The 138,429-nt window shown below is 38.8% G+C and overlaps 14 protein-coding genes, 2 long non-coding RNA genes and 1 other non-coding gene across 36 annotated transcripts; 10 read left to right on the forward strand and 7 right to left on the reverse strand.

The window, feature by feature from the left end:
- Positions 1-20,569: 20,569 nt before the first annotated feature.
- Positions 20,570-42,636, forward strand: LOC126608157 (chromatin structure-remodeling complex protein SYD-like). 2 transcript variants are annotated; one of them, XM_050275960.1, is made up of 35 exons: positions 20,570-20,730; positions 21,519-21,633; positions 21,750-21,811; positions 22,532-22,620; positions 22,736-23,557; positions 23,947-24,122; positions 25,622-25,788; positions 25,893-25,957; positions 26,066-26,629; positions 26,799-26,968; positions 28,839-28,936; positions 29,404-29,589; positions 29,740-29,920; positions 30,002-30,196; positions 30,264-30,307; positions 30,596-30,652; positions 30,849-30,945; positions 31,032-31,204; positions 31,288-31,501; positions 31,645-31,770; positions 31,872-31,961; positions 33,373-33,489; positions 33,567-33,647; positions 33,811-33,918; positions 34,070-34,239; positions 34,869-34,947; positions 35,046-35,120; positions 35,279-35,376; positions 35,455-35,562; positions 36,083-36,140; positions 36,272-36,502; positions 36,615-37,830; positions 37,926-41,296; positions 41,622-42,062; positions 42,135-42,636. In XM_050275960.1, the coding sequence occupies exons 2-35, from the start codon at positions 21,529-21,531 to the stop codon at positions 42,432-42,434; spliced, it is 10,134 nt and encodes a 3,377-aa protein (XP_050131917.1). In that variant the 5' UTR covers positions 20,570-20,730; positions 21,519-21,528; the 3' UTR covers positions 42,435-42,636. The 2 variants fall into 2 exon arrangements, with proteins under 2 accessions (XP_050131917.1, XP_050131918.1); XM_050275961.1 differs by having other exon boundaries at positions 37,926-39,770; positions 39,849-41,296; positions 41,622-42,636.
- A 3,626-nt stretch (positions 42,637-46,262) lies between these two features.
- LOC126608159 (uncharacterized) lies at positions 46,263-51,280 on the forward strand. 2 transcript variants are annotated; one of them, XM_050275969.1, is made up of 3 exons: positions 46,263-46,430; positions 46,997-47,109; positions 47,930-51,280. In XM_050275969.1, exon 3 carries the CDS (start codon positions 48,088-48,090, stop codon positions 50,950-50,952), a length of 2,865 nt encoding a protein of 954 aa, XP_050131926.1. In that variant the 5' UTR covers positions 46,263-46,430; positions 46,997-47,109; positions 47,930-48,087; the 3' UTR covers positions 50,953-51,280. The 2 variants fall into 2 exon arrangements, with proteins under 2 accessions (XP_050131926.1, XP_050131925.1); XM_050275968.1 differs by lacking the exon at positions 46,997-47,109 and having other exon boundaries at positions 46,264-46,430.
- Positions 51,281-52,767: 1,487 nt separating this feature from the next.
- Positions 52,768-52,839, reverse strand: TRNAP-UGG (transfer RNA proline (anticodon UGG)). The gene has a single exon. It is a non-coding gene; the product is annotated as a tRNA-Pro (tRNA).
- Positions 52,840-52,998: 159 nt separating this feature from the next.
- LOC126608158 (uncharacterized) lies at positions 52,999-59,263 on the forward strand. Of its 5 annotated transcripts, none has more exons than XM_050275966.1 (10): positions 52,999-53,439; positions 53,780-54,352; positions 54,906-54,962; positions 55,370-55,462; positions 55,541-57,783; positions 57,863-58,132; positions 58,210-58,290; positions 58,427-58,538; positions 58,778-58,844; positions 58,997-59,263. In XM_050275966.1, exons 1-10 carry the CDS (start codon positions 53,325-53,327, stop codon positions 59,091-59,093), a joined length of 3,708 nt encoding a protein of 1,235 aa, XP_050131923.1. In that variant the 5' UTR covers positions 52,999-53,324; the 3' UTR covers positions 59,094-59,263. The 5 variants fall into 5 exon arrangements, with proteins under 5 accessions (XP_050131923.1, XP_050131921.1, XP_050131920.1 ...); XM_050275964.1 differs by having other exon boundaries at positions 53,780-53,932; positions 53,987-54,352; positions 55,370-57,783; XM_050275967.1 differs by having other exon boundaries at positions 53,000-53,439; positions 55,370-55,453.
- A 509-nt stretch (positions 59,264-59,772) lies between these two features.
- LOC126608160 (uncharacterized) lies at positions 59,773-64,278 on the reverse strand. 5 transcript variants are annotated; one of them, XM_050275973.1, is made up of 9 exons: positions 64,095-64,277; positions 63,852-63,935; positions 62,461-62,811; positions 61,896-62,010; positions 61,406-61,718; positions 60,940-61,012; positions 60,518-60,608; positions 60,354-60,433; positions 59,773-60,159 (listed from the first exon to the last, which is right to left on the reverse strand). In XM_050275973.1, the coding sequence occupies exons 2-9, from the start codon at positions 63,906-63,908 to the stop codon at positions 60,019-60,021; spliced, it is 1,221 nt and encodes a 406-aa protein (XP_050131930.1). In that variant the 5' UTR covers positions 63,909-63,935; positions 64,095-64,277; the 3' UTR covers positions 59,773-60,018. The 5 variants fall into 5 exon arrangements, with proteins under 5 accessions (XP_050131930.1, XP_050131928.1, XP_050131929.1 ...); XM_050275971.1 differs by having other exon boundaries at positions 62,461-62,832; positions 64,095-64,276; XM_050275972.1 differs by having other exon boundaries at positions 63,852-63,939; positions 64,095-64,276.
- Positions 64,279-66,579: 2,301 nt separating this feature from the next.
- On the forward strand, positions 66,580-68,896 carry LOC126608163 (uncharacterized). The gene is made up of 4 exons (XM_050275978.1): positions 66,580-66,737; positions 66,858-66,954; positions 67,909-68,057; positions 68,638-68,896. Exons 2-3 carry the CDS (start codon positions 66,864-66,866, stop codon positions 68,031-68,033), a joined length of 216 nt encoding a protein of 71 aa, XP_050131935.1. The 5' UTR covers positions 66,580-66,737; positions 66,858-66,863; the 3' UTR covers positions 68,034-68,057; positions 68,638-68,896.
- A 1,056-nt stretch (positions 68,897-69,952) lies between these two features.
- Positions 69,953-70,881, forward strand: LOC126608165 (uncharacterized). Its single transcript, XR_007617758.1, has 2 exons — positions 69,953-70,060; positions 70,145-70,881. It is a non-coding gene; the product is annotated as an uncharacterized LOC126608165 (long non-coding RNA).
- Positions 70,882-70,966: 85 nt separating this feature from the next.
- On the reverse strand, positions 70,967-72,022 carry LOC126608164 (uncharacterized). The gene is made up of 2 exons (XR_007617757.1): positions 71,679-72,022; positions 70,967-71,383 (listed from the first exon to the last, which is right to left on the reverse strand). It is a non-coding gene; the product is annotated as an uncharacterized LOC126608164 (long non-coding RNA).
- A 2,313-nt stretch (positions 72,023-74,335) lies between these two features.
- Positions 74,336-76,252, forward strand: LOC126608161 (peroxidase 24-like). The gene is made up of 4 exons (XM_050275976.1): positions 74,336-74,829; positions 75,122-75,313; positions 75,435-75,600; positions 75,773-76,252. The coding sequence occupies exons 1-4, from the start codon at positions 74,608-74,610 to the stop codon at positions 76,174-76,176; spliced, it is 984 nt and encodes a 327-aa protein (XP_050131933.1). The 5' UTR covers positions 74,336-74,607; the 3' UTR covers positions 76,177-76,252.
- Positions 76,253-77,047: 795 nt separating this feature from the next.
- LOC126608162 (heavy metal-associated isoprenylated plant protein 19) lies at positions 77,048-77,896 on the forward strand. Its single transcript, XM_050275977.1, has 3 exons — positions 77,048-77,378; positions 77,472-77,553; positions 77,628-77,896. The coding sequence occupies exons 1-3, from the start codon at positions 77,238-77,240 to the stop codon at positions 77,894-77,896; spliced, it is 492 nt and encodes a 163-aa protein (XP_050131934.1). The 5' UTR covers positions 77,048-77,237.
- A 1,568-nt stretch (positions 77,897-79,464) lies between these two features.
- LOC126606903 (probable 1-deoxy-D-xylulose-5-phosphate synthase, chloroplastic) lies at positions 79,465-83,713 on the reverse strand. The gene is made up of 10 exons (XM_050274291.1): positions 83,230-83,713; positions 82,947-83,078; positions 82,693-82,857; positions 82,426-82,576; positions 81,710-81,981; positions 81,328-81,601; positions 80,782-81,089; positions 80,355-80,636; positions 79,974-80,258; positions 79,465-79,863 (listed from the first exon to the last, which is right to left on the reverse strand). Exons 1-10 carry the CDS (start codon positions 83,353-83,355, stop codon positions 79,714-79,716), a joined length of 2,145 nt encoding a protein of 714 aa, XP_050130248.1. The 5' UTR covers positions 83,356-83,713; the 3' UTR covers positions 79,465-79,713.
- Positions 83,714-88,542: 4,829 nt separating this feature from the next.
- LOC126606906 (uncharacterized) lies at positions 88,543-89,783 on the reverse strand. Its single transcript, XM_050274301.1, has 2 exons — positions 89,635-89,783; positions 88,543-88,911 (listed from the first exon to the last, which is right to left on the reverse strand). The coding sequence occupies exon 2, from the start codon at positions 88,907-88,909 to the stop codon at positions 88,736-88,738; it is 174 nt and encodes a 57-aa protein (XP_050130258.1). The 5' UTR covers positions 88,910-88,911; positions 89,635-89,783; the 3' UTR covers positions 88,543-88,735.
- Positions 89,784-89,914: 131 nt separating this feature from the next.
- LOC126606905 (NADH dehydrogenase [ubiquinone] 1 alpha subcomplex subunit 8-B-like) lies at positions 89,915-91,950 on the forward strand. Of its 2 annotated transcripts, none has more exons than XM_050274299.1 (2): positions 89,915-90,109; positions 91,676-91,950. In XM_050274299.1, exons 1-2 carry the CDS (start codon positions 89,922-89,924, stop codon positions 91,806-91,808), a joined length of 321 nt encoding a protein of 106 aa, XP_050130256.1. In that variant the 5' UTR covers positions 89,915-89,921; the 3' UTR covers positions 91,809-91,950. The 2 variants fall into 2 exon arrangements, with proteins under 2 accessions (XP_050130256.1, XP_050130257.1); XM_050274300.1 differs by having other exon boundaries at positions 89,915-90,094.
- A 122-nt stretch (positions 91,951-92,072) lies between these two features.
- Positions 92,073-96,239, reverse strand: LOC126606904 (serine/arginine-rich SC35-like splicing factor SCL28). Of its 7 annotated transcripts, none has more exons than XM_050274294.1 (7): positions 95,934-96,235; positions 95,449-95,526; positions 95,089-95,253; positions 94,936-94,997; positions 94,760-94,805; positions 93,070-93,342; positions 92,073-92,314 (listed from the first exon to the last, which is right to left on the reverse strand). In XM_050274294.1, exons 1-7 carry the CDS (start codon positions 96,116-96,118, stop codon positions 92,305-92,307), a joined length of 819 nt encoding a protein of 272 aa, XP_050130251.1. In that variant the 5' UTR covers positions 96,119-96,235; the 3' UTR covers positions 92,073-92,304. The 7 variants fall into 7 exon arrangements, 6 of the variants coding, with proteins under 6 accessions (XP_050130251.1, XP_050130249.1, XP_050130255.1 ...); XM_050274292.1 differs by having other exon boundaries at positions 94,936-95,000; XR_007617410.1 differs by lacking the exons at positions 92,073-92,314; positions 93,070-93,342 and adding exons at positions 93,620-93,866; positions 93,976-94,196 and having other exon boundaries at positions 94,936-95,000; positions 95,934-96,238.
- Positions 96,240-115,953: 19,714 nt separating this feature from the next.
- LOC126608085 (squamosa promoter-binding-like protein 7) lies at positions 115,954-121,678 on the forward strand. The gene is made up of 10 exons (XM_050275851.1): positions 115,954-116,667; positions 117,407-117,579; positions 117,684-117,907; positions 117,994-118,068; positions 118,173-118,280; positions 118,423-118,540; positions 118,667-118,802; positions 119,281-119,443; positions 119,950-120,534; positions 121,016-121,678. The coding sequence occupies exons 1-10, from the start codon at positions 116,105-116,107 to the stop codon at positions 121,337-121,339; spliced, it is 2,469 nt and encodes an 822-aa protein (XP_050131808.1). The 5' UTR covers positions 115,954-116,104; the 3' UTR covers positions 121,340-121,678.
- A 1,043-nt stretch (positions 121,679-122,721) lies between these two features.
- LOC126608093 (LEC14B homolog) lies at positions 122,722-136,174 on the forward strand. Of its 3 annotated transcripts, none has more exons than XM_050275860.1 (10): positions 122,722-122,968; positions 123,226-123,701; positions 123,844-123,963; positions 124,224-124,301; positions 124,929-125,102; positions 125,280-125,357; positions 125,697-125,872; positions 134,645-134,803; positions 135,281-135,341; positions 135,754-136,174. In XM_050275860.1, the coding sequence occupies exons 2-10, from the start codon at positions 123,312-123,314 to the stop codon at positions 135,943-135,945; spliced, it is 1,428 nt and encodes a 475-aa protein (XP_050131817.1). In that variant the 5' UTR covers positions 122,722-122,968; positions 123,226-123,311; the 3' UTR covers positions 135,946-136,174. The 3 variants fall into 3 exon arrangements, with proteins under 3 accessions (XP_050131817.1, XP_050131819.1, XP_050131818.1); XM_050275862.1 differs by having other exon boundaries at positions 134,648-134,803; XM_050275861.1 differs by having other exon boundaries at positions 123,273-123,701.
- Positions 136,175-136,255: 81 nt separating this feature from the next.
- Positions 136,256-136,720, reverse strand: LOC126609136 (putative pentatricopeptide repeat-containing protein At5g59900). The gene has a single exon (XM_050277138.1). The coding sequence runs from the start codon at positions 136,718-136,720 to the stop codon at positions 136,256-136,258; it is 465 nt and encodes a 154-aa protein (XP_050133095.1).
- Positions 136,721-138,429: the final 1,709 nt, after the last annotated feature.

Here is a 138,429-nt window from a genome sequence, read left to right on the forward strand (position 1 = left end):
GCTTGTAGGAATTTTCCCCTTACTTCAGATATTTACTGCACCTCATTTCTCCTTCATCATTTCTGATAATGTCTGGCCCATCCGACCGTCGTTTTGACTTGAACTTTGGTGAAGAGGCAGCCATGCCTTCTCAAGACAACATATGGCGCCCATCCTTCTTATCCCCTACTAGTCCTCTTACCGTTGGGGACTCTGTGATGAAGACTGATATAACCGCTGCGATGGTGGCCAGGAACCTTCTCACTCCCAAAGATAACAGACTACTTTCCAAACAGTCTAATGAGTTGGCTGTTAAGGATTTTCTGGCTCTCAGTGTTCAGTGTGCAGGTTCTGTGTCTAATATGGCCCAACGCCTATTTGCTCGAACCCGCCAAGTTGAATCATTGGCGGCTGAAGTGATAAATCTCAAACAAGAGATCAGATGGCTCAAACATGAGAATAAACAGTTGCACAGGCTCGCACATGACTATGCTACAAACATGAAGAGGAAGCTTGACCAGATGCAGGAATCTGATGGTCAGGCTTTACTTGATCATCAAAGGTTTGTGGGTTTGTTCCAAAGGCATTTATTGCCTTCGTCTTCTGGGGCTGTACCGCATAATGAAGCTCCAAATGATCAACCTTCAATGCCTCATTCTTCTGGGGTTCTGTCCAGTACTGAGACTCCAGATAACCACCCTCCAGTGCTTTCTCCTTCTGGGGCTCTACCGACTGCTGAGACTTCCCCTAAGCAACCTTTGTGAAGGCTCCCTCCTATTTGTTTATTTTGACTCATGTATATGTACATATTTGTAGCTTATCGGAAATATTAATAAATAAGCTTTGCTTCATTTCAACGTATTGCGTTAAATACACCAAAGCCTTTTTCAGAAAGTTCTCTGAATTTTTTCTTTTGTTGACACTTGTATTGTTGAAGCTTTATGAGTGAAGCATGTAGTTTGAGGTAGTGTTCCCTTAATTTTCCGAGTGAGGAAAACTTCTTGGTTGGAGACTTGAAAAATCCAAGTCACTGAGTGGTTGTGAGACTTCCGAGTATCAAGGTGCAGTAGCATATGGTGGGAGTCCCCCAAGTCTTCAGGCGAGGAGAGTTGCCGAATCAGGTGTCTTGCTTGCTACTAATTTGTCAAAGTAATGAAGCCTTGTTTTGATGTCACACCTTCATATATGCCTTATCCAAAAATATTTCAAGCTGGTTTTAGCTTTGTGAGGGCCCAAAATTTTTGTGTAGCCCAAAACTGCTCATTTATTCCTTTTGTCCGTCATTTTTGTGGCCTTTATCTTTACTTTTCCTTTGCCTTTTCCTTTCTTTGCTGGAAAGGTTTTCATTTCCATTAAAAATCTAAATTATTCCAAAGCCATGTTGAAGGAAATGTGGGTGTTGGAGCCAAGGAAGTGAAGGAGAGAGTTAACGTAGAGGGAGCGGTAGCTCTTCAATATAACACCATTCTCTGTAGCTCAAATCGCAAGGTTGTCTTCATGAAAATTTTTCCTTAGCTTGTGAACTACAACCAAATTTGAGATCCATCGGAGTAGTACAACTCCAGATATTCAGGTATGATGAGTGACTGTTCATCATTTTTCTGTTAACCCGTCAAACTTATTGTGAGCTTCGAAACTTCATGTTCTCTTGTTCAGATCAACATACTTTCTTCATTGAAGTTGTTCCTCACCGTGTGAACTACAACATATCCAAATTTGAGATCCGTCGGAGAAGTACAAATTCAGAAAGTCAGGTATGATGAGTAGCTGTTCATCATTTTTCTGTTAACCCGTCAGACTTATTGTGAGCTTCAAAACTTCATTTTTTCTTGTTCAGATCAACATACTTTCTTCATCGAAGTTGTTCCTCATCATCTCTTCCATAACATATCAAAAATTCAGAACAAACTAACGATTGAATATTTCCAGATCTTCGAAACACCGCAGCAGCTTTGAAGCTTGCAGAAATCTGACCGTCATGTTTGGAGCTTTAACACTCTAACTTCCGTCGCTCAAATAGAAGCATTTCCTTCGTGAAAGTTGTTCATCTGCTCAAGAACTATAAGATGTCCAAAATTCAGCTCCACTGAGGAAGAGCAGGAGTTGCAGAAATTTGATAAATGGAAAGAGGCGGAAGAGGGAGAGGGAGAAAAAGGCTGCTTGGGTTGGATTTTATATAATTGTATGTCTGTTTATGATAGGGATATTGCGGATGTAAAACAAAAAATATTTGTGTTTACTCATGTGTTGTTGTACAAGTTCAAGAGAATTTTGGTTTTGTGAACAAAATTTGTTTATTTGCCACAAGGTTTTGTGTTTGGAAAATAGTTTAATAGATAAGGTTTATTGACTATAGATTTTTGCTTGGGTATATAGCGTGACTAGTTGAAGCTATTTTTAGGACACAAAACTTGAATTAGCTTCGCACTATCTTGATGAAGAGTGTGTGAAGCTTTTATATGTTTTGGTGTTGAAATTTTGTATTGTAGGTGAAGCTTTGGGGTTGAAGCTTGATAGGTGAAGCTTTGGTGTTGAAGCTTTATAGGTGAAGCTTTGGTGTTGAAACTTTATAGGTGAAGCTTTGGTGTTGAAGGGTTGAAGCTTTATAGGTGAAGCTTTTGGTGTTAAAGCTTTATAGGTGAAGCTTTGGGGTTGAACCTTTATAGGTGAAGTTTTTGTTGGCACCATAAATTGATTTTGCTTCACACTATCTTGATGAAAATAGTGCGAAGCTTTTGAGATTGATATTTGTCTTCCATTGATGAAGCTTTTGTTGGCATCATAAATTGATTGTGCTTCGCACTATCTTGATGAAGATAGTGTGAAGTTTTTGAGATTGGTAGTTGAATCCCATTGATGAAGCTGCTGTGTTCCCCCTTCCTTTTTTTTTTTTTTTTTTTTTTTGAAAAGGGAAATTGAAACATTTGAAATTTGAAACTCCCTAGTGTTAGAAGTTTGAAGATTTTCCATGTGGGGTTTTCTCATGGTTTGAATTTGAATTTTGAATGTCAATAGCCATGTTGAACTATATATAAGAAGGATAAGTTTCCATTCTTTACCTTACCTTCATTTGCTCATCTTGTAGTGATTTTTGAAGACAGAGTGCTCTTTACTTGAGAGGGATTCTGGCATTGCTTTGCTGCACCATCTTCAGGTTGGTAGTCTTCTCTACTAGATCGGATGTTTTCATTCTTGTTGAATTGTTTGAGTGTTCATGTATTTTGTTAAGAACATAATGAACTGGTAGAGCTTTTCTTCATGCCTTATAAGCTTCCTTATGTTTTGATCTTTCATGTAGTGATAGAGTTGGTTTCTGTTTGTTGTAGATGTCGGAGTCTAGAAGTCTTAGTGATGAGGGTTCCCCTAGCTCTAGCTCTAGGTTTGAGCCTGCAATGTCAGGGTCTTCATGGCCTTTGTTAGAGTCTTGTACGAAAGAAACGTTGGATGATCCTCACAATTGTCAAACCTTAGCCAATATTGGTTCTTACTCCATGCTAGTGGGTGAGGGGGTTGTTTGTGACGCCATACCCATATTTCGCTCTGAGTTCATAGCGGACCATTTAGAAAATAACTTGTTAGATAGCGAAAAGCAGCTTGAGGCCCTAAGGCGATCATGTAGTATCCCCCGTAATGTAGGAATACGTTTGGTGCGTTGTGAAGAATTGCCTTCTGAGCCGCCCAAGGGTCATGTAATGTTCTATACCCAGACATTAGTGACCTTGGGGGTAAATTTACCTTTGCATCTGTGGTTGCAACGGATGCTGTCTTTTATTGGTTATGCACTTGGGCAACTCAACCTTGGTTTCTGGGATACCTTGATCGGGTTTTATATTATTTGGATGGAGTGTGGATTAGGTGAGCCTTCCTTCCATCAGTGGCGCTACTGTTATAAGATGCGTCCGGTGAAAGCATGTACTGGTTATGCCGAATGTGCATGTCGGAGCGAGAGAGAGCGTGTTGTCTTTTATAAGAGAAAGGCGTACTGCACATGGAAGAAACGTTGGTGCTTTCTTTATAATGATTGGGAGTATGATAAGGGTGTCACGCTTGAGCGACGTGTTCCTACTCACTTCCAGACTGTAGGTTGTAATGTATCAATTTTCTCATTATTTGCTATTGTTGTGATTTTCTCTTGCTTCTAAGATTTTTCTTCATGCAGTGACACGAGGCACCATCAAACTCGCCGGACAGGAGCTAGCTGATGTAGAGAAAGTGCTGAGGGTGCCCAAAGAAGATAAACACTTGGGTAAGCTACGACCCTTGTTTCGAAAGTACGGTTTCCAGCCCTTAGTTTCCAAGTGCCAGAGACGAGCGAGTAAGTTGTATCATTCACTTGATCCTTATTCTTCCCTCTTCTTTTTTTTTATTTTTTTATTTTTTATATATAGATATATAATGTGGTATTCCTTACTTTGATTTTCCTTGTTTAGTGGAGAAGGTGGGCAAGAAAGTGGAGACTAGCACTAAGAAAATGAGAGTGCCCATGTTAGTTCCTTCAGAAGACATCTTGTTTCACAAGGAAGCTCGCAATCACCAAGTGAGACCAATCATTAAAACTAAGTCTCGAGAAAAAGTCCTCAAGGTTGCTGCCTTGAAGAAAGCTGAAGCTGAGGCCATTGGATGTGCTGCTGCCATAGTTGCCAGGGAAGATAGGCGATTGCTGCATCATCTTCCTACTATCAATCCTATATTTCCTCCAGTTAGGGAGCACATTGGGCAGAAAGGTGATCCTAGTTCTAGTAGTGAGGGTAAAGATAAGGAAGAGGTTGGCAGTGTCTTGAAGGTTGCCATGCGGCCAAAAGACTTTGGGTATATCAACAATTGCCTGGCAGGGCGTCGATTCACTTTCAATGAGCTCGGAGAGCCCTTAGCTAAAGATGAATCGGATTGCGACCGGATGTTGAAGCTGTCTTCATATGGTGAGTGTTACTTTGTCATTTCCTTGTTTTCTCCTCTTTATTAGCATTATTTTGGTAGCGATGATCGTCTTGTCATGCAGGTTATGGCTGATTATCACGACAGACTGCGAGAGGCTGAGCGGTGTAAGGTGAAATTGAAAAAGAATAAGCAGCTTGTGAATGATGCCAGGAAGATGAGCAAAGCTTTGGCTGAGGCCATCCAAGTCAAGGATCAACATTTTGAGAGTTTGAAGAGGCGGAATGGTGAGAACTTGAGACTCAAGGTACAGTTTGAGGCGACTAAGAAACAGTTGGAGACAACTATGCTCGAGGTTTCCAAGGTTAAAGGGGAGTTGGATAGTGCCTTGGTTGAGGTTTATAAGCTGAAGAGTAGTATCCCGACTGAGAATGAAGCTGCTGTGAAGGAGTTCTTGGGTTCCCAGGCTTTTCTCCATGTCCTTAGACCTTGCTGTACCCGGGAAGTTCACTTTGAAAAAAGGAAGTGGATGGCTGTCCTTGATCGTTATGATGATGGAAGCGTTCTTCGAAAATACCGTGAAGAAATAGAAGAGCATCATCGAAAAGGTGAAACCTTTGACCTTGTAGTTTATTCTAGCAGTGCAGATGAGTCTGGCGATGAGGCTAGTGCTGATGAGCAGAGTCATCAAGGTGATGATGAGTTTGGAGATGCAGAAAATAGCGGTAGGACTCAGAGTGATATGATCAGGGGTTCAACCTCAGATGAGGATGACTAGAAGTGCTTTCACTTTCTGCATGTACTCTGCTTGCACTAGTTTGTTGTTTGTATGGCATGTGCCATGTTATAAGCCCGAGAGTTTTTTTTTTGTTTTGCATGTGTATGAGTGTTTGCATTATCAAGCTTCAAGTGTTTGCCCTATCATTGATGAATGTTTGGCTATGTTTGCATAGATAATTTGTATAGTCTTGTTGACACATACTTAGATTTTATTTTGTATTGGAAACATTTGCGTTGAAACTTCAACACTTGAGTGTTTCATTGCTCAGAATGTAAAAGAGTTTAGGGCCGAGTTAGCTAAATCACCTCTTTATTGAATTCATACCAAATGGTCTTTGTTACATAGGATGCTGAACGGCTGTAGCTTAACACTTGTACAATGTGAGTCTATTTGTAATAGTACTGCATGTGGTCAACATTCCATGAATGGCCAAGGGTCTTGCCATCGGAGCTTCTGAGCTTGTAGGAGCCAGGGCGGCTGATGCCGACGACCTCGAACGGTCTGTCCCAGTTAAGACTGAGTGTTCCTTCACTCGGGACTCTATCACAGAGTAATCTTTTTTTCAGTACCCAGTCTCCCACTTTGAAAGAGCGAGGTTTGACCCTTGAGTCGTAGTAGTTGGAGATGCGCTGCTTGTAGGCGACATTCCTCAAGTGAGCCTGATTTCTGTGTTCCTCGACTAGATCCAGGTTGAGGGTGAGTTGTTTGTCATTCTCACTCTGCATGTAGTTCTGGATTCGGTATGTTGCTTGCTCAAGCTCAACCGGGACAACTTTTTCTGTACCAAAAGCAAGTGAGAATGAAGTTTCTCCTGTGGAAGTCCGATATGAAGTACGGTATGACCAAAGAACTTGGGGTACGAATTCTGGCCAACAACCTTTAGCTTTGTCCAAGCTAGTTTTCAGAGTGCGCTTGATTATTTTGTTAACTGCCTCGACTTGTCCATTAGATTGGGGATGGGCTAGAGAGGCAAAACATAAGTTGATGTTGAACTTAGAGCAGAACATCCTGAACTTCTTATTGTCGAACTGCCGCCCATTGTCCGTGACTATCGCATTGGGAATGCCGAATCTGCAGAGGATGTTCTTCCATACGAAGTCTTCTAGTTTTGTCTCAGTAATGGTTGCCAAGGGTTCTACTTCAACCCACTTTGTGAAGTAGTCAACTGCAACGATTGTATAGCGGACCTTGCCCTTCCCTGCAGGCATTGGGCCGATCAAATCAAGTCCCCATTGGGCGAAGGGCCAAGGGCTGATCATAGGAGTGAGCGGCTTGGGAGGGGAGTGAGGGATATTTGCGTAGCGTTGACACTTATCATATGAGCGAGATATTCTGATGGCATCTTGGTGGAGTGTTGGCCAATAGTATCCTTGGCGAAAAGTCTTGTGTGCTAGGGATCGAAACCCAGCATGATCGCCGCAGACTCCTTCATGTATTTCCCGAAAGACAATTTCCGCCTCCGCAGATGTAAGGCATCTTAGGTATGGCAGGGTAAAACCGCGCTTGTAGAGTTGGTCATTAATGATCAGGTAACGGGCAGACTTGTATTGAATCTGCTTAGCTTGGACTTTGTCATTTGGAAGGGTGCCATGAGCAAGGAATTTATAAATTAGGGTGATCCAACTATCTCCTTGTTGTAAATTGCACACTTCCGCGACCATGGTGCTTGGTGCTACCAACAATTCGACATGAATTTTTCTCCCAATCTTGTCTTCCACTGCCGAGGCGAGGCGAGCCAAAGCGTCTGCATGACTGTCTGCCGCTCGAGGAACTTGGGTGATCTGGTAGTGGAAGTGCTTGAGCAAAAGTTGTGTTTGCGCAAGATATGCTGCCATGGAGCTATCCTTAGCATCAAAGTTATTCGTGACTTGGTTGACCACTAATTAGGAGTCACTGAAGATATCAATTTGTTTAACCCCAAGGTGCTTGGCTAAACGTAAGCCTGCTAGAAGGGCTTTGTATTCGGCCTCGTTGTTCGATGCCTTAAATTTGAAACGAATAGTGTATTCTATCGCCACTTTATCGGGGGTAGTGAGGACTAATCCTGCTCCACAGCCCTGTTGGTTGGATGAGCCATCAACATACAAACTTCATGCTGCGGTTGTTGATTCTATCTTCTGAGCTTCCGATAGTAATGAAGCTACTGCTTCAGGTGTAGAAGCAATGTCAAAAGGATATGTGAAGTCGGCGATGAAATCTGCTACTGCTTGACCCTTTTCGGCTGGTTTTGGTTGGTAGGAGATGTCAAACTCACCCAATGCTATCGCCCATTTGATCATTCGCCCAGACTCTGGAGTATCTATCGAAGAGGGTGATTGGTAAGCACGATGATGGCTTGTGCTTGGAAATAAGGGCAAAGTTTTCGAGCAGACATGACCAATGCTAGAGCTAATTTCTTAATGTTGGAGTATCGTGTCTCCGCATCTTGTAGGGCCTTACTAACGTAGTAGACGGGTTGTTCGACACCACTGTCCTTTCGAATAAGAACAGAACTGCTGCTGAAGCCGAAACCGATAGATAGATAATGAGAGTGTCACCAACTTCTGGTTTTGAGAGCAGAGGGGCTTTACTCATGTACTCTTTGAGGTTCCTGAATGCCTTGGCACATTCCTCCGTCCATGTAATGTACTTCTTATTTCCCTTGAGTGCTTTGAAGAAAGGAGCACATCTGTTTGTGGCCTTAGAGATGAATCTAGTTAAGGCTGCCACCTTGCCAGTAAGGCTTTGGATGTCTTTTAAAGTTACTGGCTCTTTCATGTCGAGGATTGCTTTGATCTTTTCGGGGTTAGCTTCAATACCTCGTTGGCTAATCATGAAGCCTAAGAATTTGCCAGAACCCACGCCAAAGGCACATTTGTTGGGGTTCAACCTCATTCGATACCTCTTCAGAATGGTGAAGGTTTCATATAGGTTGGTGATATATTGGTCGGCATGTTTGCTCTTGACTAACATATCGTCAACATAAACTTTCATGTTTTTCCCGATTTGTTCGGTAAACATTGAATTAACTAGCCTCTGATAAGTTGCCCCTGCATTCTTTAGACCGAAGGGCATGACTTTGTAGCAATATAGTCCTCTGTCAGTAGTGAAAGCTGTGTGTTATTAGTCTGAGAGGTTTATGAAGATTTGGTTGTATCCTGAATAAGCATCCATGAAGCTCAAGAGCTCACACCCTGCCGTAGAGTCTATAAGTCTATCAATGAGAGGAATGGGGAAACTATCCTTCGGGCATCCTTTGTTTAGGTCGGTGTAGTCGACACACATTCTCCACAAGACATTTTGAAGCATGAGACTTTCCTTAGTCGGATTTTTCTTAACAAGGACAACATTTGCTACCCATGTTGGGTAATTGACTTCACAAACGAAGCCTATGTCCTTGAGTTTTTCAACTTCTGCTTTCATCGCCTCGTATCGTTCAACATCATAAGATCTTCGCTTCTGTTTTACTGGTTTGGTCTTGGGATCAATACTCAAGTGGTGACAGATGATATCGGGAGAGATGCCCGGCATATCTTTATATGGCCAAGCGAAGACCTCGACGTTCTCTTGCAAAAATGAGATCAGCGACAATCGAATGGGTGGTGACAAAGTGGTGCCAATCTTCACCATGTGATCTGGATGGTCTTTGGAGATAGAAACATTCTCTAACTCTTCAGCAGGTTGTGCTTGTTGGGTGAAGGAGTCATCTCGAAGGTCGTCGGGTTGACTGTTGCCATCATGAAGATCCGAGTTGGCTTCATCTGGACTGGTCTTTACTACCTGGTTATGTATAGAGAGGGTCTCCTTGGGGACAGGCAGGTGTTGTTGCTTAACTGAAGTGTTGTAACATGATCGAGCACTAAGTTGATCTCCCCTGATGTATCCATTGCCGAAAGGGGTTGGAAACTTCATCAACAACATATGTGTGGATACCATGGCCTTGAGATCATTGATGCTTGTGCGCCCAAAGATGACATTGTATGTCGTCGGGCAATTGACCACTAGGAAGTTAGTGGCAATAGTAGCTGTGTAGGGGTCTGTACCAATGGTGAAGGGTAAGTGTATACTCTCTAAAGGTTGTACAATATCGCCAGAGAAGCTTATTAGAGGAGAAATCGAGCAATCGAGCAAATGTTCAGCTACATTAAGTGCCTTGAAAGCTTCAGCAAACATAATATTGATTGAAGCACCTGTGTCTATCAGGATTCGTTTCACATCAAAATTTGCTATGTGAGCCTCCACGATCAGCGGGTCGTTGTGAAGGTAGATGATACATCTTTCTTCCTCAGGGTAGAAACATATTGGATCCCAGTTAGGCTTTTGATACTTGCCTCCCTTGATGTCTTCCACGTGAAACACTTGATGGCCAGGTCTCAAAGTTCGTTCACTGTTTTTCATGGCCCTATTGGAAGATTCAGACATGGGTGTGTCGCCGCTTATGGAATATATCACATTCACTTGGCGTTGGTTACGGTTATCCCTTGGAGGGTGAATGAGGAATTGATCAATTTTTCCTTCACGTGCCAAAACTTCAATATGATCACGGAGGATGATGCACTTCTCGCCATCATGGCCATTATACTCGTGGTAGCAACAAAACATGCCCGTGTTCTTCGTGGACTTGTAATATGGCTGTCTTGGCTTTGGCTTTGGTATCAGGTGAGCTATATTGGGGTAGATGGCCGCGCATGTAGCGTTCAAAGGTGTGTATGTCTCATACCTCGGTGTAGGGCCTGTATTGACACGTGATTGGCCCACTGCGTTAACTGTCTGGGGACGGGCGTTATTGTGACGATATCCTAAGTTATCGCGATAGTGCCCCTTATTCTTTTTATTAAAATGAGATTGGTGAGGATGGAAATCTTTCCTTTTGCCCTGGGATTGATATGTCTGCTGACTTGGCGAAGCATTAAATGAGGCAGGGGGTGTGCTGCTACCGTTTGGAAGGTTGAGGTCTTCTGATTCGGTTGGATCTGGCCTCCACTCCCTACTTGCTGATAAGGGGTGACTGTAGGGGGTTTCCCTTGATATGTCATTGCCTTGGCGGAGGCATGGTTGTAAGCTTGTGCCATCACCTCAGAGTAAGTCTTCCAAGTGTTGGCATTGATCATGTACTTGAAGAAACAGTCATGTAAGCCTGCCGTGAAGGCCTTGAGGGCAATATTGTCATTTGTCTCAGCGCAGCGAGAATACTCATGGCTGAAGTGACCAGCATACTTTCGTAATGACTCGTCCGGCTTCTGGCGAATAGTGTACAAGTCATCTGCGGAATGCAAGCGATCGGTCTGGAAGATGTGTTGAGAGACAAACAGCTTCCTCAACTCTTTAAATGAGTCTAATGTCTCAGGTGGAAGACGACAATACCAGTTTAAAGCTCCGCCAGAGAGGGTGGAGGGGAAGAGAAGGCACCGTTCTTCGTCGGTGTGTTTTCGGTATACCATGGTGGACTCAAAAAGGTTAAGGTGTTCAATCGGGTCTTCCCTTCCAGTATAGAGTTGTAAGTTAAGCGTCTGTTTTGTCTTCGCTTAGAGGGGGTGTTGAGGATCCTTCTTGTGAGGGGGCCAAGCCTGGGTTGGTTCCAGTCAGGTATCTCGGCTTGACTTTCAGCCTTCAACTTGTTTACTTCCTCTAGGAGTTGTAGGACAAGGGGGTCCTGAGTGGAGTTGTGCACCACTGAAGTTTTCTTTCGTAAGTTCCCATCGCCTCTTGGAAGTAGGAAAGTTTGATCAAGATAGCGTGATTTTTCCTTGGATTCGCCATACTGACTCCTAGAGTGAGTATGTCGGAATATTTTCGAGTCCCTTGTACCTTCATGTTCTTCTGGGACCTGTTGCCCATTCCCTAACTTAGCTGCTGGCCTGGGTCGTGGAAGAGGACCGAGTCTTTCAGAAACTCTTGGGTCATTGATCTTCGAGCTTATGTGGATGAGATTCTCTCGACGTTACTTTAGGAAGTCTCGACAATCGCGATAGACGGCTTTTGATCCTTCCACTCCCTCTGTGAGGAGGTGTTTTCCTTTACTTCTTCTACTTCGGGTTGAAGCAGTTGGGTTAAGAGAAGTCTCCTGTTGATTATCACATTGATGTGTAGCTCGATCCTTATCAGGGATGTCCATGTTGGATATCGGTAACCCTCCGTGTTGGGGGGCATTCAGATGATTGTTGACCTCAACAGGGGCGACGAGCTTGTGTATTTGAGCATGCCTAGCCTCGTGAAGCATCTCGAAAAGTTTTTCATATTGTTCCTGAAGGACCTCATTCTTCATCTGTATCTTGTTGTTCTGAACCTCTAGCTCATTGACTTTAGCTTGAAGAGTAACTTTATTTCCTTCCTGCTTTCGTTGCTTCATATTAGGTCCAATGGGGGTGTCATTCTGTGTGTTATGGCTTCTTTCGCTCCTCATGTCGGAGAGAGATGCTTGGCCAAAAGAGAGTGTACGAGCGGTGGAAACCAGCTTGACAAAGCTGAAAAGAGTGGGAATAAGTATCGTTCCCACAGACGGCGCCAAATGTTGATGCACAAAATCAGTGAAGACTTTGGTACAACAGAAAGTGTCAGGTTTTGTGACCTTCGCTTGGTTGCTTCGGTCACTAGTGAAGATAAGTATGTAAATGAATAGAGACAGAGAAGCAAACACAAGATATACGTGGTTCACCCAGATTGGCTACGTCCACGGAGTAGGGGAGTTATCATTAATTGTGAAGGGTTTACACAAATACATAGGTTCAAGCTCTCATTCTGTGAGTTTTAGTGAATAGTTTAGTACAAAATGACATTAGAGATTATTGTGGGAGAATGATCCCTATTTATAGAAGAAAGTTTCTAGTTTTGTTCTGACATTGACACGTGTCGTGTTTTGATTGGCTTCTTATGTTGACACGTGTCGCGCTGTGATTGGCTTCTGATGTCGACACGTGTCGCATTGTGATTGGCCTTCTGGTTGAAGGGAAGCTCTTCTGGGTCCTTGACGGTATAACGTTGACCGGTACTCAGTAGTTTCGGGATTGGTCAAGTATGATACAAACATATAGTATGTAATATTTGAGGATATTAGAAACTGACGGATTGGGAATCCGACATGCGGATCTTCTCGAATTGGGTTTGTAAGTTCGTAAAATAACACGTTGACATCCACTAGAATTGGTGATTGGTGGAGATCCGACCGTCGGATCGCGATGAAATTTTAGTATGTTGTTTTAGAAGCATAATGTAAACTTTAGGAAGTTACAGATCTGAAATCTGATGGGCAGATCTTTCGGATCGAATTACATAAAGTTGTGGACCCTACCATTGACCAGGAGTTGACTTTTGGTCAACATGTCTCGAAACGTTCTAGATACTAGAATTGGTACTATGAGAGACTAAGTGAAGTCTAGTTGACCCACATTGGTTAGAGAGTGACTTGAATATATGGGATAGGGTTATTACCTTAAATTCTTATATTAGTATCTGTTGTGAATATGAATTGGTTTTATAAATGTGATTTCTATTGAAATGTGATTTTTATATATTTAGTCATAGACCTATGTTCATTAAACATGATTTGGCTTGTGTACTGATGATGGTTGTGATATATGTTGACATGCCCCGACCCTGATATTCCCTAAATATCAGGATATACATGTGTTGGCCGACACCGGAGGGTGACGAAAGCCATTAATTGATACAAAAGCTAAGAATAAGAAATAAGGGTTATGAATTTAAAATACAATGAATTAATAATTTAGGAAGGTGTTCAGAGCATACAACTAACTAGAGCTCTAAAAAATTAATATAAAATTAAATAAATAAAAGGATGTGGGTCCTATACCGAGAGGACTCAAATATGCCAATGCGAAAGCGTTGATGTCGGGATCGTATTCCTCGATTTTAAATCCTGAAAGGGGGAGTAAAACAAGGGTGAGTGGACCAAGTTTATATACCTACATAATACGAAAAACAATTATAAACATATTAACCCCCAGGTTTATATATAATGAAAACTACTAGCATAATAAATGATAGGTTTTCTGAACTCTAGCATGCCATAAAACATCTCAACAGGTAAAACGCAGAAAAACATCATATAAATCATTACGTGTATTGTCTCGTATATTGTCTCGTAAGCGCGGTGTACTGCTTAAGATCACTGAATTAAATATATTCTCCCGGCCCTATGCCAGCACCGTGGTCTCTGCACCTGTAGCCAGAGATTACCAACTCCCGGCCCAATGCCTACTCCATGTCCCTCAGCCTGTAGCTAGGGATTATTTCTCCCAGCCTATCTGCTAACACCAGATCCTCGCCCTAGGCGGCATAGTGTCCACTAGGTATGCACAAATGGTTACGCCTCTAATAAATAACCACTTCATAGTATAAAGTCATTCATCGTCTATACTATAAATAGGGGTTTCTATAACATGTTCTAGTATCATATTGTCATCCATTAAATAGTCTACCAGTTCATGGTTTTTATAGAAAATACGATATATTAAAATATAGCTCAATATAGGCCAACAATTAATTTCTCACCAAAAACACGAGACGAAAATCAACAATTTCAATAAACATGCTTAACATAAAATCAAATCATAAACTCGCAAGGCATGCTATTCATTTATGCAATTGAACTACAAAATCATGTAATTTTAGAAGGGGTCCACTCACAGTACTCCGTAGCAGTAGAGTTATGCGGATAAGGATTACGAATTCCTTCACTAGCAACTTCACCTAAGCACAAAAATGTAATAAATAAATAAAATGATTTTCTAAAGGATTTGGGCTTGAACTAAATAAAATAAAGGATTTGGGTTGAATGGGTTAGGGTGAAGAAGGGTGGTTTGGGCTTAAGCCCAAACCCATACACACTACATAAACATACACACGTGCACATCATGTATACGCATGAACGGCATGCGCACACACACACACGGTACACACATACACACGTAGCCCACATACACATACACACACACACTCACGCACTGCACAACCCAAAGGCCTCACACACAGGGTTGGGCTTCAAACCCTCAGCAAGTAATAAAGGCCCAAGACTTTGTGGCATTTAAAACAAATAATAGGAATTAAAATTAAGAAATGGGTTGGGTTTTGTCTACGGGCCCAAAGCCCGTAGGTGTCCTAAGCGGCCTGAAGGGTCTGCGTGCTGATCGGAGGAGAAAGCCGGAGCTGCTATAGCTCCGGCTGGAGATTTTCTAGTAAACTAGGGTTCAACCTATACACCAAAATGAAGAGGGAAGAGAGTAAAGTATTTCCATACCTTTTCTTCGCTGTAGAACGACCGTGAGTGCTCTGAAAAACCCTTGAAGGTCACGGGTTCGCCGGAAAATTTGGGTTTGGCACACCCGAGCTGATTTCCTTCAAAAACCTTGTAAAAAGGACAATTTAAAGCTTAATATATCTCAACCACGCAACAACCAAGACGAATTTGAGGTAATTCGAAGCTTGCCTAACAGGAAAACCAAGGGAACTTGCCGGAGAGTTCTTGGGTTCCACAGTCCCAGCTGTGTCGAGAGAGAATTGAAGAGGAAGACAAGGTTTGATGATTATTATTGTCTTCCTCGTGCAGGTAAGCAATTGGGTGTGTGCATGTGAGTGTATGTGCGTCTCGGTGAAAGATGGAAAGAAGAGAAAGAAGGGAGAGAAACAGAAACAAAAAGAAGAAGAAGAATGAGTCACGAGGGATGGGAAACAGAGAGAGAGATAATGTTTGTTGGGGTGCTGCCACGTGGCAGCTCAATTGGTTAAAAGAGAAATAGACTAAATTGATAATTTCATAAACCTTTTGGGGAATAACAAAATTATACATATAATTGGGGGTTGGGGTGTTACATATGTGGGTTTGATTATCTTTTTAGCAATGTGAATGATGTGTATGACTATTGTCATGACAATGTGAGCCTAGAATCTTATTAGAAGTATAATGTAGAACTTATAGGCTTGTGTGACATATTTGTTGGTGGCCATAAGAAGTTAATGGTGTAGGTAGCTACATTGTAACTCATACGGGTTGAGATATGGGTAGATGGTGTGCTAAACTGCACTAGGTAGTAGTGGTATTTAGATGGTCCTACTTGATATATCCGCGATGGGGGACCATACGTACTTCAGGGGTGATCATGCTTGGTATATCCGCGATTAGACTATGCTTATGGTCCTGCTTGGTATATCCGCGATGGGGGACCGTACGCATTCTAGGAGTGATCATGCTTGGTATATTCGCGATGGGTGATCACTACCTAGAGCTACAAAATACAGTCCTGCTTGGTATATCCGCGATGGGGCACTGTTAAGGGTGATCATGCTTGGTATATCCGCGATGGGTGATCACTGCCTATGTTATTAGATTATGTTTATGGTTCTGCTTGGTATATCCATAATGGGGGACCATATGTATTCAAGGGTGATCATGCTTGGTATATTCACGATGGGTGATCATTGCCTGCACGATGAGATTATGCTTATGGTTCTGCTTGGTGTATCCGCGATGGGGGACCATACGCATTTTAGAAATGATGATGATTAGTTGTACTTGGTACATTTCAATAGGTGATCATAATTTAGTTTAGATTCCATTGAGTGGTCCGGAATCGTATCTTGGGTTGAATTCCGTTGAGTGGTCCAGAATCCATACTCTAGCTCATTTCCCTAAGTTAGACTAGAACCCTATATTCGAATGAATGAGAATTACCCATAATAGACCTTGTGAATATAAATTAGAATTATCAGGTTATTACTTGGAATCCAGGCAAGGAATTATGTAGAATTCCTCTATTAAATTTCGTGCACTGATATATGATCTGGTTGACTGATTAACATAATTAAATGTTAATATCGTGTCTCCTTGATTTATGGAATGGGTTACTTGAGGTGATTGTGGAATGATGTTGAATATGATTGTTATTAATATAATTAGATCAATGATCAATGTGACTAGAGGATACTATTGTGCTTTGTTGATTCTTTGATATATTACATTCTATGAATTGCAATTTTATGTTGAAACATAATGGCTTATATGATGGATGAAATAGAACCTTAATTGTTATATGGGTTTGATATGCAGCTTGAATTGAATAATTCATGCTCGTCAAGTCCATATGTTTGATTAAGGAATGTTATACCTTTCGACTTGAACAGACTGTAATATATGTCGAGTTGTACGAACTACGAATGACTTGATCCCTGTTGAGAGTACGTAGGCAGTCTAATGGGGAGGTTAGATGCAGCCATAAAGTATAAGGAACTATGCAATTTGGACCTTGAGTGGTGCTTTATTCATATCCCGGAGGCGGGTATGTTAGATATACGAGTATTTGGTGGCGTCGCGTGTTGATCCGGGACGTATGTCGGGATCAGGGCGTGACAATTAGGGAAGGAGATGGTGGGGTGGGTGAGGGGCGGGATAGAGATTAGCCTTTTTTTTATTTTTTAATATTCACATGGGCCAATATTGACACGTGGCGCATAATTATTGTCCATGTAGGTGCCGCGTCACCATTTAATGATAGATTTAACAACCTTAACGAACGTATGAGAGCGTCTCAAAATTATGACTTTTTGTACCACTCTAGGATGAAAAAAACTTCATGTACCAAATGTTGAAAACCAAGAAACTTCAGGATAGTAAGCTGAGATTAACCTTTTTTTTTTTTTTTTTTAAATTTTAATTTGAACTATTTTTGGGTCATGTAATTTCTTAAAGAATGAGAATCCTCTCTTTGTGAGGATCCCGAGAATCTTCTAATGATATCCGTTCATCGTACATCATGCGGTCAGAAATCATTGTAATTTTTTTATTTAAAATTGAATATAAATAGTACCTGACGAAAACTGACCGCACGATATATGATGAACGAACGTGATTGGAGGATTCCCAAAATCCTCATAAAGAGGATCCGGGGTGAATCCTCATTCTTTTTTAGATTGTTGGATCGTGTAATTTAATTATTATTTTTTCTCTTCACACCCCACTATCTTTCACAATGTAGGGATATATTCTAGTTTAATTTTATTTTTCGTTAACAATATTGTAGTTTAATTTTAACCGTTGAACCTCATATTAGTTTCTTTAGTAACACATCACTCTTTTTTAAAAACATGTGACTTATTAGTTGTTTAAGTCCAGCCACAGTTCGATCTTCTATCAACTTTGAAATTGCATTGTATTTACAAGTTGCTAAAGTCCAACCTTTTTCATTTTGTGTTTTTATAGTTCAAATTTCATTTTGATTTAAGTTTTAGATATTAATTCATAAATTTTCATTTGTATTTAAGCTTCTTCTATTTTTTTTTTAAAGTTTTAAATTGAAGTTCCTAATATACCCTAGATTTAACAAAAAAAGAAGAAGATAACGTTTGTGAAAAGGACCAATAATGTAACACATTGTTAAGTTCAATGACTAAATAAACTAATATGAGAGTTTAGGGACTAAAGTTAAACTAGGAGTAAAATTCAAGGACCATTACTAAAATTAAGCATATAACGTATTTAGGAAAAATTACACTTAGAGTATACTTTCAATACTTAATTATATATTGAGACAACACTTTTTATACATTTCAAGAAACGACATTTTTTAATTCCGCGTAAGATGATGTCATGTCCGGTTTTTCCGTTAGAAACGAAGTTTCCATATTTTGTTAAATAGCAATCGACGGTGATTCGAATCATTCAAATTATATTTTCATTTTCTCTGCTGTTTTTCTTTCTCTGAAGTTTATATGTTCCGATTTATATTTCATCATCTCCCTCAATTATCTCTCGCCATATTTTCTATTCGAATCATTCAAACTTTCTTCGAAGGTAAGTGTTTATCTCATGTTTATCTCTCTGAATTTTATGTGTTTCAATTTAGATTTTTGAAGTGTTTGTGTGTTTTTGAATTTATTTTAGTTTAGATTTTGAAAGAGTCTTTGATTTTTCAAATTTTAATTGATTGCATTTAGTTTTTTTGGATTGTTCTTGTTTTTTCAGTCACGATTTTTTAGTTTTGAAGATTTTGATTTGGTTTTGAGCTTATTTGATTGAGTGTTTGGCGAAGGCGATTTTTCGTTGTGCTGCTTTTGGTTTTCATTGAAGTTCCTTTTGTTTTTTGCAGTATAGTTATCATATATATATATATATATATATTAATTTATGCAGCATCAGTTAATAGAAACGTGCATGATCAGTTGGCATAGGTTTTCTTTTTGGGGGTGGGGGGGGGGACCCCTCCATAAACATGTAATATTTTTCAACGAATACATGTGCAGCATAAATGTGTAGCATCAGTTTATATAAACATTAATTCTTAACGTAATATATGTGCAGCATCACCATGCATCATCAATTTTATATAATCATTAATTTTTAATGTAATACTTGTGCAATATCAACTCATAGAATCTTAATCAGTTGGCATAAGTTTTTTTTTTTTTTGGGAGGGGGTTGGGGGAACCCCCCCATAAGCATTTAATAATTTTCAACTTAATACTTGTGCAACATTAGTTTTATTTAATCAACATAATACTTGTGCAACATCAATTTATATAAATATTTATTCAAATGACTATGAATTAGAAAATTGTGTAGCATCAATTTATATAAATATTTATTTAAAGGACTATGAATTAGAAAATTGTGCAGCATCATGTATTCCACTCCTACATCAGTTGACAAATCCTAGAAGAGAAGATGCCACACATGCATGAGGAAAAAGCAAGGAAAATACCACTTATGCAAGGGGAACAAGTAAGGCAAGTGAAAATGATATATTGAAGCATGTAGAGACAAGTGCAACAAACACGTGTTGATTCATCCCCGACAAAACCAAAGATCATTTGCCACGTGAAGCTCATCATGGTCTAATTTCATTCAAGATCAAGCTTCGAAATCCTTGAAGAAATCACAAGTCCGATTCAAGATCAAGTGTTCACCACCTTGAATCAAATTCTACTCCAGATAAAAGAAGTAAATTCAGACATTTGATGCAAGTCTAGCAGAAAGCCCTCAAGCCCAGTTCAAGAATAAGCTTGTGGAAAGTTAGCAACAAATAAAGCACATTTTTCGGCAACTCTTCTCGCTAAGGGACTGAAGCATAATGATCATTGATTAGCCTACAGAATTTGAAATCAGGGGAGCATCCAAAAACAGATCAAGATTTTAACAAGTTAATGAAAGACTTATGTAGGTATCCAATGGGGAGTGTTGTAAATAGTGGGTATGTATGCCCACATGCATATAGTAAACCTTTCACAAGTTTAATAGTGTTTTGTTTGCTTTTTAAAATGTTTGCTCTATAAATAAAGCATTACAAGTGTTCAAAAGGTGGTGATAAAAGGAAGAAGAGAAGAAGAAGTGAGAAGCCACAAAGCTCACGGTAGAGAGAGAGGAAATAGAGTGGGAAGTTATCTTTGTAATTTTATTACTTCTGATTATATATAAAAACACTACTGCTGCCTTGAGGATGTACTCCAGTCACACTGACTGTAGAGGAACCTCGTAAATTTTATGTCTTATTTATTTATTTTATTGCACACATCGTCGATTTTACAACACTAAATAATCGATAAGCACAAAGGGCTCCCTGTTTTTCCAAAAAAAAAAGGAAACTTTAACGAAAAGCTTTCGATACTGTTCACTTTAACGAAAAACCACATTTTTACTCTAAAAAGTCAATCATAGTACTATTCCTTTACCTTTTATTTTATCTTTATCGTTAAACTCAAAATTTTCAAGTCATTTTCATTAGTTTTCTAAAAAAAAAAAGGAAAGTTAATTTAGACTGAGTTAAAGTATCTCACATAGATGGAGTTCCTGGTACTATTCACTTTACCTTTATTTTATCCTTATTGTTAAAACTCAAAGTTTTCAAGTCATTTTTATTAGTTTTCTTTAAAAAAAAAAAAAAAAAAAGGAAAAAGAAAGGGCTCTCTGTTAATTTAGACGGAGTTGAAGTCTCTCACATAGACGGAGTTAAAGTCTTTCACACAACGAAGAGCAGTTTCCGCAAATTACCATGTCTCAGGGCGAGGGCTTTCACAATTGCTTATTCTCGCTCTCGCTCCGACTCTTATTTATGAAGCTGTCCAGCTTGCAGCAGCGTCTCCGTCGAATTCCGGGTCGGATCTCCGATTAGGTAAACCTTTTTGCCTTTCAAGCTGCCGCTTTTCTTAGTATTTTATATTGCCGTCCACAAATTTTTACTGTTTCCGAACTCAGTCACCGAAAGCTGATGAAACGAATTCGAATACGGGCTGTCAGTGTCAGTTTTTATTTTCGAGACCGAAATTTTGCTTCTTAAATATCATTTTCTTGGGTTTTGGGACAGGAGTTGCCTGTGTTTTACTATTTTTCAGCTCAACTTTCCTGCAAAAGGGCCAAGGTAGGGTTTTTGTAAAAAAATTGGGTTTTTTTTTGGTTCTAGTATGTGAAAATTGACTTGGGTTTTTGTTTAAAGTGAATTTTGAAAAGTGGGTTTAAATTGACAGTATTATTGCCTTAGCCACTTTTGGAAATTAGTTAGAAAGGTATGTGGGAAGTAGAAGTAGCAATCTAATTGATCCATTTCTCAAATAGAAAGTTTATATCGGCACCATTTGATGTTTTAATCAATTGTTTACTTTACCTAAATAAAATGCACTTATTTCGTCTACAATCAATGCTTCTCTCTTTCCCTCTCAGTAGTTGAGGGGGATAGTAGTTGTGTTTTTGTCTTGTAACACTTCTAGTCATGGGTGCTTATGAGATGTCAACAAGCGGCTGTAATTGCTAGGTGGTCTTTGTGGTATTTTCCCCCATTTGGTGCTGAAAGCTATTGGTTACTACTATACATCAAAACTGTAATTCTCAACCATATATATGCATTGAGCATCTGATTCCAAAAATTGAACCGGAAAATTGATTGATTGACTATGCTCATGGCAGTTTGAATGAGATGGCATCTTCACATAATGTCGAGTTGGAAGCAGCCAAGTTTCTCCACAAACTCATTCAAGATTCTAAAGATGAGCCTGCCAAACTTGCTACGAAGCTTTACGTGGTTTGTGCTGTTTTCTCTTGACAATTGGTCTTTTTATCTCACCCCGCCCTTTGTTCGCTCCTATTTATTGACGTGCATGTACAAGTGTTTATTTGCTTTGTGTTTGGGAAATGCAGATACTACAACACATGAAGTCAAGTGGGAAGGAACATTCCATGCCATATCAAGTGATATCAAGGTAAAGGTTAATCATTGTTCACCTTATTTGATGGTATTTTGTTAATTCCGGACTTATATTAGGACAATCAGTCTTCTCAAAAAAATATTAGGACAATCAGAAATTTTAAGATTGCATTAGTTATCTAGACATGTGAAAAAGTTTCAAAACTGTGCTAGCATTGTTATCATTTTACATGGTGAATCCTAAAGATAATTTACTTAATTATCTGGTACCATCGAGCTTGCAGTGTCCAAGAAAATAAGTTTTCTATACCTATTAATCTGGAGGATGAATCTGCCTTTTCTTTTATTCGGGTATTTACCCCACATAGTGGGGATAGTTGTACCATATCCAATAATATTGGTTAGGTAGTTAAATAGTTTACTTAGTTTTGGCAAAAAACAAGCTTAGTTCAAGACTAAATTGCTTTAGTATGGAGATCATTTTACATTAAGCTATGTTTCTGTTTTTTTGTGCTTAGCTTATCTTAGCATTACCTATTGTTTTAATTTTTTTTTCAACACTCCTATTTTTCATGGGTTTTCTTTTTGTTTTGGTATTTCAATTTTTTTCTGCGTGTATGTCAACTCATAACCCGAAAATTTTGATTTCTCATAGCTGATTTGTGAATTGGGTCTTTCTCCATCATCTTCATTTATTTGGGGACTGGGAGAGAGAAAGGGGGAGGGGGGGGGGATCTTATACGTTTCTCTAACTTATCTTCCTTGACCCACTTAGGGCCATGGAGACTGTTATTAATCAGCATGGTCTTGATATTGAAGCTTTGAAGTCCTCACGCCTTCCTATGTCTGGTGGAACTCAAACAGGTAATTTTTCAGTCACATTTTGAGGTCAATCAGTCAATGTCATTTTATTTCAATCAAATTGGCTCAGTATACTATCTTGGCCAGTGTGAGATAATTGGCAGCCATTTTTCTGCAGGTTCTTCTCATGCTGTTGGTGTTGCAAAAGATTCCAAAGCAGGCTTGACCGAAAATGAGATGTCTAATATGGACACATTTTCTTCAAGCAGACCACCTGTTGGTCCTAGCAGTACAGGGAATGATTATTATCAAGGATCTGCAACTCATCGGAGTAGTCAGTCTTTTGATCATGAAAGTCCATCTAGTTTAGACTCTAGGTCTACCAATTCACAGTCACAAGAAAGGCGCGACGCAAACAAACAGGTGAATCGAAAGGATGGTAAAAAGCCCACCACTAAGAGGAAGAGGGAAGATACATCCATGCCTATGGAACTGCATCCTGAAAACCCTAAACATCTTGATACTGGAAACGCTGCAGTTACTACAAGGAAGGGAAAGATAAACAAGGCCGAACCACTGGCTGGTTTCTCAAGTAAAGGTGGTGAAAATGCTAATTTTAATATTGGTCCGAGTGGTGGTCAAATGGAACATTTTACATCGTTCTCTGGAAGCATGAGACCACTGCTCAAAGCCAAGCAAGAAGGTCAACCTTCAGAAAAGCAGTTGGATGTGACAAATACTAGCAACTCGATGTCTCGGGCTCTGAGTTCAAATCACCCTGAAGAAATGGAAGTTTCCTCTACTCATAATGCGTTAGCACAGCAGCAAGCCACTTCTCTTACTCCTACACATGACACTAGGGGCATATGGAATCAAAGTAAAGCTGGGTTTCCATTTGAAAAATCTCAAGTTCCCAGATTTTCTTCTAATGTTGCCATCCCAGGTAATATTTCAGCAGAGATTCCGATGCAGCAGTCAACATCTCCATCACCTGGATCAAGTAAGAACTTGGAAAGACGTTGATATTATTGTGGAATTAACGCGTTGGAAATCAATGCATCTGAAATTTCAGCTCGCAAAATTGAAGATTTTCCAAATATAACTGGTATAAAATGGAATTAAAAAAACATGGACCCCTTGGACTATGTCCTTAAACAATATCCTCTCCGTGGGATTATTTGATTTGGTATCAACTTCGGTTGAATTATATTGAAATATGACTTATCTATATTTTGGAATGATATCTTCTCCGCTTTCTTTTGTATTGAATTAATATACGAACAAATAAATGATTCTTAAATGAGGTTAATCTTATTAAGGCTGAAACTCTTCTACTATATCCTGGGTTTTTGAGTAATTAAGGCTCACATAGTATTCTTGGAAATTCAGGCTCTTTTGGCAAGATTCAAGGAGGTGTGCCAGTTGCATCTGGTTCATTTCAAGTAGCAGAACCTGGATTCTCAAGTCCAATCCATTACAGCAGCACATTGGCCTCAACTGGAAAGGTCTCTGAGCATGATGGAGGAAATACTGATATACTAGCTGATGCAAATAAGACATCTCAGGTACTTAATCTATATCCATTATGTTCTCCACTTTTAGGCAAAACAAGGGTGTTGTACTTAGTCTTGTCCATCATGCTGAATTAAGTTGTTTCTAGCATTCTTACTTGATATATGTGGGAAAGACATACTAAAAGAAAACATAGCTCATACAATATACATTCTATTTGTGTTTGTCTTTCAGATCTTATGAAAACATTTAGTTTTAAGAAGGGTTTTCTCGCAAATGGTCCCTGACATTGATCCAACTCCTCATTTTGGTCCTTGAGTTTCAAAATCGATAAATTTGGTCCCTGACTTTCACAACCGCACATCAATTTAGTCCTTCTGTTAAAATTTTGTCAAATTTTCTATTAGTGTGCTGATGTGGCACATGATGGGTCCCACTAATCCAATCATATGGCGCCACGTGGGTTAACTGTAAGCAACTATTTTGTTTAAGATTTACAACCTAAAGTAAAATAAGAAACTAAAAACCAAAACTAAAAAAAGACATCATCACTGGGTATGCTAAAAAAGAAAAAGGAAGGCACCATGACACCACTAGAGCACTTGGCCTCCCTGAACTGACTCCACATTGTCTCTAGTTGTTTATAATCCTATTAAATTTGAATTGAATTTGGATTTGATTTGATCTAATTTAGATTGAATTTTTTTCCCAATTGGGGTTGTGGGATGCTAGAGAAATGCCAGCGCAGAATACTCATCATTTGGTTCCAACCAAATCGGACGTTTAGTCTTCAGCTGAGATGTAATCAGTTGGATTCAATGGAGAGCCACAACCATGTAGTGGGTGGTGGTTGATTGGACCTTGATTCCTTCCAAACCCATGTCTTCAATTGCTTCGTCCACGGCCCACCTTTCTTCTTCCTCCAGGAACCTCCTCTCCCTCCAATGGCTCTGAGAACTCGTTGATTCCTTCCTCTGCATTCACCGAGAGTTTGAAACACTCCTCTTCTTCCTCCCCCAAAACCCACATCTCCAAACCCATCGTCTTCATCTGGGCTATACCTTCCTTTTTTATTAGTGTTTATTTTGTTTTATCAATTTTTAGTTTTAAATCTTATACAAAAATGGTTTTTATTGAATAATCCATGTGGCACAATATGATTGGATTAGTGGGACTTATTGTGTGCCACACCAGCACACTAACAAAAAATTTGCGGAATTCTAACGGAAGGACCAAATTGATGTGCGTTGGTGAAAGTTAGGGATGAAATTTATCGATTTTGAAATTGAGGGACCAAAATGAGGAGTTGGATCAATGCCAGGGACCATTTGGGATAAAAACCCTCTTACGAATGTGTATATTGCATGTGGTTTGTCTGAGTTAGATCTTTCTTTTTTTTCATTTTAGCAGTCTGCTTAAATGGCGTTCCTCATGTTTAGTTAATACTGGTATATTATCTGGAAATCTGTTCCGCACATGAAATTATTTGCTCCTTTGCTGTTTGAAAGTTGGTGCATGTGCTGTAATTTGCGTTTGACACGTTTGTTCATAGGCTGGCAGGCAAAATAGTGCAGTAGAAATGAGTGTGCTGAGAAGTGCAGCTATGAGAGATACTGGTAAGTCTCCAGTTCACTTGGCTTCTGGATCTCCTGGCACACCTTTCCAGGAACAGCAGTTGAAACAGCTCAGAGCGCAGTGCCTTGTCTTTTTAGCCTTCAGGTAGACAGTTATATTTTGGATCTGATGTTATCCTATTTGGTCAAGATGCTATCCAGTTCAAATCTTTGTCTTAGTTGGGTTAAATTCTGGTGTGTTGCGTGCAGAAATGGTTTGATGCCAAAGAAACTACATCTTGAAATTGCACTTGGTAACATTTTCCCTAAAGAAGGTAACTATTTTCATTTTTATCTAAATCCTCAATTTTTACTGACTTGCTGCCCCAGAGTTGAATAACTTTGTATTATTGGCCTTGATGTATTAATTTAAAAAATTTCAGGTGGCAATACAGATGGGCCTCATAAAGAGTTCATTGACCGTAAAGTAAAAACACAGTTTTCAAATGAGCCAAATATCATTTCTGATGCTACTACACCATATGGAAGACTTAACAATGAGAGGGACACTGATAAAATGCTGCCCAGTGCCTTGTCCACTGGAAAATTCCCTGAGACTAACTCTTTGTCCAAAGAAACCGAGAACCCAAAAATGGAAGAAAAGAATGGCCCACCTCCAGATCACTTTGTACTTGCAGAAGAAAGAAACCATCTTCTTGGTTTACAGAAACCAGAATCTGAGATGCAGACCCAGGAGACCACAATCTCGCCGGCATGTTTAACTATTGCATCACAGCATCCCGAATCTTCAGGTGCAAGGAGTGGTTCAACTGTCATTAATCCTTTGAACAATGTGGAAAATGGACATTTGCAAGTTGCAAGGGCTAGCCAAACCTCTTCTTTTTCACTCAGAGATCCTTGGAAACCAATTTCTGGAATTGGAAATGACCATCACACAGCAGTTGCATCAAAGGATGCTCAGATCATGCCGAAACATTTGTCTCAGGGTGAGAACAATATATTTAAATCAATATGTCCTTTTTCTTTCGTGTGATCTTGCTACTTCTGGTAATTGTGGTGTAGATGGTTCATAGGTATTTGTATTTCAAAAGAAATGCTTTTTGAGTGTAAGAAATCATTTGTGAATCTCTGAAAAAAGACCTTTTTGAACTGCAGGACAAGTAAAGAACGACAACCATACTGACTTGCCACCTTCACCAAAGTACACTATGTCAGAGAAGTGGATTATGGATAAGCAGAAAAAGAAGCTTTTGGATGAACAAACATGGATTCTAAAACAGCAAAAAGCGAAGCAAAAAATTGCGACATGTTTCCAGAAGTTAAAGGTCTGTTATAAAAGCATTATGTGTCTTCAAATATTGGTTGTTCTTTTATTACCCCAAAACATAATTTTCTTAATTCTTGCCTGGTAATTGTTATGGTCTTAATTTGTAGTTACTGAGGTTTTTTTTTTTTTTTTTCGTGGGGAAAAGAAAGAGGGGTGCCCGCGCATGGTGGGGGGGGGGTGGATTGTTGGGGTTTGAGGGGTTGCTGTAAAGCTGAAATTCAGCGATACCCTTAGTTCCCTAACTGGACTTTTGTGAAATACAAAAGGGATCATCTTCACAGATTTCAAGTAGAATTATGCTGATGCAGATGTGGGTTAGGCCATTTGGCTCCCAAGTTTGAGCCCCTCTCTACCAAATTAGAGTAGTTTAGACTATTTTAAAAAAGTATTATGCTGATGTATACTTTAAAACTGATCTATCTGTGTTAGAAGTTTCATGGGGAATGATTGATTTTTGACTTAAAAGAATAATATATCTAACTTAAGTGGTTAATATGGAAAAATGTCCAGAATGCCGTGTGCCATGTATGTCTTCTATGAAAACAATGGAGCCATCCAGAAAAGTTAACCATGTATGGATTTTGTGCTTTTTTTTCTTTGTTAGAGTAGCATTAAGAATGTTTTAGGGGGTCGGGCTTAAAGGCAATAGCTCTAAAATTACTTGATCATGTTGTGAATCTCGCGTTTAAGAATGGCAAAAACAAAACAAACTCGGGAAATCGAAAACAAACTAACCAAGATAAGTAACACAAAGAATTAACGTGGTTCGACTGTATGTGCCTACGTCCACGGGACAGCAACAAAAATCTTTCACTATATCAATAATGAGTACAACCAATAATCTTACCAAGCCTCTAGAATTAAGAACTTGATGATAAGCCCGAAAGAACAAGAACAAGAAATACACTCTTTATCTCTTTTCTTTTCTCTCGCACACACTGAAAGAACAAGAACAAGAAATACACTCTTTATCTCTTTTCATTTCTCTCGCACACACTTTGCCCTTACAATATTCTCTCACTCTAATCCCTTGAGTGGTATACAACTTATTGTTTTGCTCCCATTCAAAACTAGTACAGTAGCCCCTTTATATAGACATAATAAAGGTCTTCTTCAATAAGGATTACTATTCTTAATTTGAATCTAGTTATGAATCTTTCTCTAATTGAGAAACTAACTCCAATTGGATAAACAACTCCAATTGGGAAAACCACTCCAATTGGGAAAACCACTATATCTTCTAAGACTATAATTCCTAATAGACTTAGGACAACGCATCATGGGCTGGAAAAACCCAACAGATCATAGGTGCATCTCTCTGCTGGAAGAATAGAAGAATCAAATTATTTGGGCCAGTTTACTTATTCAGTAAGTTGGCACGTCATAGCTTGTATGAAGCACAGATCACGTAGTAAGAGACGCATAAAAGAGAACTTAACCAACCATGCACTGCCGTGTTTGTTTTGTTATGAATTGCATCACAACTGTGTTTACATGGTGCTGTACAGAGTTCCACAAGAAACGGTTTGGGCACATCGTAATGTTTACATCGCTGAAGGGATAATTATTTTATTGTTATTTTTCATGTGCTTTCATTATTCCTATAACTCACCCTTCAAACAATACATCCGTTATGGAAAGGAATTTACTCAACTACTTATCTTGTTTGCTCTGTATTCTTGAAGTTGTTAAATGATCTCCATGTCATGTTTTGACCAAATACTTATCTTATATTTACTCAATTCTCATCTATATGTGAATATATCTTTGCAAAAAGATAAATTCAACTAGATGGCTGGTGTGATAGGTTCATTTATCCTATTTTTAATACTGTTTTTGCCTCATGTAGTGCGTTTTACTACTTGTAGGAAAATGTGAGCTCTTCTGAGGATATATCTGCAAAAACCAAAAGCGTCATAGAACTGAAAAAGCTACAACTCTTGGGGCTGCAACGCCGTCTCCGGAGGTTATTGATTATCCTATACAGGCTTCCAAGTGAAGATCAATTACTCCTCTGTCCCTTTAAAGAATTATCTGTGCTGCAGAAACATAAATTTTAAGTACTGCTTTAATGCTTTCTTACCAAATTATTTGGAAATGTTTTAATGCTTTTCTATAAAAATTTAAGTAACCATTTAATGCTTTCCTACTTCTCAGGTGTTTGCATTCAATTGTTTCTCTTATTTTTAAATCTAAAATTATGAAGTATTTCGTATCAAATTCATTTAAAGAGATGACTAAGGCTTGTGGAAAAAGTGGAAAGAAATTATTCAAGTTTTTCACCGTGGGTAAAATTCTTTTGGATTCCTAAAAAGTTTGGGACAGAGGGAGTATATATTTATCTTTTCAGTCTAATTAGTGCAATTTTCTATTTCTGTATAATTTATTTTATTTCTCAGACACTTAAAACCATGTTTTGACTCGTTTCGGCAGTGAATTTTTGGGTGATTTCTTCAAACCAATCGGTACTGAAATGGATCACTTGAGAAGTTGTAAGAAATATAGACATGGTAGGAGGATTAAACAACTTGAAAAGTTTGAGCAAAAGATGAAGGAAGAGCGACAAAAGAGAATTCGGGAGAGGCAAAAGGAGTTCTTTGGTGATATCGAGGTTCACAAGTACGTGTTTTATCTTTGTCCAGCGCATGTCAACATTTTTAGCATTCTATGTTTTTGAGGAGCTGTAGTAGTCAGTTATTCTATATATCATAGTCAATTCAGTTTCCAAAGTGCGCGGTTTTCTTACTTGCTTTCTAATCTGGACTTCAGGGAAAGACTGGATGATGTGTTTAAACTTAAGAGAGAGCGCTGGAAGGTTTTCAATAAATATGTGAAGGAGTTCCATAAAAGGAAGGAACGTATCCATCGTGAGAAGATTGATAGGATCCAACGTGAAAAGATAAATTTATTGAAGATCAATGACGTGGAGGGATATCTGCGAATGGTGCAGGTATGTTCTAAAGTTTTATTGACTTCGGCATTGCATCTTAAGTTTACTCTTTTTACATAACATTTTTGGAACTCATGCTAGGATGCCAAATCTGACCGTGTTAAGCAACTTCTCAAAGAGACTGAGAAATATCTTCAAAAGCTCGGTTCCAAACTACGAGATGCAAAGGCTTTGGCAAGCCGGTTTGAGCATGATATGGATGATAGTGGAACTGCAAGTGTTGTGGAGAAGAGTGAGCCTACTTTTGAAAATGAAGATGAAAGTGACCAGGCTAAGGCAAGTTTATTCTCTGTGCACTTCACTTCCTAGTTAAGTCCCTGCTCATTTTGTTATTGTTTTGCAGCATTACATGGAGAGCAATGAGAAGTACTATTTGATGGCTCATAGGTACTGATATGGCTTCTTTATCTTGGGTTTATTGTTTATTAAACTTTATTTGCTGCTTTGGAATAGCTATCCCTCACCACCTAACATTTATTTAGTGGTGGTTGAACTGAGCTAAGCTCCGGTTCCTTTTACTAATCCCTCTTTAAAAAAATTCCTTTCTGACCATAACTCTTGGAACATTAATTCTTTATAGAAATAAAGTCTTGCTTTCTTGAGGCTGTCAATTGTACTACTTTCTCCTTTACACGGTATGCCAAAGTATCTTACAATCAACATTGACTTTTGCAGTATAAAAGAGACTGTCGCTGAGCAGCCATCTATTCTTAACGGTGGAAAATTGAGAGAGTGAGTAGAATGTGCTTTGTCATATTTATATATTTGTAAATATAATATATTTTTGGTGGTTGGGGATGGATAAACGCTTGAATTTTTTTTCCTCAACTTTAAAATGGTCTAATTTAATAACAATTTTAGAATTGTCGTATCCATTGGAAAAGATTGAGGAAGTGTTTTTATCAATAACAGTATTTTTTATCTTCAGGTATCAAATGAATGGCTTAAGGTGGTTGGTGTCACTATACAACAATCATTTGAATGGTATTCTGGCTGATGAAATGGGACTAGGTAAAACTGTTCAGGTAGGGATTGATACTCGATCTCCCTAGACTTATGGCATTTTGTTACCTGTTTACACATGTAAACTCTGTAACATGTTTGTTTGTAGGTAATTTCTTTAATTTGTTACCTGATGGAAACAAAAAATGACCGAGGACCTTTTCTAGTGGTTGTGCCATCTTCAGTTTTACCTGGATGGGAGTCAGAAATTAACTTTTGGGCCCCTAGTATTCTTAGCATTGTCTATGCTGGTGCCCCTGAGGAGAGACGTAGGCTATTCAAGTAATCACATAAAACCAAACAGCTACTTCATTTTGTGTTATACTTTTGGTATACAGTGGCTCAGGAGGTACTTTACATTGCAGGGAAAGAATAGTTCAACAGAAATTTAATGTTCTCCTTACGACATACGAGTATCTGATGAATAAGCATGACAGACCTAAACTAAGCAAAATACATTGGCATTATATAATAATTGATGAAGGTCACCGGATAAAGAATGCTTCCTGCAAGTTAAACGCTGAGTTGAAGCATTATCAGAGCTCTCACAGATTGCTGTTAACTGGAACTCCATTACAGGTTTCAGGCTTTTATTATCTTGTGCTCTTCTTTTGTTGTTGTTAGCACTCATTGTCCGTGATGGTGTAGTAAATATGTATTGTCTTACCTTGGTTGGCGTACAAATGTGGTATCCTGATTACCTTTTATTTCTGTTTGATTAGAATAATCTTGAGGAGTTGTGGGCGCTATTAAACTTCTTGTTGCCAAATATTTTTAATTCATCAGATGATTTTTCTCAGTGGTTCAACAAACCATTTGAAAGTAGTGGTGATAACTCAGCTGAGCAAGTAAGCTTTGGAAGATTGTATGAGTCATTGACATTCTCTTATGACTCCTGTTACATTAAAATCTAATAGTTACATACTTGTTGTTGGCTTATGTTGACAAGGCCTTGCTGTCTGAGGAAGAGAATTTATTGATCATAAACCGTCTTCACCAAGTACTTCGACCATTTGTCCTCCGGAGGCTGAAGCATAAGGTACCGAAAGTGTATTTTTAGCTTATCAATAGCATTTGCCATTTGGAAAGTGTGTTTTTGGTACATATTGCCATATTGGATTCTTATGCCTTGTGTGGATTTAGTATCCCTATTATGATGTGTAGACATACAGGCATGCATCCGTGTTTGGGGTTCTACCATGCTTGTGGTTCTCTGGAGTTCTTTGTGTATCCATTTATGTTGGTGCTCCGGGCAGGGAAACTTTTTGTCATCATAACTTTTGTAAATGACTTGGAATGCTAACATTGTGCCTTTTCCATGAGAATGTCATACATCCCAGTCATTTTAGAAACTAAGGGGCTCCTTAGTGGGCAGGACTAGACTGGACTGAACTATTATTTTGGGCTGGTCTGACCTTAATTGGACCCAATCTAGTATTGTCTTATGTTTGTCAGTGTTGGACTTCCAATTTCTATGTATTATTATCTTGTATTTAGCATATGAACTATACTGCTGTAGTTCTTAAGACTTAAATGACCATATATATCAACTATGATAATTTTACAAATATATTGAAACATCTGAGGTAAGAAAAATTAATTAATATGAATGAAATGTCTTAAGTAAACTGAACATAAGATAAATAGTGTAGATTTTGTTTCTTCAATGAACTCAGGTTTTTTTTTTTTTTTTTTTTTTAGGGAACAATGAACTCAGTTAAATAAGTTCATTTATTTTATTCCAAGCCAACTTTTATCACCTACATCCAGTTTATCCAGAAATTAATAATTCATAGCCCCAAGCCATACATTTCAACTGCAGCCAGCTTTGTTCTTTGGCTTCCTTCATTTGATAATAAAACTTAGATAACGTAGTCTTGAGTTTGATAAAAGCTGATAAAATGTATCCTGGCTTGACCCTACGAAAATAAGCAGGCGGAACTCCCGCGTCTTCTCTTAAGTGGACCTGCCCATTGTAGTGTATGTAACTACCAAACATGTGACTAATTCTTAAATAAGCCAGTCCAGCCTCTTATCCGGGCTACATGTGCTCGTAAAGGATTTAGCTAGTTCTATACTAGGAATGCCGAGATGGCTGCTGAACAACAAAATCCTTGTTAATTTCATTACTTTTGTGTAGAAGGCACGTGTAGACTTGGCCGCTTAATTAGGATATGCAAATTTAAGTCGATCATATGATTGATGAGGCCCAATTTGACTTGACTCCTGAATATTTTATTTGGGTTCTTAGTGCCTTTACTGGTTGTATTTGATTTGTTATGGTGTTTGTTACATCAAGAAATTTTGGTATAAAATATATTGCTTCTGGGGCCTTGCTGATGTTTTATCGAAGTTTCTGTTTTGTCATTAACAAACCATTTATTTTCTTAAACTTGAGTATGGCAAGTCACTATGTTTAATGTTGTGGAATTTTATATTCTTTGTGGCAGGTTGAGAATCAACTACCTGAAAAGATTGAGAGACTTGTAAGATGTGAGGCTTCTGCTTATCAGAAGCTTCTAATGAAGAGGGTAGAAGACAATTTGGGTACAATTGGAAATTCCAAGGTATTTTAATTCCACTTTCATTAAGACAGGTGAATTACAATGCATCTGTTATTATAATATCTGCATATTGGTTGCAGGCGCGGTCAGTGCACAACTCTGTTATGGAGCTTCGAAATATATGTAATCATCCATATCTCAGCCAGCTTCATGCAGAGGAGGTATGTTCTTTACCTGTTCATTTTAAGTTCCTATTTGCTCTCCTAAAGATACCGAAAGGGACGAGAAGCAGTTGTCATTGTTATCTTGTGCTCTCAAGGCTTTCTGTTGTTTTCCCTGAGTTCCCAATTAAGATAAACTTTTTTATCTTATTGCTTCTTGTAGGTTGATAACTTGATACCAAATCATTATCTACCCCCAGTTATAAGGCTTTGTGGGAAGCTTGAGATGCTAGATCGATTGCTTCCCAAACTAAAAGAGACAGATCATAGGGTATGGAAGGCTTTTTTTCCTGTTTCTAGCCACATGAATATTTTGTTTACTTATCCTCTCATTCTTTAATATGTATTCATGTCTCTTTCGAATATTCTAGTTTTTTGGTTTGACATTGGACTACAACTTAATGAAACTTGTTACTGTGTAGGTTCTTTTCTTTTCCACAATGACTAGGCTACTTGATGTTATGGAGGAATATCTTCACTATAAACAATATCGGTACCTTAGGCTGGATGGACATACATCTGGGGGTGATCGCGGTGCCCTCATTGATATGTTCAACAACCCGGATTCTCCCTTTTTTATATTTCTTCTCAGGTGATTCTTCATGTATTGTGTAAATATTTTTGTATGCTTTGACTAGGTGGTTCAATGGTTACTGGAACCTCAGGTTCTTGGAGGTTTTAAGATAACTATCCCCCCTCCCCCTTTTTTCCACTTTTATATTTTTACCTGAGAAGTCAATAAAGGGAGAGATTTAGATTTACATATGAAGTGGAAGCAAAAAAGGGCGTGTTTGGTGGTGTCAAAACGACTTTCAGATAAGGGTGCCTTTTATTTCGTTTGTCTGAAATAGACATAGGTTTTTGGGGTTGAGAGGAGCACTTTATTACTTTCTTAGGAAGCACAGCTAGGTTTAGATGGAGGATGCATTTCATTTTTTATGAAAGTTCTTATGTGCCTCTAACAGATGCACCTTATACAGAAACACTCCCATATAGGGTCTAAAAATCCAGCATTATTTTTTTAATGTCACTGAGTTACGCTACTGTCACGTTCTTGGCCTTAAAGTTAGGTTGCTTTGTGCTTGATTCCACTTTTAGGGGTTTGCTAGAAAGTAGAAAATGGAAACTATAAAAGCTTTGATGTGCTGTTCATATGTCTTGATGTGTGTCTGCATGTGCTCTTGCCTGTTAATGGTACTGACATTTGTATGATTTTGATAGCATTCGGGCTGGTGGTGTAGGAGTAAATCTTCAAGCTGCAGATACAGTAATAATATTCGACACTGATTGGAATCCACAGGCAATTTACAAAATTACTGTTCATTAACTTAAATTTTGAGTTTATAACATACAATTCCAAGTCTAAAGTTTTTAGTTTTTTGGTTGGTAAATCTTCAGGTTGATTTGCAAGCACAGGCAAGGGCTCACAGAATTGGCCAGAAGAAGGATGTACTTGTGCTTCGATTTGAAACTGTAGGCACTTCCCCCTTGTTACTTCCCCTTTGTTTATAAGACAAAAGTACATCTATAAGCTATAACCACTCCTTCTCTTCTATTTACGTCTTGAAATTAAATTGTCCCTAATTTAGAGTCTTATATGTAACTGCTTGAGGTTTTTTCTTTTGCACAAGGTTCAAACTGTTGAGGAACAAGTCAGAGCTGCAGCTGAGCACAAGCTGGGAGTTGCGAATCAGAGCATTACTGCTGGTTTCTTTGACAACAATACAAGGTTAGTTGCCTATATACTTGCTCTGTTGCATACTTCTAAAGCTGTTTCTAAGTTTTCTTGAAATTCTTTTTACCACAGTGCTGAAGATCGAAGAGAATATTTGGAGACCCTTTTGCGTGAGTGTAAGAAAGAGGAAGCTGCACCTGTATTGGATGATGATGCCTTAAATGATCTTTTAGCTCGCAGGTAGATAGTTTTATGCTACTGTTCATCTAAATAAGGTGGACTAGTTAGATGCATCGTTCCTGTTCCAGCTTAAGCATGTCCATTATAATAAAGAAAAAGAAAAAAAAAAATCCATGCATGGGTTTCTTGAAAAGATGGAGCCACTGTAGACCATGGTACCTAATTGTTTTCTTTGATTTTGTTGATATTTAATGTTTTTCATAAGCAATGATGAGTTTACTGCCCTATTTTTTATTTATTTTTCCTCCGAGTAGAATTATCTACAAAATGAGAAGGGCTGGAAATTTCACAATCAAAAGTCATTAGCGTGTTGGAATTTGTTGCTGATTAAATTGCAAACCCATTGTTCTCTTGCCTGATTTTGTTTGTCACTGGTTTAAATGTCATTATTACTTTCATTTGTTTGAAAAGCTACCCCCCTTTCAAATGAAGCAAAATTTATTTACTTATTTATCTGTTTGTTTTTTTGCTCAATTTTTTATTTGGAGTAGAATATCAATGGTTGCCTCTTTTCTTGCAGTGAGCCAGAAATTGATGTCTTTGAATCAGTTGACAGAAGAAGGCAAGAAGAAGAGATGGTATCTACTTAATCATTTGCAGTCAATGCTGTCTGTATCTTTGGTTTTACATTGTACAAGTATCCTTGTATATTATCGAAAGCTATCTGCTTCTCTTAAGTGGCAGCATTTAAAAAAAATTAATTTTGCAGGAAACATGGAGAAAGTTAGTATGTGTACAAGGCATGGATGGTTCTGAGACTCTGCCTCCCTTGCCTTCTCGCCTTGTTACAGATGATGACTTGAAGGAGTTCTGTGAAGCAATGAAGATATATGAGGTTCCAAAAACTGGTGAAATGTCTAATGATGGGGTGAAGCGGAAGGGTGGGTCTCTCGGGGGCCTTGATACTCAACGTTATGGCCGGGGAAAACGGGCAAGAGAGGTTTGTTTGTCATATTGGATTCTAGCAGCATAAATGTTTCCTCTCTATCCTTGTGTTTCTTATACCACAAACCTGCTAATTGATTATGAACCCTTTTCTTAATGCTTTTTAGGTGCGTTCATATGAAGAGCAATGGACAGAAGAGGAATTTGAAAAGTTATGTCAGGCCGAATCTCCGGATTCCCCCACAAAAACAAAAGAAGAAGTTAGAGAGTCAAACATGCCAAAAGGTGACAATGGGTCTGTGGTTGCTGTTTGTGAAACAGAACTTCCTGCTCCACTTCCACAACACATATCGTCACCCTCTGTGGACCTTTCCCAGATGCAACAAAGTAAAGAGGTTACCCCACCAGCTAAGCGAGGCCGTGGAAGGCCAAAAAGAGCAACATTAGTTCAATCACCAAATGCGATGGCTATTACAGCACCTTCTGGAACTTTTAAAGTGGATACTGGGTTGCAAAGAGGGATGGCATCTAGCCCTGCCACAAACTTGGTCCCTGATTCATCAACTAGTTCTGCTAACGCACAGAGTATTGGAGGAATTGTACAACATACTAGTATTGTGGCCTCACCTAGTTCTCAGCCAATTGCTCCTAAACCTTCTGTTACTCCTGATTCTCAGACGACCACTGTTGGCCCTTGTCCATCAGCACAATCAAGAGGAAGAGGTCGGAAGACTCAAAGTGGACCAGAAGCACCCAGGCGTAGGGGAAGGAAACAGGCTCCAATATCACCTGGTGTTGGTGGAGTATCTGGTCCTGATCCAAAACAAAATGAAGCATCACAGAACACATCTGTGAATCCACTAGAAAATCAAGCCATTGGCATGAGTGGAACTGTTTCTAGTACTTCCGCAGTCCAACACCCTGATTCTTTTTCTGGTTCTGCTCCCTTACAAGTTGTGAGTGGGGCTGATCACCAAGTTGGTAATGCTGTAGCTTTGAGTTCGCAGCCAGCCCTTTCTTCTCCATCTATTGCTCCTTTGTCTCAATCTTCTCCTTCCCCTTCTGTACCCATGCAAACAAAAGGGCAAAACCGGAAGGCGCAAGGTGACGTAGGAGTACCGCGGCGTAGGGGAAGGAAACAGGCACCAATATCACCTGCTGTTAGTGATGTGTTAGTTGGTCAAGATTTGAAACCCAATCTGCAACCACAGGATAAACCTGGGGATTCATCTGGAAGGAAAGACATTGCCATGCAAAGTAAGCAAGAGGCTGAGGATTTAGCTGGTCAGGATCTGAACTTAACCGAAGAGTCAGTAAATTTTGCCCGAGCCAAGCAAATAACAAGCTCAACAATGATGCATGATACATCCGTCAGATCCCTTGGTAAACACTGTGCATTTATGCATGCCTGAAATTTTTTTTTACAACAGAATTCATGATTATATTTTCCTCACATGAATTAATTTAACATTTGACAGGTCCTGCATTGGGAGAAAGTCAAAATGTTGTTGCATGCAATTCTACTGTTAAAATGAATGAAGGTGCTGCAGCTCCTGCTATTCCAATTCCCATAACTGCACCTCCAGCAGTGGAAAACACCAGTGAGGCAAACTATGATGTTGCTAAGACTGCTCCTAGCTCGCAGTCAATGCCTTCCAACCCTTCTGCTCCTCTAGCTTCTCAATCTCTCACTCCTTGCCCTTCTGAAACAGTACAAGTCAAAAGACAAGGTCGAAAGACTTCAAACAGAGCCGAAGCACCCCGTCGTAGGGGAAGGAAGCAGGCTCCGGTGTTACCTTCTGTTTCTGATGGTCCAGCAGGTCAGGATCCAAACTTAAGGTTTGAATCACAGAATGCATCTGTTGATTCATTCGGGAGTAAGTCTGCTGCACTGAGAAGTAAGCAGGGTACTGATGGACAGGAGTTGACAAATGGTACTCAGGCCCAAGCAAGTCAAGCACATTTAGCTAGCAGTTTAGTGGGTCATGATTCAAAGAGAAAAGAGGAGCCAGTCTTTTCAACCCACGGTAAGCAGCCTTCAAATTCTTCGTCAACACTTGACATTCCTCCAGGATTCTCTGATAAGAGTTCTGCTTTGGGCCGTATCCAGACTGCTGATGTAAGTGATGTTGCTCGTGTGATGAAGGAGGTCTTTTCCGGAACACGTTTGTCAAAAGCTAAAATTCCTGAGTCATCTGGGAGAGAAGGTAGGGTTGTCCCTTGTGTACCTGTATCAAATAAGGCTTCTGTGGAATTAGCCAAAAACCAATGTTTGGAGGATAAAGCAGCTCCAATTGTGTCAACTTTGGAAGCAGCAGCCCGTGTACTTGACCTTCCAGCAAATTACAAGAAGCAATCTGGGACTGGTGTTAGTGCAGAAGGGGAGAGGGACAAGCCACCTGCTTTGAATGAAACCCATGTTCCCATCACAAATATGGACCAACACGAGGGCAAGGCAGCTCTAGGCTCCACTAAAGAATTGGAAGACTCAAAACAACTCTGTGTTGATGGTTCGACTATGGTGAGTAAAACAGATACTGTTGTTCAGACATTGGCTCGAGATGCTGATGTGCCTACTTCTAGTATAGGGTCTTCTGGTGGTGTGTTGAATTCATCGTTAATATTGGAAAGTAACATTGAGCATCCTGAGGTGATTGGGAGAGATTCTGGACAGAAAACTGAATCTTTTTCAGTAGAGTCTCATAAATCCTCTTCTGTTGAGCACCCTTTAATGTCCAAGGATACTGATAATGCCAGTCTTCATCTTGGTGTTACACCTCCTGTTCCTAGGGTCCCAATCGAGTCAAGCGAGGTGGGCCTTCCTGCCATGGTAGATTCTGAAAACAAAAAAGGGAGTTTTGCTAAAGAGAATCCAACATCTCCTTGTATTACTGAGGATGCCGGCTATCATTCTGAAGACCCTTCACCTATTACTTCAAGTCCAGATCATTCAGTTGCTGCTCCTGGTGTTACTGAAATGACCAAAATAAATTCAGCAGACAAATCAGAGCATTCTTCAAAAGAGTCCCAAGAATCTTCCCCTCATGATAGAAAAACCATTGTGCTCACGTCATCTGAAAATGTTTGTCCTCGAGAAAGTGCACCATCGTCTCTGGGTTTAGGGGATGTAGTGCCTCCTGTTATGGCTGAGAATAACCCTGGAAGAAAGAATGAGCCTGCTTCAGAAGGTTGTACACAATATTCTCCTCAGAGCCATGATAATTCCACAATTATTCCCTCAATGCTATATATTGATTCTGGGCGGGGTTCTCTTGACAAAGTTGACATGCCTTTTACAGAATCTGAAGTTGTTAATAATGAAGGTATTTGTTTAAATTCAGAACTTTCATCCAAGATTGATGATTCTGAAGCTTCTCATGAATTAGTTGGTGGTGCTTCAGGGCGTAATACCACTATGCATGTTATTCCTTCTGAAAAGGGCATCTTGGAACTTGGAACTGAAATGATTGGGGATGGTAGTATTGATGCTTGCAATAAGGAAGTGGTCCCTGCTGAGGGTGATCAAATGGATATTTCTCATGCTGTTAGTTGTCCACATGAAGAAGTATTGGAAACGGTTTTACCCTCATCTTCTTTAATAGTGGCGGGAGAAATTCATGACTCATCTGATAGAGCTCAAGTTGGCAGCTATAGGGCACAGGAGAACCAAAAACTTTCTCATCCTGCCTTGGTTGTTTCTCAGGATGGTAAATTTGTATCAGAAGATAAATCAGAAGTCTTGCTGTCATCTTCTGTAGGGGGAGCGGAAACAGTGGAGGGCTCATCCATGAAATGCCAGAGTAGCAGCTCACAATCTCCAGTTGATCAGGATCACCATGTCACTGAAATGAATGTTAAATCGCCACAACATATCTCTGAAAAAATTGATCTTCCTTCATCTTTAAATATGCAGGAAGAAAAGATTAAGGGTTCATCTGAGAAGAGGCCAAGTTGCAGCTCAGTACTACTGGAAGACGTTAAAGGTTCTGGAGCTTTAACAGTTAAAATGGATTTATCTCAGGTTCATGGAACTGTGCAAGAAAATATTTTATCAGAAGGAATGACTGAGGAGGGGATGACTAAGGATATATCTAAGACTTTTCAAGTTTGTAGCTCATTACCTGTGGAGGAACCAGAAGTTTCTAGAGCCGAAAGAGATGCTCTAATTAATTCATCTCAGATTGATGAGGATCTACCAGAAGGAGATACTGACATATCTGGAAAGCGTCTACTCGGCAGTCCAGTACCAGTGGAAGAAGACAAGATTGATGGAACATCTATGGAACATTTATGTGGGAGTTCAGACTTACTGGGAGAATCAAAAGGATCTGATACTGAAATGGATGTTTCTCAGGTTAGTGAGCTCCAACCCGAAAATATATCAGAAAGTGTTATTGTGCCATCATCTACTGTTGCAGTTAAGGAAGGAAAGATTGAATGCTTATCTGAGAGCGGTCCAGCCAGATCAATAATGTTGGGGGACGCATCTGAAGCTTTAGTTTCTGATAAAATGGTTGTCTCTGAGGTTGACACATTTGTGCCCGAAAAGATGTTAGAAAATCTGCCTTCATCTTCCTTGACAAAAGAGCAGGAAAATACTAAGGGCTCTTCTGAGAAGGGTCAAGATGGCAGCTCAGTACAACTTGAGGAATCAACTGGAAAGGAAGACGAGATGGGTCATCTAATGGAAACACCCAGATCTTCTGGGGATTTGCTTGTAAGAGAAAGTGTTGATTCAGAAGAGGAGGTTCAGCGGTTATCCAAGAAGGATCCTATAAGCAGCTCAGTGCCGCTGTTAGAATCATTGATTTCTGAACCTGAGACAAGTGATCGTTCCGATGCATCCAAGGTTCGTTGCACTCATTGGGAACTAAGATAAACATTTTTTTATCAATTGTATTTTTTCAAATAAATAGGTGTGTACCTTAATGCTGGAAGCTAGGCTTGTGTTTCAAAATTACAAGAGCGAACCTTACCGCCACCACCACACCCGCAAAACAAAACCTGTCTTATCTCAGAGCTTCCTACTAAACAGAATTATAAACTGTAATATCTCAAAGCATATAACAATTACACTTGAAATTCAAATGCATACAAATGTCCACAGACAATCACAAAGTTGGTTTATTGCTCTTAATTTCATTAGTAATGTATATATCATGTGTACGACTCAGGTTGGCATGGTGCCGCTAGAAGATAGAATGGCGGAGGACATTGACCTGGCTGCATCCTCCTTAGAGACAGAAGGAAGAGGTATAGATCATCCATCTGAGGTTCTAGATGGCAGCTCAGTGACGGAGGGTCCAAAAACACCTGTAGCTGACAAGGATACTCAGATGAATGCTCCTGATGCTTGTGAGAGGGAGCCAGAAGTTGTGTGTGCATCTGTGGATATGCCTCTGGTTACCTCGACCATGGTGGATGATGGTGTCAAGGGCTCGTCTGAAGCAGTGCCTATAGGCAGCTCCAAATCACCAGAGGAGTTGGAATGTGAAGCTAAAATACTTGATGCTTCTCACGTTTGTGTGGAATTGTCAGAGAATGTGTCTGAAAGCATGGATCAAACTCCGGTTATCTTGATCAATCAGGGCGATAGTGTTGAAGGTTTATCTGAGGCAAGGCCCGTGGGCAGCACCGAATCACCAGAGTCATCAAAATCCGAAGCTAAAGTTGCTGATGCTTCTCAGGTTTCCGGGACAATCCCAGAAGTTGCATCTGAAAATGTGGATCAGCCTCCGGTTAACATGGCTGTGGAGGGTGACAACATTGACGGCTTGTCGGAGGCAGGGCCTATGGGCAGCTTGGAAACACCAGAGGAGTCCAAATCTGAAGCTAAAGTGGGCGATACTTGTCAGGTTTCTGGGACAATGCCAGAAAATGCATCCGAAGACATGGATATTCAGCCATCATTAACGGCGGAGGAGGGAGAAAAAGTGGAGTTACCAGCTGAGGGATCTGTTGGTGGTAGCTCAATGGAACAGCCTTGAAGTTAATTAAGTGCCTGACAAGAGAGTTTTTGTACAGCTTCTTAGAGCATAAAAACACCTAAACCAACTATTCAGTAAATTATAGTTTGTCCCTTCAAAGGGGAATCAGGTTCCTATTTTGTATGTAGATAAGGTATTTTGTGGAAGTGTCTTCCATTAATTTAATCTGTCAAGCCCTCTTTCTAGGTTTGCTGCCTTATAATTGGGTTTCGTACGCGCGTGTTGCTCGTTAGGAGTGTTTCGTAACGTTTTACAAAATGATTTTATTACAAAAAGTGAGATGGTGGACTGGATTAGACTGGACTGGACTTCAATAAATTTAGAGCTTTAGTAGAAATGTTGAGGCCACTTAGCATTTCAATCTTGCTAGCCAAGTGGCCAACTTTAAGTATAGATGATATCGTTTGTTTAAGAAAAAAAAAAATATGGGATTTAAATAACCAACTTCCACCATCACATGTGCATGTGTAGAATTTGCAAGGCAGCAAATGTGGGTTTCTTGATTGAAAATGCCGTTATTTTGTAACTTTTAACTTGTATCATGAATGTTAATGAATTGCTGCCTGGTATACCAAATGTGCGAATGATAATGATAAATGTTGATGGTAGGTAATAGGTATAGTAGATTACTAGAAGAAGTTTAGTTTTGCAAAACGTGTGTGAATGATGCATTTGGAGTGGTCCTTCTCTCCTCCTGTGAGAGCCTTCTCTCCCCCAATGAGTCTTTCTCACCGCCGTGTGAGTGGTTTTCATTTTCATCGATTTGCATCGATGCCGGCCCTAGCTTTGGCTAAAGATCGGGTGTTCGCATCACCATCCTTTTTGGCCCTTGTTAGTCCTCCCCGTTGTTTGCCCTTGTTGGCGATGTTGCTCGTGAGTTCTTTCTACCAGCGTGCTTCCTTGGTCTCGTGGCGACAATCCTTGTGTTGGTCCTTGGGAGGATGATGCAGCCTCTTTCTTCACCATTATTGGGTTCTTTCTTGCGTGATCCTGATTACTTGTGGAGGGAGCTAGATCGAGATGATCGTCATGTGGTTTTCTGGTGCCTGCGTTTGCAACTTCAGGAAGCTTAGCTTTCTAGGGTTTTTCGTGTGGTTTGTGTTTGCTCCTTAAATGTGTCATGGGCCTCGCAGGCAAGCTGGGGATTTACTTCACATACGAGATTGGTGGGTGCGGGCGTGCCACTACTAGTAGACAGGATTTGAATGACTGAGGTTGCGCCTTTTGACTTCAAATCAAGATATTGTGCAATTTGAGTGGGAGTTGCTCAAATCAAGGTTCTTTCTTTGCCTTAAAAATAAGGACTTTACTTATATGGAGAGATAGAACAATATGTAAATGACAAGGTTGCTCGGAAATGTAAATGACTGAGGAAAGTGACTAATATTGCAGATTGGTTGTAATTTAAATGACTGAAAATGAGTTGTACATGAAAACTACAAAGGAGATCGATACTACAAGTGAGCAGCAGAACTAATAAACTAGACAAAAGATGGCTTTTGTGAGGGCTAATCCTGAAAAGGATGAATGCTTGTATTTGTTTGTTTGATTGAGTGTCCATAATCCTTGTGCATCTGCCCCTTTAAATAGAGATCTGAAAAGAGCCACATGCTGAAAACCTTGTACTTGCCCGAAAGAAACTTGGGCAGCTTGCATTGCTTTTGCCAACTTGCACGTAGAAATAATATTTAAAAGGGAAACTTGCATCTCCACCACATATTTTTAGTACATGTCTCCCCAACTTGTAATAAACTAACAATTAAAAGAAGCAAGTTGGCTTCTTTCATATTATCCTTATCCGAAAGCTCTCCCATCCACTTGCAATACATGCATGTATCTTGATTAAACAAAGACTTGACAAACCTCCACCACCCAAACAAATGGGAAAAACAATATTATAGTGCCAAACTCATCCACTTGTAGCCAAATATCTTTCCAAGTTAGCTTTCTTGCATATTAATCCTTCAAATACTATATTTTACTCCAATGGCCTAAATAAGTAAAAATGGGCACATTTTGGGTGCAAAGAGTTTGTTTATGTGTGCTCACTGCTGGGCAAGGCTGGCTTTGGAGCTTTGTCATCTGGTTGTTTATGGTCCATCTTTTCTATTTATGCTCAACTTGTTTTTGGGCCATTGTTGTACTTGTTCTTTTCGGTAATGAATCTACCCTTTGTTAAAAAAATTTAAAAAAAATAAAAAAAACCTTGATGCCTTTTGGTTTGGTTCAAAAGTTGGGTTCCTTTTTGGTGTCTTGTACGACTACATAAAAAATTTAAAGATGGTGTTAGGTAACATCTTAATGTGTATGTTACACTTTTTAAGGCCTTCACCAAAAAAAAAAAAAAAAAGGGTTTTCGGCTGGAAGAAAATAGTTAGGAATCTTAAAACAAAAAATAAATTTTGGGTCCAAATGAAACAATCACATGCTAAATTAATTGACAGGACCAATACCAACCTTACCAACCAACTCATTCGACATACTTGCGGCACGACAATGGTAACTAATATTAGTATATGTAAGGTTTGGTACGTTAATCAATATCCTATTTTTGGTTCGGTAAACGTATCAAACCCAGTTCTATTATTATATATCTTATTTAGGTTATTTTTATAAAAAAAAAAAATTTGTTTCACTTTAAAGTTAAGCATTAAAAAAATGTTTGATAGTAATAAAATACTCTAATTATTTTAAAAGTAATGGTCTTCAAACAAAAACTTTTAAAAGTTGTTTTTAAAAGATGCTTTAAGAAAAAGTAGAGTTGAGCCTTTAATGAATATTTTTAATTCATGTTATATGCTCATTAATTTTTTAAATTGACATTATTCATTATTCTATACACATTTTATCCTTAGAAAACAAAGTGACCACCACCAACTATTAGAAACCCTATCCTCTTACACTACCATTTCCATTGCTACCATCATTGTTGCCACCACCACCACCACCATCACCACAACCATACCTGCCGCCACTACCACCACAACTGCTAATACCATCGTTGTCGCCACCGTCACCACTGCCATCACAACCATAACTGCCACCATCGCCGTTGTCGCCTCCCTTACCATCATTGTTACTTCTGTAACCCAACCACCACACCCTTTTATTGGAATCACCACCACCACCATCACAACCATTGGCCTCGCCACCATTATCATCACCATCGCCCACACTATCATGTCTATTTTTGTTACTGCTTTTACATTAAAATTTACTAACGTTTTTATATTGCTTTTCATACTCACACCACTTTTAAAAATACAATTTATCAAACACTCAACCACTTTATTTTTCAGCTAATTATATTTAATGCACAACATAAGTAGTTTTTTTTTTTTTTAAACACAACAATCCCAAACTGGCCCTTTGTATTTGGAAAAGAGTTGTAGCTTATACGGTTAAGAGCATTCACCATTACACCCAAAGTAATGAGTTCAATTTCTGCCTTTCTATATAAGCATATTTTTGTTATACGGACTTACTTTGATTCATGTTAACGAGTTTTAGCTAAGGCTTTAGAACCAGAAGCATACTCGACCCGAAATATCCCTAGGCCCAAAATGGTCCAACCTAAGCCGGGCTCGAGCCCAACATTAAGAGTTGGGCTGGGCCCGCGCATTGATAATCCCTATGCCCTAATTGATGAATGTACTTTTTGGTAATTTCAGAGAGGCTAGAATTGTAATTTCAGTTCAATGTCAATGAAGTTTAATCACAAGATTTCCCTTTCTCCGAACGAAGTACGTTCTTTTACAAACGACATTGGGCAGAGCAAGGGACTAATCGAAAAATTCACCAAACAAAATACCCCTGAATTTGAATTAAATTACAACTCTAATTACCAATAAACCCAAATGACTGAATGAGTGGCATTAGAGAAATAAGCCGAAGTATCATAGGTCATCTTCTTGCTCACTTCTGAAAACCCCAGGTCCCTCCAGAATCCTGTGTCTCCCAAATCCGGCTCTATGATTTCTCAGCCAAAACAAACGAGTAAGCGCTTCTTTTCCAAAACCCTTTTTTTTAGTTTCTGAATTCGTTGCGACATTTTTATCACTTTTTGGTGTTTTCCCAACGTTGTTCAAGCTTCCACCTTTAGCTTGAAGAACGATGTTTGACTCTGATTGTTCGATGTATTAAATTACGCATACTTTTGGGGGTCTGTTTTTGCGATTCAAATATGTCAACAAATTACAGTAATTTTTCAAAGTTTGCAAACTTTTTGAGATTATTTGTTGAATTTTGGGTAAAATTAGGGTTCTGCATCCCCATATTACTAATTTTTACAAGGGTTTTGCTTCCCGTTTTGGACTGTGATGTTATGGGTTCTTTTGGGTTTGGATTGCATGTGGGTTAAGGCTTCGTTGTGGGAGCAATTGGTATAATGTTTTTGGTTTATAAAGTGAACTGTCATACTTTCCGGGACCAAATGGCAAAAAAAAAAAAAAAGTTTGGATTATCTGCAAATGAATTCATTTGTGAATGAAATTTAAATGTTTAGGACAGAGTTCAATGTTTATTATTGTCAAAATAAAACTTACAAGTCGTAATTGCTGCAGGTTAGTTTGGTAGTTTAGCATAGGACCAACCCTTGTAGTTGGACCAAATTTTCTGTATTGTACCGGCTGTAGACAATCGTCCGCTGTACAGATTCGTATTTGTTCGGGTTGAGGTAATTTACAATTGTCTCAGTTGGAGATGGTCTTTGAAGTATGAGGATAAATATTTGGAATTGAAATTCTATAAATTCAAGGTTTCATTTGGGTTCCAAAGAGACTGTTGAGAGGGGACTCTGAGATAAGCGGTTATGTCTAGCTCCGGGAAATGGGATATATTTTGTTGTGTATTTCGCCTTCTTATATCTTCCTTTATTTTAATTCGTAATGTTTTATTATTTTATGGTTTTCCTGAGAAAGCAATTCATTGTATTGTGGGTTTTCTATATTTATTTTTCAGTTTTAACCATGGTTTCCTGTTTTTCCTTAATTATTTTGAATGTTGTTCTGGGTGGCTTATGGAGTTCGTTGAGTTGCTTTCTAATAAAGGTCGTACCCAATGCACAAGGCTCCCGCTTTACGCAGGGTCTGGGAGAGGTGAATGTCGGCTAGCCTTACCCCCGTTTATGGAGAGGCTGCTCCCAAGTCTCAAACCCAAGACCTACCGCTCATGGGCGAAGGCACTTGCCATCGCACCAAGTGCTTTCTAATATGTGATGAAAATATTTGCGTGGTTTATTTGGTTATTACTCAGGATTTTGTTTTGTTTTTCATCTCCGACCTTTTTCAAGTTTCACCACATAAGTAGGTGCTTAGTGATTTACTATTAAACTGCAAAAAAATGCATTTTACATTGCCTTTCTTTAATTTGAATGTCAACTTAATAAGTAATACTGGGGGTGAAATGTTGCACACATGTAATCGCTTGCACCTTGTTTATTTTTCTTTACGTTGATTAAAGGCTTTTAATTGGTCCTAACTCTTAAGTTGATGCAGAATTGGCAGGGTTCAACTGGATGTGACTTGTGATATTGAACGGAAATCAAACTTGGCTTTTTTTCAATAAAGAAGCATGCTTTTGGGGTTATAGTGTTTCCTGTTGCTTTATGCACCATTAAATCAGCTTAAGTGAACTCAGGTTCTCCAGATTAGTGATGGATTGCAATAAGGAGGAGGCCATTAGGGCCAAGTCGATTGCTGAGAAGAAGATGCAGAGCAAGGATTTCGTGGGGGCTCGTAAGATTGCTATAAAGGCGCAACAACTCTATTCTGATCTGGAGAATATATCTCAGATGCTTATGGTTTGTGATGTGCATTGCTCTGCTGAGAAATTATTTGGGACTGAGATGGACTGGTATGGCATCCTTCAGATTGATCAAACAGCGGATGAGATAACAATTAAGAAGCAGTACAGGAAGTTTGCTCTCCAACTTCATCCTGATAAAAATAAGTTTTCCGGTGCAGAAGCTGCTTTTAAGCTGATAGGTGAAGCTCAAAGAGTACTTTTGGACCGTGACAAACGGAGCATGCATGACCTGAAACGCAAGACTTCTGTGAGTAAAACAGGTGTACCACATCAGCCCCCGCAGAGGGCGAGTTGGAACTCAAATCCTGGAGTTCAAAACAACTCCAGAGGCAACTTTTCAGGCGTCAATCTCCAGAGCCAACAGCAACAGCAGCCTTTTCCACCAGGGTATTCAGATGCCCGATCCACTTTTTGGACTGCCTGCCCATTTTGTTCAGTTAAGTACCAGTATTATAGAGAAGTTCTTCTTAGATCTCTTCGTTGTCAAGGCTGCGGTAAGCCCTTCATTGCATATGACACAAATGTGCCAGGTGGAGCACCACCACCACCACCACCAACTAACTTAAGTCAGCAGGCATTCCCCCCAAAAAAAGTGAATGTTAACATGTCTGAAGTGACATTTCAGAGGAATGTTGGAGCTGAGAACTCCAAAGCGAAACCTTTCCAAAAGACAGAGAAAAAGGCAAGTAGCTCTTCAGGTGTCCGCCCCGAAAAGGTAAAGCGTAAGAGAGAAAGGAAACGTGTAGTAGAATCCAGTGAAAGCAGTGTCTCTGAAAGCAGCAGTGATTCTGAAGAAGATATGGTCATCAATGATGCTGTTCTTCAGGCTGGTTTGAAATCTGGAATTTATGGAGAGCAGCAACCACGGAGGTCTTCACGGCATAAGCAGAACATTTCTTATAAGGAACATCTAAGTGATGGTGAAGACACTCCTTTATCAAAAAGGGAGAAGAGGAGTGGTTCATCCTGTGCCACTGAAGAGGAAGATGAAGACGCATTAAAAGAGGAGGAATCTAACATGAATAATAAATCTGATCGTGCTGCTGACGCTACAGGAGATGAGGAAAAGGTGAAACAGAAAGAAAGTGCTTATTTTGAAGAGTGTTTGCCAAAGGGAGTTGGTGAAAAGAAGTTTGGGGCTAAAGAAAGGGTGAAAGTATTCGATTCGAAGAAAAGAAGTCTTGAGAATTCTCCATTAGATAAAAGCTCCAATGAGAAACAAGAACCAGACCCCTTGTATTCTTTCCCTGATAGTGATTTCAACGACTTTGAGAGGTACCGGAAAGAAGAACTCTTTGAAGCTGGGCAGGTGTGGGCTATTTATGATACTCGAAATGGGATGCCAAGATTCTATGCTAGAATCAAGAAAGTTCACTCACCTGAGTTCAAGTTGCAGATAACCTGGCTAGAGCCGGACCCCGATGATGATAATGAAAAGAAATGGGCCAAAGCTGACTTGCCATTTTCTTGTGGTAAATTCAGACAAGGTCACTCTGAAACCACGAAAGATCTTCCCATGTTCTCTCATTTGATGATTTGGGGGAAGATTAGAAGTGCTTACATGATATATCCAAGAAGGGGAGAGACTTGGGCCATTTTCAAGAACTGGGATATAAAGTGGTTCTCTGATCCGGACTCCAATCAGAAGCACTTTGAATATGAATTTGTTGATATTTTGTCAGACTATTCTAAGGATGTTGGAATATATGTTGCACTCTTGGAGAAGGTGAAAAGCTTTGTGAGTGTTTTTCGAAGGGTTAAGGATGGGAAAGGCACATTTCAAGTTCCATCCGGAGAATTATTGAGGTTTTCCCACAGAGTTCCATCTTATACATTGACTGGTGACGAAGGAGTAGGAGTTCCATTAGGATCTGTTGAGCTTGATCCCGCCGCTTTGCCTTTTAATATTGAAGAAGTTCCTGTTTCTAGAGAACGGAAAACGGAGGCTAGTACTCGTACTAATGGTTTTTCTGCATCTCCGGATACAAGGAATGAAGATGGTAATGTTCCCAAAGGATCATCCCCAGAAGGTATCGATATTCCGGAAGCTGAGTTCTACAACTTTGATGCTGATAAATCTCTGGAAAAGTTTGAGATTGGTCAGATCTGGGCATTGTATAGTGATGAGGATGGCTTGCCAAAATACTATGGCCAGATAAAGAGCATTGATATTCACCGATCCAAATTGCATATTGCATGGCTTGCCAACTTACTACCAGACAATGTGATCCGATGGCATGATGAGGAGATGCCCGTCAGCTGCGGGAGATTTAGGGTTAGAAGGGGTCCACTCCAGGACTATGATTCTACTCTGTCCTTTTCACACCGGTTAAATGCAGTTTCTATTGGTAAGAATGATTTTGAAATATATCCACACAGAGGTGAGGTTTGGGCTTTATATAAGAACTGGACAGCTCATTTCTCGTGTTCCGACTTGGATACCTGCGAGTATGACATTGTCGTGGTGCAGACTGAAAATGATTTGCAAAGAGAGGTCTTGATTTTAGAGCGTGTGGATGGTTTCAACTCGGTTTTCAAGACTCGGGCGAAAGGAGGATCAGCTGAAACCATGACCGTCCGTGGGGTTGAGCTACTGAGGTTTTCTCACATGATTCCATCTTTCCAGCTGACAGACGAAAAAGGCGGCAGCCTCAGAGGATGCTGGGAACTTGACCCGGCTGCTTTGCCGCTTCGTTTCTTCAGTCAGACTTGAGTTGGTAATCAGACTAGCCTTTTGCTTCATAGGCCTTTTCCCAGAATGCCGCTGTGGGAAATGAAGCCGTCTATTGATTGGAATGACGAGGCAGGCACATTTTGCAGCCGGCTTTTGGTCCTTGGTGAAGAAGGAGGTGGCTCTGCTGGTTTTGTGTTGCATATTCTGAATTTCTTGTTTATATACCCTTGAATTTTCACTGAACCCTGGGCTACCTATGCTGAAATATTGGTCGACAGTGAAAGAAACTGAAATTTTTTTTCTTGTAACTGGAACCTCGTATTTGAATTCTCTGATGAACAAGAACAACCTCGTCTTCCTAGATAAATGCTTCTGTTAGCTTTTTACTTTGGTGTTAAAAGTATTAGCTTTTCTACGGGTGGCTCTTTGTCACAATGGTTGGGAGGAGTGTTGCCCTTGCATAATGACGTGAGTTCAAACTCTGTCGACTCCTAATCTATTATATAATCTTCAAATCTATCGTTTGTCAAAAAAAAAAAAAAAATACACAAAGTATTAGCTTTTCCTTTTCCGTACCAGGCTATGTTTTGTAGCCGTTCTTCCAACAAGTTTGTTTGGGATAGCCTTAGTACTGGTTTGGTACTGAGATGATTTTAAAAAAAATGGGTATAAAAAAAAGTTGGGAGAGTTTTTAGTATTTGGTAAACACCCCAAAATAGATTTATTTCAAAGTTTTAGATGAAAAAAAGCTATAAACCGAAAGCTGCAAAAAGCAGCTTATTGTGAAAAACACAGAGCTACATTAATTTTATTAATGAATTTTTCAATTTGCCAACATTGCCCTCCTTTCTCCTGCCTTCCTCACACTTTTAGACTCTCTCGCACACCTCTCACAAAACACTTTCAGACTCTCTCACACGCCCTCTTCCTCTGTTGCCTGCTGCTGCACCTCTTCCTCCTCCTTTTCCTCTCTCTCCGTCAGTCTCAACGCCAGAAACACCGTTGTCGCCTTCCCTCCTTCCTTTGGTAAGCTTCTCTTGTCTAAAATTTCGTTATTTATTTGTTTGGATTTTTAATTTGGGGATGGGGAGAGTGAGTGAAAGAGGGGTGGGAAGAGTGAAGGGATGAGTGTATGGGTGTCAGGAAAAAAAAATTGGAGATGGAGGAAACAATTGGAGAAAAAATTAGGGTTTGTGGAGGAAACAAGAAAAATTGAGAGAGAAGAAAGAAAAATTGATTACTTCTCTATTTTTTTCTTTGACTGAATCTTGATGCATGTTAAGCGTGATAAGTGATAATGCATGTTTGTTCCCTGATTGCTTCATAGATTTTTGCAAAGTCATTGGACAGTGAAGTTTTGGAGTGTGCTTATGTTTGTTGTACTTGGGATTATATAGTCCCACAGTAGTATTGTGTATAAACGGTTGAAACTGGTTATGATCAAAATATGTTCTGCATGCAAGTTTAGGCGTCATATTAGTTTTCGGTTGCATGCATGCAAGTTTATCTTTTTACTAAGACTTGTCAAATTACGCAAGACTTTTTTACTTCTTTTGTTGTTACGCTGGAGGAATCAAGCTCTGAACGACCTATTTTAATTCTAACTTATTTCCCTACTATCTTCTTGTGGCGTCGCCACTTGTGTTGGACTTGAAGTTTTGAACTCCAAAAACTTAGGCTTTTACTTCTTCGAGGTTTTGAATATGAATCATTAACGATGAAAAGAAGTGATTGTTACCAATTTCTTGGTTGATTTCTAGAACCAACAACTTCCAAATAATCCCACACATCGGATCAACTTCTTCCCCTATTTAAAGATTAAAATAAAATAAAAGGAGAAACAAAAATAAAAAGGGGCCGTTCCGAGAATCGAACTCGGGACCTCTTGCACCCAAAGCAAGAATCATACCACTAGACCAAACGGCCGGTCATGGTATTCCATTATCATTTAGCATACTCTACATTAGGAATTTAAGGTGATGATTTTCAGCCGTTGGATTTTGATTTGATCGTTTCCTGGTAAGGGGTGAAAGTTTCCGTGGTATTTTTATTTACGGTCGGAAAAGTAAAAGAGAAGAGAGAAACGTAGATGAAGGACAAGTTGCCGATTATAGCAGACACTCACACGGTGTTCCACTCCTTCATTTTCCCTCCAAAATTTCCCACGGCCCCCATCACTCCCCCCACTATTTTCCCTCCACCTCCAAAAACCCTAATCTTTCACTCTCTCGCTCCCTCTCTTTCCCCAATTGATCGTCTTTCGCTTCTCACTTCCGCATACTTCCTACCCCACTTTCGATCGTCGCCATCAATTTTTGTTTTTCTTTTTTCGTATTTTTTCCTTCTGAAATTTCGATGCTTTTTTTCTAGGGTTCCGGTGGATTCTGATCTGGTATCCGATAAGAGTTGAAATGGGTTCCCTCTGGGACGGCCACGACGAAATCAAGCCGATGGAGAAAAACTCACTCGCCGACTGCGCCGATACCGAGCCCATTGATACTCAGATTTCAAGCCCTTCATTGTCCGGTAACTATTTTTTAGTTAAAGTTTTGTCCTTTATGGTAATTTTAATGTGAATATATAGACAAGGAGTCAAATTTGTTAAATTCATGTTCGCATGGTAAAATTTGCGATTCAACAATTTCTGTTGAGGTTTTTCTCTGAATTTTTTCATGGAAAAGTAAGATTTTTACATGTTTGCGCATATGTTCTCTTGAAATTGTGCATATCTATGTGAGAATTTTTATTTGGCTGTGTTTTAGTATGATTTTCGCGCATTTTGGGATATGAATGCTGTTGTCTTTTGGTTTAGGATTACAATTGCTATTGAGATTTCTTTTCTTCATTTTGTTTTATTGAAAATTAGATGAGAAGGGCATATCGATGGATGCGGATGAGTTAGTGCGAGACATTGTGCCGTCTGATGATACTGTTCCAGTTGAAGATGCATTTGAAACCCAAATGGTAGATTTTGGTGATGAAACCCAATTAATGGATTTCGCAACCGAAACCCAAGTAATGGATTTTGGTGGCGAAACCGAAGTATTGGATTTTGGTGGCGAAACCCAAGTATTGGATTTTGGTGGCGAAACCCAAGTATTGGATTTGGGCGGGGAAACACAAGCGATGGATTTCGGTGGTGAAACACAAGCAGTGGATTTCAGTGGTGAAACACAAGTGTTGGATGATATCAACTGCTTTGCGAACATGGAGGATACTCAGTTATTAGAGTTTGATGATGTAGTTGTCAGTGACAGTGAAGAGTCGGATGCAACTGAAGTTTTGGATGATAGTAAGGATCTAACTGACAATGAATCGGTACAGAGAGGTTCTGGTCAATTAATGAATGAGGAGAATATTTGCCGCACTCCTTGTGAAAATAGTGAAAATGGGTTAACGGAGCAAGCCAATCATTTGATCGACAAGCAACACAATGCAGGTTTGACCTCTTTAATCTAGACAAGAATGCTAGTCCTTACCTTATTTTTTTTTTTGGTAAAGAGACAATTTTGTTAGGGAAAAAGAAGTAAATAGAGAGGGTGGTCTAGCAGACCAGCCCAAACACCGCTACCACAACAAGGACCACAAAACCAAGCAAACAAAAACAAGCAACAGCCTAAAACAAAAACACAACCAGACTAACAAATAGCTGATTTCCAATCTAAATAAAGGAAAGCGATATTCCAGTGAACTCATTAGAAACCGAAGCCCGTAATCTTTAGCTTCATTTGCGGTCTAAAGCTTGAATATGCATAGCTGCATAATTCTTTGCTTTATCTACTATTTCAATGATGAGCTTCTGGCAGAGTGAATTACATAATGGGCTCATGGATTGCAAATTAGAACATTTTCCTACTTATTGAATGAAATATCATTCCTTGGTTTTGGAATGTTTTATTTAATCTTGAATTCACATGAAGTTTCTTTTAATAAATTGTGCATGTAAATTTATGTGCTAATTCATAAAAGTAAGTTGGGGTTTTATGTTTTAGGGCTCCATGTTTCTGCTGCAACACCTGTGGATGACGGCTCCCCGGAACTGGGACCAGGTATGAGCTATCCTGCTTCTTCATAGTTAGACAGTGCATTTTTTTAATAAAAAATTTGGTAAAATTGTATGGAATATGGATGCTAGGATCTTGTGTATTAACTCCTTCAAATTGCATGGAATCCGTATCAATTATATATTTTGCTCAACTGGTTTTGGTTTATGGTGCTGCCGGTTTGTTTGAGCATACAATTGATTTCTTATTTCAAAGTGCAAATATCTATCTGGGCCTAGTTTGTATTATGATTACTTGATTTTCTACAAAAACAAAATAAATATAAAGGAAACATGGTCTGAATTTATTTTCCAGCTACTTACATCTGGAAGTCAGAGTTCATGATTGCTCAATGGAATAATATAATACACTCCTAATATGAACTATTATGTCAATCTACCCATTTTGCTCAGGTTCTGTGCATATGCAATTTACCTCAGTCCATGCAGCATCCTTACAGGCCTCCGGTCTAGCAGCTCACAGTACTGCTTTGAATGGTACCGACAGTGAGTCTCGTTCTGTTCCAAGTAATAACCAATCTTTGAATCAACTTTCCGGGAAAGATAATGCAGTATCTCTTTTAGGGGGTTCGACCATAGATGGGGAAGAAGTCAACGAGGAACATGATTCAAGGAATGAGAACAAATGGAGGACTGGTAGTTCAACAGCGAGAAAACTTTTTACTGAGTATTCAGATGCTGAAAACACGGAAATTTCTCATAACAGCGCTAGTGATGAAGAAGCTGAAGATTTGCTTCAGTTTCCTAGTAATTTGGCAGGGTTGAGCTATATTGACTCTCAAGAACCAGGTGAATTATCACAGGCTAATGCACTTGATTTTGTGGATAAATTCCTCCAAAATAATCTTGATGAGTCTAATAAAGAAGTTGGCCATGGAAAGAGTGCAAGGGACAATTCAAGATTTGTCTCAAGTGCAAAAGGGCCACAAACTTTGGCCAAGAAAGCCAATGACAAAAGCATAGATAAAGGGATTTTCGATTGGGATGATAGCCGCGAGGATGAAGAAGGAGGTGAATTTTTCCGCCGAAGAAAAGCAGACTTCTTTGATGGCAGAAGCCATGGGTGGAGATCTCTTCCCCAACCCCAGAAGTCCAAAGAAAAAAGACAGGATGCGGAGAAGGATCGCAAAAAACAATTACAAGGAAAGAACAAGAGAATAAGTGTAGTTCATTCTGATTCAAAACTATTGTTGCATAATTCAAATGTCGACAAGAAGACAGCACATGAAGATGAAATGAAACATAAAAAGAATCTCGTCAGTGAGTTTGATGAACAGTTTAACAATGACTCCCCTAGAGAGAAGTTGGATGCTAATATTAATAAGAACGATGCACCTGAAATGATGAATGTAGGCTTTGATACTCAAATGGCAGCTGAAGCTATAGAAGCCTTGTGTTATGGCGAAGGGATTTCCAATTGTGATGCTAGTGATGACTATCAAGATGCTCAAGGAAATCAGAGTTCTCCTGAAAGTTCGATGGGAGAAAAATCAAAGAATAGAACTTGTTCAACGAAACAGTCTTCTCGAAAAAGAGGGCGTTTTACTGATGCAGGGGTTTCCCGAGAAACTCAACAAGCAAAGAAAATGAGGGTTGGTGGCAGATCAAGTAAACATTCTTCAGTTTCACCTCTGGAATATTCTAAGAATACCAGGAAGGAGTGTGAAACAAAGGTGGTGATGGCAAAATCAAAGAAGGGGAAGTCCAATGCTATAAAGCTTCTTAACATCATTGGGAACAGAAACATGGAGAAAATGCCTTCTGTTGCTATTGACCTAAGAACAGAAGGATCTATAAAAAAGCATTTACGACAGGATGTTGGTACGTTTACGCCGATTGCACGTCGAACTAGACGGTCTATGGTGGTAAATCAGTTAAAGAAAGCTGACGATGCATCCAGTGATTGTGGAGAAGAGTCAAGCTCTCAAACAGAGGATGTTGCAACTAGAGAAAAAATAATTAGTTTTACAGGTGTTCAGGTGGCTAATGCGTTGAATGCAAAATCTTCAAAATCGGGTCCCAATCGATCCGGAGAAGTTGGAAATCATAAACCAAGCCAACATCATGGTTCAGATCTCAAGTTTGAAGCTATTTGCAATGGCATCAAATTGGATGCTTTAAGCTTCCCCAAAGGAAAAAGATCTAGGAGAAAGTTATCTGATCAGGTTTATGGGCCTGATAACTTAAATGATCCACCGACCCCATCTGTTCAGCCAGACAAAGTTGGACAACGTGTCACTAGGCACACAAGACCGCAGGGTGCTGCTCAAAGCATTTTTGTTGATGTAAAGTCAACAAGAAGAACCCGATCGGCTACACGTGGTGACAAGAATTGTGCTAGAAAATTTGCACGTCGAAGTTTAAAAACTGATCCTTGGAAAGCTCCTCTTCATTGTAATTCTTCTCATAAGGATGGGATAATGATATCAGAGATTACAACTGGTGGAGAGGCAGTTGGAATTCTTGACAGGGCGAGTGATGCAAATCCGTCTTCTGCTACAAAAATGAGGGATGAATCCCCGCTAGGGAAATGCAAACCACTGGATTCAGCTTGTGCTACTCCAGTTAACAGTAAGGTGCCTGTCAATGATGCATCTCCAGTTTGTATGGGTAATGAATATTTCAAACAGTCATGCAAGAATACCCCTTCAAGGCCAAGTCTTTTGAAAGAAATCCGTGACTTAAGTGCAAATGGGCATACACCAACTTCAGCATCAAAGGATTTAAGGAAGAGGAGAGATATGACAGAAGTTCGAGTATTGTATAGCCACCACTTGGATGACTATGTAATTAAGCATCAGAAAAAGGTTATTTTGTGAGTGAGTTCAGTCTTTTTTTAAACATGCAAGTTCTAAACTAATCTTATCTGCAAATCTTTTTTTGCAGATTTTGGCCCGACTAGGAGTTTCTGTAGCATCCTCTATGACAGATGCCACACACTTCATAGCAGATCAATTTGTGCGTACGAGGAATATGTTAGAAGCTATTGCTGCTGGAAAACCAGTGGTGACGCATTTATGGCTCGATAGCTGTGGACAAGCTAGTTGTTTCATCGATGAGAAAAACTATATACTAAGGGATACCAAGAAGGAGAAGGAGTTTGGCTTTAACATGCCGACTTCGTTGGTACGTGCGTGCCAGCATCCACTTCTGGAGGTAAATATTATGTTTATGTTGGTGCGCCCAGAAAGATTAGACTTATATTGCATTCCCATTAACACATGATTTTGCAGGGTCGTAAAGTCTTCATCACCCCAACTACGAAGCCTGGTAAAGAAATAATTTCAAGTCTGGTCAAAGCAGTCCATGGCCAGGTATGGTTTTCTTTCTTTCTCTTCACACATGCATACACAGCAACACGCACGTATAAAGTTCATCCTGTTTTTATCTGAGCTTTTGATTGCCATTAATTCCAGAAATGATTTTGATTCTGTTCGAAATGCTCATTAGGCTATAGAAAGAATTGGTAGATCTGTTTTGGAGGCTGATAAAATTCCAGATGATCTGTTGGTTCTATCTTGTGAAGAAGATTATGAAATTTGTGTGCCTATACTCGAAAAAGGTTATCAGCCATGGCTTTTATTTACCAAGTATTTATAAGAAGCGGGGTGCTATTCACACACCTATTTTTACTTCTCTCACATCCTTTGTTAATTTCTGTCTGTTGATCTTCTTCAATTCATCCGATCCGATGGTCAAAAATTAGAAGGGTGTGTGAGAAGTAAAAATGGGTGTGCTAATATCACACCCCTATAAGAATACGAGGTTTTTTTTTTTTTTGACACTGCTTTATATTTTCAGGAGCTACAGTTTACAGCTCAGAGTTGCTATTGAATGGGATTGTTACTCAGAAGCTGGAGTTTGAAAGGTTAGTTTTACTTCCAGGATTTCATCTTTATTGTTCGAAAGTAATATCTATTGTTCTTGTCCTCTTTAAAATAATGGAAAAAACTAAAGATTATGTGTATCGAGGATTCGTATCTTGGTTTTCCTAACACGCTTGCACAAATGATGTGGCAGGCATCGCCTCTTCACGGATCAAGTTAAGAAAACCCGTTCGACCATATGGCTAAGGAAAGATGGCAGTAAGTTCCTCCCTGTGACAAAAAATAAATAAGGTCAATTATATTTGTCCATCTTTTTTTTTTTTTTTCAAATATCTTTCTTCCTTTATACGGTTAGGCATTACTAATTGAGTTTTCTTTTTTATATCTTCCCTGTAAGTATCTCCATGTTGTATATAACCGTACTACTTGCAAATATATGAGAAGGTTTCTTTGTTCTCCCTTTTTTACCGGGTGATGTGGCTAGTTACTGTTTACTGCATGTAAAGATTTGCTTACTGTGTAACGTAAATTATTTTTTTACCACAAGAATATTCTTGATTACTCGGGAGGGACGATGATGCTATTAGATAAATCAACTTATGATTGTCAACGTTATAAATCTTGTACTTTTAGGCCTAGTTTGGTGCGTATTGGATTGGATTAGATTATGTTGAAGGAAGAAATGGAAATCAACTTCCAATCGTATCCAAGTTGAAAGTAGAAGATGGATTAGTGAAGGAAACGTCTCACTTCAAATCCTACCAAGGTGGACGCGATAAGTTTTCTTCATGTCTAATTTATCTTCCACCTTTAGCTTGAACAAGGTTTCAAAGTCAACATCCATTTCTGGCATCAGTATACCTAGTATGCGGTGGCTTATCCAATCCAATCCAATAGAAACCACCAATGCGTTTGAGCTCTCATTGTACGGAGTTACGGGTTTGAGCTCTCATTGTACGGAGTTACGGGTTTGAGCTCATAAAAGCAAACCTTTAGTGCTTGCTTTTAACTTATAGATGTTACGTCCTTTAACCGAACAAAAGTGGTTCAAGAGCATCTACCCTTGTACTCGAGGTCCCCCGCCCCAATGGCGCGACATTGTTTACAAAACTTAAAAGTAAAAAAAATATGAATATAAAGACAAAGGATGCCACATTTAGCAGTCGACTCTTCAGCGACAAGTCATATGGTGCAACTGTTAAATCCAGGAATCAGTCATACAGGGCTAGAGCTTTGAGATTGTGCAACTTGAACCCTCCAGGTGAAATATTTCATGTACAATGAGTTGAGGCTCATCGCTAATCCGAAACCCAACACCGCAGCAAGCAATATCGCGTAAATGGCCATCAGATGAAGCTGAAAGAAAGAACAAAAAAGATTTAGTTAATAAGGCGCAAATTGTGAAATAATCAAGCACACGTAATCTGGCATTAGGCAGTTTGGTGCACCGTAGAAAAAACCGTAGTAAGCAACAGAAAAACACACGCAGATCATGGAGCATATATTATGACAGGGTTTGGATAAAATCACGGATCGAAAGCATCACTCACTATGCTGTAGAACAGGTGGACGATGAGGGCGACAAGCGCAAACTCCAGAGCTGCATATGTCCATATATACTCCCTGATTGCTGCAATTAAACAAGCAAATGGTTAGAGTGTTATTAACTTACACAGAGAGAAGAGAACCATTACTCTCAGAGGCTCTGCTATACCAAGGATGATGGCAAAAGTGGATGCCAAGAGACCCAATGTAAATGCAAACGGTGCTGTAATTACAATCGCTCTAGTTTTCAAGTCACGAATCTACACATTGGAAAAGAGGTAGAATTAGCATCGTTACACCAACTATCAGTCACAATTTAAACCAGTTCTGTCCCTTCTTTCAATGCGTTCTTTTTGGGACCCTGTATGTGCTCAGATAGTTTGTAGACCATACAAATGAACAGATAATATTTCATGGCACCTGGAGCCGCATAATTTAGGCGTTCTTACACAATGGTCTAATTACACACAATTAGATCGGATTATTTTCATTTTTATGATATCGAACTCATCAGGAGACACAAACAAGTTCTAGTTTAGCGGAAATCAAATTCTTAGTTCTAAAGTTTTTTTCACCAGAAGAATGGCATACCAGTAGCTGCTCAAGGAAGAAGAAATAGCATATTGTGCTAATCAAGACCATTACCACAAAGTCCTGCCAGGCACTGCATTAAATATGACTTCATTAGCCATAAAAGAGTAAAAAAGGAAGCATGATATCTATCATAAGTTGAATTCTACAAATAATGCACAGGTGTGACTTGATCAGAAAGAGAACCCTACAGTAGCACTGTCGCCTGCCAATGATGTGGCTATGATGGCTGAAATTTGTCTCTACAAGATAATAAAATATGATTTGGATATTACTTAGATCCTCTTCTGGCATTTAATGTTAGAGAATTCTAACTGGACATTCATGACTGAATCGAAATGGATGCTTCATGAAAAGGTTTCTACCTGTTTTTCTTTCCCTTTACTAGTTATGATATCATGAGTCTCCAAATAATACCCTCTATCAAAGTCATAATGGAAAAGATCTCAATACCGCAGTATCTCACCTTATCGTTTCTGGATGCAAACCCTGTTGGTTGTGCTGCTGTCGACTACCCCTTTGAGCAGTGCTCTGCACCCGAAGCAATGTTACAGGTAAATTCTGAACCTCTTGACCACAAACATCACATTTCTTGTTTCCCTTTGTGCTGAACCACTTAATGGCGCACTCTTCATGTAGAAGTCTAAGAGCACCTTTGCAAAGACATTCCATTTTGAGCGTATTTTGTTCATCACATACATCAAGACATATCCTGCACACTGCTTCTTCTTCAGGAATTTCTTCATCATTAGCCTCCACTGGAACTGGAGTTATTTGATCTGATTTGCCGAAAATAAAGTTAGAGGGGAGGGAGAGAGAGAGAGAGAGAGAGAGAGAGAGGAATACATATGCCAAAAGTAGTTGAAATATAGTGAGTAAATTCATTCATTGTTACAAGTATGTGAGTTGTATTTACAGCATGAACAAAAAACCAGAATAATTGATTCACTACATACCATCACTAGGTTCTGCTTGAGTCTGCTCATTTCGAGTTGCAAAAGATACGGATCTTACAATGACTTTATTACGTCCAGGCATGGAAAGGGACCTCGAAACTGTTGTAGTTTCTTTCTGCACACAATTAATCACAACCATCTCTTTCAGTTGGATGACTTCCAGATTAACAAGCCATTTTTAGGGAAGCATTAATGAGGAAAAAATTAGAAGAAGCACAAAGATTCAGATTTAATTTTCTTTTTCATAGTACATACATAGTAGTTTAATGGAAAAATTGACCCGAATTATCATATTACACGGTTAAGAGGTAACTTGAGTGTCTAAACTGGAAACGTAAATCAGATTCCATTTTCGGGACAATGAATGCTCAGACATCATTCTTGGAAACAGCATTTTGGGGGCAAAAAAAAAAATCTACAATGTCTCTAGGTAAATCATCAATCATAATTTTTGTTTGGAAGATTATTATCTTTTGTTGCATTACCAGTTTTATACCTCCAAATGCAAAGAAGTTCATGTGAAATCTCAAAAACAAAGGAAACTGTAGAATGCATGACCACTTACATGTGGCTTGTGCACTTCATTATACATCCTCGCAGAGCTGGGTGTAGCTACAGAGGGGGACAAATTTGATATCGGTGTAAAAGGAAGAGAGGTACAACTTTCAGGAGCTCTACTGGGATCCGAATTAAGGAGGGAGCTTCTCTCACCATCTGGTTGATTGCCTTTTTTCTTGAAGCTTAAACCCCGGAAAAGGCCCCCTGATAGCGAGCTGCCCTTAAAGGAACCTTGAGACTGCAGTAAACCCTTTCCACTACGGCTACTGCCAAAACCCACAGGCCTTCGGGGTATCTGAAGTGATATGTCTGGCCGCCTCCCAGTAGGTTCCAGGTCGGTAGCTTCTTCATTTACTGTCTTCAGATTTTGGAAATCAGCCTTCACAAAACAAAATATCTAATGCTAAATCTCATTTGGTCTACAACCTTTCAGAAGATTTCTTATATCAATTAACAAAATGAAAAGACACAAACTTTTCATACAAAAACAACCCGAATGGCTATAAAGATTTGGGATTTTCTAGTATACTCCGGGTTTTTTAACCGTTACTAAAAAACAGATCATATCTGCAATAATCAGAAAAAAGGTAACAGAAAAGCAGTTTGCAGTACACAATCAAGATCTGCAAAATACTAATAAAGGAGGGCAAAAGAGAATGTAACAGTTTGGGAGTAGTTTTAACTTGCAATGAAAAATAGCATTAAACCAGTGAAACCAGAAACTGGGCAGGGGGCACCCCTAAAGTTTCATGCTTAACTTGATCACGTAACATTAGTTCTCGTCTGAAATCCAACCACCAGAGACAAAAATAATCAAAAATCCAGGTTCCATTAGGAGTTTAAAGATTTTAAAAGAGTTTACAAATTCTTATGTATTCAATCAAGAATTTAGATGAATCCATGAAAGTCCACAGAATCTGAGTCTAATTTTGGATTTTAAAGCAGTTCATAAAACTCCATACGCATTCAATTAAGATTTGATTTTAAAGTATTTTAAAGGATGAAGATTTTAATGGATTTGGAGGGATTTTTATAGTGTTTCTAGGCTTTATAAAATCAGCCATCTCCCTTAAGACTCTACTCAAAATTCACATAAAGTCTATGGAACTCCATTAAACTCCATAGACTTATAACTCTTTTAATCTCAATTAAATACACCCCTAATAAAGCAAGCAACACAGCAAATAAATCGTCCCAGCAAAAATCTTCTTTTTACCCAGTTGATTTCTTGAGCTAAAAATGATAAATCAAGTTCAAATCTTCCACTTTATCCACACAAAAAAGTTCAAATCTTGCGAGAGCAAAGCATAGGTTGCATCCAAAAAGTTGCAGAAACAGTAAATGCAAACATGGAAAACATACAAAAACAGTGAGAGATGGCGAAGTTGAGATATAAACCTGAGGAGAAGGAGGACGTTCTGCAGCTCCGTTGGAGACTGATTGAGCAGCTTGCATTGTTATTACTGAGGACCCCAAGAATTTCTTTCTTTTGGGAAGGAAAAAAAAGAACCCAGCAAATATAGAAGAGTGAGAGACTGAGAGACTGAAAGATTTATTAAGGAATTGGAGAATTGCAGTGGTTTTATTTTAAATTAATTTATTAGAATAATGGAAAATGCTATTTAATTGGTGAGAAAATACATGGAATTATCTGGGAGGACGATGGTCTGGTCAGGTCGCAGAGGAAGATGACGAGAAGTTTTGCAACTTTTGTCTGAAGGTGTGCCGAGGTTTTCGTCTCGTTGCACATCACTTACCCATTTGTTTCTCGAGAAGATTGAATGAGGATCCGGGGCTCTCGGGATCGTTTTTCGCAGATGTTTCAATCATGTTCGTTCATTGTATATTTTATTGTTACAAATTATTATAAATTTTTTTATTTAAAATTGAATATAAACATTATCTGGCTAAAACTAACCGTATAATGTACAATTAACGGACGTGATTGGAAGATTCACATAATCCTCACAAAGAGGATCATACGAGGATCCTCATTCCTGATATTAAATTTTTAAAAATACATATATTTGTTTTTCACTTTTAATATCAAATTCACTTGTGAGCAACTACACATTCATTGACAACCAAGTGAATACAATACCTCTATCTTCCAGTAACGTATTACTGGAAGATTCACAGGTTCCTCACAAAAAGGATTAGAAGAGGATCCTCATTCTTGATATTAATTTAAAAAAATATATATATATATATATTTGTTTTTCATTTTTAATATCAAATTCACTTGTGAGCGACTAAGTGGGCAAAAAACATTAACGTATTACTAAAAATTGAATACAACACCTCTATCAATATCAAAAAAAAAATTTAACAAACAATATTATCTACACTAAGAAATAAGATAATGAGCTAAACTTCACATTGAGTTAGCTATAATACTGTGGTTCAAAACATTAAGGGCCTGGTTAGGATTACTCCACGTATTGATCTGCTAGGGTTTCACCAAAAGTAAAATACCTCTAGACTAGAAACCTAGAAGGAAGAGAGCTAATGGACAAGAAGCTTTTGACCAAGACAAAGCATGCCAGCGTTCGTACCTAAAATCTAACAATTTAACTTGCTAATATTAATATTTATAATAATAATAAAAAATTCCGTAAAAATCTTAAACTAATTATAATTAAAAATTACATTGTTATAATACATGCGATAACTAAATAGAAGATTACAAATTAAATTCTTTATCTAACATGTACTTTAAGATATCAGTATAATTACACAATTCTAGTAATTCTCAATAGAACATTAAGCTCAAGTTGGGAAAAGCAATTTGGAAGTAATTTTGTGTTGAACAAAAGATTTTTCAGTGTAATCGTCACATGAAATAGTATATTACGTGTCACTATATAAATGGTGGGATATATGTATTAAAAAGTAAATAATTTAAAAAATAAAAATTTTCACCATTTACATAAAAACACATGATGTATTATTCGTGTTTCCGTCGTAATGAAAAATTTTCCATGTTGAACACCCCTTTTTGTTTCACCAAGCGAGTGGATTTTGTGTGGTAATCGAGGAAAGCATGGGCCAAAGCAATCTATCTGTATTTCATGAGATGGGACGATGACAAGTAACCTACTTGTAGTTTTGTCGGGCCCATCTCATTCAATATTTGTGAGACTAGCTGTTTATATTGAATTTTGTAAATTACATGGCACAGTTGTTGATAATTTAATTATTAATTAAATATTAATTAACGTGCTAGATTTTTATTGATGATACATTATATAATTTATAAATTTAGTTTAAAAAATTAATGTACCTAGCATTACTTTTGAATATTAAGCATCGACATCATCCAGATGTTGGTCCACCAAACACAAACTAAAAGAGAAGCACAAACGTCCACCGTCCGTTATTATGGCTGGTATCAGATTCTTTTTCCTTTCACAAAGGTATATAATAAGGTCATGCATAATTAAGCTCATGAGCCACGTATCATGAAATAAATAAATCAAACCACACGTTTGGTACGATCAGTTTGGGGTTGTTGTGCTATGAAAAAAAAATGTTGTTTCTAGAAGTGAGGATAGAGCTGCTTCTATTATCTGCTGTTTTGGATCCATGATTTTGACAAAAGCATTTTTTTTTCATTTACTAAGCACAATTTAGCCCTAATTTTTTTTTAAAAAAAAAAACTGCTTTTAAAATAATTTCCGCCCCAAATTTTTTTTTTATTGCAAACGATATCACTACTCTAATTTATTTAAAAGAGGGGGAGAGTTTGAATGCTAAACGCGGTGAGTTGAAGAAGAAGAATTTTTGAAGGCCCAAATAAACCAAAATAGAATGTCCCCTCTCCTATTGAAAGAGTATTTATAAGGGGCAGTTTGATAACAATTTCGCTTTTAATTTTTATTTTTTTAGTTTGTGATTTTCAGTTTTTATGAAACTGAAAATTAAAAATTAAAAAAATGAAAACCCAAGGCCAAGTTTGAAAACTCAAAGAAGTAGTTTTCAATTTTCAATTTATAAAAATAGTTACCAAACAAATTTGAATTTTCAATTAAAAAAAAGTAAAAATTAAATTGAAAATTAAAAACAAAATGTTTCCCACACGGGCAAAGGAAAATATTGGTGGGGGTTTAGTTTGACATAAAAACCTGGAGCCCAAAACCCAGGCCCATCTATGAAGTTATCCAGTCCAAACTCGAAAAGACGGAGAAACTAGTTGCTCTCGCAGTCGGAGAGTCTCAGCCTCCCAGAGCTCCGTTTTCTGTTCAGACTTCAGCCATATAAATCTCGAGCTCTCGTTCTTACCTTGTAATTCTTTAAGCGAAAGCATGCCCTGATCATAATCTCTCTCTATATATATATATATATATATATATGTATATACATACAGTTGCTGAAATTGAAGTTTTGATTTTTCTTTATGTGCAGTGGAAAATGAAGTTTCTGGATTGGTATTTGAAGATCGCATTCGGGTCGGCTCTGATTGGAGCTTCCATGGAGTTTTTCATGATCAATACCGGCTTCTGTGTGAGAACTCTCCATTTCATCATTACCCTTTTCTTTCTTTTGATTATGTACCTGTTGTTTCATTTTATGACATAATTAATGGAGCAATATTGCAATAATTGTTCGTAAATTGTTCCTGTAATTTTTTTGTTTTTTTTTATAAATTAAGTTGTAGTTTGTGAAACCAAATATCAGAGTTGCAGTAGGGAAATTGTGAAAAGGGATTAGACAGAAATAACATTTGTTTTGGTTGAACTCAACTTAGATGAGGTTTCACATTCACATGGATTTTATTGAATTTAGAACCCTTTCAATTGGAATTTGTTTGCAAATGTAACCAATTACCAGTTGTGCTGGTTACTCCCAAATGGTTTCTGGGATTGAAAGATTTGGTGTTTGATCAACGAAATATTTCTTTTGATCTGTCTTGCTCCGCATTTGAGCCGTCATTGGGGTGCCCCTTGAGTTTGACTATGGTTGGGCCATCTAAGTTGTTCCTTCACTCCCATCGCCCTCTAACCTCGGCTCTCCACTACTCTTAGCATTTTTTTGTTTTCTGCAAAAAGCTTCCGCTCTGTATCGTCCCCTCTTTACAAGAGACTAGTTACCTTCGCATGTTAATATTGTTTCTAAAACTGCTCTTTTGCTTCATTGGAAATCTGCAATTAGTTAGCTTAATGGAGTTTCTCTTCTTATAACTGCTTCAGTTTTAGGGGATTTAGTTTGCTGATTTGCTGTGTGCTTTCTGTTTTTACTTGTGGTCGTCTTGTCCACTTTTTGTAATTTTATTGTCATTTCCGATAAAATTTGGTTTCGTTTTTCCACAAAATAGATTCCTTGTTCTGTTTGGTATAACCGAGTTGAATTGTTATGTACCACATTATCTGAAAGAGCGCCTGTTGCATTCTCTCTTATGACTATATTTTGTTCTTGCATAATGTAATTCTTAATTGCCCTCTTTTCATACATGCAGATGACAAAGTAACTGTTCTTGAATCAGAGAAACGGGCTTATGAAAATTCGCCAGAGGCCCAAGCTATCAGGGAAGCTCTCAATCCGTGGAGAAATCGTGATGCAGAAGCAAGCAAGGAATCCTAAGTTGGCTGGCTGCATGTTCACAAGGTTTGTTTGACCACATCATAGTTGGGATCTAGAGATCTGCACATTGCTATCCATTTACTTGGTAGAATTTACGACTTCAAGAACTGATATTTCCTTAGCCTTTATACAATTTGACATTCACAGTTGCTAGCAGACTCTAATTCACTTTCTTGTTTCTTTATTTCCTATTCCTTCGCAACTTCTGGCTGGGTCACGATTCTAAGCCATTTTTATCAGGGGTGTTATCTGCCTTGTTTTGTTTCAAATATCCATTAGAGTTACATAACACAGATATTATTTATGAACTCAGCCATTTCTTTCCGTGATCGATTGATTTTGACTAATATATGTGTTTACAAAATTTTAATGATAGCTGATAGTATTACATTCAGTTTATTGACTCAGCTTGAACTAAGCGTTGAAAGTATCTTGTAACTGAATATATTCATTATCATGGTACAACATCTGATTTACGAGAATGTTGACTCTCAAAACTGCACCTATGGTTTACTTGCTAGTTAAACGTTGTAACTGCCGAAGATTTTTTTGTAAACAAGTTCAGTTTATTAAAAACTAAACAGTTTTTTGTGTGGCTCTGCAGGAAGAAGATAACAGTATTAGCAGGACATCAATCTGGGAAATATTGTGAAAGATGACATTGTTTCTTCTAGTTGAACAACGTGAGAGGCGACCGTGGTCATCCCGAAAATTATTTCATTCCTCTTATTTATGTAGCTTATCGTTCTTGTCCTGGGGAACAAGATCAACAGTTTTGAAAGTATGTATGTAGCCATTTTGGTTGGTTCTTCTAGTACGCATCTATAGTTACGAATGAATACGCTTGAGAAAAATTCATGTCACTCTTGCCTCAGTCTCTTCGCTCTTTAGCCATTTTGGTTGTATCATACCAGTCTGTCCTTCTCCTCGCATGACTTAATTCCGAGGCATTGAATTAGAGAAGCGAGTGGCTAAAATTGTCCAACATTCTCTAATCCGTGCTCTTGCTAATTAACCACAAAATCAAAATTTAAAGCCACACCCTTTGGGGTCAAGGGATTTGACTCCACACATGATCTCTTGAGGATGCGAGCAACAGCACATCCTCAGCTAAAAATAATAATTTCAAAAATCACAAATTTGAAACACTCCAATACTTGTCGGTAAAACCCCTATTAAAGGTTGGTGAAAAGGGTTAGTTCAAGATTTCAAGTATCCTTGCTTTGCTAGTGCGCTTTCAATAATTACAGTATTACTTTTGTGCTAATGAAGATTAGCATTTTTGGAATCGGTTCTAATCACAAAATGAACCATCAAACTTTCGGATTATCAAACCCACTTTAGAATGATAATCAAGTACACGAGTGCTTCATTCCCTTCCTCTATTAGTGCTTTTATTCGTGTTGGTTAACCAATTTTGAGACTTTATACTGGTGTTACCCTAGTAGTGGATCGTACTTGCACTGGCAAGACAGATCAACTCATTACTAATCAACACCGATATTTTTCTCAACTTGCATATTACCACATATTGCCACAACATGCGTGAGGTTCTAGCACAAAAGGCATCAATATAATTAGTTACTGAAGATGTTGTAGCTTATCAAACTTTCATTGTGAAATTCTTCCATTCCTCCTCTATATAATTAATCGTGAAGTCATTCATTACATTGTAACGCATATAAGGCATATCTTCCCGACATGAAATTTGCACTGTCTAGCATTCTTGAGTGGAAGGTGAATAGCAAGATACTTTGAAAGATGGAGTGGATGGATGACATAAAACCCACCACCAAATTGGAATGTCAAGCAAGAATTAACCTACCACATTTTGACCAAACAGGAGTGAAGAGTGCGTTTTGTCACTATTGCATCAGCAAACAGGAAGGTTTTAAACCATAGCCCTAGCTATAAAAAAAAAATGTTATAAACGAACTATCAAGATCAAAACCCACCTAATTAAAACCATCACAAATCTTATTAACTTGACGAAATAGTAGTGGTGAAGATTATGGCTTGCAAAGAGGGTAAGTTTGTTGATGTTTCTTGTTTCTTTTTATTTGAAGGCACTGCAGATTCAGAGGCAGCAGACCATCACACTACTAAAGCAGCACTAGTACTACTTGTAGATGAGGACGCAGAATCATGTAGCTCTCATACATTTGGTGCTTGTGATCATAATTACTCTAAGGATCGTGTAGAAGATCAGCATCGAGCGCGGAGTTGGTGTCGTAGCAAGGTGTGGCTGCAGTACTCAGAAGGAGCAGCCTCAGGATATGAGGAAGAAGAAGTGGAATCAAAGCTGGTTGGTGTACTTAGCAACATGGATGAAATGGTGGATAGCCTCTTTTGGGAGAATTGCATGGCAGCAGGGTACCCATGAATTTATTATGAATTTTAAGGTCCTTTTGAAATCTTCATCTCTTCTACTTTCATTCTTATTAGGATTTATTATAATCCTAATTCAAGTGTTGTTTTCTAGATAGAGAAAATGTCATCGTACGTGTATATATACTACTTATTTTGATGCACACCAGAGTTGTGTTAATGTTTGTCGGTAATAGTACGGTCTAGTGGTATTTCTCTTTATTTGTATGTGAGAGGTCTCAGATTCAAGTCTCATAAGTGGTGAGTTCGATACCTCATTATAATTAGCTCATTGTGTGACTTAGCTCAAATTATCCCACTAATATTGTTTTATCAGAAAGAGGAGAAAAAAGACAAAGATCAATGTGTATATTGTGTGGTGGTTAGAGTGAGAGTCTCGATTCTTGTTGTCCCATCGCCCAAATAAGGTATATATGAGAAAGATTAATACTGGAAATGATAAAATTTTGCATTTGATTAAGTAGTATTGATATTAAAAGTTACATGCATATACAAACTGTTTTCAGGTTTAGGTGTCACGTCCTAGATGCATATAAAAGTAGAAATAAAAAGAAAAAACAAACTTCTCTAATATAAATAATCCGAAAACCTTTACAGTTGTACACAAATAAATTACGAAATTACGAAATACAATTATATGTAATGGGCAAATGTGCCTTGAAGCTCAGAAATACAAAATACACATAGCCAAAAACTCAGTAAAAAGCAAGGAATCGTTAACCCATTAAGGAAAAACAACAAAGAAAGCCTTTGGGTTACCATCGTCGAATGATCTCATTTGCCTTGAAATGGGGGTACCGCCCGAGCTTGAATTTTCATGCTTGTGAATCGTTAACACTTCTAAGTGAGAGTTGACTTGGTTTCACAATTCCAACTCGTGTGCATTTTTGTACACCATTTTGCACAGCCCTAAGATGTAAAAGAGCGGTGCCATACCTGTGGAGCTCGAGCATGGAAAGGCTCTGGTTCCATGCAAAGCAACAGAAAAAACGTTTACAAATCTAGCTTTACAGAGATGCACAACCAGTCGAACAACGGATATTGGAAACAAAATCCCCAAACAAACGAAAACCAAATTTGCTCAGGAATCCGATAGAACGAAAAACACAAACAAATCATACACCAAAACAACAGATCTAACAATATAAAGAAAATACCCACAATCAGATTAAAAAAAATCGATCCATAAATCACCACAACATGGCAAACTAACAGCAAAATACTAAAACACAATTAATAAAAAACTTAAAAACTCACAAACTGGAGCTAACAAATCCACTCTCACGAAATTGAAAACCCAATCCAGTCGGAACCGATCGAGAAGTTTTAAAGGCCAAAAAATTTCCAGAGGTAATTAATTCTAGAAGGGGTTTTTAACGGAACCAATTTCCACAGGTGATTTGGATAAGAAATGAAACAGTAAATGAGGCGTGGGAGAAAGTGAGAGAGCAATTAGTGGGGTGTAATGATGAGTCCGATGGATTGGTTGGGTGACGGAAACCGAAGGAGAATTCTAGAGATCCACCCGAGAGAAGCAGAAAGAGTGCCACATGTCCCCTTTCTTTCTACGATGGCCGGACACGCGTAGATAAGGGTTTAAAAAATTAAGAAAAAACTAAAAGAAACTCCACAGATGCACGCATGGGTGAATAGAAAGGGCAAATTCGGGATTTTACTGTACAAAAAAGACAAAGAGTAACGGCTGATGACTAACTTGAGGGGCATTTTGGTCCGCACACTGCCCTAGAACAGTAACCATCGGTTTGGGTTTTAGTATATATAAAATATAACAAATGCGATGGCAAAAAGGCTTTAGGTAAAAAAGCGACTGAAATAGTAACATTTAAGCAAATTCTAAAAATACGGGATCTCACATTAGGCCTTTGAGCGCTTTTATAGCGATTTGTGGCTAGAGCTTACACATGAAACCCAAGGCTCTATTTTTGGTTGCTAGGTAATGCATTTGTGATAATATATGCTCCTTAGATTGAGCAGAACCATGTTACGGTTAGTCGCTTAAGCATGTCGGTTACATACTAATACTTATGAATATCCATTTACACTTTGTGTGACGACTAACCATAGCAAAATCTTGTCACAAAGTAATATTTATGTGTATTCATCTTCACTTCAGTGGCTTAGCTTTCTGTTTAAGGAGTTTCAGCATGACTTTAATGATGGTTTCTTGAGATAAAAACTAGAAAGTTGATTAACATTATCATTAACATTAATTTAAATGTTATGAATATTATCGGACTATTGGACTCCAGTTATCTACACAAGAGCATAAGGATCGGCGTGGCGAGATTAACATGTGGTTAATCAAGAATATCCAAAACAAATCTTTGATTTGAAGCTATTCCCAAATCGAAGAGCACATATATGATATATTATGCTTTGAATGAAAGATTTTAACTAGCATTTGTGATCAAAGTCCACGAACAGACGTACATGGCTAGAAAACGAGCTGTTCTGACTTTTTTTAATGGTTATGTGTGCTTTATGCCCGTAAAGCTTCATACACACACACACACACACATTGCCAGATTGAAACTCTATATATTGCCAGCCATTACATATTTGTTATGTTTCTTAAGGAAAAACAACAGCAGACAACTTAGATAATTGATCCTGCGTGCAAAATCATGCATTATATTAACAGAAAGTATATACCTTAGCTACCATGAAACATTGAATTTCGTGTAATGCTATTCATATCATGTTTTTGTACCATATTTTCATACCACCTTAGGTGGCATCTGATGTGGACAGTCATATCATTTGAATTAATCAGATTTTTAAATTTAGTTCATTATTTAATAAATTAATAATTAAGAAAAACTAGTTAATTAAACAATGAGTGTGGTATACGAGGAGTTTTTCTCATTCATTTCCTTGAGTTTTGCAAATTTTTCAAATGATGTGACTGTTCACATCAGATGTCATCTAAGATAGTATAAAAATGTGGTATTAAAATATGTTATGAATAACATTACTCTTGAATTTCTGTCAGCTTCCAGACATTTGCTCGCATTATATGTATATCCATAGGCGCCAACACTTACCATGACTGAGTTGATAGAATCTAATTTGTTTATATGCTTTGACAAACTTTGTAAAAACCTACACGGATGATACCGCTCTTCTTAGTCGGACCTTCTTATTTTACATTTTCGGCTCTCATTTTCATCTTGTAACGTTCTATGATGATCAATACAATCTACTTTCTAGAAATAAATTAATTTAGAAATCATTTAACCGTTCGAAAAATGTTGTCTAAATTTTAGTGTTTAACTGAATAACCTAGTTCATATATATACTAGCATATGGGCACACACAAAGTGTGTATTTTTGTTTTTGAAGTAGAAGGAGAGAGGAAGAGAGTGATAGAGGATGTGAGAGTGGGGAGAGGCTTTATTTTTTATTTTTTTTATTTTTTTTAGTTTTTAATTAGAGATATGTTAGAATTACATGTAGGTGATGCTTTAAAAAAAACAGCAAAATTTTGGTAGGGTGAAATTATACTTCTGACCATATTTCTTATTCATATTCAGTTTTAATTAAAGGGTTAAACTGGTAATTTCATAGGATTTTGATTGACAATGAGTGTTTTATTAATATATAGTTTAGATTATTATTGGACAACCGTCATATGACTAAACGGATTTAGATTTGGTTGATTTTTAGCAAGACTTGATCTTTGAAGGACGACTTAGAAAATAAACAGTTTGAATCATTTAGTCACATTGCAAATTGAAAAAGAAAAATGAGAAAGTTAGAACGAATAAAAATTAAATAAGAAGATTGCTTGTACTCCAACTATTGTTCTTCCTTTTGTTTTTCATTTGGTCAATGGCGGCCATTATTCAACGAATAACGAGAGATGATTAGCTAGCAGCTACATGTACGTTGCAATTAAAAAGTAGTTGACTAAACGAATCATATACTTCAATTATATATCAAAATGTATCATGAAGAACATCGAATTTTATACAATTGATAATCGAGATCACTTAAATAAGTATTTAATTGATTAATTTATAGCTCAAGGAACCCAGAATAGCTATTTCGAAACTAGGTTTTCCACGGCTATATATACTCCTAGAGTCCTGGTGCTTTTCATATTACGTGTTAAGAAAACAAACTCATACTCAAAAGTTGGGTTTTTGGTTAAATATCTTTGATCATGAGGCCTAGCATAAATGTGGTGTTAGTTTCTCTTCTTGTGCTCGTTGACGTTGTTAGCGTTTGTAATGGCGGTCTCGGTGGGCTGAGTCCGGTGTTCTATCACAAGAGTTGCCCTGAAATTGGAAGAATAGTGAGGAATATCACATGGAGCAAGGTTGCAGAAAATCCTACCATGGCAGCAAAGCTTCTAAGGATGCACTACCATGACTGTTTTGTTAGGGTACGTATGAGCACCAATTCCTTCCCATTTCAGCTTATCACCACATGCATGGATCATGTAGCAAAACCTTAAGATGCACCTTAATTACCTTATTATATGTAAGTGCACGCATACACAATTACACGTTATGCCTTGTTGAGAGTATGTTATCCTAGTATCCTAAAATTGATTTTGGGTTGGATACTCGAGCGTCTACCAGCCTTTTTTCTTGTTATCAAAACCTCACCACCTGTACAACGTTTATATATTCTAATGTGTGTGTGTGTGTGTGTGTGTGTGTGTCTTGTTGTAGGGATGTGATGGATCACTATTGCTAGATTCAACCAGCGACAACACGGCGGAGAAGGAAGCAATACAAAACAGGAATATTAGAGGTTATGAGGTTATTGATGAAATTAAAGCCAGATTAGAAGAAGAGTGTCCCGGCATCGTCTCATGTGCTGATATTGTTGCCTTGGCAGCCAGAGATGCTGTCTCTTATCAAGTACGTGCCATATATATACACACTCAAATCATTCCCATATATATTATTATTATATCAAATAAAATCATTGATATATATTAAATTTGTTTGTGATATTTAATTATTATCGATCATTGGGCAGTTTGGAAGGCCGATGTGGCAGGTTTTAACCGGGAGAAAAGATGGAAAAGTCTCCCTTTCGTCAGAGGCTTCAGCAAACTTACCCTCCGCAGGTGCAAACTTCACCACACTCTACCAGCAATTTATTGGTTTGGGGCTGAACGTCATAGATCTTGTGGCATTATCAGGTATGTATCAAGTTTTCTCTTCCCGGTCGATAATCAAATGATCATATCATGTTAGGTCTTTAGACTATCAATCTAAATCACACATTCAAATGAGAACTTTATCTAATCAATGGTTTAGTTCAACTGATTAAATTACTGACCGTCTAACAAAAGAACATTTTTCGATGTGTAGGGGCACATACAATTGGAGTGGCACATTGCGGTGTATTTCAAAGGAGACTGAACGTAACCGGAAAAGGTGACGTAGACCCTACACTTGATCCAGAATACGCAGAGTTTTTGAGAACACAATGCACCACTCCGGCCGTCGCGGTGGCGCTGGACGCCAACAGCTCAGTTTCCTTTGACAGTCATTACTTTGCGGGGTTGAGGCAAAACAAAGGCCTCTTGACATCAGATGCTGCCCTACTCACTGACCGGCGTTCGGCTCGGATTGTTAGACGTTTTGAGAGGTTCCATATTTTCATGACCTACTTTGGGAATTCAATGAAGAAAATGGGTGCCATTGGAGTCAAAACACGAGAGCAGGATGGTGGAGAGATTAGAAAGAATTGCAGGGTTGTTAATGCTAATTAAGTATTAAATTCCAGTTTCTGTAATGTCATAGTTGCTGTAATTTTTTTTTTATATTTTCCAACGGAATAAATAAATAAGCAGGGCTTTGGTTGCAACAGCTAAAAGCTGTACTGCGAATCTTTTATGAAATGACTGATTATTTGTTTTTATCGATAGGATAATTTATATTAAATTCTTTTAAATTACGAGCAAAAGAAGATTTAAATTCAGAATGCAATAGATTGAAGACGATTAAATTATCCACTTGAACAATTCATCACATACAACTCTCTTTTATTTTTTATTTTTAAATTGTTATGATCTTGATGGGCCATAAATTTATTATCAACTAACTCTTAATTTAGTAGCATATAGTCTCAACTTTGTTATCATTGAATCCAAATCTTACGACATTTGTTGAAACAAAAAAGTTTGGTAAATAGTATGTTAACTTACATTCTTAAAGTCAAGTGCTTAAAGCCAACGAGGGTTGACTCAGTTAGTAATTATGGTCTCTGTCTTATGTATAGTCCCACCAAGGTTCGAGTTTCGCTGTTAGCGATCCTAAATATTGGTACGCGATTTGTAAATTCCTACGTAAAGCCATACTAGCACAGCTGTCAGTTGATCGTTACGCATAAGTCCTTCTGACTCGACGTTATGAGTACAGTATGAAGAAAGTTGAGGTTCCATCATAATACCAATTGACAATATGGAGAGTAGCCAACCTCTTATAAACTCATGCAAGATCCATCCTCTCATTAATGTAGACTCATTCTCAACATAGTCTAACGTTGGTGATGAGAGTAACCCTAAACAGTTTGTTCACAAAAAAAAAAAAAAAAAAAGGGTCAGTTGCATTAACTAAGTTGGGTAAGATTGAAGTGTTGAAGTGGCAAAAGAGATTCGCAGTTGGAAACGTTGGAACATCATTCAGAAAATCGCGGGAAAAAAAATAAGGGACAAAAAAAAAAAAAAAAAAAAAAAGAAAAAACTGACAAACTGTTAATTCGTTTTCCGACCAAGGAAGGGGCATGTCCGTAATTTGACGACTCGATTTAATAACCGCTGTTACCAAACACATGCAAATATTTACCGAACTGCCTTTGTGTCTCTTCAACTTCCATCCCTGCATGGGTAATTTGCATGTTTTGCCTTCTCGTCGTCAACACTCAACAGTGTCAATGGGAAAGAGTAAGAAGAAAAATGACCAAGAACTCAAAGTAAGATTCTACGTTTTAACCCACATTTACCCTTTACCATCACATCTCGGACTCAAAATTACATAACTAGATTTCGTTTTCATTCATCCATAGGTTGTATCAGTACAATTCAAAGTCTCGATGCACTGTAATGCATGCGAAAGAACCGTCGTCAAAACCCTCCGCAAACTCAAAGGTTAACTTCTTTTACAGCTTTATCTTAAATTTGTTTTAATTTTAATTTAGTTTTTGGATTAATTGAACTATTAGGGGTGGAGAAATTTACGACAGAAATGAAGAAACACAAAGTTGTGGTGACTGGGAAAATCGACCCACAAAAGGTGTTGAAGAAACTGAGGAAAAAGACGGGCAAGAAAGTGGAGATTGTGGTTGACAAGGAAGAAAAACCAAAAGATGCGTCCGGTGAGGGAAATCTGACAAAACCAAATGTTTATCCGCCATTTTTTTATTGCTGTAAAGAGAGTGAAATTCTTTTCATGTTCAGTGATGAGAATCCAAATGCTTGTTGCATAATGTAGTAGGGACGAGGGAGTAACAAAGTTTGTGTTTAAACAGATGCTGATTGCGTCCGCCTTTCACGTAAATGGTTACGGGTTTCACACCTATTGTGATGGGGTGGCAGGCGCCTGTAATATAGACCGTACTTTTATTTTTATTTTTCTTTTAAGAAAAACTAATGAAAATGGTTAGAAAGTTTTGAGTTTTAATAATAAGGACAAAATAAAGGGTAAAGTGAATAATACTACGTTTGATTTTTTAATGTACAAATGTGGTTTTTTGTTAAAGTGAACAGTACTGCGGGCTTTTCGTTAAAACTCCATTTTTTTTAGGATATTTAGTACACAAATCAATTTATTTGTTTCATATTAATTATAGGTGAAATTAATGCAATATTGTTCATCCTGGTGTATTTTGGGTTCTTCTCAAACAATCAATTCGAGACTCCATTTTATAGTTAAAAACACTTAAAACGGTTTTGAAGAAGAAAAAGAATCTTTTAGGGGGGTGTATTCAATTGAGATTTTGAGAGATTTTAATTCTTTTAATGAATCTAAGGGTATTCAATCAGGATTTTAAGTGATTCTCTGAAATTCAAGATGTATTCGAATAGAATTTTAAGATAGTTTATTAAAATCCTTAAAAATCCGGGTGTATTCAATTAGGATTTTAAAGAAGTTTATAATATTCCAGGTGTTTTCAATTAAAAATTGATTTTAAAGAATTTGAGAAAGTTGAGGAATTAGAGGGAATTGGAGAGATTTCGTAGTGTATTTTAAGCATCTACAAATCTTACCTCTTCCCATGAGATTTCGAGAGAATTGAATCAAAATTTTATATGAAATCTCTACAAATCAATTAAACTCTATAAAAATCCATAGATTTATAAATTCATTAAAGTCTCTCAAATTCTCAATTGAATACACTCCCTTAATTCAACTGTTATTTCATCGACTGTCATTTCATAATTGGTGAGGAATTTTCTTTTTCTTTCTATAGCTTGATTATTTAAGTAATTGGGGAACTAATTAAGTATATATTTGTTTTGTATATTTTATTTCATGATCAATAGGGCAAAGTGGCGTAACTTTTCAATTTAAGGGAAGGTTTTGGAGATTTGACATTCATGAGGTATAATTGGAGGATTGAGAGATGTGGGTTTATCACTTGGGAATATTTTTATGTGCACCATCAAATTGTTGTTAGCTGTTTTTCTTTGGGAATAGATGACATGACATTTCATGACATATACTTTGTATGATGTGATTTCAAATCAATCACCACTAACTAATTTCCTGCCTACACATATATGGAATGTTGTGCCCTGGCCAAACCCTCCTAGAAACGCCACAACCCCAATTGCTCTCTCTCTACTAAAACGTGTCAACAATCCCTTAACAATGCATTATTAAAATCAAACAACTGATTCCCACCGCATGACATTTCAATCTAATAACATAATATCATGTGTAAATTTCTTTCTACAACTATGCATTATTGAATCAGAACGCTACTATGACATTGAAACCAAACTTGGATGCGGATGGGTTAAGCAACTAAGTTAAAAACTCAAAAGACACCATGCAAAAGACTTAAAAAGAGTTTTCTTCTAGTCACAAATCGGTTCTTGCGTTTGTAGGACATGTTACAATCTCAGGTGCCTCAACTAGTTGGAGCTCCTAATTGATGAACTGAATTGTTTAGGTTTCCTTCAGCTACCTAATGCAACACCTTGCTCAAATATGGGACTTTTTTTATACAGATGGAAATAGAGAGCGTCACAGTTTCGGTTTTGTATACAGCGAAAAAAATGGTGCTGCTTTGTAAATTTCTGTCTTCATGACATTATCTCCAGGGCCTCTCTTGCTTGTCCAAGCATATTGAATACGGTTGCTGCAATGTGAGAAGGGGTGAGTCCGGCCTCGGCCAATTGATCAGCAGGGGAACCGTGGTCAATGTACCGGTCAGGAAGAACAATCGGTCTCCACTACAAGATATTGAGCATCAATGTGAGTTTTTAAGGAATTTGAGGAGTACAATGTTTATGCAAGAGTCATCGAGAAATCATAGTATATTGTAACAAAATCAAATGCATACCTTGAGTTTTCCATCAAGAAGGCCATCAAGGGCCAGGAAATGAGCAACGTGAGAACCAAACCCTCCGATGGATCCTTCTTCCACAGTAATCAGAAACTCATGTGACCTCGCAAGGCTGCGAATGAGAGCTCGGTCCAGTGGTTTGCAAAATCGTGCATCAGCAACTGTAAGGCGCAAACCATGGGATTCCACCAAAGAGGAGGCAGCCAAACAGCTCTGTACTGCTGCTCCGTAACCCAAAAGTGCAACTCTTTCCCCTTCGATCAATATTCTTCCTTTTCCTACCTGTAGGCAAATTGCCAACGTTCAATCATCTTGTAATTATTGAAATTTATGGTTGCTATAGATAGATATATAGTAGTAGATACTGCTGAAAGTCACCTCGAGAGGAGTTCCTTTATTCCCTAGTGGCAGCTCAACGCCAACCCCATTTCCTCTTGGATATCGGAAACAACTTGGTCGGTCATCTATGGCAGCAGCAGTGGCTACCATATCGAAAAGCTCTGCCTCATCAGAAGGGGCCATCACCACCATGTTAGGAAGGCATGCCATGAAAGTGACATCAAAAGACCCGGAATGCGTAGGACCATCAGCTCCGACCAGCCCAGCTCTGTCCATAGCAAATCTAACCGGAAGCTTTTGCAAATCTACGTCATGTACTACCTGAGGCTCAAACATGGAAGTCAATATTTGAGTTTATATACTCTTTCAGTAATATTCTGACCATCTAAGAGTAGCACCATATCAGTTTCTGAAAGAAGATAACAATGATGGATGAAGTTAAAGATGAAAGAAACTAATAGCTTGCCTGGTCATAAGCTCTCTGCAAGAAAGATGAGTAAATTGCACAGAAAGGTTTTAGGCCTTCACAGGCCAGACCAGCAGCAAAAGTAACCGCATGCTGTTCTGCTATTCCAACATCAAAGCATCTTGTTGGAAAACGGCGGAGGAAGAGATTCATCCCCGTTCCACCTCCCATTGCAGCATGGATAGCAACAATATCTTTGTCCGCTTCAGCTTCTGCAATCAAAGCCTCTGCAAAGTATGTCGTGTAAGATTGTGTACTAGCACTTGATTTGAATTGCTTTCCAGTTGCCGGATCAAATTTGGCCACTCCTGCAATAGCAAAAGAAAAACTACTTTATTCGCCTTTCATTGACTATATCCAGATTACGCTCATGCAGACCACACGAATGAGATCTTTTAACGGCATTAAAGACGTTCAGTTTTCCTTTTAAAGAATCATCAGTGAATAAATTGTTTACGTACAATAATGGATTTAATTTCAGAAACAATTCAATAAATAATAATGCACGTGTTGCTTATTTGTCTCTTCAGAAAGAAATGTATATACCATGGTACTTGTCTGCCGCTTTTTCTGCATACGGATATCCCCTGCCTTTCTCAGTGATAAGGTGGATCAGGACAGGACCTGTTGTTTTGGTAATTTTAACCTCTTTGAGAATGGAAATAAGATCATCTAGGTTGTGACCATCGACCGGACCTATATAATATAGTCCAAGCTCTTCAAATAGCGAAGAACCAGTACCACTGATCATTCCTCGAGCATACTCATCAACTTTTGCTGCCAGATTATGCACAGGGCCACCAATTTGTTTAGTAACACCCTGCAACAATCGCATATCAAAGTTGAACCATAATCAGAATCTGCACATTTATGGAAATGTAAGTGTTTTCCTTACGCTTTAGTATGTTCAGACTTAAATATTACTTACTTTGGCGACCTCTCTTAATTCTCTGAGCGGCCTGTTTGATTGCAACCTACTGAGAGCACTACTCAAGGCTCCTACCGGCGGGATGGGTCCGTCAAGACTAGCGGTAGGTAAAGAAACCTGTTTATTGTCATTAAGAATAATAATCATGTCAGAGTCGAGGTACCCCGCGTTGTTCATGGCTTCATACGCTTGCCCTGCTGTCATGGCACCATCACCTATTACAGCAACTACATGATTGCTTCCTCCCTTTAGATCCCTTCCTACTGCCATCCCTGCATTTCCATTAACATCCTAGATTAAAAACCAAAATGAGGAATTGACCTTTAAATCTAAAAATGTAATCGGGACTGAAATTATAGAAATTAAATAGATGTCAATACGATCATTCAGAGAAAAAACTGGCGTGAGGATAAATATAACATTTTTCCATAAAAACCAATGCATGATGTATCAAATCGTAAATAGTTACATGAGAGTATAGTAGAAGGAATCAGATTCTCTTCACTTAGACAATTACATGATAAAGTGTCTTATAATTACAATTGTGTGGAACTTCCCAAGGGGCATTCATGTTTTGATCCCAATTGTTAAACGGAAACCTTTTACCTCAGATCATCAGTTAATATTCTAATCTGAAATTCAATTTCTAACCAAAAAGGAACACTTTGAAGTTCAATACATTTGAGTTCTCAACATTTATCAGAAGAGGAAATTACCCAAGCCTGCAGAGATGGTGGTGGAACTGTGACCAGTGCCAAAGCAATCGTATTCACTCTCAGAGCGCTTAGTGAAGCCGGCTAATCCATTTGTCTGTCTCATGGTGTGCATCTTATCTCTCCTCCCAGTCAAGATTTTGTGTGGGTAAGACTACACAAAACAAAAATCACAATTTACAATCAAAACATGGAAAAGTTTGAAGTTATCAAATCATTGCTTATTCGATATCAGACAAAGAGAGCAACCAAACAAAGAAGGTGAGAAACCTGATGGCCAACATCCCACAAGATTCTGTCCTGAGGAGCATTGAAGACATAGTGAAGAGCCACAGTGAGCTCCACAACACCAAGGCTTGAACCGAGGTGGCCTCCAGTTTTTGAAACATTGAAGATCACATCAGACCTCAGCTCATCTGCTAGTTGTTGAAGCTCCTGAATTAACAGTTAATTAGCACAAGCAAGATCAATTACAACCAATGCAAATATATCAAAAATAAAAAATAAAAAAAATAAATATATACCTTGACAGAAAGATTTTTCATGTGAATTGGATAGTTGATGGTGTCCAAGAGAGGAGTGGGAGGTCTCTGTGAGTGATACTCCCCTCTCTCTGACAGTGATGCACAAATCCCACTTGGCCCTTTTCTCATCACCTGCTCCAAAAGACAACAAAAAAACAACTAAATTTTTGTTCTGAATTATAAAATTGACATTTCGAACAAAACCCATTTCTCCAAAACTCAAATCATCCATGCAGTGAGTGCCTTTTGTGAAATTTACAAGAAAGATGCAAACTTTTCTGACCTGATTGAGCTTCTGCTGAGATGGGCATGGAAGAGGTGTTCCCACAGAGAAGTGGGATTTCTGAGCATCTGCAGATGCTGCTGGTTTGCTGATATGTGCAGGAAATGAGAATGCGCAGAGAGCCATTGCATATACAAGAACAAGAAGAAGAAGAAGAAGAAATGGAGCTCAAGAGCTTCAAATTTGCAATCAGAGGTGAAATGGAGAGGAACCCAGAAAAGGGTATTAAGAAACTAAGGTCTCTGGGAGTCTCAGAGTTTTCCCCACTGAAATGGTGATAGTGTCAGTGGGAGTTACTGAATAAAATAAAGAGAAGGGGGGGTGGGGGGGGGGGGGGAGAGAGAGAGAGAGAGAATGAGTGGATGAGCAGTGTATTGGAAATTAAGAGCCTTTTTTCAAAGACCAAAAATGGTGACTTTGTATATGTGATTACTCCCATTCCATAGCTGTGTATATGTGATTACTCCCATTCCATGGCTGTGTTTTTGACAGTAAAGTGTGTTTCCGGGTGATTGTTTTGCATGTGCATTCATTGGGCCACGTCATCAGAAATCACAAGAGGATAGAGTGGATGATAACTATGAATCCAGCAAGCATTTACACCAAAACATTTTTCAAATTGTGTGGAGTGACTGACGTGTCTAGACCAGGATTTGCCACATAATCAATTTTAATTGCAGTGCATTTTGTTGGAGATCCACTATCCACCAGTGCAAAAATGCATGTACTGAAAATGAAGTGAAATGAGATGATGTTGATGGTGTATTAGTCAATGTCAAAATAGTTGTAGGCAATTATTATATTAGCATTATTTACACAATTTATCTTTCTTACGCGGTTAAATTAAATTAACCACGAAAGAATCACATTTTTTTAAGTTTTCGCAATTAAAATCAATCAAATCACGACACAATTGCTTTTTCTTTTCATCGTGGTTAAAACCAAACGGATCACAATAAGGTCGTATTTTTCCTTAAGTTGTGTTGTTAAAAACTAATGGAATCACGATAGAGCTGTCTTTTCATTGATTTTTATGGTTAAAATTAAACGATCACAACAAAGCTGTCTTTTTTTTATTTATGCGATTAAAACTGAGCTAATTGGATCACGATAGAGCCGTCATTTCGTTTAAAACTAAATGGATCATGACAGAGCCGCATTTTCCTTAATTTATGCGGTTAAAATTAAACATATCACGAAAGAGCCACATTTTCCTTGATTATACAGTTAAAACTCAACGGGTCACGACATAGCCATGTTTTCCTTGATTCAAGCAATTGAAAATAAACAGGTCATGACAGAGCTGCCTTTTTCTTAATTTATGTGGTTAAAACTAAACGGGTCACGACAGAGCCACTTTTTCCTTGATTTATGCTGTTAAAACTAAATGGATCACAAAGCCGTTTTTTCCTTGTTTCTACGGTTAAAACTTAAAACCAAACGAATTAGGACAGACCTGCCCTTTTCTTTTTCCTTTTCTTTTAACTGCAAACGAATAACGACATAGAAACATTTTATTTTTCTTTGCAATTAACGACAGTGCCACCTTCTCTTTTTTTTTGGGAATTAAAACCAACATAATCACAACAGAACCGCTGTCACCCGTTTTCTTACCTTAGTCTAATGTTTATTTCTTAGCATTTTGGCCTCACGGATGTCGGAAGATGTCTAATTCGGACCTACGGCATTCCCCAACAAGATGTCAAATTTGAACTCAGTGCTAATATAGTTGTTTCATGCATTTCTGCAATGAGTTCTTGCCTTGATTAGTTAATAGACAAGAATCTTTGTCGGTTGCTTAATTCTCAAGCAAATTAGGGTTTGGTTTTGATAATTAGTTATTTGTCTAATAACCTTACTGAAAAAGTTGGGATTTATTGCGTTATTGTTTTGAAACTTGGAACAAAAGGGAAATAATATTAAAAATAAATAAATAGCTATTATTTTCTGAAGAGATTGGATTTCAAGGTAGGAACGTCTCTGTTGAATGCCTTGGAGGGGTTTGCAACTTTGCATACATGCCCTTTTACATGCAATGGATTTGGATGGGGATTATAAGGTAAGGTTTTCTGAATTCAGAAATGCTGCTTTGGCTGCTTCTTCAACATGCATTAAAATATGAATGAATGGATAAGGTGTGTTGCAATCTTTGTTCCATGCTCATGAAAATCTTAAGAGTTAAGAAACTTTGATGACAAAATACTTGAAGAAACCATAGATTATAATATGGGGGACTTTGGATACTATTCCTAACTACCAATATTTTTTTATTGAAACTTTTGTAGTTTTCAATTTTTTATCGAAGTCTCTGATATTAATGTAATAATGTATTTCTATATAGGTTATTATATTTTTAAATTAAAAATAAAATTTGTAGCTATTTATATTAATGATATTTTAAATGAAACCCATAATTTATGGGATTAAAAATATTAAAGATAAGTTATACTCTCCAATATATTGTATATGTGTGTTTATATATATATATATATTGTGGAGCCAAAAATATTCACTAGGCGACACGTGGACTTTTGGACATAAGAGGACAAAAATACCCTTGAGGCATACCGGGATTCCTACGCGCGCGACAGTGGGCAATCATTTTTCAACCAAGTCAAAAGTGCCCAAAATAGGTATCAACTTAAAACCTAATTTATTCATATATTTCCCATTTCATTATTTAGCTAATCAATTAGCTAAATAATATACTTATTCCTTTCATATTTCCTAAAATCATAATAATTGACTAATTAAGGGATTAATTACCTAATCAATCCCTTAATTATCAATTTGAAACATCCACTCAAACCTAAAAATACTAGAGGGCCGGCTATCCCATTCAAAACCTAATCCATTACCTTTTTCTACCTTTTCCCACCATTTCTTCCTTTTTATTAGCCAATCAATACCATAATTACCAAAACATTTCCTTTCATATTTAATTAGCCAATTAATTGGCTAATTAAACCAAAAAATAAAACCTAAAATTCCCACCTAGTAGCCGGCCACATTTTCTCCCTAAAGTTAACCTACCTAGCCCTATAAATAGGTACCTATTTTCACCAAGGAGGAGATTCCAACACTTTGGCAAAAATCCCAAAATTCTCTAAACACTCTTTCTCTCTAAATTCTAACTTTGGCATCGGAGGTTCTTCGGCCAAAGCCCCCCCCTATTCATTGTGGGCGCGTGAGGCTCTTGGCCTTGACCTAAGGTGTTAATTGTTTTGTAGGTGCAATTTTGTCCAAGAAGAAGAAGGCGGAAATTTGCATCCACATATATATATATATACACACACACACATGGTATGTTCATCAAAAGTAACCAAAAAATTATTGTACCAAAACATAGGTACATTTTTCCAAAACACAAAAGAAAAAAAAAAGATATTAGGCTTAATAACATTATTAAATTTCTTCTATTAAACTTAACATGAATATGTTATCAAATCAAAGAAATAGAATATACCCATATAAGTTTAAAAAATGGATTAGAAAAAAGATTGAATGAATTTTATACAAAAAATGGGTGCATTTTACTTATTTTTTTATATTAAAAAGGGTACATTTTACATATAATAAATTGGTTAAGAATGGGTACATTTAAGATTAGAAAAAATTGAAAAATTATATGAATGGGTACATATAAATTAATGGGTACAAACTTATTCTAATTTTATTTTTCTTGTTTTGGAAATGTTTTGAATTGAAAATGAATTAGGAATAAAATAAGGGTGTGAGTATTAAAACCCTAAATCAATTACTAGTTTTTATTTTTTAAAATTATGTAACTGACATGTAATTCACTAATACATTAATACTATGAATTTTGATCAAAATCTAAAAACTGATAAAGTCTCAATGCATATTTTAATACTTTGCACGAAACTGTGCCATCATTTTTGCCTGAGAAACGTACAAGAAAATGGTAAAATTTGTTGGTCGAAAAGCAATACCCTGCTTGTTCTTGTCTCTTGATTCACCGTTGATTTATTCAATCATGTGGCTACAACAAAGAGAGAAAAGGCAAGGCGATAAAGAGAGTGGATACCATTTTCCTTATCCAACTATTGAATTCAAGGGGAAAATGCTCTTAACACTTAGGCTACAAGCTTATTGTGAATATCGCATTTAAGAATGAGAGAAATAGAACAAACTCGAAATCGGAATAAAATAACCAAGATAAATAACACCAAGAATTAACGTGGTTCGGCTATATGTGCCTACGTCCACGGGGCAGCAACAACAATCTTTCACTATATCAATAATGCGTACAATGAATAATCTTGCCAAGTCTCTAGGATTAAGACTTGACTAAAACATATGAAAGAACAAGAACAAGAAATACATTCTTTATCTCTTTTCTTTTCTCTCGCACACACTTTACCCTTACAATATTCTCTCACTCCGACTCCTTGAGTGGTATACTATTTTTTGTTTTACTCCAATTCAAAACTAGCACAATGGCCCCCTTATATAGACATGATAAAGGTCTTCTTCAATAAGGATTACTAATCCTAAATGGAATCTAGTTATAAATCCTTCCCCAATTGAGCAACTAACTCTAATTGGGTAAACAATTTAAATTGGATAAACAACTTCAATTGGTAAACAACTTCGATTGGGAAAACAACTTCAATTGAGAAAACAACTCCAATTGGGTAAACAATTTAATCATCTAAGACTGTAATTCTAATAGAGTTAGGCCAACTCATCATGGGATGGAAAGAACCTAACAAAGCCCTTGTGAATCTGTGATAACAAGTGACTTTACTGTTGCACTTTCAAATATTCTATCTAATTACATACCAAACATCAGAGAACTTACTCCAACTCATTCTTCCTAATTTATTTGATCAATCTTAAAGGAAATCACAACATATCATATATATAGATAAGCAGCTTTCATTCATGGAGAAATAACTGGCTCCAATAACTGTACTTTTTGCCTTATTAGACGGGGCATAAAAACCTAATCAAACTTAGGTGGATGAAACTCCAAATCCCAACTCTGGTGTTTCGGGTGGATTCTTGGGTACAACCGGGGTTGTTATCCCCGATTAGTATCTCTCTCATCCCGCATACATCCTAGATTTTCTGAGTGACTAGACCCAGTAAACAACTAAGCGAACAGCTAGGAACTTAAGACTGAGAAAAGCAAAACATCACATGGCCAAGACACAGAGCCAAAGAAGACATAGCAACGCTATGATAGCATGAAGGTCTTCCAAATAAGAAACCACAACACATTAACTCTTAATAAAGCTCTTCGATATTTCAATCACCCATGTTTTAGAACAGCATGAGAGTGGTAGATTAGCAATCGAAATTTGAGTTTATTATGCTTGAGCTAGAGAGAGAGTGTGAACTTTCGTCAAGATACAGCAGAAAACACCATTAATTAACCCAAGTTCTTAAGAGTTAGGTCTACCTTTAAACAGAGTGCCTACAAGGATTAAAAACAAAGGCGGACAATAATGGAAACATCCATAGTGCAGTGGAAACTTGCTCATTTCATCTTTGCCTCAGTAAATAGAACATGACGATTTACCCGAGGGTCAAATTTCCGAAACTCAAGCTTCTCTTGCACCCTACTCGGCTTCTTCTTGACATAGAAAAATCCAGTCCCAGCTGCTGAGATAAGTCGGATGAACAAGGTAGCCTTCTTCTTCTTTTCACCCATTCCTTAATTCAAACAACAGAAGAGAAAGCCAATCAAAAGTGACAGAAAACGCACGTTTCACTACACAAACAAGGAAACATGTGCACAACTAAAGTTGTGCATCTGCAGTAATAAACGAAATTCCTACATGGCCTTAAACATCACCCCCCAACAAAAAGGAAAAATTAATCAAGAGGACCAACAACTATCTGTAATTCAAATCAATTCAGAACAGAAAATCCTATCAAATCGCACAGGGAGAGGTAGGCATAACATCAATAAAGCCTTTGCACAAGCAAGTTTACATCTTGACATGGCTGAGAATTTGAGATTCGTTTTCCCAAGCACACAAACAAATTTACAGTAGCACCTCCTCCTTTCAGATCTCTGCAACCCAACTAAAATTACCCAAATTTTATAGGAACCCCAGTTGAATTCTGAGTCAGATTGAGAAAAATATTAACACAATGGTTTAATCCCATAAATACAACAATGGTTTAATCCCTCTATCTTCCACCAAATCACATAAACACAACAATGGTTTAATCCCTCTATCTTCCACCAAATCACATAAACACAACAATGGTTTAATCCCTCTATCTTCCATAACTACTACAACCATTCCCATTTCAGAAAAAAAAACAAAAAAAATCAGTAAGAAAAACAAAAAAAAAATCAGAAGAAAAAGAAAAGCAGAAAGATGGAGTATTTGTAGCCAGAAATGATGAGAAGAATTTCGGGCTTACTGTTCAACTTTTGTAAGCTGCAATCGCCTGAGAAGTGAGAGGTGCAAAGCCGAAATGGAGTCTCAAGGAGGAGACTGAAAACCCGCAGCGTATTCTAATTCAAGTACAAGGCCCAAGGGTTTAGGATGGAAAGACTAAACTGCCCTTTCAATCTCCCACTCCAAAGTCGCCTTGTGCGTGTGGAGCTTTGTTTTTCAATTGGATTTCTCTGAATTAATAAAATTTTATTTTTTTGCTTCAAAGTTTGAATCTTTTTTTATCGGAATCGATCGGAGGAGGAGCCGGATATGGCTAGCGCGGTGGGCCCAGCGGGAGAACCAATCCCAACGTCGGCGGTGCTGACGGCGGCGGCGAAGCACATTCAGTTCAACTGCCAGGCCGAGAACGTGGCGTTTCTCAAGTGCAAGAAGAAGGACCCGAACCCGGAGAAGTGTCTCGACAAAGGTCGTCAGGTCACCCGGTGCGTGCTCACCCTGTAAGCCAATCCCAAATCCGCCTCCTATTTTTCGTTTCACTTTTCTTAGTTTCTTATGAATTGTTACTCGTTTGTATGTGGACCCTTTTGAACCGAAACGTTTCGATGCTGTGATTTTTTGTGAATTGTGGCTTGGTTTGGTTAAATGAGCTCAATGTGGTTCAAGGGGTATGCAATTGTTCAAATTTTGTGGGAAATATGCGGAAATAGAACTGATTAATCAAAAAAATACAACTGAGGGACGCTAAACAAACAATAAGTCGTATATAAACCACGGTTTGATGTAGAATTCGGAGATGGAATACCAAAATTTGTTAGGTCTAGCTGATAAACTTTGTATTTGAGCACTTTTCGGTGCCAAGTGAGTGTTGATCCTCGTCGTTAGAGTCGGTTTAATCCCAATGCTTATTTGACAGGTCAGTTTTAGAACTTGTGTTAAATGCCATGAATTTTGAAATCATTAGTCTTGCTGCTATGGAGAATATCAGGATTAATCTTTTCCTTTTCATATATATTAACTTGATAAGTTTCATGGGGAGCAGATTTCAGGAACTTTGTTTCAAACCTTGTTGATTGTAGCAAGCAATGTGACCTTTTGTCCGTGTTTCCCTTGAGTTAAAGAAGAGCTTGTTTGGTAACATTTTCCTTGTATGAACAAGGGAGGAAGAATGGTGGTGGGAAGGAGTTGGAAGAAATGTGTACTGAATGGCACTTAATATGGGAACCAGAAATGATTTTGAGCTGTTTTTTTCCGTACATTCTCTTTCATTTCCCCTTCCTCGCTCCACCCTTCTTCATCCATACTTTACGCTCACTGATTTTCTTTTTATCTCTATCTAAAAAATGAAATCTGAACCGAAAAATGAAAGGGTTATCAAACGGACCTGAAGATGCGAAACCCCTACACTGATGATGAAGGATAAATACTGTATATTGTGCTCTGTAGTAACTTGCATCTATTACAAAGTATTCGACTCAAATAGTCTATTGAACTTGGGTTTTATGACAGTATAGTGTTCTTTTGTTCAATTGCTTTCCCGTTTTTCTTTTATATTCTGAACTCTGTCTTGATTTTTTTGTTTCCCGCTTAACATATCTTCGTTGTTCAGCGATGATGTTTGTAGCCATCCGTCATCATTCGCCTACATATAAACAATTTGCATGACTTATCCGATGGCCTAGAACGACTAGAGAGTATATCCCTAAACAGGAAAAATGAAAAACCCTACTCGTCTTATACTTGTATGCGACACTCTAGGATTTGATTAGGATAAAAGATGTTCTGTAGACACCTCCCTAACAGCCTTTGAATTGGATCAGTTCACAAGTATCATCATTCCCCTTACGTTCTCTTCTCGCAACTTCTTAAAATCTGCATCACATTTTCATATGTTCACTACTTCGTATGTGGAATTTGTTATGATTTGGTCATCCTGTTAGTTTCGTGATGTCTATGCAAACGCACGCGCCATCACATGCCTACACTGCCCCGAAAGAGGTCTGCATTGCTAGTTAAGAGTGGTACGTCTTGTTACACTTGTAAAAATGAGGCATGTATTCGTGCAGGCTGAAGGATCTTCACCAGAGGTGCACAACGGAGATGGATGGTTACGTTGGATGCATGTATTACAATACAAATGAGTTTGATTTATGTCGCAAAGAGCAGGAGGAATTCGAGAAGAAGTGCCCGTTGGCATGAGAGCTTCACCCTGATCCCGCCATCATCCCAATAATACGGGCAGTGTCAAATGAGCAAATGATTGGTTTTGTCATGAAAAACGACTCCTTGTTCGGTCTCCTTTAAATTTTAGTATTTCGAAAAAATGAGAGCTACAACTCAAGCCGATATTCTATCCTTTACTTTATAAATCAAAGAAAAATCAATTAACAAAAGCAAAGAGAGTACGGAAGGAGAAATCGAAGTGCGAATTTCCTGCCCTTTGCATAACAAACTACGCACGCATGGAAAAGCAAAATTGTTTTTCAAACAATTGTACAGGTCACATTAAGCTCCATACAACTTAGATCCATTTGACTCGAACATACGAATAGTTTTAGATCCATAGGGCAAACTGATATGGTCCGAAACTCATATTTACCAAACATTCATGATCTTCGAGAATACTAAAGCATATCATCCAGTTAACCACGCTCAGAGTACACTTGGAAGGAGCAACCAACATACCCGACAGGCATCAGCGAGGACTGCACAGCAAAAAAATTATAGAGATTACCACCACAGCACTTAATCGACAAGCTAGTGTAATGAAATAGATAGGACGTGAAGATGACCGTACAGCAATGGTTGTAGAAATTATCACCACCACTACATATTTGGTTAGACAATTTAAGTAAATAGGGTCACATCCCACCCCACATACTTCAGGGGACCTTAATCACCAACTACACTGAGACCAGGCTATTACCATCCGTCCTAGTAGGGACTTGGAACGTAAACTGTTTTTCATTGGGCTAACATTCAGAATTTTGGTTAGGACATTCAGCATTAAAAGAAAGGTAAACAGGCAAAACTTTCATCCTCGCCTAATCACTAGAACCAAGCCCAAAGTAATTAACAGCAGCACTCAAATTATACGACTAAATCCAACTGAAAAACAACAGAAAACGATTTGGAAGTAGATATTGTTTTCAAAATAAAGTTAAAAAAAATACACTAAACTCCACTTCCATAAGGGTATCTCTCACATAATATGAAACTATATTCCGCAAAATTAAGACCATACCAAACTCCACTTCCATAAGAGTACCTCTCAAACATAATATGAAATTATATTCCGCAAAATTAAGACCACACCAAACTCCTTCCATAAGGGTACCTCTCACATATAATATGAAACTATACTCAGCAAATTTAAGACCATATTCTGTGGCCTCAACAAAGCTTATTATGATTACACTAGAAATTATTTACATGAGTACAAAGTCGAAGAGGCATCTACCTGTAGGATTGCGAACAAGACCTTGGTGGACTGCAACTGTTACCCCTAGGACTCCTTGATCTGCTGGCTGCATACTCCCTCACATCACGAATACTCCGACCATTCTCCCTGGGACTTGGGGACCTCCTGTAGTCTCTACCATCACGAGGACTTCGACCATTCTCTCTAGGACTTGGGGACCTCCTGTAGTCTCTTCCATCCCGTGGTGAGGGAGATCGTGAAATTGATCTAGATTGCACTGGCGAGCGATAATCATCCTTAGCCCGACGGTCCCTTCCAATGGAAAAAACACCTAATTATGTATTGAAAAAAACATGGACATGCAGCAAGAGAATAAAATAGAAATATTCCAAATGAATAAGAGATGCACTAAACCCATCTCCATTTTTCACAAGAAAAAAAACTTCCCCGATTAATAATCTAATACACATGCACAAGCAAAAGTAAGTTGAGCACAGATCAACAATTCAGAACCAATTATCTGTTTCAAGATAACCGAACAACTACTTACATCCTCTTCAAATCTAATTGATCAAGATATAACCTTTACCTGAACCTTTACAGGGTTCTGAACAAAAAATATGACACTTGGTCCAAACACTCAAGAGTTAGGCTAGTACTGGTTGATCAGCATCTGACAACTTCATAGCTCACTTTGCCCCAACTTTCTAAAACCAGATAATATCTTTTCCTTCAACATGTCACCATACTCTTACCGGTAAAAACTTTGAATGGCTTCGTTTCTTTGTAGATGAATTCTTTCTTTGGCCAACTATAAGCTTTATATTCTTTCTTTACTGTATGGTATATGCAAAACAAGATATCAAACTTAACAAATTTCTTGTTAAAACTTACTTAAGCTAATATAAGAAGGAAAAATAAATAAATATTAGTAAAGATTCCAACATCTCTAACACCCAGTTAGCTTGTCAGTTCAGTCGGTCGTAGAAAGTCTCACAAACCAAAGTCATAACAATAGGAACCCAATGCCATTTGTGGATGAAAGTTGATGGTGGATACAGATAGTACTTATGGAGACCATTGGTGGAAGGTAAAGAAGTTGCCCGTCACTTTTATGATCTCTTTTCTCATTAAACTTTACTAATCCAAAAGTCTTTAAATTATATCTGCATAAACAAGGCCACCAGAAAATATTATACAATTCATTCTCTCTACCTATAAGAGTTCTCATTCTGTAATTTCACCAGAAACACAGGTATGTGAACATAAAAGGTGGATTCAGTTATATTTCAATGAAAATGTGATCACTCTAATGTACTCATCCATGAAAACAAGCATTGAATAACTATAACCATTGATCAATTTTGGAAAATATTATATCACCACGTGAACGTATTGCTGATGAATCTACCACACCTTTGAAAGGAGTAACCACCCTACCATGCAGAGTACAACAGTATTATAGAAATGAAACAGTGTTAATGAATAAAAGAAGCATCTAGAGATAATATAGAGACCTTGAGTAACGCCTCATCCATGAAAACAAGCATTGAATAACTATAACCATTGATCAATTTTGGAAAATATTATATCACCATGTGAACGTATTGCTGATGAATCTACCACACCTTTGAAAGGAGTAACCACCCTACCATGCAGAGTACAACAGTATTATAGAAATGAAACAGTGTTAATGAATAAAAGAAGCATCTAGAGATAATATAGAGACCTTGAGTAACGCCTAACAGGTGATGGTGATGGTGACGGCGAGTAAGCTGTGACCAAAAACATTTGATGATAACTTAGAAGAAAGTAGGAGCAAATCATTTCACAAAGGACTTCAGAAAAAATAAAAAAAAATCTTGCATGTCATTCAGAAAAAGCCAAGTGAAAGTTAAAACTGACAACGATATTGCCGTCTTGGGGACCTTGGTGAAGTTCTCCTTCTGGAGCTTCCTCCATGTCGACTACAGCAGATAAATATAAAATAAAATAAAAATCACATTTATAAAATGAATATCTAATTATATTTAAGAAGGCATGCTAAATACAACGTACCTTACGCGGGTAGTTGTGCGCATTTCTTGAGGAGTTTTTCTATTCTCCTCAGCAAACACAATTCTTATCTCACGCCCACCAATAACTGTATGATTCAATTGTTGCTTTGCTTCCGCTGCATCCTCACCAAAACGGTACTTCACAAACCCAAAACCCCGTGGCTCCCTACAAATTGAAAGTAAAAACAGTGAGTCAAAATAACTTAAATTTGTGCTATCCAGAAAATTCACAAATATGTCCACTTTCACAGACATATCTATTCCAGAGTGCAAGTTTTACACCATTGACCCACAGCAGAAAAAGAAGAATCACGTTACAACTTTTGCATAATTAACACTATAACAATCAAGAATGGCATACCCCGTATAGTAATTCTTTGGAAGATACACATCCTTTACCGGGCCAAATCGCTCAAATGGGATCCTAAGATCTTCTGGCCTGCATAAAACAGATAAACAACGAATAAGCCTAGATGTTCAGTAATGGAAATTATCATGAATCCGTGCTTTGGGGTTAAAAGACTTGTCTTAATCAACTCAATTAGCTGAAGGATTAAGTCTATAACCATGGAAAATCAAGTTATTCTTCGATAATATACTTGTATTAACCACAGATTAACACAAAATTGTAGATTTAGAGAAGTAAAGCACAAAAAATTACAAAAACAAAGAAAATCATTACCACCCAATTTTAGTCACGCATTTGAAGAATAACCACATAAACAACATGATTAAAAATCTTGACTGACAAAAACCAAAATATACATATCAATACAAACATATATACATATATATATATATATATATACATGCAGACAAAGAGATAAGACAGAGAGAGATAGATACCTAGCGTCGAGAGGGAGATTGCGAACGAGCAAGCCAGAAGGGGCGGGTGAGCTACGGTCTCTGTGAGACCTACTGTCACGGTGTCGATCACGCGGCTCGTCGTCGTATCGCTTGCGTCCACGCGGCGGAGTCCGGCTGCGCCGACGAGGGCTGTAGCTTCTGCTTCGGCTTCTGTACCTGGCCATTGTTGCAGCTAGGGTTTGAACCCTGAGCGCGCAAAACTCTAACCCTAAGTCCCTAGTATGATGGTGGAGAAGAATAGAGTGCGGTGCAGATATCAATTTAGGGAGTGAATTGAATTAGATTTCGGGAGTTTTAACGAAAAGTTCACGACCGTACTGTTTATTTTAACGAAAAATCATATTTTTACACTAAAAAGTCAAACATGATACTATTTATTTTACCCTTTATTTTGTCCTTATAATTAAAACTCAAAGATTTCAAACTTTTTCATTAGTTTTCCTTAGATTTTAATAGATTTATGGGGTTTGTTATACTAACATCTCACTAATTGTTGAATATACTCATATTCTCACTACAACTCATATTTACTTTTTTAATTAAAATTTAGAGTAAAGTACAAAAAATTACCTCAATTATTAATGTAACGACACTCTCATACCTCATCTTTTAAAATTGACAATGTTATACCTCATCTTACGAATTTGTGCCAATGTCATACCTCCGTCAGTTTTTCTGTTAATTTCTCAGTTAAATGCTGACGTTGCTTGATTCCAAACCCACTTTCTATTAAAAAATTATTAAAAACTAAAAAAATCATTTAATATTTTTTAAATATTAAAATAATAAAGAAGGTTTTAAAAAAAATAAAAATAAACCAAACAAAACTTCCCCTATCGCCCTCTCTCTTCTCCCCCATCTTCATCTTCTTTCCTATTCTTCCCCCCATCTGCTGCAACCCAGAAAAAAGAAATAAATAAAAAAACAAAACCTATCTTCATCTTCCCTAACCCCCCTTCCCTGCAACTCATTCCTTTCTTCCTTCCTCCTGTCTTCCCTAAACCCTCCGCACCCACCCTCGCACCCACTACCTGCAACCCATAAAAAAATATAAAAAAAATTAAAAAAAAACCTAGATCCCGTTCGCCAGGCCGATTCCACAGGTGGAGAACTTGAGCGCGGAGAAAATGGGGGGAATGGGTGTGGATTTAAGGAGTAAGATGTGTAGAGGAGGGAAGAGAGTGGGTGCAAGGTTGGGTGTGGAGGGTGGGTGCAGGGGAAGACAATTGGTTGTTTTTTTCTTTTCTTTTTTCTGGGTTGCAGCAGATAGGGGGAAGAAGAGGAAAGAAGATGAAGATGGGGAGAAGAGAGAGGGTGCACTGGGGGGGAGGGACAAAGTTTAGTTTTTTTATTCTATTTTATTTTATTTTATTTTTTCTGGGTTGCAGGTAGGAAGAAAAGGAAGGGAGAAGATGAGGGAGAAGAGAGAGGGCGTGCAGGGGGAGTTTTGTTTGTTTGTTTGTTTGTTTTTTTCTGTCTGGGTTGGAGCAGATAGGGGGAAGAAGAGGAAAGAAGATGAAGATGGAGGAGAAGAGAGAGGGCGCCTGGGGGTGGGGGTAAGGGACAAAGTTTTGTTTATTTTTTTTTTTTTTCTTTTTTTCTGGGTTGCAGTAGTAGGAAGAAGATGATGGGAGATGAAGATGGGGAGAAGAGATAGGGCGCAGGGGGAAGTTTCGTTTATTTTGAATTTTTTTTAACCTTTCTTTATTATTTTATTATTTAAAAACTATTAAATGATTTTTTTTAGTTTTTAATAATATTTTATTATTTTTTTAATAGAAAGTGGGTCCTGAATCAAGTCACGTCAGCAATTAACTGAGAAATTAACAGAAAAATTGACGGAGGTATGACATTGGCACAAATTCGTAAGATGAGGCATGACATTGTCAATTTTAAAAGATGAGGTATGAAAATGTCGTGACACCAATAAAGTGTCGTGACACCAATAAAGTGTCGTGACACCAATAGTTAAGGTAGTTTTTTGTATTTTACCCTAAAATTTATCTTAATACACTCCACCATTATTCCTCATAATAGCCTCACACCCTACACTATCAACATACACCCCGTATTTTCTGCATACACTTCACACTCTTCACACCTAGGTGCAAGTGAAAGATCATGGAAGTATCCTTCTTGTTTCAAAGAGACATATGGAGAGAGCCAGAATGTATGTCTAGCTCTTAGGTGTCTACATTGCTTTAATAAACAACTCACAATAGACCAACGGAGCATAACTTATTCGGTATTGTACAAGGTGGCTTAGCTGCTAACAGTACTCATTTGTCACATAATTCAATGGTCCTCCCAGGAAACATTTGAGTTAAACGGAATTTATGTTTGCCTTCTACTCAAGTAGCTGAGAGGTGTTCCTTGAAAGATGAAACTTCAAACAAACAAGGCAATCCAACTGATCAAAGGACATTGAAGGTTCGAATCAAAATGAACCCTGATGACATAGCTCGAAAGAATGTAGCAATATATAGTGGTCTTGGACTTGGCTCTCCAATTTCATCTTTGGAGAACAACCCTGAGGAAAGTAAGGAGATGATACCTCAATCTAAAGTGATTGTGGATGACTCTCCCACTAACATTAAAGTAAGCTAAGATATTTTAGTGCAGTTTCTATTGCTGCAAATGAACCTAAAATGATATGTTGCATTGATGGGCGTTGTTTATGTTTTGTAACAATTTATGACTTCTTTTCGTAGTCCTGGAGATGCATTGATATCACCACTTCATAACAGTTTTCTTTGCTTAATAAGAAAGTGAGAGCTTTATCAACAAAAACTAGTGCCTTCATCTAAGGGTCATCGTGAACATTCATCTTTTTTAGTAGAAGAAGATAAATAATCTTGGGATATATAAATTAAAATGATTTTGGTGAACTTAGAAATTTTTTATTTTTTTAAGGTAGAAATTGTCATTGCGTAGTAGGTTAAATAACTTATCTAGTATTAAATTTAATGTGGGGTGTATTCAACAATATATAGGGTACTAATATAAAAACCGTTTAAGGGGGTGTATTAAATTGGAATTTTGACTTTGGGTTTTTATCATAACTTGTCTATGAAATCGACCCTCACTATCAAGATAGTCTTTGAAATTGAAAATTAATTAATATAGTCCTTGAAAATAGGTGTCGCAAATTAATGTGGTCATTCCATCACAATTCTGTTAAAAATTCTGTTAAGTGTCGATGTGACACATAAATGGGTCTTATAAATCCTTTTTTTCTCATTAATGGTCATTGAAATTGACATGTGACATCAAAATAGTCTTTGAAATTGACCTGCAACATCAAAATAATCCTTGAAATTGAAAATCGATCAATGTAGTCCCTCAAGTAAGTGTCACAAATCAATGTAGTCCTTTTATCACAATTCCGTCAAAAAATTTATTATGTGATGATGTGACACATAAATGGATCATACAAGTCTAATTAAATTAAAAAAAATACAAATAAGTTTAATAATTTAATAGTTAATAAAAAGTTACGGATCCAAAAACCCAGTCTTGCAATCACCTCTAATCCTAATCCACATTCCTCTACCTCCTTCATTGTCTATTCTTTAAAACAAATCTCAGTACACTCATCTTTACACACTTTGATACCCTTCATCCAATTGAACCTAAATCGAGATCACCTTTGGTGAGGGTCAATTTCATTGTGCAACCTAGATTGACATACTTCAACACTCCATTTGGAGTAGGTCCTATTATAAGAAAAACAATTCTATTGTGCAAAAAAGGTATTTGGACAATTTTTTTCATTAATTATTAAACCTACATCAGCACATAATAAAAAAATTCACAGAATTGTAGCGGAAGATTCGTATTGATTTGTGACACCTATTTTCAAGGACTACATGCATCGATTTTTAAATTTAGGGACCATCTTGATGGTGTGGGTCAATTTCAGGGACAATCTTGATGGTGTGAGTTAATTTTAGGAACTATTTGTGATAATAACCCATAAATCTCGTGGGGCCCATTTGTGTGCCACATCAGCACTTAACATAATTTTTAACAATCTTGTGACGGAAGGACCACATTGATTTGCGACATCTGTTTTCAGGGACTATATTGATTGATTTTCAATTTCAAAGACCATCTTGATGGTGAAGGTAAATTCCAGAGACCATTTGTGATAAAAACTCTTTGACTTTTAAGGCTTATTAGTCAAAATGCCTTCTGAAACTATCATTGAGTCTTAGTTTATCTCTTGAAATTGGTTTTTGTCTCACTTTGACCCCTAAAACTGATATTTTTAACTCTTTTGTCTCACTTTACCCACTTTCATTAATGAAATGTTAATGTAGACATCGAAATTTCGGTAAATAAATGTTGACCGATAAATCAAAATGTCAACGCTCATGTATTACATAAATTTTACACGTAGCATGTGACTCAACAAAAATTGAAAATGAGTTGAAAAAGTCATCAAATAGGACACGTGTCAACACCTGGCAGAAACGACTTATTTCATCTGGGATATTATATTCAAAATTAGGCCTTGGAAAAATTCTATAAATACAAGCCCATTTCATTCATTTGAGGGAAGAACCAATTCATATTACACCTTGAAGCTCTGAAACTCCGAAGCTCTCAAGCATCCAGGTTCCCGAAGAATCAAGAAAGCCTTCTTCGTTCTTCCAAGATCAAGCCCCGACGGCCCTTGAAGAAAGTGTTCTTCGTTCATCGTTCTTCCAAGATCAAGCCCCAACGGCCATTTGGATCAACAATCATCCACCAATTCAAGATCAAGCCCCGACGGCCCTTGAAGAAAGTGTTCTTCGTTCTTCGTTCATCGTTCTTCCAAGATCAAGCCCCGACGGCCCTTGGATCAACCATCCACCAATTCAAGATCAAGCCCCGACGACCCTTGAAGAAAGCACCATCGTTCATCATCCGTTCATCCAAGATCAAGCCCCAACGACCCTTTGGATCAACAACGTCGACAAATCCACAAATCCAACCATTCTTCAAGATCAAGCCCAAAAGCCCTTGAAGATCCGTTCATCACTGTTCTTCAAGATCAAGCCCAAAAGCCCTTAGAGATCCGTTCATCACTGTTCTTCAAAGATCAAGCCCAGAAGCCCCTTTGAAGATCCGCTCAAATCCACCTTCAAGATCAAGTCCACGGCCCTTGAAGAACGTTCATCCTTAGATCAAGCCGAACGGCCCTTTGGATCAATCACACATCCACAAATACACACCTTACGGAGATCGAATCAGAGGATCAAAATAGAGAAAGATTGTAACCCAAAATCATCAAACATAAATATTTGTTTGTGCACGTTCGTTCTTGTCTCTTTCATTTCAGGAATTTTCCGTGTTCACAGTTAAATCTAAGGTTATTTTAGACATTTCAAATTTTGCACATTTATTTACCTCTAGTCCCACACTAAACAAGTCTCAATTTTATTTTTGACAACTCTACTTCAACGCATAAATTTTGGGCATTTTTTAAAATAAATTATCCAATCAATAGAAAAATTCCGAGCAACAAAATCATTGTATCAACCAAAATAAGGGTTACATTTGTTTGTATGTCATTTTACTTGCAAGACATCCATGTATTGGCTCGAACTTTGCAATTGAAAAATATTAATTACAACAAAATCATAATACCGTTAAGCTATCCTATCCAAAATACTTTCAAAACCAAAAAAATCATTTAAAGCAAATGTGCACAATTTGAAACAAAAAAAAAAAACACATTGTTGAGCACTAAATCCACTAGGCATGAGCTAGTTCAAACTGTGCACATTTGCTTTAAATGATTTTTTTGGTTTGGGAAGTATTTTGGTTAAGATAGCTTAATGGTATAATGATTTTGTTGTAATGAATATATTTCAATTGCAAAGTTTCGAGTCAATACATGAATGTCTTGTAAGTGAAATGACTCTACGAACAAATGTAACCCTTATTTTGGTTGATACAATGATGTTATTGCTTGGAATTTTTGTTTTGATTGGATAATTTATTTTAAAAAATGCCCAAAATTTATGCATTTGAATTAAAGTTGTCCAAAATAAAATTGAGACTTGTTTAGTGTGGGGACTAGAGGTAGATAAATGTGTAAAAACTAAAATGCCTAAAATACTATTAAATTTAACAGTCCATTAACGGAAGTGGGTAAAGTGGGACAAAAGAGTTGAAAATGTTAGTTTCAGGGGTAAAGTGAGACAAAACTAGTTTCAGGGGGTAAACTAAGACTCAATGGTAGTTTCATAGGGTATTTTGACTAATAAGCCTTTTTTAATGAATTTAGGTGTATTCAATCAGGATTTTAAGTGATTTTTTGAAATTAATGTGTATTCAATCAGTAGTTTATTAAAATCCTTAAAAATCTGGGTGTATTCAATTAAGATTTTAAAGAAGTTTATAATATTCCAGGTGTATTCCATTACAATTTGATTTTAAAGAATTTGAAAAAGTTGAGGAATTAGAAAGAATTAGAGATGTTTTGTAGTGTATTTTAATCATCCACAAATCTCACATCTCCCCATGAGATTTTGAGGGAATTGAATCAAAATTTTACGTGGAATCTCTATAAATCAATTAAACTCCTTAATAATCCATGGATTTATAAATCCATTGAAATCTCTCAAATTTCTCGAAATATCATGGGGAGATGTGAGATTTGTGAATGCTTAAATTACATTACGAAATCTTTCTAATTCCCTCAAATTCCCCAACTTTTTAAAATTCTTTAAAATAAATTCTCAATTGAATACACCTAAAATGTTATAAACTTATTTGAAATCTTAATTGAATACATCTAGATTTATAAGGATTTTAATAAACTATGTAAAATTTCTGATTGAATACACATTGATGGGGGTGTATTCAATTGGGATTTTGAAGGATTTTAATTCGTTTAATGAATATAGGAGTATTCAATCAGGATTTTAAGTGGTTCTATGAAATTTAAGGTGTATTCAATTATAATTTTAAGATAATTTATTAAAATCCTTAGAAATCTGGGTGTATTCAATTAGGATTTTAAAGAAATTTATAACATTTCAGGTGTATTCAATTATAAATTGATTTTAAAGAATTTGAGAAAATTGAGGAATTAGAGGGAATTTGAGAGATTTTGTAGTGTATTTTAAGCATCCACAAATCTCACATTTTCCCATGAGATTTCGAGGGAATTGAATCAAAATTTTATATGGAATCTCTACAAATCAATTAAACTCCATCAAACTCCATGAATTTATAAATCCATTAAAGTCTCTCAAATTCTCAATAAATACAAGCCCCTGAATTTTACAGAACACTTAAAATTATGTTTGAATACCCCTAAATTCATTAAAGGGTTTATATCACAAATGGTCCCTAAAATTGACTTAGATCATCATAGATGGTTCCTGAAATTTGAAAATCGATCAATGTAATCCTAAAAAATAGGTGTCGCAAACCAATGTGGTTCTTCCGTCACAATTTCGTCAAGACTTCTGTTATAAGAGTTTTTATCACAAATGGTTCCTGAAATTGACCCACACTGTAACATCCCACATCACCTAAGGGAGTGATCCTTAAATGTATATTCACATCCCTACCTAGCATGAGGCCTTTCAGGAGCTCACTGGCTTCGGGTTCCGTAGGAATTCCGAAGTTAAGCGAGAAGGAGGTCAGATCACTCCCAGGATGGGTGACCCACTAGGAAGTTACTCGTGAGTTCCCAAAAACAAAATCGTGAGGGAATGGTAAGCCAAAAGCGGACAATATCGTGTTACGGTGGTGGAACGGGCCCGGGATGTGGTGGACCCGGGCTGGGATGTGACAAATGGTATCAGAGTTAATCCCTGGTCGGAAGTGTGCCGACGAAGACGTCGGACTCCTAAAAGGGGTGGATTGTAACATCCCACATCACCTATGGGAGTGATTCTTAAATGTACATTCACATCCCTACCTAGCAGGAGGCCTTTTAGGAGCTCACTGGCTTCGGGTTCTGTAGGAACTCCGAAGTTAAGCGAGAAGAAGGCCAGAGCACTCCCAAGACGGGTGACCCACTGGGGAGTTGCTCGTGAGTTCCCAAAAACAAAACCGTGAGGGAATGGTAAGCCCAAAACGGACAATATCGTGCTACGATGGTGAAACGGGCTCGGGATGTGATGGACCCGGGCCGAGATGTGACACATACCATCAAGATGGTCCCTGAAATTGATCCATAATCAAGATTGTCCTTGAAATTGACCCACAATCAAGATTGTCCCTGAACTTGAAAATCAATCAACGTAGTCCCTGAAAATAGGTTTTGCAAATCAATGTGTTATTCCGTTACGATTATGTCAAAATTTTGTTATGTGTTGATGTGAGTTTAACAATTAATTAAAAAAGTTGTCAAAAACTTCTTTGCACAATGAGATTATTTCAAGGCAAAACTCGCCATTCTCCGCGTCACCAAGATCACCGGGAGAGCGCCTAACAAGCTCTCCAAGGTCAAGGTTGTAAGGTTGTTGATCGCCCAAATATTGACTGTAGAGTCACAAAAATCGTCACCAATCCAAGTTGTCACCAAAGGTGGTCTCGATACTAGTCAAATTCAATGAAGGGTGTGAAAATGAGTGTCTTAAGATTTATTTATTTATTTTTTCTAGAGAAGAGAGATGAATGCTACCATAAATGGAGGTAGAAGAGTATAGGTTGGGATCAAAGGTGATTGCCGGACTGAGTTTATGGGTTGATAACTTTTTTAATTAATTATTAAATTATTAGACATATTTCTAATTTATTTTTTATTTAGTTAGACTTGTGGGCCCATTTATATTATACATTAGCACATAACAAAATTTTTGACATAATTACGACGGAAGGACCACATTGATTTGAGACATCTATGTTCAGGAACTATATTGATTGATTTTCAATTTTTGGGACCATTTTGATGGTGTGGGTCAATTTCAGGGACCATCTTGATGGTATGAATTAATTTTAGGGACCATCTGTGATAAAAAAAGAAGAAAAAAGGACTTGTGGGACCTATTTATGTGCCACATCAACACATAACAGAATTTTTGACAGAATTGTGAAGGAAGGATTACATTGATTTGCGACACCTATTTTCAGGGATTACATTAATCGGTTTTCAATTTTCTAGGGACCATTTTGATGGTGTGAGTCAATTTCAAGAACTATTTGTGATAAAAACCCTTCATTAAAAGAATTAAAATCTCTCAAATTCTCAATTGAATGCATCCTCCTTAATGATGGGCGCTCTTCAACTAACTCAGTTTGGTGTATTGGCAATAATATTAATCTGGCTTACCTAACTACCAAGGCCCAATGCACGATTTTGTTTATTTTTCTTTCTTTACAAGGAACTTCTATATGCAAACTAAGACTCCAACAAAGGCATTATCAAACTCGTCATAGTTCAACTACACCTTTCAAAAGGTGTTGAGAAGAAAATATGCAGTGTTTATTCAATAGTCCAGGACTTAATATATGATAAAGATTGATATTAAGATATCGAATGGTGAAAATTGTTTAAAAGGTCCGCTACTTAGTATTTTGGGGCCTCAAATCTTTGACGCCAAATATTTGTGCCAAAAAATGCCATCCTCTTATAATTTGACACATCCAAGCACTTAACACCCTAACCAAACAATGTGAAGTTTAACAAAAGTTAAAACTAAGAATTAAAAAACCCATCATCACCAAAGCTCAACCCACCCCGACCCGATCAACCACTCAACTCCGCCAACAGCAACCTTTCCCTGATTCTCTTTTCTCATTTCTTTTAGTGTATTAAAAACACTACACCAAGTGTAATAATCTAATTTTCAATTAATTATATTATTACATTTGGTGTACCGGATGTATTACTAACAAAGTGAAAAATTCCTCTTAGAGCACTTCCACCCTTGTCAAATTCCTTAGGGGATAGTGGATTAAATCTCCTCCCTCCCCACAAAACTCCTCCATCCCATTCCAATCCACTGGGCTCTAAGGGAGCCTAGTTGCTCACCTAGGCTAAAATCGACCAACATAGCCCCTAGACCATATGATGCAAGGTTGACGTCAGCTACATTAAAAAAATTAAAAATAATTTTTTTTAATTTTTATAAATATCTAACCATGTCTTTTTACCTTACACTATATTTCAATATTTTCAAATACTTTCAAAAAATATTTTATTATCATCTGAAATTAAAAGTAAAATGATCTTTTATTATTTTATAAAAAAATAATAAGATTTTAATACGAATTGCTTAAAATATTCAGTTTAATGGTGAAGATTGAACGGTTACTGTCAATACACTTGTAATGATTGAATTGCTTAGTGTTTGGATTGGCTGTGGAAATGCTGTTAAAGGGGATATTTATTAATAAATTGCCTCATGTGGCAAGCTTTTGGACTACCGAAGACCCGGAAATATGATGACGTTGACATCAGTTGTAATAAAAACACAAAAAGTTGCGGTTTCAAGCAGAAAAGAAAGCAGTAAAAGTGAATTGTTTGCGTCAGGAATTTCCGTCGGGGACGTTTCCTGGCCGACGAGCGCACAGCTCCCCGGGAGATTGGCGCCGGTTGAGGGCTGCTGTCGAGCTTATGCTTCACTGTCGGGCTTTGTCGGGCAAGCCTCGTCGGGCAAGGCTTATCGGGCAAGACTCGTCAGGCATAGCTTGTCGGGCAAGGCTGGAAGAGAAGGACAACGTTAACTTTGAGAGATGCCTTTGTGGGGCCTTAGGTGTAGGCCTTGAGGCTCACAATCAAGACGAACTTCTAAGTACTCAGGCGTGCCACTGCTATCTTTAGCATGGCAGATGTAAAATGGATGTCGCGTTTTAGTTGTATATATATATATATATGTCCGAGAAACCGTGTTAGTTATAACAGGTGCCTTTGTGGGGCCTTAGGTGTAGGCCTTGAGGCTTCCCATCAATAACTAAACCAGTGCTCGAACATATAATATTCGTTCGATTGATTGCAGGAGCCTTACAACTATTATACTTTTGATTACCCGAATCTGAGAGATAGAATGAACCCAAATAGGTACCTTTGTGGGGCCTTAGGTGTAGGCCTTGAGGCTTCCCATCAGAATTCGTTCTTATACTCAAACATTCTAGACCGCGGAATGGAATGAATCCAAATAGGTGCCTTTGTGGGGCCTTAGGTGTAGGCCTTGATGCTTCCTATCAGAATCCATTCCATGCTTAAGCGTTCTATGATAATCATAATATAATAGAAATAAAACTAAGGGGTAGGTTGATTACTTGCGCCCCAAGTAACTTCGGACTTCTTGTTTATCAAGGACTATCGTGGATGGGTTAAGTCCACATAAGGTTCTTTTTTATGCCTTGAGGCCAAAGACTTTCAACTGATCAAATTTACATGCCCGAGGGCTTAGAACTTAGATTTGGTTTGAACAATGAAAATATATTCAAATCGGATCCAAGTACTAAGAGATTCTTTTAATAGTCATCTTACTAGATTTAACTTGAATACAACTGGAAGTATACAACATATTGATAGGCTAATGAATGAAAAGACAAGAACAAAGAAGGTCGGGCAAGGTTTAACCTTGTCGGGCAAGCCTGGTTGTCTTGCAGGTTCCTATCTTTGTGGCTTATCAATGGTCTGAGAGCTTTTAGGGAGAGGTAAAGAGAGGAGTTTACAAAGAGAAATCGATACTACAGTAAGGTTGAAGAGGGTAGCAGAGCTATTACAAGGGTTTGAGTGAAGGCTTGTCTCGAAAGGGATGAAGGCTTGGGCTGATTACAGCTTTGTTTTGAAGGCAAATCTGGCTTTGAGAAGAGTTTGTGCTTGCATTTGTTTGTTTGTTTGAGTGTCCTTAATCCTGATTTCTCTTTCTTCTTTTATAGACAACTCAGCTTGGCCTTTTGTAGCAGCAGCCTTGCCCGAATGCAACTTGAGAGGCAGTGACTCATCGGCTTTTTTACTTGTTCTGCCATTATAAAGTACTTTATGGGCTGTATAGCTGGTCAGTCTATACCACTTGGCCTTTGGGTAGGTGAGCAAGTGGTCTTCATGAGCTGCACCAAGTCAGAAAAACCCTTTTTCTGCTTTCTGGGCTTTGGCTGGGCTTAGGCCGATTCTTCCTTTAGGCATCCTTTTGGGCCAGCCCCTTTCCTGAGCCCAAAGTTCAAGTTTTGATCCATACAGTGCCCCATTCAATTGATATTTAGCCTGGAATTCCAGGCGCCAATATTGATTGAAAAACTCCTTATTAAAACCCACGAATTCCTTGCATTCGAACCCTCTAACCCCCTGTGTTCACGGCAAGAAATCCCTCTGTAACTTAAACGTTTCCTAATTCTCCCAGCTATTTCTTTAAATCTTTCAAATTCTTTTTCACTTTTTTTTTACTCGATATCTTTCACCCTCGTCATCTTCTTTGGTATCCCCCTCTCAAACTTCATCAAATGGCTTCGGGATCTAGCCAAACCCAACCATCCTACGTATCTGGCGAATGAATCGTCACTCTGCGTCGTCTACTCAACGGATTGCATCGCCCTCGGGCAGGCTTGCATTCTGAGCTCTTCTTTGAGGTGCATGGGGCACAATCATTGGGTCCCGCATGGATCTCTCGGGTCCCTTCAGTGGTAGAAAGCAACATGCCCAGGGATAATTGGTTTTCCCCAAATCCCTTTTTGGCTAGGTCGGGCATCTCTTCATCCAAATGGTCGTCATATCGTCGAGGCTTTCCTCTGATGAACGATCCTGCTTGGGCTCAGTGGATTGATGAATTAGAGCCCATCTTTAAGCATAAATGGATGAGTAATGGTATTTATGAATTAATCATGCTCTCGAAAATTTCCATTACTCCCAAGCCCGAATTGCTTGCTTCTGCCCTCATTTTCTGGAATTCGGGCACGAATACTTTCGACTTCCGCATGGGCTCCATGTCACCAACCATTCTTGACATGGCCCAGGTTTTCGGGCTAAGGCCATCGGGCAGGATAGTGGATGTTACTCAAGACTGGGTTCATTCCTCTACCACTGGAAGCTCAGGTTCATCCACTACTTTCCTTTCTTTGAACTATAACTCTGCAACTTTCAAGAGTTATGAGACCTCCTTCAAAGGCTTCATTCTTTTCGTAACGGAAAATTTTGGGGCAAGCTCTCCTCGGGTTGATAGAGATTAAGAGCACATGTATTTCCTCTTATATTGGCTCAACAAACATATCTTCCCCAACAAGTCTAAAGGGGTGAGGGTTGAATGGATCCCTTTAGTAGAAGTTCTTCATAATTTCAATGATGTAGCTACAGGCCCATTCCTCATTTCTCATCTTTATCATCTCCTTTTCGAAATGACTCAAGGCGAGCCATTTGAGACCAACTTGAATGGGCCTATCTGGATAATACAAACCTGGCTTCAATGGTACTTCCCAGAGTTTCAGGCTGCCAATTTGGAGTTCCCGGAGGGTGTGGCCCATGCCCGAATCTTGGTTGAAGCTGCCCCTATATACCACTCCACCTTTGCCTGCTTCTACTTCTTCAGAGTTTGTAGGACTCGATCAGATTTAGAATGGGGTGCGTCGGTCTTGAGGAGATACCCTTGGTTTTCTGACCAAGTCTTTCAAGATGCTCCTGGTGAAGATCCTACCCCCTCTTGTAGGGAGAAATTCATTAGCTGCATTCAACTGAGAGACCTGGCCTGGGGAGTTCGAGGTAATAGATATGACCAAGGTTTGGAGGTGTATCATCCTAACTTTTGCAGCAGGCAGTTAGGATTCAGGCAGGCTATTCCCATCCCGTTCTTCGATTCTATCCATTGTGGCACTTCATTTCGACTACCAACTCCCTCTGAGGCGATCTTCCGAGCTGCCCGACGCAATCTTGACGTAATGAGTCAGGCTACCCAAAAGTCCATCATCCTCAACTTTGAATGTACCTCGCTCTTCTCTTCTTGGTGGGAATACAGATGGACCAAGAAGTATGGAGGAGATTTGAAAGAGACTCATGACCGCCTTTTCAGTCAACTTTCTCTTAAGTCATACCCCGGCTCGGGCGAGCTTGAAAATTGGAAGGAGATGATCCAAGAGAAGAATCGGTCACTTCTGATAGGTACTTCTCTTTTTATCCTGATTCTGTTTCCCTTCTGAAGTCATTCTAACCTTAATTTTGCTTGACCCCGCAGCCCAGTGGATGTTGAATCAGAAGCCATTGAGTCCGATGATGACTCAGCTGATGCTGCAGTTCTCCATGGCGCTGCAGCAGAGGCTGAAAGACGAGAAGCTGGGGAAGGTGTGGATGTTTCGGAATCCTTTGGAGATTCAGGAGCTGAAGAAACACCCGAGGCAATTATTAAGGCACCCAAGCGAAAGAAAGCGGCTGTGATCGAGGCTTCAGACCCTGATCCTGTACTTCTACCTAAAACCACACGACCAACTCTTACTAGAAAGAGTAAGAGAGCAAGAACTGTTGCTCCTCTTAAGTTATCAGCCCCATCTGCTCCAGTCCCCGAGGCAGGCAGAAAGAAGCAACAATCTTCAAGTAAGTTTCTGTTCTTCTTTACCAAACTGTTACCTTTCTCCTTTATCTAATTGCTTCTTATTTTCTTTGAAAAACAGGACTTCAAGCATCTAAAAGACCAATCATTGCTTCTAAGAAGGAACCATTAAGAGCTGCCTTGCTCAAAAAGGCTGAAGAACTGCAAAATACCGTCCTCAAAGAACTCGAGGTATGATTTATATTTTTTATCTGCACATCCCTTCTCGCTTTCACAGAACTCAAAATTTGATTATTCGAATCAGGCCGCAAGAGAGGACAAGCTTCTTCCGTCCGAGGCCTCCCCATCATTTGCCCGAGAAAGCAGCTTTTCTCCTCATCAGGTCAACCCTTCAGAGGTACCCTTTTCTTATTTTTCAACCCTTAGGTAACTCTATAGTTTCTGGACTTAATGCCTGAATCTTTCTTCTTCTTCTATCTGTTTTTAGGTTGGGGCATCTGCCTCCTTGCCTAGTCATGACCCTCCTATGAAGTTTGTGATTTCTTCTCCTGCCCTGGATGCAACTCATTCTTCTCAGTTTGACCCTTCTACAGGAGTTATGTTGCACTTCGTGGATGAGGGCAGTAACTTGGTGAGCCATTATTCCCGAATTGAATTCCTGAATTGAATTCCTGATTAACTTTTACTCATGTTTTCTGCAGCCTTCTCCGGTATATGAGCCACCCCTTCCATCAGTGGTATCAGATAATGAACCCATAGTCCCTGAGATTCCTGTAACCTCAGAGGTAATAGTCTCACGGGTGCCTGCGTGCCTGATAGTTGATACTGATGAACCTCCTTATTCTCTTGCTGGTGGTGGAAAGTCTTCCCCTCAACGAGGATTTAATACTCTTCCTGGTGAAACCCCAGGGCTAAGTCAGGTACATTTCTTATCTCCAAAGCCTCTTTTTGCCTCAAACTGTATTCTTGTCTTAACCTGGTCCTTTTGGCTTTTCGCAGCAAGTCCTGAAAGAGACTTCCCCCCTCGTTTGGTCCGTAAGTCAAAGTGCTCCCGTCCTCATTTATCTTCTGGAGGTACAGAGATTCCCCCTTCTGGAATTGAGAAGATCAGGCAGGCAGAGATTGCCCCCTAGTGGGCATTGCTCAATTAGAGGGAGCTGCAGTGCAGGATCCTCCTCATTTTCCATCCTCAAACCCTGCTAAGTTGCCTAAACTTTTTGAAGCACTTGGGCGGCTTGAGACGAGGTTGAAATCCTCAAGACATACTTCAGCGACCTCCAGTTCTTCAGAGCAACAACGAGTCTTCCAAGAATGGGCGAGGAAGGACTTTACTGCATTATTCAGCCTCAAGGCTCTTTGTGATTTAGAAAAGGTCACAATTGAGTCTTTCAAAACTGGTCGGCTATCAAAACCTCAGCACGATTCCTTTCTCTCTTTCTTTGAGAATTTAAGGGCCCTTAGGGAGCAATACTAGAGAGCTGATAGACAAACTAATCGGGCAAGATGCTTTATGGAGAAAGAATCAAGCATCTCTGCTTAAGTTGATCGGTTGATGGATGAAAGCTTGCGGACAAAAGAAAGGGTTAGAGTTGTTACTTCTGAAATCCAAAAGCTGGAAGAACAACTGGTTGCTCTTAAAACTGAACAAGCAACTCTTCTGGATACCCTCGAAAACCAAATTGAGGGAGTAGAGAAGTCAAACTCGGAGTTAGAGCATACTATGTCCCAACTTGTAAATAGCCATACTGTTTTGGCCGAACCTAGTAAGATATTTGCCATTATGCAGACATATCATTCTCGAATAGTGACCCTGAGTGAAGATGTTAATTTTTTAGAATATGATGATTTGTAACCCTTTTCTTATTGGAATGAACATGTGTTTTGTCCCCTGCTCTGCTCTTGGTACTGTTTGAATTGACTTCGGGCAACTCTTCCCCCCTTGATTACTTTCTTCTTTCTTCTACTTCCCTCGTTAGCAACAATCTTAGGGCCTGATCTTAATTCCTTGGTCCCCTTCATGGTACTTTTATTCATGCAGGGGTGTTGGGACAACCCGAGATCTTTTCTTTCCTCTGCTGTACCAACTGGTGACCCCGGCTCTTCTTTTTAAATGAGGTTGATCATACTGATAGGAGCCTCCGGGAAAGGGTTTGTATCCACCATCATACTGGCTTGGGGCTTGTCAAGTAACAGTTTTCCCTTCACTATCAAGTCTTGTACCCAATCTCTAAACTGGACACAATTGACTATGGAATGGTTGAAGGTATAGTGTAGCTTACAATACTTCTTCCCTCTGAGTTTTTCTGGTTTGGGCATCTTTTTGGTATTGTCGGGCAAAATTACTCTTGCCCGCACCAGTTCTTCATAGATCTCAGGTGCCTTGGCCAGATCGAACGAATAACTCTGGTACTTGGGTGGTTTCATGGGGAAGAAACCACCATCGTTCATTACGATCTTTTGATCTTTGACAGGTTGGACTAGCCCTTTTACTGTCAGTGGTTTGAAAGGTGTGGTCATTTCAGCGGCACATACGTCAATGTCTTCTTCATCATGGCCACCCTCATGCTCTGGCCTGGTTTCTCCTACTTCCACACGATGAATTGCAGCTTTGTTTTTGTAGAAGGGAGGGACTTTGGAAGTGTGCTTCACTTGTTGCTCTTCTTGCAACAGCCTCTCATACTTAGTGGCAGCAATTACCAATTCTTGCAGCTCGTTGAATTGTGTATCATAAAATCTCTTCCTCAAAGGTAATTTCAGAGCCCTTTGAGCAATTGATATGAGCTGCGCTTGGTTGTCGGGGAATTGGCATCTCATCCTTGTTTTCCTGAACCTCATCATGAAGTCCTCAGTAGATTCATGATCGTATTGTTTGACTTCAACAAGGTCATTGATAGTCAATTCTGGCTCTATTCTGTAAAACTGTTCGTGGAACGCCATCTCCATTTGCCCCCAGTTGGCAATAGAGTTAGGGGGTAATAGAGAGTACCACTGAGATGCTAAACCCGCCAATGAATTCCCAAACAACCTCAATTTATAATTTAGGTTGCCCTCATATGCCACACAATGATTGGAGAATTTGAAAATGTGGTCTCTGGAGGACACGCTACTGTCTTCACCTGTGAACGTTGGGAATGCAGACATCTTGAAGTTGAGAGGGAATAGATTTAACTCGTCAATATATTCAGGATAAGGCTTTTGGTAAGTGACCCTGAACACTGGGCGAGCCCGTGGTTGAGCATTTTGAGCTACTGTCATTCTTAGCTTAGCCAATTCTTCCCTTAGCTGCTGAGTAGCTGAATTATCATTATGACCGATTAGACCAGTTTCGATCTTTGGGCTTCGGTCGTTGCCCGTACCTGCTTCTCTCCTTGGTTCGGGCTTCCTCCAGTTAGTTCCTCCTCCCTTATTAGCCAACGGGGGTGGCCTGTAAGGTGGAGGTTTATCTGAAGTAGTGGTGCCTTCCTTTCTGCTAGTCTCCCCTATCATTATAGGCATTCCATACTTCATTCTCTCTTGCTCGCTCTGCCTCCTATTATTAAACGATAATAATGGGAAGCTGGTAGGCTCTTTTTCCAGAACTAGCTCTATCACAGGTTGACTCCCTTCAGGAACCACTTTATTCTTTCCTTTATCCTTTTCTTCTTCTAATAGTGGGAATAAGGGAATGATTGGTTCACTTCTCATGGTAACTTGGCTCATCCCACTTTCCTGAGCCCCTTTTGGAGTAGAAAACTCCAGATCAAGTCTTCTCTGTAGATTCCCTGTTAATGTACAGAGCCTACTCACTTCTCCCTTGGTTTCCAAGGAGATTCTTTCCATGCTTTTTAGTACTTGGATCATAGTAACTTGTAGTTCTTCACTAGTTCCCTTCCCTTCCGATCTCTCAGATGAAGTTGGGCTTTCTAGGACCACTCGTCCTGATGAGGAAGAAGGATCTCCTGATTGATCTGCCATTTGTAGGAGAAAAGGTTGAGAGAAACCCTCATTCGGATTCTTTTTACCAATTTTGTGGCTTTTCTTTTTGGATAAGCAAGATCAAAAGGTGTATGGTCCCACTGGGCGTGCCAAAACTATGTTCGCATCAGGAATTTCCGTCGGGGACATTTCCTGGCCGACGAGCGCACAGCTTCCCGGGAGGTTGGCGCCAGTTGAAGGCTGTTGTCGGGCTTCTGCTTCACTGTCGGGCTTTGTCGGGCAAGCCTCGTCGGGCAAGGCTTATCGGGCAAGACTCGTCAGGCACGGCTTGTCGGGCAAGACTGGAAGAGAAGGACAGAGTTAACTTTGAGAGGTGCCTTTGTGGGGCCTTAGGTGTAGGCCTTGAGGCTCACAATCAAGATTAACTTCTAAGTACTCAGGCGTGACACTGCCATCTTTAGCATGACAGATGTAAAATGGATGTCGCGTTTTAGTTGTATATATATATATATATATATATGCCCGAGAAACCGTGTTAGTTATAACAGGTGCCTTTGTGGGGCCTTAGGTGTAGGCCTTGAGGCTTCCCATCAGAATTCGTTCTTATACTCAAACATTCTAGACCGCGGAATGGAATGAATCCAAATAGGTGCCTTTGTGGGGCCTTAGGTGTAGGCCTTGAGGCTTCCTATCAGAATCCATTCCATGCTTAAGCGTTCTATGATAATCATAATATAATAGAAATAAAACTAAGGGGTAGGTTGATTACTTGCGCCCCAAGTAACTTCGGACTTCTTGTTTATCAAGGACTATCGTGGATGGGTTAAGTCCACATAAGGTTCTTTTTTATGCCTTGAGGCCAAGGACTTTCAACTGATCAAATTTACATGCCCGAGGGCTTAGAACTTAGATCTGATTTGAACAATGAAAATATATTCAAATCGGATCCAAGTACTAAGAGATTCTTTTAATAGTCATCTTACTAGATATAACTTGAATACAATTGAAAGTATACAACATATTGCTAGGCTAATGAATGAAAAGACAAGAACAAATAAGGTCGGGCAAGGTTTAACCTTGTAGGGCAAGCCTGGTTGTCTTGCAGGTTCCTATCTTTGTGGCTTATCAATGGTCTGAGAGCTTTTAGGGAGAGGTAAGGAGAGGAGTTTACAAAGAGAAATCGATACTACAGCAAGGTTGAAGAGGGTAGGAGAGCTATTACAAGGGTTTGAGTGAAGGCTTGTCTCGAGAGGGATGAAGGTTTGGGCTGACTACAACTTCGTTTTGAAGGCAAATATGGCTTTGAGCAGAGTTTGTGCTTGCATTTGTTTATTTGTTTAAGTGTCCTTAATCCCGATTTCCCTTTCTTCTTTTATAGACAACTCAGCTTGGCCTCTTGTAGCAGCAGCCTTGCCCGAATGCAACTTGAGAGGCAGTGACTCATTGGCTTTTTTACTTGTTCTGCCATTATAAAGTACTTTATGGGCTGTATAGCTGGTCAGTCTATACCACTTGGCCTTTGGGTAGGTGAGTAAGTGGTCTTCATGAGCTGCACCAAGTCAGAAAAGCCATTTTTTGCTTTCTGGGCTTTGGCTTGGCTTAGACCGATTCTTCCTTTAGACATCTTTTGGGTCAGCTCCTTATCTGAGCCTAAAGTTGAAGTTTTGATCCAAACATGAATTACTGCGGTCTTACCCTTTTTCAGCGCCGGTGGAAGAGGAATCTTGACGTCTAAGGTAGGAAGGTAGGAGACGTTAGGTGAGCTGCCGCTGCCAATTTTAGGTAATTTTGACCACAAAAGCGATGCAAAGCCCGCCCCCTCTCTCTCCAACGCAATCGCAACGGCAGCGTTTAGACCAACCACCTAGGGTTTCACAGATGGAAATTCAACCGCCGCTGCCCTCCGACGACACCTCCACCGTCTGGGAATGGGGAGATCTCTTCGATTTCACCGTCGACGATGACTTGTCGATCTCGTGGGGCTCCGCCGAGTATCCGGACCCCGAAGTCGGCCCGGCCCCGGAGCACCTGCTGGAGGATCCGAATTCCAATTCGAGTCGGATAAGGAAGCGGGACCCGAGGCTGGCTTGCCCCAACTTCTTGGCGGGTCATATCCCCTGTGCGTGCCCCGAGATCGACGCGAAGATGATGGAGCTGGAGGAGGAGGAAGCCGGGCACGGGAAGAAGCGGGTCAAGACGGGTCGGGCCCCGAACGGAACGGCCCGGTGTCAGGTCCCTTCTTGCGGCGTCGATATCAAGGAGCTGAAGGGGTATCATCGGAGGCACAGAGTGTGCCTTGCCTGTGCAAATGCCAGCACTGTCGATATCGACGGTGAGAGCAAGCGCTATTGTCAGCAGTGTGGCAAGTAAGCCGAAGTTTTTTTTTCCGAAATTAGGGTTCTTGATTGTATTGTTTCAGCTATGGCAGTTTCGTTTTTAGTAGTTTGGAAGTGTTTTACTGAGTAATGTTTTCGGATAAATTGGTTTTCGAGCTTCTCAATTTGTGAGCTGTGATTGTAATCTTACTTAGTCACTAGGTGCTAATGACGAGGACAGCTTGCACGAGTCGTTTTGGCTTCGAATTGATTATCAATTTGAAGGCTTTACCTAAGTTGGGGAAGAAGGGTTTCTTTGGACTTGTTAGCTCCGAAAAATGCAGAGTAGTGACTGTTTAAAAGCAATGGCAACAGTTTCAGCCCTGCCTCTATTAGAATGGCATGAAGTCTCTTTGTGTTCCCGAGCGAACACGGTAGAGGAATTTAGTTACTCAAGGCTTAGATTGAGATATATTAGTACTAATATGCAGATTCATTAGTGTAAAAGCACATGATTTTTCTTAACTGAGGTATCATTTGAATTTGTCTTTGGAACTGTTTCCATGGTTGATTTCTTGTTCTTAGGTGAAGGGAATCAGAGAAATTTTCTTAGGAACAAGACAAGCATCACTTTATTAAAAAAAGATATGCCTTCTAATATTGTAGAATTGTCACTATTCTGTTTTATTGAGGAACTGCATGTATTATTTTAAATTGTTGTAATGTGCTAGTTTTATGTTAATATTGTTTTTGTAATTTCGTTTCTGCATGTGTGCCCATTCTTTGGCAGGTTCCATGTCTTATCAGACTTTGATGAAGGTAAGCGGAGCTGTCGAAGAAAATTAGAGCGTCATAATAATAGACGGCGAAGGAAACCTAGTGCTTCTAAAGGAGCGAGTGGAAAGGAATCACAAAAGGAAAATCAAACTGAAGAGACCAATTTTGATGGTGGAGCAACAGAAGGTATTTGATATTTGTTTTGATGCAAACAGCTTGTAAAAGAGTACTAAAGCTGCAACACTGCTTTGGAAAAAGAACCTACGTCTAATTGTATGAACAATGTACAGATTGTTTACAGTTAAGCAGTCAGTTAAATGAGAAGGAAGAATTGCTGGAGTCTCAAGGTGGGCAAACTCCTATCCTCTGTTCAGTGCCTGAATCCCAGAATATCCGTAGTGACAGCGGTGTATCATTTATGGCTTCTGGTGAAACCCAAATGGATGCAAGAAAACATGATTCTAACAACTCCCTTTCTCCGTCAAATTGTGACAACAAAAGCTACTCTTCTATGGTAGGTCTTTGCTGAATGTCATTGCTTTTGCATGGGTAACATGAGGAGCTCTGTTTGAGGCGTACTGATTTGATACATTCTTGTAGTGTCCAACAGGTCGTATATCATTCAAGCTCTATGATTGGAATCCAGCAGAATTTCCTAGAAGACTTCGGCACCAAGTACTATTAAAAGATTGTCATTACAGTTTAGTATACATAGGGAGAATTGTTTTTTAATGGAAAATATCAGGGAGCAATAAACAAGTGGGCTTATGTGTTTTCAGATATTCGAATGGTTAGCCAGTATGCCGGTTGAGTTGGAGGGATATATCCGCCCCGGATGTACTATCTTGACTATTTTTATTGCAATGCCTAATTTTATGTGGATGAAGGTAATGGTGTTGGCAATCTTATTCGTAAGATTGAGTTTGTCACAGCTTTTCTCTTACCTTCACTCTATAAATTTTGTTCTACAACTTTGGTTTTGATCTTCTTTTTTTTTTAATTTAATTTAATTTTTATTTTTTTTATCAGTTGCTTGAAGATCCTGTATCATATCTACATGAATTTGTTATTGTACCTGGGAAAATGCTATCCGGGAGAAGCAATATTCTGATTTATCTAAACGACATGATTTTCCGTGTTGTAAAAGGTAATCTGATGCTTCATATCGGTGTTATGTTTCTATTAGATTATTGCGTTTTAGGTTGGGAAAGTAATTGGTCTTTACTAGTAGTTTGAACTACTAACATGCTTCTTTTTATTTTGATATGCACAGACGGGACTTCTGTAATAAAAACGAAAGTGGAGGTGCGGGCCCCAAGGCTTCATTACGTTCATCCTACATGTTTTGAGGCTGGCAAGCCCATGGAGTTTGTTGCCTGTGGAAGTAATTTATTACAGCCCAAATTTCGGTAGGGCTTTCAATCAGTGTTTTCCACGTGTTTTTAGTAGTTTATTGTGCTGTACCTTTGATTCACTCCTTTTGGCTGTTTCTTGTAGCTTGTTATGCACACACTGTTCCCTATAAACTGTAATTTGTTTGAATAGTTAATAAACTTGATGGAGAGAGGGGAATCTACTTGATGGACACTATATAGACTTGTCACTATTTGATAGTAAGTAATGTAATCACTAGTCTTCTCTGTTGCTTCTCAACTTCAACACTCATAGTGATCTTGAGATGTATATCAAATGTGGAAAATATTTCTAGTTGTCTGATGGCATCGACTGATTAGTCTTCTACTTTTGAAGCTTAATACCAAACAAAGTAATTCTCATTTGTTTAAAGCTTTGCATTTTGGTGTATAATTTTCTGTTAGCTGTTTCATGCATGCAGAGAGCAAAACTGCTGTCACGTAAGCTTCCTAATAAAGATCATTATGGTTACAGGTTTCTGGTATCCTTCTCCGGGAAATATCTGGAATATGATTATTCTCCTCCATCTTCCCATAGTCAGATTGATGGGGACACTGCTAGTAATTTAGACCATCAGTTCTTCCAGATACAGGTCCCTCAGACTGAATCAGATTGTTTTGGTCCTGCATTTATTGAGGTAAACATTCTGATTTATTTTCTCTTCTTACTTTTCCTTTTACACCACGTTCAACTATCAGCAGGGACATTCTGTCTATCTACATGGTTGTTCGTCATCTGTAAATATTTCTGATACATATTTAGCCTCATTGTTGTGTATATCTTGTCTATTCATATTTCCAGACTCCAGTGATCATAAGAGTGTTATGACCAGGGATTTTTAGTGGTTAGTTTATTTAGCTGGTTGTGCATTGATGAGAGTGCTCGCTCTTCAAACTGGCATCTCGTATGGTATCTGGGACAATTACGTAGGTTTGCTGATAACGTTAACGACAAGATATAACTATGGACGGGAATCTGCTGTATCTGCACTGTTCCAGATTCATGTAGATAAAATTAAAACTTTAACACTCATGTAGATATAAACATACTTTTCAATAGCATCTTAAAGCATGATACTTGTTTTGGACTTACCAGGATTTTCTTTTGTTACGTAATTTAATATTGATGGAATCTGTGTTGCAGATTGAGAATGAATCAGGCTTGTCCAACTTTATACCGGTACTCATTGGGGACAAAGAGGTTTGTGCAGAAATGAAGACTATTCAGAAGAGATTTGATGAATCTCTCTCTTTGCAAGGATTACACTTTTCTTCTAGGGTTTCCCTTTCAAACTCTTGTGAAGCATCTTCAATGAGGCACACAGCATTTTCTGACATTATTTTAGATATAGCATGGTTACTAAAAAAACCCTTGTCGGAAAACTTCCAACAGATCATGACTGCTTCACAGATTCAAAGATTCAACTATCTATTGAACTTTTTGATATCTATCAAGTCAACAACCATATTGGATAAAGTTTTACAAAATCTGAAGACTCTAATGGTTAACATGGAGTTAAACAGTGCAAATAATGACAGCGTTGACGCAGATATGAGGCTATTACAGAATTACATGAAATATGCCCGTGATCTTCTTTGTAAAAAATTCGAAAGCTCTGGGGTTTCAGTCAGAGAGTCTGGAAGGTTGGTGAAAGAAGAGGATCTTGTTTCTCAAAGTCAAACCTGCTTTCAGAATGATGGAAAATCGGTTGCTCCATTCCACTGTGAGGTGAGTGCTTCAGTTTTCATATTTTGTATCCTCTGATATCGGGTAATCCTAGTTAAGATAGCTTTTCACTTTACACTTGACTCATTATCAATTTAGCACTTGTTCTGATCTGGTGCTACAAGCCCCTTGCACTAGTCAAGGAATTATTTGATTATACGATTTGGCTAGGTTATGGTTGGGCTTACAATCCTGGTTTTTTTCCGCCCATTTTAAAATTGAGATTACAGCTTTACTTCGGCCATCTATGATCGTATAATAGCTATTTTGAGTAATTCACCATTAAATTTATATCTGTAATAAAATGTTTTCGAACTTCTAGCCTGTAAGAGGTCTTCATTGGGAATATGGTTGTTTTTTTGAGCACGATCAATGACTATATGTATAAAATTTCTGTGCTCGTTATTTTCTCTCGTCGTAGTTTAGCATTATTTATTTCATAAACTGATGCGTGTTTTGTTACATAAATTGTTATGTAAAGCAGGATACGGAGATAACTGTAGATGGTAGGCTGGGTATAACTGCGGGTTCAACTGCTAATGAGAGAAGTGAAACTGTTCCGCTGTTGAGTAAAAAAGCAGTTGGTAAAGCCAACTTCATCAAGGAATTGCCTAGCGTGGCTAAGTGTTGCACTTCCGGGGAGGTCTTAAGGTCTCGCTCTAGTGGGATGTTCTTGAGATTTCGCCCTGCACTTTTTGTAATTTCTGCTACAGCTATCTGTGTAGGGTTATGTGCAGTCCTCATCCATCCTCACAAGGTTGGCGAGTTTGCAGTATCAATACGCAGATGTTTATTCGACAAATTTTAGATGTTAAGGCTCTTTTTTTCCCTCTCCCTTCAATGTATTTCGCAACCCCTTAATCTTCTGTTCATATATCTCCGTTGTACACAACTTTCTAACACTAGGTTAAGACAAGCGGCTAAAACGCTTTATCTTGTCACCGTGTAGTTCTTCCGGGTGTGCTTCTGGGCGATGTTTACCCACGGCGTTTGAGGTAGTAAGATTTTTTTTTCTAAATTTTTGTTGTAATGTCTGTAGACAGGTTGCCTGTTGTGCTTAGTTAATAAGAAACCATGGTTTTCCAATGGGATTGCTTCCAAATTGTAAAATTGTAATGATCTGAAATAAAGGGCTTTTTAAATTTTAGTTTTCAAACTTGCCATCAATTTTTTAATTATTATTATTATTATTTTATTTATTTAATATAATTATCATTTGACGGTCAAGTATAACTCATGTCAATATATGTCTGTAATACAATCACTATATAAATATTGTAGCCAAATTTCTTGAAGGACTAGCTACAATAGTATTGTAGCTAAACTTTGAATTACACGTAAGAACACAAATGATTGGAAAAACTATTGTATGGTATTGGAACACAATCACATGTTTATATTTAAAGTATGGGTGAGTGTGACCGTGTTTAGATTGATTGATTGATGACAATGGACCGGTGGATGTTAACATTTTATAATTCCACTGCTTTTTGTTTTATTATTTCTATAAAAAAATTAATATAAAATGTTGACGTGATTTAATCGTGATTACATAAATAGAAGAGGATGGAAAGGAAATGGGATGGAGGAGGACAGATAATCCAGGTCCCAATTTCAATCCACTTTGGTTCAAACGAACCCACATCGAAAATTAATCTCACCCTCAAACAATAACTGATGAATAGTTAATTGGTTTTTATATGATCGAAATTTGTAATTGGAGGAATCAAACATCTCTACAAGTAAGCAAGTAAATTTTTTTTTTATAATTAATTAAGTGCAGTAACCTTGACAAATAATTAACAACAATCAAATAAGAAAAGAAAACTTCTTGAAGATGCGAGTGAGATTTGTTGGTGATAATATTGTTTATATATTTTGGCTCAACTTTGAATCTCCCGATCACAAATTATAAGAAAAAGTGTTATTCTTACTATTTATTTGCATTCTTTTTTTAGTAGAAATGCGGTTCATACTGGATCTTACTTCTATTAAAAATATGATACAAATAAATGATATGTTCAAATTAGTCTTTTTTTTGTAATGTTAAGGGGACTAAATTTTCAAATCAAATTATACAAACTAATGATATGCTTGTTGATGATTCAATTATTAATTCAGTATTACATAATTTGATTTGCAAATTTGATGTCCTTATCCTTTTTATTTTGTTTGTGTTGGGTGAGAAATTTGATGGTCACCAAATCAGCCGGCAAAGGTCCCACTCTTTTGAGTCTGAGACCGTCTAGACTCATCATCGTTTGTTTCAGCATGACGACGCCCTGCATTCAAACATGTATGGTTCCACGTTAACGATCTCTCCTTCCACCCAAATTCCTTTCACGGCGGCGATTACTCGACTCTCCGGCTCTGTTCAAATTTACACGGCCCTTCTCCTCTAACCCAATTCGTAGGGATCGAAGCTCGGTTCGCGCAGGTAAGTCACTGCAGCTCTGGTTATCTTCAACGGCTAAATTTGTAATCATTTGCCTGCAAATGTTGAATGGGAGCTCAAAGTTCGAATCTTTTGTTTGAATAATATCTGGGTTTGGTTAAAGTTTTCTGATTAATCTGAGCTCTGCTTTTACTGTGTGTGTGTGAAGTGTGAAGTGTGAGTAAGATGATTCAGGTTTGAACTTTAAAGTTAGGAACTTTTTAGCTCTGGGCTCTGAATTATACACTTTTACTGTGCAGTTTTTACCCTAATCAGAACTAAATTCCATTGATAATTTGATATGAAGGTCCATTGAGTAGTGGGTACTGAGTAAAATTTAGAAAAAATGAGTTACATAGCGAGGTTTGGTAAAGATAATGGCGCCTGTGATACCGGAAATTCTGCTGAAGGTTCGGGTTCAAGTAAAGGACCTGATGAAGTATCCAATGATTTTGATCATGAAATTGCTCAACTTACCAAGCATAAATCAAGACCCCATCAACTTTTGCGCGGGGATATGCCTGGGAAGTTGAGGTTACCGGTTTCAACGATGAAAATGCTGGTCGGTCGCGAAAGTAATCATTCAGGGCGGGGGAGGTTCTCATCGGCAGATTGTTGCCATGTTTTGAGCCGGTATCTGCCCCTAAATGGTCCCTGGGGGGTGGACCAGTCCAGAAGCCCTGCTTATGTTTCTCAATTTTCCAATGATGGTTTGTTTTTTGTTGCTGGATTTCAGGTATTGTAATTTTAGCTTAAAGTTATAATTCATTTTTATTGTTGTGATTTTGAATTGTTGTACTTAAAATTCAATTTCTCACTATGCATGCACACAAGTGCAGTTTTGAAGTCCTAGTTTCCTTTTTCTTATAACGAAACAGGGAGGCCATATTAGAATATATAATGTTGAAAAGGGATGGAAAGTTCAGAAGGATATCCTGACCCAAAGCTTGAGATGGACAATTACCGATACGTCTCTATCACCGGACCAACGTTATCTAGTGAGTTTCTGATGTTTTGTTGAATAAGAAGAAGCTTGTCTATATAACTACGACTTTACAATCTGAATCTATTCTTCCTTGATGATATACACATAAATGTAAATACTGCATGGTCCTGATAGTTCCGAACCCATATTTATCTTACTGCGTGTTTTGACTGCTGATGGAGCTTCATTTATAATTGTCATCTTTTTAGTGATTTTACTTTTTCTGAGTTTCTTAACTTAATCAGTCACACTTCTAATTTGATAAAAACACAGGTTTATGCTAGCATGACACCGGTTGTCAATATTGTGAATGTGGAATCTTCTAAGACAGAGTCACTTGCAAACGTTACGGTATGTGAAACTAATGGTCCTTTTAGTGCTACTAGCTTTGAGTATCATATGAAATAGCTCGTAGATACGAGTTTAATTGGTTCATCTACAGATTTGGTAATCAACAATGTTCCTGGGGATTCTTTTTTAATTAACCTATATTGTTTTTCAGCATAATCTTGTATGAATCCTTGTTATCATCTTTTAAAGTAGATATCTTTATCAATGTTACAAGATCACAAGATCTGGAAGATGTTTATCCGAAATTAGCTAGGGATAATTGTCTTGGATGATCTGTTAAAGGTGATGGTATCTGAATTGTAGTATAAGCTACCATCTGTTGAATCTCAAGGTGGAGATCTTCTGGTAAAGGAAAAGGAAGTATCCAATTTGATGATGTCTTTGTTTCTAAATTATTGTTTTTTCTGAGTAATCTATTGTGGCATATTGATGGCTTTAGAAGATGTTACAGCTCACCCTATAATGCTCATTATAACGTGAATTCGTACTTTTTGGAGTTTACAATTTTACTAATCAATTGATTATTCACTTCTAAGTCGGTTGCTTTTCTATTATGATTGCTACAAAGAGTCACCTTCAAGTTCGTACTGTTTTTTTTTTTACATAAAAAATTGCCTTTTTATTCAGGAAATTCATGGAGGTCTAGATTTTTCTATTGATGACGATGAGGATGAGTTTGGAATTTTCTCAGTTAAATTTTCAACTGATGGGCGAGAGCTTGTAGCTGCAAGTAGTGATGCTTCAATATATGTTTATTATCTACAAGAAAATAAAGTTAGCCTCCGAATACCAGCACACCAGGTAAAGGATCTAACAAAAGAATATACTCAAATTACTTCTTTATGGTGGTTTCAAAGAAGATTTTCATTTACATATAATTTTAAAGACACAGACTCTCCCATACTGGTTCCTTCCTCCGGAGACTCTGGATGGCACTTAAAAGCATCATTTGGTTATTTTATTTATCCTCTGTTGCAGTCTGATGTAAACACTGTATGCTTTGCTGATGAGAGCGGCCATCTCATATATTCTGGCAGTGACGACAACCTCTGTAAGGTAAGGTTCATCGGTATTTATATGGTATAAGATGTAGAAACCATGATTGCTTCATTGTTTGGTACTCTTTTTTTCATTTTTTAAACTCTGGTTTTCCTTATTGTAGTTGCTGAAATGTCACTCTTAAAAACTGTGATGTTATGAACGATTTGTTCTTTGCTAGAGTTGCTCAAATCTTAAGATTCAGTAGCCCAGCCTCAAATCCTAAGTAATGGGATGCTTTTCTTTTTTATGTTGTCATATCTCTCTCTTGGGTTGGGGGGTTAAGTGCCTCATAAGTTCTTTACTATTGAGCTATGAAGTCCCCATGAAGTTTAGGCCTCTCTATTTCTTGCACAGGTGTGGGATAGACGCTGCTTAATGACGAAAGGAAAAGCAGCTGGGGTCCTGATGGGACATCTTGAAGGTGTTACATTTATTGATAGTCGGGGAGATGGGCGTTACTTGATATCAAATGGGAAGGACCAGACTACCAAACTCTGGGATATAAGAAAGATGTCCTCTACAGCCATTTAGTACGACTGCGTTACTTGTTTCCCTTTTCTGCTCATGTTAACTTATTGGCTTTCCGTTTGATGCTGTAGAAATATGAAATTTACTGCTGTCAGCATGGGATAAGTTGACTTAATTTTACTATATTGTCCTCCCATTATTTTAACTCCGCCTATGTCTTACATGGCCGGTCCCAAGCCCGGATAAAGGAGGAGGGGGAGGGCGTCAGGTAGTCGACAGCCGGCACTCCATGATCACGTCGAATCCTTATGAAAATGAATCCAGAACAAAATTGCGCTAAAGCTAGGGCGTCACCCGTAAGTGGCGCGCTGTGTGGCCCGAACACAGTGATAAGTGAGCAAGGGTCGCTGTATCTCCATCGGCACCCGGATGCAGTGTTAAATGAGCAAGGGGGCCATAGAAACTTCTTTTCGAACGACTCCATTCAAAGTTGTTTGGGAGCATATGCTCCTATCAACTTTACCCGGGACACACAAAAGAAGTACTTTGATCCTATTAGACGGGGGAGGGTGAAGAAGCTAGGACAGAAGGGTAGAGTTCAAGAGAGCAAAATGCGTTTAGGAACGTGGAATATAGGAACCTTAACGGGAAAATCTATGGAAGTAGTGGAAGTTATGGTGAGGAGAAGGATAAATATTATGTGCCTACAAGAAACTAAGTGGGTTGGTAGTAAGGCAAAGGATCTAGAAAACTCAGGGTTTAAACTTTGGTATTCAGGCACAAATAGAACGAGAAACGGTGTTGGCATCATCGTGGACAAGACCTTGGTACAAGATGTTGTAGATGTCAAGAGGGTAGGAGATAGAATCATGGCAATCAAGATTGTAATAGGACAAGAACTTATCAATGTGATTAGTGCGTACGCACCTCAAGTAGGGTTGGATACGAGTTCGAAGGAGAAATTTTGGGAAGATCTTGGAGACTTGGTGCAAGGAATTGCTCAGACGGAGAAGTTATTTATAGGAGGAGATTTAAATGGACACGTGGGCAGGGAGACAGGCAACTATGGAGGTTTTCATGGTGGCCATGGTTTTGGGGAGAGAAACGAGGATGGGGAAGCTATCTTGGATTTTGCAATGGCATATGATCTCTTCTTAGCCAACACCTTCTTTAAGAAGAGAGAAGAACATGTGATCACCTACAAGAGTGGGTCGTCAAAAACACAAATAGATTTTCTTCTAATGAGGAAAGGGGATCGTATAACTTGTAAGGATTGCAAAGTTATACCAGGAGAGAGCGTGGCTAATCAACATCGCTTGTTGGTGATGGATGTACATATCAAAAGAGTAAGACAAAAGAACAAGACTTGGAAGTGCCCAAGGATTAGATGGTGGAATCTAAAAGAAGAAAAACAAGTCATTTTCAAAGAGAAGGTAATCACCCAATGTGTGTGGGATAGAGAGGGGGAAGCTAGCCAAATGTGGGATTCCATGGCTAGTTGTATCCGAAAAGTAGCGAAAGAGGTATTAGGAGAGTCCAAGGGCTTTGCCCCACACCAAAAGGAATCTTGGTGGTGGAATGAGGAGGTACAAACAAAGGTGAAGGCTAAGAAGGAATGTTGTAAAGCCTTATACAAGGAGAGGACCGATGAAAATGGTGAAAGGTATAGAAAAGCGAAGCAAGAGGCGAAGAAAGCTGTCAGAGAAGCTAAGTTAGCGGCTTACGACGATATGTATAAACGACTAGATACCAAAGAAGGAGAGTTGGATATCTATAAACTATCTAGAGCAAGGGAAAAGAAGACAAGGGACCTAAACCAAGTGAGGTGCATCAAGGATGAGGATGGAAAGGTTCTTGCTACAGAGAACGCGGTTAAAGACAGATGGAGAGGTTATTTTCATAATCTTTTCAATGAAGGACATGAAATGAGTGCTTCTTTAGGGGAGTTGAGTAACTCAGAAGAGTGTAGAAACTACTCTTTTTATCGTCGAATCCGGAAGGAAGAAGTGGTTGTAGCTTTGAAGAAGATGAAGCATAAAAAAGCAATAGGCCCAGACAATATACCAATCGAAGTGTGGAAACTTTTGGGAGAGACAGGTATAACATGGCTCACTGACCTTTTCAATAGGATTTTGAAAACGAAGAAGATGCCAAATGAGTGGCGAACGAGCACTTTGGTGCCTATCTACAAGAATAAGGGCGACGTACAAAATTGCATGAACTATAGGGGTATTAAGCTAATGAGTCATACAATGAAGCTCTGGGAGAGAGTCATTGAGCATAGATTGAGGCAAGAGACACGGGTTTCAGACAACCAATTCGGGTTCATGCCAGGGCGCTCAACCATGGAGGCAATCTATCTCTTACGAAGATTGATGGAAAGATATAGAGATGGGAAAAAGAATTTACACATGGTCTTTATAGATTTGGAAAAAGCGTATGATAGGGTCCCAAGAGACATTCTTTGGAGGATTTTAGAGAAGAAAGGAGTACGAGTAGCATATATCCAAGCTATAAAGGATATGTATGAAGGAGCAAAGACTGCCGTAAGAACTCATGAAGGACAAACCGAAAGCTTTCCCATAACTGTAGGATTACATCAAGGCTCATCCTTAAGTCCTTACCTTTTTGCGTTGGTAATGGATGAGTTAACAGGACATATTCAAGATGATATTCCTTGGTGTATGCTTTTCGCAGACGATATAGTGTTGATAGATGAAACTCAGGAAGGGGTAAATGCAAAGCTTAACCTTTGGAGAGAAGTGTTGGAATCTAAAGGTCTTCGCTTAAGCCGATCAAAGACAGAATATATGGAGTGCAAGTTCAGTGCAAATGGAGGCCAAAACGAGTTAGGGGTGAGGATCGGAGATCAAGAAATACCAAAGAGCGACCGTTTTCGTTACCTAGGATCTATCTTGCAAAAGAACGGAGAATTAGATGGAGATCTCAACCATAGAATACAAGCTGGATGGATGAAGTGGAAGAGTGCATCCGGCGTGTTGTGTGACCGCCGTATGCCACTGAAGCTCAAGGGAAAATTTTATAGGACGGCAATAAGGCCGGCGATGCTGTATGGCACAGAATGTTGGGCGGTGAAACATCAACACGTACACAAAATGGGTGTAGCGGAGATGAGGATGCTTCGTTGGATGTGTGGGCACACGAGAAAGGATAAGATTAGGAATGAGGATATCCGGGGTAAAGTAGGAGTAGCCGAAATTGAAGGAAAGATGAGAGAAAATCGGTTACGGTGGTTTGGACATGTGCAAAGAAGGCCTACTGACGCTCCGATTAGAAGATGCGACTATGGGACAGAGGTTCAGGGCCGAAGGGGTAGAGGAAGACCTAGGAAAACTTTGGAAGAGACTCTAAGAAAAGACTTAGAGTACTTGGATCTAACGAAGGACATGACACAGGATCGAGCACAATGGCGTTCTAAGATTCATATAGCCGATCCCACTCAGTGACTTGGATTTTCCAAGTCTCCAACCGAGAAGTTTTCCTCACTCGGGAAATTAAGGGAACACTACCCCAACCTACATGCTCCACTCAGAAAGCTTCAACATACAAGTTTCAACAAAAGAAAATTCAAAGAACTTAGCGAAGAAGGCTTTGGTGTATTTAACACAATACGTTGAAATGAAGGAAAGCTTATTTATTGATATCCCCGATAAGCTACAAATATGTACATATACATGAGTCAAAATAAACACACAAGAGGGAGCCTTCACAAAGGTTGCTTAGGAGAAGTCTCAGCAGTCGGTAGAGCCCCAGAAAGAGAAGGCACCGGAGGGGGATCATTTGGAGCCTCAGTACTGGACAGAACCCTAGAAGGAGGAGGCATCAGAGGTTGATCATTCGGAGCTTCATTACGCGGTACAGCTCCAGAAGACGAAGGCAATAAATGCCTTTGGAACAAACCCACAAATCTCTGATGATCAAGTAAAACCTGACCATCAGTTTCCTTCATCTGGTCAAGCTTCCTCTTCATGTTTGTAGCATAGTCATGTGCGAGCCGGTGCAACTGTTTATTCTCATGCTTGAGCCCTCTAATCTCCTGTTTGAGACTCATCACTTCAGCCGCCAATGATTCAACTTGGCGGGTTCGAGCAAATAGGCGTTGGGCCATATTAGACACAGAACCTGCACACTGAACACTGAGAGCCAGGGAATCCTTAACAGCTAACTCATCAGACCGTTTGGAAAGTAGTCTGTTATCTTTGGGAGTGAGAAGGTTCCTGGCCACCACCGCAGCGGTCATATCATTCTTCATCACGGAATCCCCAACGGTAAGAGGACCAGTAGGGGAGACGAAGGATGGGCGCCATATGTTGTCTGGAGAAGGCGGGGCTGTCTCTTCAACAAGGTTCAAGTCAAAACGACGGTCGGAGGGGCCAGACATTTTCAAAGGTGTTGAAGAGAGAAGAGGTCGGACAAATCAAGATCTTAGAAGTGCAAGAATGAAGCTTCTACTGGTGGAGATTCAAGTGTGCTTTGGAACTTAATGCCAGCCCCTATAAAAATCTGCACTCGACGCAGCTTCAGAAATCGAAGAGGCGCCTGCTCAGAAATCGAAGAGGCGTTTGCTTTCTCAAAAGCTGGGCTGCTTAGAGATCACGAGGGTTGATCTCAGAAATCGAAGAGGCGTTTGCTTTCTCAAAAGTTGGGCTGCTCAAAGACCACGAAGGCCGATCTCAGAAATCGAAGAGGCGCTCGCTTTCTCAAAAGCTGGGCTCCCCAGAGACCACGAGGGCCGATCTCAGAAATCGAAGAGGCACCTACTTTTCCAGCCTTGTCAGCACCTGTCACACGCACACTCAGCTTTGCGGAAATTATGGGCATTCTGTAGAAGACTTCTGGGGAAGTAGAAAACACATGAATCTTACTGTTCAATCACCCACTTCCCACACGCAACAATAGCTCATGGGTACCACAGATAACTTTGCCAAAGTTCTCTGCCAAAGTTGAGCACGTGAAGCTTGCAGCTCCCACTACATCGCTCTGACCAAGAAGGGTAAAAGAATAGCAAAGAAACAGCACTAACAAAGTTTAGACCCATAAATTTTGAAGGTCTAGCTACCATATTATTACCCACAAGGGTAAAGGAACAGTACCACTGCTGGATAATTGGAAAGTCCCTGTGTGTCAACCTCTGTGCTTCGTGGCAAGGTAGACTAGCAAACATGCCCAACCTTTACTCACATTCGAGAAAACACTCCCAATAAGATTGCTTGCTCCAAAATCGAAGAGGCACCGTCCTCCGAATCTCGAGAGCCAGACTCCCAACATGACTACTTTCTTAAAAATCGAAGAGAGGGTAAAGGAACAGTACCATTGCTGGATAATTGGAAAGTCCCTGTGTGTCAACCTCTATGCTTCGTGGCAAGGTAGACTAGCAAACATGCCCAACCTTTACTCACATTCGAGAAAACACTCCCAACAAGATTGCTTGCTCCAAAATCGAAGAGGCACCGCCCTCCGAATCTCGAGAGCCAGACTCCCAACATGATTACTTTCTCAAAAATTGAAGAGACACTGCTCCCCTAATCTTCGAGAGCCAGACCCCCAGCATGATTGCTTTCTCAAAAATCGATGAGGCATCGTTCTCCGAATCAATCGAAGAGGCGCTCGCTTTCTCAAAAGCTGGGCTGCTCAGAGACCACGAGGGCCGATCTCAGAAATCGAAGAGGCACCTACTTTTCTAGCCTTGTCAGCACCTGTCACACGCACACTCAGCTTTGCAGAAATTATGGGCATTCTGTCGAAGACTTCTGGTGAAGTAGAAAGCACATGAATCTTACTGTTCAATCACCCACTTCCCACACGCAACAATAGCTCATGGGTACCACAGATAACTTTGCCAAAGTTCTCTGCCAAAGTTGAGCACGTGAAGCTTGCAGCTCCCACTACATCGCTCTGACCAAGAAAGGTAAAAGAATAGCAAAGAAACAGCACTAGCAAAGTTTAGACACATAAATTTTGAAGGTCTAGCTACCATATTATTACCCACAAGGGTAAAGGAACAGTACCACTGCTGGATAATTGGAAAGTCCCTGTGTGTCAACCTCTGTGCTTCGTGGCAAGGTAGACTAGCAAACATGCCCAACCTTTACTCACATTCGAGACAACACTCCAAACAGGATTGCTTGCTCCAAAATCGAAGAGGCACCGCCCTCCGAATCTCGAGAGCCAGACTCCCAACATGATTACTTCCTCAAAAATCGAAGAGACACTGCTCTCCGAATCTCGAGAGCCAGACCCCCAGCATGATTGCTTTCTCAAAAATCGATGAGGCATCGTTCTCCGAATCTCGAGAGCCAGATACCACAGACCACTTTTTCAAAGTGCTCTGACAGAGTTAAAACATGTGAAACTGGCAGCTCCCACTACCGTGCTATGACCAAGCAGGGTAAAGGAATAGCATTACTACTTGTTGTTAGGGAGACTCCTATATATGTCGACCTCCATCCCCAACGGACAGGCAGACCTGCAAAAATGCTCAACCCTTCATCATATCTGAGAGGGCACTCCCAACGAAGCCTTTCGAAATATTCAGCTTTCTTTCCCCCCGATAATACCTCTGCAAACAAGCTATACTAGAGCAAGAATATCTCATATCATCAGGGTTAAAAGCAAGAGTATCCCATATCATGCTTTTTCCCTGTCTTTTCCTTTGGTCTTGTTTTTACCTGCAAGACAAGGAGAAAGAGAGCAATCAGTCAGCACTTGGAATCAAGCTTCCAGCCAGGAACTGACTGCCTGGAACCCCTTACCTGATTACTTACCTGGCATTGCTCTCGAGTACTCATCTTCAACATCTTATGTTTCCAGGGAAGATTCCGCATCTGCTTGAGGAACAGATAGGGCAAGTGCGAAGGATACAAGGAAGCATGTGGAGACAAGCGTAACAGCACACGTGCCGATACATCCATTACTCTATCAAAAGCAAAAGTATCCCATATCAGCAGGGTGGAACGTACTCTAGATTTGATGGACTTGTTTTGACCCTCAAATTCTTCAGTCGGCCTTATACTTTGGAGGAAACCAGAAAACCCTCCAGCTCAGTTCAAGAATAAGCCTGTGGAAAGTTACTTCTTCAAAAGCAAAAGTATCTCATATCATCTCTTCTCATTTTTCTTCTCTTTATCCTTCATGCTGCTGCAAGATGGGGAGAAGGTGAACAATCAGTCGGAGCTCTGATTGCTTACCTTGTCTGTCACCTCTTTCAGCAGACCCCCTAGCTCGGCGACTTAGGGGACTCCTACTACATGGTTTGTATCGCGCTTGACCAAGCCTGAAACTACAAGTAAGCTTCAAGTGAAATTGATACATTACCTTGTGCATCTCCACCAGTTAAAGATACCACCCCTGGATGGAGGAAGAGTACTTCCAGAGAAGATGCCACATCTACCTATGAGACAGATAAGGCAAGTCAAGACGACACCACACTCCGATATTTAGAAGTTTCGTGATTACGAGATCATTCTCCCACAATATTTCCGAATGTCATTTGTACTAAATCATTCACTTGTACTCACTAAAGGAGAGCTTGAACCTATGTACTTGTGTAAACCCTTCACAATTAATGAGAACTCTTCTATTCCGTGGACGTAGCCAATCTGGGTGAACCACGTACATCTTGTGTTTGCTTTCATATCTCTATCCATTTATATACTTATCCACACTAATGACCGGAGCAATCTAGCGAAGATCACAAAAAGCGACCGTTTTCGCTACCTAGGATCTATCTTGCAAGAGAACGGAGAATTAGATAGAGATCTCAACCATAGAATACGAGCTGGATGGATGAAGTGTAAGAGTGCATCCGGCGTGTTGTGTGACCGTCGTAGGCCACTGAAGCTCAAGGAAAAATTTTATAGGACGGCAATAAGGCCAGCGATGTTGTATGGCACAGAATGTTGGGCGGTGAAGCATCAACACGTACACAAAATAGGTGTAGCGGAGATGAGGATGCTTCGTGGGATGTGTGGGCACACGAGAAAGGATAAGATTGGGAATGAGGATATCCGAGGTAAAGTAGGAGTAGCCGAAATTGTAGGAAAGATGAGAGAAAATCAGCTCCGGTGATTTGGACATGTGCAAAGAAGGCCGACTGACGCTCCGGTTCGAAGATGTGACTACGGGACAGAGGTTCAGGGCCGAAGGGGTAGAGGAAGACCTAGGAAAACTTTGGAAGAGACTCTAAGAAAAGACTTAGAGTACTTGGATCTAACGGAGGACATGACACAAAACCGAGCGCAATGGCGTTCTAGGATTCATATAGCCGACCCCACTTAGTGGGAAAAGGCTTTGTTGTTGTTGTTGTTGTTGTTTGTTGTGTCCTCCCATTATTTTGACTCTATACTATTCTATAGTGTGGAAAATAGTTTTGTGGTATTTGGGCTTAGAATAATGTGGTTAAATTGATGTTTCATGCTTCAAGTTTATATGGTCTAAAATACCGGGGAACATATAGTTGCGGAAAAGAGGACTATTTGCGAGTAGTTACTATAATTGACGTTGGAATATTTCTTGTATTTATTGAACCATTTATCATATTAAAGCAGCTTTGTGAGATCAAGCGAGTACAGCAGCTTCTGTTATTAGATCATGCTGGGATATCTCTTATTTTTGTTGAACCATTCTATTTGTACCATATTAAAGCATGCAGTTCATGGATCTTAATTTGAATTTTGAACCCGTCTGCTCATGCTTGTCTGTGTTCACATTCATGTCGAATGACTTTTGTTATTTAGGTACTGGCTCAGAGCCTAGACCCTTTCTTGGTTCAATGTAATATTTTTTTGGCCACTGATTTTCAACTTTCCAACCAGCAGTCCAAGGCGTACATATCGTGACTGGGATTACAGGTGGATGGAGTACCCATCTCATGCAACAACTTTGAAACATCCCAATGATCAATCCTTGGCTACATATAGAGGCCATGCAGTCCTGCGCACTTTAATTCGCTGTTACTTTTCTCCAGCATATAGGTAATTTTTATTTCTTTATTCTAATCCTGTATTTAGGAGCTAATGGAAGACTTGGCACAAAACTAACTGCAGTGGCATTCTAGGATTCATACAGCCAACCCCACTTAGTGGGATAAGGCTCCGTTGTTGTTGTATTCTAATCCTGTATTTAGAATTTGTCTTAAAAACATTGTGCGAATTCAAAGATGCTGGAGTACGTGTTTGTTTCAATTCCTGTTTTCACAGTTATGTTCTGGTCTTGGTTCTTCATTATGTTTGATTCTAGAGTTCTGCAAAGTCCATATATCAGATTATGTTAGCCCTAGGGAAGTTGGTCAAGTAAAACAGCTGGAATGGATTGAACCTGCAATCTTGTTAGCTATTGTTTTGGTTTTAAGGCTTCTGGTTTTTCTGATAATATCATATAATCAGTAGGCTGTGTTGACTGTTGTTTAGGAGTATTGTATATGTTTCTAATTTCTATCCTGCTTATTGCAGTACCGGACAGAAGTACATCTACACTGGCTCAAGTGATCATTCTGTCTATATATATGATCTGGTACATAACTGACCTTTTATGTTTCTCGTCATCAAGACCATGTTTTTCTCATGTCATTCTCTTAAGGAAAACGTAATGGGATGATTCTGCAATCTTGTTTCATATTCATTTCTACCAACCGTAAAAAGGATGTTGATACATAATTGGTTCGTGTTCCCGATTAGTTAGGAAAAATATAAAGATGCTTTGAAAAGTAAATGATGGTACGAGGTTTCTTGTAGGAAAGCAAGAATCGTGGTTGGCATTCCTTAATGAAATTAACACCCTCGTTAAAAAGTTTCGTAACTTTGGCCTGTAGGCTTGTTATTACTACAAAGGCCAGTAAAACTGGCCATCATACTCACTTCAAAATGCTATATCTTGAGAATGTGGTATTCGACCTCTAGTAATTTGTTTGTTTTGTTCTATAAAGGTGACTGGAGCTCAAGTTGCGAGACTAGACCATCATGAAGGACCTGTAAGAGACTGTAGTTGGCATCCTCTATATCCCATTTTGGTCAGCTCTTCTTGGGATGGGACCGTTGCCCGATGGGAATTTCCTGGTGATGACCAAGTTCCCACCCTGATGAGGCCAAAATTACGCCCAAGGAGAGTCTTCTACTGAGGAAGGCTCATTGTTTTGCGCTTCACAAGATGATTAAGTATTTAAACTGGTTCATGATTTTCATACATTCTGTAACGTTATACTGCATTTTTTAAAGAAAGTTAGCCGTAAGTTGAGAGAAATTATAGGTTCTTGGTAGCTTTTAACGCATGTAAATTATGTAATCTTATGTATTCTGAATCAAAACATTGTATAAAGTTTCACTCATATAGAAAACGTTATCTGAAAACGTAATCTTTTTACATTTTTACACCTTGACACAATTGGTTAACGATATTCGGTACTATGACATGCATGAATGTCGGTTTCACTACAAGTTATACTTGCCAAACAGAATGTTCATGATGCAGCTAACCGCTTCTCCAGTTCGTCCTTTCAGAACCTCACCCACAGCCTCCTCGTCCGGCACAAATCCCTTGCTTTTCATTACCCGTAAAAACTCACTCCTGTCCTCTACCGCCCTGTCCCCTTGCCTCGCGAAGCCCCCAAAAACTGCGGTGTAGGTAGCAGCATTGGGATGCATCCTCTTCTCCATCATCTCCAGCCAGTACTTCTTGGCATCCCCAAAGAAGTTGGGGTCAGTAGCAAGTGCCTTGATGAAGACACTATAAGTGTAGCAGTTCGGCATAATCCCAACCGCCGACATGTGTTTATAAGCCTCAAAAGCACCCTTAATCTTGCCGGCAGTGGCATAGGCCTCAATGACAGCGGTGTGGGTGACAATGGCGGGTAGTACGCCTATGTCAAAGAACGGCTCAAAGAGCCTTGACCTCATCCTTAAAGCCGTCAACTAGCATACCTTCGACCATATCCATTATATGTTTCATGCTGATGGCTGCGTCGGTGCGCCACCTGTAGAAGGTTTTTCGCGTCTCCTCATCAGTCGTTTTGGTGGCATAGTCGGACATCCTATATGCATCGAATGCCTCTTCGAGGTGTTTGTGGCATTCAAAGTACTTTTGATTTTCAAGATCAAACCCCCTATGTTTAAGGGAACTTTAATGAAAAGTTCCCGGTACTATTTACTTTAACGAAAAACCACATTTTTACATTAAAAAGTCAATCTTGATACTATTCACTTGACCCTTTATTTTGTCCTTATCGTTAAAATTCAAAGTTTTCAAATCATTTTCATTAGTTTTCCTTATATTTAATTCTTCACAAACTCCCTGCCCTCCGCCACCACCTTCTCCTTATCGTCCAACTGGCAGGCTCCATCACGAAGGTGTAGGCAGGGGGATCAGGCACCATTCCTTTGTCAAGCATTTGCAGAAAGTACTTCTTGGCATACTTAACGGCAACGGGGTATGGTTTCTGGAAAGCGAGTCTCTTGATGACCATATTGTATGTTTCAGCCTTAACGGGGATCCCACATCCTAACCTGTGCAAGATTTCTTGTATATCTTCCGGGTCTTCTTCTTCTTTGCCTGATAATGTAATGGAAGGAGAAACAAAAAACTTCAGTGCTTCAACTATATTCTCTCGAAATATCAAAATCGATTGCTAACTACCGAGCATGGCGATCAATCAATATTGCAGGAAAACTAAACAAATATTTGGTGTACTTACCAGTATTCTTGTAGCAGATTTGTGACCCCCTAGCCCTCACAGCCTTCGCAAACTCCATGTACTCATTGTCCTCTGAATCAGCTCCCTTGATCACGGCTTTGAGAGTATCGTCATTGGGCCATGTTCCGTTATCCATCATCTCAAGAAAGTATTTCCTGGCATCCTGAATGAAATCCGGGTCAGCAGCCAGTGCCTGGATGAGAATGCTTTAAGTATATAAATTGGGTTTGATCCCATTGGCCAACATGTGCTTGTAAGCCTTGAGAGCACCCTTAGCCTTCCCGGCATTGGCGTAGGCCTCAATCACGACAGTGTGGATGGCCACGTCGAGCAGTATGCCCTTCTCCTTGGTTTGTTTAAAGATCTCCTTGGCTTCGTCAACCTGGCCCTCCTTTACCAGACCATGGTACATCCTCAATGCATCTTTCCTAATTGAAGTGGAGCGCATTTGTAATAGCCTGAAAATTTAAAATATATGATTATGTGGAGTAAATCGAGAATAAATAGATTTATGGTTGTAAAAATTTGATTAGAGAAATTTTAGAATTTTGTTTTCGGAATTTATTATAATTAAAAAAAAAAGAAAAAAAAAAAGGTAAGAGGAGTTTGGAAGCTGCCAGATGGCAGCATGAGAGAGGAGGAAAATGAGAGATGCGAGAGAGAAGGAGGAGGGGGACCATTCGGGAAAGGAGGGGAAAAAGGGAGCCCAATCAGAAAGAGGAAAAGGAGGGGAAAAGAGAGAGTAAAAAAAAAGAGGAGAAACGAGCTAACCCGTATACCCATCGGACCCTACCTGTATTGCCCCCTTCGTGGCGCTTTTCCATCCGTTTTCCAGCCAAGCCACCTAACCACCTGGGAAACACTCTAAGACCTTCCCTCTACCCATTCCACCCCAAATTTGATGAAATTTGGCCT

The sequence above is a fragment of the Malus sylvestris genome, chromosome 16 (assembly GCF_916048215.2).
Source record: "Malus sylvestris chromosome 16, drMalSylv7.2, whole genome shotgun sequence".
NCBI classification, from domain to species: domain Eukaryota; kingdom Viridiplantae; phylum Streptophyta; class Magnoliopsida; order Rosales; family Rosaceae; genus Malus; species Malus sylvestris.

Excerpts from the sequence above, each read along its gene's own strand:
- LOC126608160 (XM_050275971.1), bottom strand. The coding sequence starts at position 63,908 with ATGCAAGCTGCTCAATCAGTCTCCAACGGAGCTGCAGAACGTCCTCCT. Across the intron at positions 61,719-61,895 it reads TCAAGCAGAACCTAGTGATG|ATCAAATAACTCCAGTTCCA; the intron begins GTATGTAGTGAA and ends TCGGCAAATCAG. Across the intron at positions 61,013-61,405 it reads TTGCATCCAGAAACGATAAG|TGCCTGGCAGGACTTTGTGG; the intron begins GTGAGATACTGC and ends TATTTAATGCAG.
- LOC126609136 (XM_050277138.1), bottom strand. The coding sequence starts at position 136,720 with ATGAGGTCAAGGCTCTTTGAGCCGTTCTTTGACATAGGCGTACTACCC.
- LOC126608085 (XM_050275851.1), top strand. The coding sequence starts at position 116,105 with ATGCAAAGCCCGCCCCCTCTCTCTCCAACGCAATCGCAACGGCAGCGT. Across the intron at positions 116,668-117,406 it reads TATTGTCAGCAGTGTGGCAA|GTTCCATGTCTTATCAGACT; the intron begins GTAAGCCGAAGT and ends ATTCTTTGGCAG. Across the intron at positions 118,069-118,172 it reads CTAGAAGACTTCGGCACCAA|ATATTCGAATGGTTAGCCAG; the intron begins GTACTATTAAAA and ends ATGTGTTTTCAG.
- LOC126608162 (XM_050275977.1), top strand. The coding sequence starts at position 77,238 with ATGCAAATATTTACCGAACTGCCTTTGTGTCTCTTCAACTTCCATCCC. Across the intron at positions 77,379-77,471 it reads AAAATGACCAAGAACTCAAA|GTTGTATCAGTACAATTCAA; the intron begins GTAAGATTCTAC and ends ATTCATCCATAG. Across the intron at positions 77,554-77,627 it reads AACCCTCCGCAAACTCAAAG|GGGTGGAGAAATTTACGACA; the intron begins GTTAACTTCTTT and ends TTGAACTATTAG.
- LOC126606904 (XM_050274292.1), bottom strand. The coding sequence starts at position 96,118 with ATGGCCAGGTACAGAAGCCGAAGCAGAAGCTACAGCCCTCGTCGGCGC. Across the intron at positions 95,527-95,933 it reads AATCTCCCTCTCGACGCTAG|GCCAGAAGATCTTAGGATCC; the intron begins GTATCTATCTCT and ends TGTTTTATGCAG. Across the intron at positions 93,343-94,759 it reads CCTGTTAGGCGTTACTCAAG|GGACCGTCGGGCTAAGGATG; the intron begins GTCTCTATATTA and ends TTCCATTGGAAG.
- LOC126608161 (XM_050275976.1), top strand. The coding sequence starts at position 74,608 with ATGAGGCCTAGCATAAATGTGGTGTTAGTTTCTCTTCTTGTGCTCGTT. Across the intron at positions 74,830-75,121 it reads ACCATGACTGTTTTGTTAGG|GGATGTGATGGATCACTATT; the intron begins GTACGTATGAGC and ends GTCTTGTTGTAG. Across the intron at positions 75,314-75,434 it reads GAGATGCTGTCTCTTATCAA|TTTGGAAGGCCGATGTGGCA; the intron begins GTACGTGCCATA and ends ATCATTGGGCAG.
- LOC126608157 (XM_050275960.1), top strand. The coding sequence starts at position 21,529 with ATGGCATCTTCACATAATGTCGAGTTGGAAGCAGCCAAGTTTCTCCAC. Across the intron at positions 36,503-36,614 it reads GGGGAAAACGGGCAAGAGAG|GTGCGTTCATATGAAGAGCA; the intron begins GTTTGTTTGTCA and ends AATGCTTTTTAG. Across the intron at positions 41,297-41,621 it reads ATCGTTCCGATGCATCCAAG|GTTGGCATGGTGCCGCTAGA; the intron begins GTTCGTTGCACT and ends TGTACGACTCAG.
- LOC126608159 (XM_050275969.1), top strand. The coding sequence starts at position 48,088 with ATGGATTGCAATAAGGAGGAGGCCATTAGGGCCAAGTCGATTGCTGAG.
- LOC126608163 (XM_050275978.1), top strand. The coding sequence starts at position 66,864 with ATGAAGTTTCTGGATTGGTATTTGAAGATCGCATTCGGGTCGGCTCTG. Across the intron at positions 66,955-67,908 it reads CATGATCAATACCGGCTTCT|ATGACAAAGTAACTGTTCTT; the intron begins GTGTGAGAACTC and ends TCATACATGCAG.
- LOC126606906 (XM_050274301.1), bottom strand. The coding sequence starts at position 88,909 with ATGGGTGAAAAGAAGAAGAAGGCTACCTTGTTCATCCGACTTATCTCA.
- LOC126606903 (XM_050274291.1), bottom strand. The coding sequence starts at position 83,355 with ATGGCTCTCTGCGCATTCTCATTTCCTGCACATATCAGCAAACCAGCA. Across the intron at positions 82,858-82,946 it reads TGAAAAATCTTTCTGTCAAG|GAGCTTCAACAACTAGCAGA; the intron begins GTATATATTTAT and ends CTGTTAATTCAG. Across the intron at positions 81,602-81,709 it reads AATTAAGAGAGGTCGCCAAA|GGTGTTACTAAACAAATTGG; the intron begins GTAAGTAATATT and ends CGATTGTTGCAG.
- LOC126608093 (XM_050275860.1), top strand. The coding sequence starts at position 123,312 with ATGAGTTACATAGCGAGGTTTGGTAAAGATAATGGCGCCTGTGATACC. Across the intron at positions 123,702-123,843 it reads TTTTTGTTGCTGGATTTCAG|GGAGGCCATATTAGAATATA; the intron begins GTATTGTAATTT and ends ATAACGAAACAG. Across the intron at positions 123,964-124,223 it reads CACCGGACCAACGTTATCTA|GTTTATGCTAGCATGACACC; the intron begins GTGAGTTTCTGA and ends ATAAAAACACAG.
- LOC126606905 (XM_050274299.1), top strand. The coding sequence starts at position 89,922 with ATGGCTAGCGCGGTGGGCCCAGCGGGAGAACCAATCCCAACGTCGGCG. Across the intron at positions 90,110-91,675 it reads ACCCGGTGCGTGCTCACCCT|GCTGAAGGATCTTCACCAGA; the intron begins GTAAGCCAATCC and ends GTATTCGTGCAG.
- LOC126608158 (XM_050275962.1), top strand. The coding sequence starts at position 53,325 with ATGGGTTCCCTCTGGGACGGCCACGACGAAATCAAGCCGATGGAGAAA. Across the intron at positions 58,133-58,209 it reads GCCAGCATCCACTTCTGGAG|GGTCGTAAAGTCTTCATCAC; the intron begins GTAAATATTATG and ends ATGATTTTGCAG. Across the intron at positions 58,291-58,426 it reads TCAAAGCAGTCCATGGCCAG|GCTATAGAAAGAATTGGTAG; the intron begins GTATGGTTTTCT and ends AATGCTCATTAG.